At 39.3% G+C, this 144,179-nt stretch overlaps 1 protein-coding gene and 1 non-coding gene across 9 annotated transcripts; both read right to left on the bottom strand.

The window, feature by feature from the left end:
- Positions 1–38,136: 38,136 nt before the first annotated feature.
- LOC131831002 (U6 spliceosomal RNA) lies at positions 38,137–38,239 on the bottom strand. Its single transcript, XR_009353523.1, has one exon. It is a non-coding gene; the product is annotated as a U6 spliceosomal RNA (small nuclear RNA).
- Positions 38,240–52,064: 13,825 nt separating this feature from the next.
- ZWINT (ZW10 interacting kinetochore protein) lies at positions 52,065–125,671 on the bottom strand. Of its 8 annotated transcripts, none has more exons than XR_009352624.1 (10): positions 125,560–125,671; positions 124,952–125,042; positions 124,677–124,800; positions 124,375–124,541; positions 124,180–124,236; positions 123,541–123,683; positions 123,301–123,460; positions 123,090–123,207; positions 99,625–99,813; positions 96,779–97,341 (listed from the first exon to the last, which is right to left on the bottom strand). XR_009352624.1 is itself a non-coding variant. In XM_059170227.1 (9 exons), exons 1-8 carry the CDS (start codon positions 125,598–125,600, stop codon positions 123,130–123,132), a joined length of 861 nt encoding a protein of 286 aa, XP_059026210.1. In that variant the 5' UTR covers positions 125,601–125,671; the 3' UTR covers positions 52,065–53,215; positions 123,090–123,129. The 8 variants fall into 8 exon arrangements, 6 of the variants coding, with proteins under 6 accessions (XP_059026210.1, XP_059026208.1, XP_059026209.1 ...); XR_009352625.1 differs by having other exon boundaries at positions 96,779–97,043; XM_059170227.1 differs by lacking the exons at positions 96,779–97,341; positions 99,625–99,813 and adding an exon at positions 52,065–53,215.
- Positions 125,672–144,179: the final 18,508 nt, after the last annotated feature.

Here is a 144,179-nt window from a genome sequence, read left to right as displayed (position 1 = left end):
TTAAAACCATGTTTTCTCAACTTCAGCACTATTGACATTTGGGGCCTGATAATCCCTAGTTGTGGGGCTTCCCATACATTACGGGATATTCAGCAGCATCCTGGCCCCTACTGACTAGATGCCCACACATCCATACCCCGACCCTGTTTGGACAACCAAAATATCTTCAGACATCTCCAAATGCCTCCTGGGTGGCAGAACTAACCCAGACTGAGGACCAGTAGTATAAAAAGTCAGTCACAAAATCTGGACAACAGTCAGTATGGACAATTGTACTCCCAACCCTGAATGTGACATGAGCCCTCAGAGGGCCACCTGATGTCGAGCAGCAGTGAATGGAAAAAACTGTTAATACATTTGCAGGACCTGGGGAGAAAGCTCTCAAAACCAGGGGAATAACCAAATTACTTCAAAATCATCTGGGGTTGTGCAGGGGATACTTTAGCTATAACACATCTTCTACAGGGTCAAGTTCTAAATTGATTTTGAAATGGTAATTTATGCATATGCCCAAGTTATTCTTAAAAATACTTAAGAAAGTTACTACTCTAAGGACCAATATTCTACACTATCTCTCAATAAATCTAACACTGCCAGTTTTCTCCCCCAGCACTGGCACAGCTATTCTTCTCCAAGTATCAGTACATAAAGTAGTTGGCTTGTTTTTGGTAGTTCTGCTGGATTAAAAAATTAAAGCTATATTCTAGAGTATAAACACTTTGGGTGGAATAATGAGTAGAACCACCCGCATTATTTAGTACATTTTTCATTCTTTAATTTTTTATATTTTTTTTCTTTAGGCTGATGATGTATAGCTTCATTTGTGCAAGTAATTTAAAGGCACCTTTGATATAGTTTGTCTGTATGAGATAGAGAATTGAATAAAAGACCATAATCCAGACAGAGGAAGAGATCAAAGTTCAGCACACTCAGCAGAGCCCAGAGAAGTGTGCGAGACTGGGAAAATGCTGCAGGTGCCATGGACATGCTCCTGGGTGCTGTCACCATGAGGATCAAATGTCAAGTTTGCTGCTCCTATCAGAATAACAATGCCAGGGCACTGGCAGTTTGAGTGGGGGGAGAGTGAATAGCAAAGGGCTTGCTGAAACTCCAATGGATGGGCTTGGGAGGTATTTATATGTAAGTTATAAAGACTGCACTGGGAAAATTTAAGAAAGACAAGCAAATCCATGAGGAGCAGCACATGTTGGTTTTTGGGAAAATCATGGTAAATGAGATCAGAAGGATAGCATCAAGGGAAAATTTTGCACCAGACACTTACTAAAACAACATGATAAATATTGTTTGAGCTACGATGGTAGGGGAAAGCACTCCATGTAGAATTGAGCTCAACTCTGCACACAACACACACGGACAGAGTGTGGAGCCAGTGGGTGGAAAATTACTCAGAGGAACCAGACTGGATTCAAGGACAGAGGGCATCTGCTAAACAAGCAGAATGGAACTCTTAGGAAAGGGGGCCAAAGACATCTACCTACTGGTTGTGTAGCCTCGAATAAGTTACTTAATGTCATACAGAATGTTTTCTGGCCTGCAAAACACAAGTCATGTCAACCAAGTATTTGTGGTTATATTTTCAATTACATGTAGTACTTGGGACTTAATTTGTATGGATAAAAAGGGTGGCAACTATTTTTTTTTTTCCCTTTAGGTATGTGGCCAATGTTTACAACAATGTAACATATCCATTAAAAGCAAAAATCTTATTTCATATGTTTTTATGAGCCCCTCATCACTCAATACTGATAATTCTTACAGAATACGCATTGATCTGCATCAGTAATGTGATTAACTAATCCCACAGAGGACATCAATTCTAGAAATATTTAATTTTACTTCTTAATTCTAAGAACATCATAGGATGGTGCTGAAAGTGTTTTCTAAATATATACCTCTGACACATTGGGCTCTTAAATGAATATTCTTTTTTCTTCAGTGCTATTTTACCAGCTTCATTGCTATTTTACAATTCTGGCATCTTTCAGTAATGTTCACACTCTCATTCCCTGAAATCACATTACCTCAGTGCTCCAACATTAGCTCCAACAGTCCTCCCCAAATTCCTGATTTTAACAATGAAGTAAGATTGGAAACAAAAAGAATTTGGTTTTGAGAATTTAGAGGAGGAGCAGTTAAGTTTAAACTAACAAATGTCCTCTTAGTTTAACAACATACGTGCATCTACATGCCCACATACACACACACACAAGAACATTTTTTTTTTTTTTAAGATTTTATTTTATTTTATTTGACAGAGAGAGAGATCACAAGTAGGCAGAGAGGCAGGCAGAGACAGGGGGAAGCAGGCTCCCTGCTGAGCAGAGAGCCCGATGCGGGGCTTGATCCCAGGACCCTGAGATCATGACCTGAGCCGAAGGCAGCGGCTTAATCCACTGAGCCACCCAGGCGCCCCAGAACATTTTTTTTTTTTAAGTAGTAAATTATACTTAGTTCTTTCCCCAAGAAATAGGCCCTTTGAGAGCTCTTAGTAGAGAAGCTGCTTCAAGAAGAAAAACTAAAGGAATGTCTCACAAAAGAAACTGGATACGTTGAAGTCTGAAATGAATTATTTGTGACTGGTGGTTATTTCTTACATGTGGAATCAGAGCTTCCCAGAAGCTTAACAAGGAACCTGCCCAAAGTGGTGAATTTGGGCAAGTTCATAGACCAAGACTCTGGAGAAAATACAAAGAAACATTCAAAGAAATGCCTTTAGCTGTAAAATCACCATGTGCCTGGGCAACAATCCTGTTCTTTCATTTAAAACAGAAAACCCAAACAAGCTCATCTTTTCTGCTTATTACTGCATTCACTGGGAGGAAGCAAGGAAATGGTAGGGGCTTAGAGAATTCAAGAACGGGTCTCATTAAAATAACATTTAGGTGGAAGAAAAAGCCTTCAGCATGAAAAATGCAACAACTGCAACCCAGAAAAATAGTAACTATGCATTTGATTTGGAGGAAGAGAAACATATCCTCATAAAATGGAGGCTTGTCAACAATATAGGGGGAAAAATCACAAAAACCTAGGCTACCAGCCCATCAAATGTTAAAGGGAAAGAAGAATGTCTAATTTTGTGTAACTTCCAGAGAGACACAAATTTCTTCCACATATTCTTTGACAATAATTAGAACAGAAACATTTAAGAATGGAGGAACAGATCAGTCAAGAAATGGCAAAGCCATACCCTAAGGTAAGGTAAACAAGGGGGGTCTGGGGGGAACCACACGTGAAGAGTTGGAGATGTTTCCTGACATTTTCTAGCACTACAGACTGGTATCTTAGATACAGTTTGTTTGTTTGTTTGTTTTTCCCCCAAAAATACCTGAGTGAGACAACTGTCCTTCTCACATAGGCCTGACTGGACAAAATATTTTTTCTCTTTCTATAAATCACTAGTTTTATAAACTATTACTTTATCCTCCTGAAAGCTGGCATATGCAATCCACAAATCTCAAAGAAAAGTTAGTAGAATGATTAAAACAACAACAAAAACCAAAAAACAAAAAAACCCGCACATGTTCTGTTACAATCCAGTAGGCCAGTATCATCAGTTAAAAGTAAGGGTATCTGTTTTCCTCCCACATACCAGACAGCCCTAACTTGGACTCACAGCATGAAGAGGCCTGATCCCCACCGAGCGCGGCATCGCAAAGCCATCCCATGGGTCCTGTGGGTTGTTCTGTTATAGGTGACTCTCCTCTGTGGGCAGCCATGTCTCCCTGAGCACAAGTATGGTGCACCCGCAGTGAAGACCACCTGACAAACTGATGTGCTTAGCAAGGTCAAACATAGTCGTACACATTTTATTTCATATTCTAGAGGAGTCTCTTTCCCACAGAGATGCAGGTAACAATTCTGACACCACTATAAACATGCATTGCAACGTAACAAATACATATGAACAAAAACAGACAGGCAAACACCCACAATGCCAGAGAGATGATTCTAGGCAGGCAAATGGGAGAGGCTTGCTCATCCTTGCAGTGGATGGATCAAAAACGGAGGCATCAGCATGAACTCATGCTTAGCTTTACCCAGCAGCACTCACACATAAAAATGTGTATCGATGTGTGCACCTTCACCTGCTAAGATACTCACATGTATATTCTTTCTCTGTCATCTTGGAGTTCGAGAAGTCATGTCACTCCAGAAAGAAGGGACATGCCCAGTACCCAGACCTTGGCTTTTAATGAAATTCTCCAATGACAAGGACCAGGAGTCCTGGGGGAAAATGGCTGATTCTAGAGCAGGAAGTCAGGAAGGACTCACACATCATCCAACAACCCCCACACTGATGTATTGGATTACAAGTGAACATATAAGTACCCAGGAGTTTATACTGGTATCAAGAAATTACTGTACAGATAAAGTGGGGCAAAGGAAAATCTCCTACATAAGGAGAGATCACTTCACACTTTGAAGTGAAGAGATCACTTCAAAAAAAGAAGAAATAACCAGTGCTGGCAGGGATATAGAAAACAGAGAACCCTCATGCACCATTTGCAAGAATGTAAAGTAGTGCATCAGCATGGAAAACAGTATAGGACTCCTCAAAAAATTATGATAGGACTACCACATGCCATAGAAATCCTACTTCTGGGTATGTATCCAAAGGAAATGAAATAATCACTTCAACAAATTATCTGAACTCCCATGCTCATTGAAGCACAATACGCAAGATATGGAAATCACCTATGCGTCTGTACACAGATGAATGAATCAAAAAATGTGGTAGATATATGCAATGCAATACAACTTAGCCTTAAAGAAGGAGGAAATCCTGGAGTGTCCGGGTTGCTCAGTAGGTTCAGCGTCTGACTCTTGATCTCTGTTCAGGTCATGATCTCAGGTTCTTGAGTTCAAGCCCCATATTAGAGGCCTGAATAAACAAAGCAACAAACAAACAAAAATAAATAAAAATTAAAAATAAAAGGAAGGAGGAAATCCTCTCATTTGTAAGAACACAGGTCAAAATGGAGGGCATTATGGTAAGTGAAATAAGCCAGAGAGGGAAAGACAGATACTTCATGACACCACCTCTATGTGGTGAGGACAACAGGCAGAGACTGGTAAAAGAGGAAAAACTCTGAGTTATAAGACAAAAGGCACCTGAAAATCTCATGTATAACACGGTACTATAGTTGATAGCACTGTATTATAGAACTGAAATTTGCTAATAGAAAACTTAAATTTTATCACAAAAAGAAATCTCTAGCACAGCACACTTCCAAATTATTTTTTAAAATATACCATTCTTGGGGTGCCTGGGTGGCTATGTGGGTTAACCCTCTGCCTTTGGCTCAGGTCATGATCCCAGGGTCCTGGGATCGAGTCCCACATCTGGCTCTCTGCTCAGCAGGGAGTCTGCTTCTCCCCGCTTCCCCCATCTCCCACCTGCCTTTCTGCCTACTTGTAATCTCTGCCTGTCAAATAAATAAATAAAATCTTAAAAAAAATAGTATCACCCTCAATTTAATTTAAAAATAATAATAATAAAAATTTAAAAATAATAAAAATAAAAATACACCATTCTCAAAAGACAGAGCACAAGTCCTCACTTCTTGAGTGTGGCTGTGCACAGGGATATCCTTCTGAAGAGTACTGTCCAGGAAAAGGAAGGGAGAATCTTATTGCAGAGAAACCTGACAGAGGCAACCTGAGCCAGATGCCATGGTTACATCAACAGTGACAGGTCACAATGGCAGTGTGTACCTCTGAGGTGATGTGAAGAAAGGACACTATCTCTGTTTCCTCCCTGAGACACACAGCTCTATCCTCGTCACAAGAAAATACCAGAGAGACATCATCCCAAACATCTAACCAATACTCCTCAAAAGCCATCAGTGTGCACACAGACATTGTGAGAACCTGTCACAGCAAAAAGGAGTATCAGGAGACATGTAATGTGACAACTGGAAACATTACACCACAGAAGGAATAGAAATGATATCCATGACAATCAAGACAATCACTTTGTTGGAAGCTCATGGTTTTTAGTTTTGGGGTTAAAGTCTGTCCAACAGTCTCAAGTGAAAATGTAGATAGACCTTGAGAGAATTAAGATATTAATAAATTAGTCACTATCACCTTAGTCTCTAAATTTCATTTAAATAAACCAAATGAAAACCAGCTGAAACTTTGAAATTAGAGAACAAAACTGACAGTATAATATTCAGAGGGAACATGGTGGGGGTTGGGGGGAAGCACACTCATTGAAATAAGAAAGTGTTATGTCAGAGAAAGTGACACATATTAATGGTAACCTTTAATAGTACAATTTAGTTTTTCAAAGATTTTATTTATTTGAGAGAGAGACAGCAAAAGAGAGAAGAACACAGAGGGATAGTGAGAGGGAGAAGCAGACTCCTTGCTGAGCAGGGAGCCCAATGTGGGACTTGATCCCAGGACCCTCAGATCGTGACCTGAGTCAAAGTCAGGCACTTAACCGACTGAGCCACCCAGGTCTCCCAATAGTAGAATTTCTGTAGAAAGAAGATATTTTTAGAGTTTGACTCAGTCAAAAGAAAGCAGAGGAAAAGATGTATAAAACTGACAAACTGTCAAATGCTCTCAAATGACAAAACATTTCCTTGTAGCTCAATTTTGCCCGAGGATGGGTCTGATGGGACAGTGGAGTATAAAAAAGGCAACTCATTTTATTAATGATAAAATAATAGTAATACAGGATGAAATGTATTCATAGTCATAAAATAGTATCCATTATAATTTTATTTGGTAAAAAGCCTTTGAAAGGTTTAAGAAAAACAGATGGATTTGAGTATATTTTAAATATTTTGTTGAGTTACTCAAGTTAGCACAATAAAGAAGAAAAATGTACATTGGTTATTAGCAGATAAAACCAAATTACTTTACATACTTATAGCCTCAAGCCCAAAATAAGCAGAATTTCCTGGATTAAGTGCCTCTTGCCCAAGTTAATGATAATATAATGAGATAACTATTAGGTTAAATAATTAAACAGTAATTACTGACTAATCATAGGTAGAACAGCAATATCATCCTTTATCAAATTTCTGGACAGGGATTTGAGAGGAAATTGTAAAGAGCAAAGGATGAAATCTCAAGCAGATGGACACATGTTGTAAACAAAAAAATTGTTGAGCCTGTTTCCCAGAGAACTTGTTGGACGTAACACAGGTTTCTTCCACTGATTGAACAGACTCATTGCAAAGAAAACAAGCAGTTTTGTAGACGCCTGTTAGTCCAATTATTCTGGCTGTCAGTCTTGTTACATGGAAGGGAACATGGGCTGAGACCCAACAGAAAGGCCTGTCTTGGGTCTGTAAACTGGTGAACACAGCAGACTACTGTAATAAAGAATTGTCCCTTCTTGCTTTTGCCAAGGAGGGTCGAGCCCCCTTCACAAGAGGGCTGTAAGGACAGAACAGGTCAACATGCTGTAATTTTAAGCTTCAGGTTAAAAAGCACAAAAAGAACTCTTTCCTGAGCCTAGGAAAGTATACTTCTATTGAAGAAGTATACTCTGAGCACTTCAGGTTTCTATAGTTCTTTTTTAGAAAATCAATAGCAATATGAGGCAATACTATACTAAGAGAAATTTCTAAACCATTTATAGAATCCTCTGTCTTTCAATAGAGAGCTTTGATTTTAAGTCCCTGTCTCAATGATGCAAAGTATTGATTTTTCTTCCCATTGTTCATGAGATCCTTTTATTTGTATAAGAATACCACCACAATGGGTCCATCAATTCAGGGGGGAAAGAGTGCATACACAAACTATAGTCCAGAAAGTCTTCACTCTGTAAAAATACAAAAGAATGTAATCTATGTTTTCTGGTTTTTTTTTTAAAGATTTTATTTATTTATTTGACAGAGAGAAATCACAAGTAGAGAGAGAGAGAGAGGGAAGCAGGTGAGCCCGATGTAGGACTCGATCCCAGGACCCTGAGATCATGACCCTAGCCGAAGGCAGCAGCTTAACCCACTGAGCCACCCAGGCGCCCCGTAATCTATGTTTTTACACTAGATGGTCACTCTGTATATTGATGACTCATAAACACTGTGTGGTCAGTCTAGCAAGGAAATAATTACTTTTATCATCATTCCTGGATCAATAACAAGAAACATACTCTAGTAAGAGAGAAGAGAGTCTAGAAATCAAAGGCATGTTTATGAATCTAAGTCCTGCTTCTCTTCACAAGTGACCACAATTGAAGCATTATCCAATTTCAATGTAAAAAAAAATAATAATTTTTGATTACGGTTTAAAGAGTTAGGATAGTTCTAATACCCATGTAAAAATGATTTGCAAGTCTCTGACCTACATGATGCCCCCTCCCTTTACCTTTTAATACATCTACCACTGCAGGACATTGTGTCTGAGAGCCAAGAAATGCTGACTAAGTACTGTCCTACCCCTCCCTCACACCTCTATTCTTCTATTTCCTCACGACCAAATGAAAACTAATTGATATAAGAGACTATAAGACTGTAAAAGAATTTCTAAGTGTCAAAAAGTAGCAACAACCTCATGTTTTAACTGGCCATCCTGTTCTTTGGTGGTCTTCCTCTAGAATCTTCAACACTGTGGTGAAGCTTGTTATTGCTTAAAAGAGATGTGGTATAAAGAAAGCATGCATATACAATGACCACAACTTTAAAACATAGCTTTGAGGGGTGCCTGGGTGGCTCAGTGGGTTAAAGCCTCTGCCTTCGGCTCAGGTCATGATCTCGGGGTCCTGGGATCGAGCCCCGTATCGGGCTCTCTGCTCAGCGGGGAGCCTGCTTCCTTCTCTCTCTCTGCCTTCCTCTCTGCCTGCTTGTGATCTCTCTCTGTCAAATAAATAAATAAAATTAAAAAAAAAAAAAAACATAGCTTTGGCACATAAAGGTTTTTAATTTGCCTAGAGGTGTCAACTGAATTATATTTTTTCATATGGAGCTATTTCTATTTCTACTTTAACAAAAGTAATTAAATAAGTTCAGTTTTAAAGGACTAAACACTATGAAATTGATAGTTTCTTACAATAGTATTTTTATATTTGGGCATATAGAAATTTTTTAGAAATCTGCACTAAGAAACTTGAATTTCATGAATGAACTTAAAAGTATATTTTCATTTTAAATGCTATAATCTTTGAAAGTGATAGAGAAATAAAGAAAGAAATTAAAATGTGTTCATCATCATCCCAACTGGAAATGATGATTTTAAATGACATCTCTTCTTGACATACTTACCCAACTTGTCTTTGTGACACAAAGTTGAAAATCTACTGAATACACATTTTTGAAAGTGGTTAATTTCATTTAATAAAATTTCATGCTCTCATATAATTAAAATAATCTCCAAGTCTTGTTTTAGTGACTGGCATTAGATTTATGTGGCTATAATATAATTCTTCTTTAACTATCATCTATTTCTAGGCACTCAGTTTGTTCTCGAGCATCTATCTTAAAAAAATAATACTGCAACTTTCAGTTTCTAGTTCCTCACATAAGGAGCTCAATATCCCAACAATGAGTCAAAAGCAGAACAGACTGAAAATCAACAACCATTTTGGATCCCTGGGAGAAGGTGCAACTAGGCAAATCATTCCCCCGAGACTAGAGAAACAGACAGGTGAACACATATAGTCAAAATAAGATTACTGGAGCAGGCCCCTGAGCAGAAACCACCAAGGGAACCAGTGTCAGCGTAGGCAAACCTGAACTCTAACCGGCAGAGTGCTGCAGCTCAGTGTAGATGAGTATTAGAAGCCCCTAGGAGACTCATCACAGAAGGGCCCTCAAAATATTGCAGTGAATAAGCAATATGGCAGGTTGTAGGATACAATTTGATGTACAATTGTCAATCACTTTCCTGCATACCAGAAATTAACAAATGGAATTTGAAATTAAAAACACAGTACCATTTACTTTAGCACCAAAAAAAATGAAATACTTAGGTATAAATCTAAAAACATACATACAAGATCTATATGAAGAAAACTACAAAACTCTGATGAAATCAAAGAACCAAATAAAGAAAGAGACAGGCTATATTCACAGACAGGAAGATTCAATATTGCCAAGATGTCAGTTCTTTTCCCAGCTTGATTTATAGAATCAAAGCAATTCAACCAAAATTCCAGCAAGTTATTTTGTAGATATTGACAAACTGATTTATAAAGTTTATATACAGAGTCAAAAGACCCAAAAGAGTCAATACAATATTAAAGGATATGAACAAAGTTGGAGGACTGATGCTATCCGACTGCAAGGCTGCAGTCATCAAGGCTGTGTGGTACAGGCCATAGAACAGACAGATACATCAAAGGAACTGAATAGAAAAACCAGAAATAGACCTTTAAAAAAGTGCAGTTGAGTGACCTTCGACAAGGAAGCAGAGGCAAGAAAACTGGGCAAAGATAGACTTTTCAACAAATGGTACTGAATAGGAGGACAACCACATGCCAAAAAAAAAAAAAAAAAAAAGACTCCAGACAAAGATAACTCCCCTCACAAAAATTTATTCAAAATGGATTCAGAGAAAAAATATAAAATTCCTGGAAAATAACATAGGATAAAACCTCGATAACCTTACAACAATAACTTTGTAGCTACAATACCCATGAAAGAAATAACTGATAAACCAGTCTTCATTAAAATTTAAAAGTTCAGCTCTGTAAAAGACCTCAAGGGGCGCCTGGGTGGCTCAGTGGGTTAAGTCTCTGCCTTGGGCTCAGGTCATGATCCCAGAGTCCTGGGATCGAGCCCCGCATTGGGCTCCCTGCTCAGCAGGGAGTGTGCTTCCCCTTCTCTCTCTACTTTTCTCTCTGCCTACTTACAATCTCTCTCTTCTGTGTCAAATAAATACATAAATAAACCTTTAAAAAAAAAGACCTCAAGAAAATAAGACACAGACTGGGAGAAAATATTTGAAAAGGACACATCTGATAAAGGACTATTATCCAAAATATACAAAGAACTCTTAAAACTCAACAGTAAGAAACAACCCAATAAAATGATGAGCAAAAGATCTTAAGGGACACCTTGGCAGAGAAGATATAAAGTTGGCATATAAGCATATGAACAGACGCTCCATATCATACGGCATCAAGGAAATGCAAATTAAAATGAGAAAGCACCACACACCTATCAGAATGGCCAAATGATGGAACCCTGGCAATAGCAGATGCTGGTGATGATGTGGAGCAACAGGAACTCTCATTTATTGCTAGTAGGGATGCAACAGGGTGCAGCCACTTTGGAAGACATTTTGGCAGCTTCTTGCAAAATTAAACATTTTCTTACCATATGATACAGCAATTGTTCTCCTTGGTATTTACCCAGTGGAGCTGAGAATTTATGTCCACACACAAATCAGCACACAGAGGTTTATAGCAGCATTATTCATAATTGCCCAAACCTGGAAGCAACCAAGCTGTCCTTCAGTGGGTGATGGATCAAGCAACTGTGTAACGTCAGACAATAAAATATTACTCAGTGCTAAAACAAAATGAGCTATCAAACCATGAAAAAGTATGGAGGAACTTTCAATGTATATTACTAAGTGAAAGAAGCCTACTGTATGATTCCACTATGTGACATTCTGAAAAAGGCAAAACTGAGAAGGTCAGTGACTGCCAGGAGTGTGTGTGTGTAGAGGAAATCAGGAGGGATAAATGGGCAGAGCACAAAGGAAAATACTCTGCAAGATGCCATAATGACAGATACATGGCATTATGCGTTTTTCCAAACCCACACGATGGACAACACCAAGAATGAACCTTAGTACAAATCACAGACTTTGGGTGATGATGTGTTGCTGCAGGTTCTTTGACTGTAATAAATGTACCACTCTGGTGGGGCACGCTGACCACGGGGGAGGCTGTGCATGTGTCCGGGGTATGGATGTATCAGACTCACTGTGTCTTCCTCTCAAACTTAACTATAAACCTTGAACTGCTCTAAGAGAAATCAAGTGTTAAAGTAGTAGTACAAAAAATTTGACTTACATATTTCCAAACTTGTCTGATATTTTGCAAGAGTTCAATTATAAATTGAACTGTGTCCCCTCCAAACCCATATGTCCAAAGCCCTACAACCAGTGCCTCAGAGTGTGAATGAGTTTGAAGACAGGGCCATGAAAGAGGTGACGAGGTTAGAACAAGGCCATTTGAGTGAGACCAAAACCAGTCTGACCAGTGTCTTTCTAAGAAGAGGAAATTCAGAGACACAAGAAAGAGACACCACAGATGGTGCATGCATACAGAGGAAGGACCATGTAAGGATACAATGAGAAGGCACCCATCTGTGATCCAAGGAGAGAAGCTTCAGAAGAAACCAAACCTGACAACTCTTAGCTTCCACACTGTAAGAAAAATAAATTTTCACTGATGAAGCCACCCAGGGTGTGTTATTCTGTTTAGGCAATGCTATCAAACTAATACAGGTGCATTTCCAGAAGTGATATCACTGCATGAAGCCCACAGACTTAGGAAACTCTGGAGTCACACTGCCATTCTGCTTTAGAAACAGTATGAAGGTTCCTATTTTATTATCTGCTCACAAAAATATTTGCTTCTGTGTTTAAAAGAATGAAGGAAGGGAAGGAAGGAGGGAGGGTGGGAAACAGGAGAAAAAGCAAAGACATTGCTCTAAAAATAATTTCTAACTTTCAACAGAGCTAGGGTAGGAGTCTTTCATTTGCTATATCTGTCCTACCTATAATATAGCCCAGTTTCCTTTCTGTTAATAAACACATGAAATAACTACAGGTAACTTATAAACAAAATACAGAGCAAGGAGCTATACAATCGACACAATCACGATCTACAAAATTTGCAGAGAACGGAAAGGTAACAAAGATCCCTTTGACAGGAATCTCAGCAGGTAACCAAATAAGTCCTACCTGTTAAGTGATGACCAGTTGTAAATAAACATATAAGAGAATGTCTTACTTTATACGGTACTGAACTATGATTAGTCCTTTTCCAACACTATGAGAATTCGAAGACCTGAAGAATTATCACACCTCCATTTTGTACAAAACCCTATGTTCTGAGGCAGTGAAGTACTGGAGAAAGGGAAAACTAGCCAAGTGAAAACCTTAAAGATAAAGTGATTTTTACAGTATAATGGCTATAATTATTTACTGTTTTCTTAATATGTTTATCAAATATCAATGCTTTAATAATTTAGAACTAAACCTGGCAGGTAAGTGTTGCGCTGGCAATGTAATGCAATCTCTAATTTTACAAAATCCATAATAGAGTAGACATATTTAAATGAGTCTTTGAATTTTAAGAGGTTTGCTTGAGGGAGAATCTTTTTATATTCAAAAACTGATAAAAGCTGTTAATATATGTAATATGGGAAAATGAGTTTGTGTTATACAATATCGGATCTAGATGCACCCAAAGATGTTACTAATTATTAACAATACACGAGTCCCAGGCATGTTAATTATATGACTTTGTGTTGCCTTGTAGATGTGATACGGCAATTAATTTAAGTGACAACTATACTCAGGAGTAAGAATTTTATATTATTTTTATCATTTCAATAAAGGTGAGATAATGAATCAAATATTCATTTACAGTATTATTTTACATGACTAAATTTGGCTTTAATTCTACACTAACGGAACAGATTTGCATTGACAGTCTTATCTTCAGCTCATAATGTGTTCATATCAGAGCCATTCATTACCTACCTCTTATAGATACACAGAAAATGTGTTTTATCAACATGTTGAAAACATTTTTACATGAAATATTTTTACTTGGTAGATGGGTCTCATGACCACAATCATTTGGGACATTGTGGATTAAAGCAGTTACCCAGTCTCTCTTTCCTTAAAGGAATTCTAAGGCCACCAATACACCAAAATGCACTGGAAATCCCCCCCAAAATGTATAGGCTTTTCAATATTTGCCAAAGGTCAGATCAATGACATTAATAATTATCAAATAAGATTTTGGTTCTAGCCCTTATTTTATCACTGTTAAATACCCATATAGACAAAGTTAAAACTGTTCTACTGACATGACTTAGGGAATAACTCTAAATTCTGAGCAGCTGGGTTTTCATCCCACTGTTACTCTGGACCTACTACTGCTGCGTTACTACAACATCTCAGCAAACATCCTCATCCCACTGAAACCAATTCTTGACACAAATGATGTTTCTAAATTCAGATTCTAAGTAGGTTTGAAGACTTGCAAGGCAAAATCTCAGTATAGCAACTGACATCACTCCAACGTGGCCTGCACGACCTCCAGCAGCAGCATCTCCCCGGACTCCGCCCTGGTCAACCCTGAGCTTTGTTCTCTCCTGTTGCTCATGATTCCCTAACTACACAACACACAACAGAAGCCTTCCTCCTTCAGTTCTGAAACACTGCTACCTCACTCATCTCCTCACAGTTCAAGGATTAGCTAGAATGGAATCTTGTGATGCCGTCATTTTCATCCTTCCCTTTGAATCAATCTTTAAAGCAGCCTTTTGTAGAATTTTATATTTATCATAAACAGTACCACAGAGTTACACAAATCTCTCATAGTATGCTAGAAGGGTGTATCAGCCTGGGGTGCCTGGGTGGCTCAGTCGGTTTAACATCTGCCTTCAGCTCAAGACATGATCCCAGCATCCTGGGATTGAGTTCTGCATTCGGTTTTCTGCTCAGCAGGGAGTCTGCTTCTCCCTCTCCCAGCTCCTGCTTTCTTCCTCTCTGTCTCTCAAGTAAATAAATTTAAAAAGAATAATTCTTTTTAAAAAAAGTGTATCAACCAGCAGAGAGAATATTTAGGAGGAAATGATGTCTTTGAAAAACATCCAGTTTGTGCATCAACCCTACTTCAATAAAAATAAAAAAGATTTTCTCAAAGGAGGAGCCACAACTATAAAAAAGTTTATTATGATTTGTTACTAATTCTACTGCAAGAATACATGCTTATTTTTCCATTTGAGTTTCACCTATAATCATCTTATACTTTGAGATGAGATTGGTATCAATAAGAAGGCAAACTCCAGCTGTGGAACTGGAACAGGAAGATCGGGTACTGGAACAGGGAGATGAAGAGTAAAGGAGAATGGAGTCATAACTCTACTAGTTTGATTATTCATTGGGTGTGTATTGTGTGATAGGTGACCTGATAAGCACTTGATACTGTCATGTTTGTGGAGTTCAGAGAGACAAGAAAACACTAACCAACGATGATGTCTGAAGTGTTACACTCATGTAACAGCAGGAACTTTTCACTTTCAGTGTGCCAGAGAACACGCCCAAACCAGAATGAGTAAATATCGCCAATCCTGACAGAGCACACAAACACACACTCCAAGAAGGCTGCTGTAGACGAAGTCCATGAAAGACACCATGACTGGCTACAGAAGCTGCCTGTTACAGGATGTATCTACCCACAAGAGTACTGATGCCCCAAACCCCAGTACTTCACCCCATGGCCTTACTGGCAACAGGGTAGTTGCACCTGTTAACCATTCAGTTAAGACAAGGACATACTGGAGCAATGTGGGCCCCTCAGCCAGTGTCCAATGACCAGTCCTTCTAAGAAGAGGTAGAGCAGCACAGAAGCCATACACATGGGGCAGTCATGTGACAGTGGAGGCAGAAACTGAAGTGCTGGATTTACAAGCAAGAAAAGGAGGATTTCCAGAAAACCACTGGAGGCTAGAAAGAGGCAGGTATTCTTTCCTATAGTTTTCAGAGGGAGCAAGACCCTGCCCACACTTTGATCTCAAACTCCAAGGTTCCCTAACTGGGGAGACAGGAAACTCCTGTTGTTTTAAGCACTCATTTTGGGTTACTTTATAAAGACACCCCAAGCTCACATCGGGATGATACAAAATGTCCATACTGCAGCCAGCTTATGAATTAGCACTCAAAGCAGTCAATATGAGTTTTCCGTGGAAAATAGACTCTATGATCAGAAAATAGGTGGAGAACAAGGTATGGAGAAAGTAATTAATTGATTTGTCAATGTTTTTTGCACTTAGATGTTTTCTGAACAAAAGAGCCCTACCAGTGCACACAAGCTTCAGTTCAAAAGAGAACAGTCCACCTGGCACAGGACATAAAGAATGTCCACATGTCTCCTGTGGCCTCTCAGTCATCTTCAGGCAAGCTTCTATTAGCAATGACATAATCTTACAGTAACTGACTTTAAAGATTTTCTCTCTCATGCTTTCACAACCTCACTGGCTACTGACATACAGTATTTCCTTTAACTACATCATTATATAGCAAACAAAAATTAGTTTGGGCATTCAAAGGCATATTTACTTCCAAGGACTCAACACAATGTATCAGCTCTGTCAATAATTATAGAGCAAAGGTTCTAACTATCAAAATACTCAGCAACTGAACAATGTCATTCCTATATTAGAAATCTTTCCTCAAAATGCCTACTTCCAGGCCTACATCTCCAATGTTAATTATAGAGCAAAGGTTCTAACTATCAAAATACTCAGCAACTGAACAATGTCATTCCTATATTAGAAATCTTTCCCCAAAATTCCTACTTCCAGGCCTACATCTCCAATGTCTTGAAATATGCAGGTCTGCTCAGTTCCATTCTTTTTGTTTGTCTGGAAGTGTTTTTATTTGTCATTTCTCTCCCAAAAATGTGTTTTTCTATACAGAATTCTGGTGCCTGCTGTAACCCTGATTAGAGGATAGGCACTTTTTGAAAAAAGACTATACCAGAAGTAGACCAGAATGAAGATGCAGTTTCTAGGCCTCCAGGAGGTAACTGATTTTATCTTATTCCTCAAGATTCCAGGGGATCAGTCCATTTTAGAAAATGACACACTCCTCAGTTATTGTTTTTAATTTAATAATCTGATTAACATTTGAGAAGTGCCATTATCAACACTCTTCATTGCTTTTGATGATCTGGCTGATATATTTACCAGACTGCTACAAATCTTCCTGCTTCCCTTCTCGAATATGCACATTGATCTGTACCATTAATAACCATTTACAGTAATGAGAATTTCAATAGGACATTTCCTCTCTTATCGTTTCAGCTCTAGGAGCACATTTAAAAACTGCTGCATGAGGTCCAGTCTTCAGAAGGTTAACAGCTTTTTTGCTTCCCAGAGTAAAAAGCCTTCATTTTATTTACCCTGCCATTAATCAATGCAAGCACATATGGTTAAGTGTTCACAGGAACTTACTGCTTCATGGCTTTTATACAATTCTTAAAATCCAATTGATATTTTCTGTTATTTTTCCTTCTTATTTATACTTTATGGTAACCTTTTGCTTTTCAGTTTGTTTTTGTTTTGTTTTTTAGAAATTTGCTAACATTACTGGAGAGCGCTAGCACGCTTCTTTTTTTAGTTCAAGTAAACCACGAAGAAAGAGGAAGAAAATTATTTAAATAGTACAATAATATCACTCATTTTGGAATGACATTTTACAACATCTTGCTTAAAATTATCTTCTGTTCTTTCCTCTCCCTCAAAGTGTCAAAGGTGAAATGAGAACTTGCCATCTTTTAGTAAAGCGTAATTGAAAACACGTTATTTATTTCCATCCAATCATGGCATAAAGGAAAAGGCCTTCCTTGTTTAATGCTGTCTCTAGCTTTCTATCCCTTCAATTTTGCCCTTTTTAGAATTTAAATAAATAGAATCCAACTGGTTTTGGTGCTTTACATCTGGATTCCTTCCCTCATCACAGTGCTTTGGACATACAAATACTTTGTTGCATAGATCAGTCCTTTACTCCTCTGTATTGTGCAGTAACACTCCCCATCTGACATGAATAGGAGCACTACTACAAATTTGGGTTTCATGAGCTTTTTTCTGGACTGTTAAGGTAGTAGCTTAGATTACTGAGTTTTTCTTCTACCATAAACATTTATTGCTATAAATGTTTGAGGCATCTCCCATAAATTTGAATGTTTTTCTTTCATTTTCTTTCAGGTGTGAACATTTTTTAGAACTTCATTATGATTGTTTTATCATGGTTTATTTAGAATTGTTTCATCTCCTAAAAATTTAAGGGTTTCTCAATTATCTTTTTGTTACTGATTTCTAATTTAATTCCACTAGGATCAGAGACTATATATGGTATGATTTTAATTCTTTTGATACATTGAAACTTACTGTATGGCCTAGAGAATGTCCCCTTGCATTATCTTTTCTGTGTATACTTGCAATGAATTTGTATAATGCTACTGTTGGTTGGAATTTTGTTACGATTATCACAACTGAGCATGTTTTAAACCATTATTATCTCTGATTTTACATCACCTTGTTTTCTCAGTTATTGAGAGAGTTTGTAAATTCTCTATAATTTTGGATTTAGTCATTGTTTTTCATTCTATCACTTTATGTATCATACATTTTGAATTTTCACAGTTAGTTGCATACTAACTTATACTGTTAGGTCCTTCTGCAGAATTAACCCACTTGTCATAATAAAATGAAGGTTTTTTTGCCTGGCTGTGAAATGTACTCTGGCTGATTCTAATATAAACACGTCTGCTTTCTTTCTTTCTTCTTAGCTGGAGTCATTATCTCCTCTCATCCTTTTCTGTTTAACTTCCCTCTGTGATATTTTATAAAGCATATGTGTTGTAGACAGCATACTTCTTGGTCATGCTTTTTTATGCAATGTGATCAATCTTTTTTAATATAAATACTTAATGAATTTATACTTGATGTAATTAAATTTATGATGGGGTTTAAATTTACCAGACTGCTGTCTTATATTTTCCCTTCTGTTACTGGCTTTGTTTTCCTTTTGTTTTGCTTACATTTCTTCCAAGTTACACTAATCTCAAATTATTTTTAGCACTCTGTTACAGTAACATTGATTTACCATAAATTGCATTTATTGAAAGTGAACAATTTGATCATTTTTAACACACATAAAGACCCATGAAGCCACTGCCACAATCAATAAACAACATACCCAGCATCCCCAGGTATTCCTTGCTCCTCTTTGTAGTCCAACATCTGGTCTCTCCTCTAACCCAGGAAGGCACTGATTACCTTTAATCATTATAGATTCGCCTCAATTTTCTAGAATTTCATGTAAATGTAACCATGACTTTTCTGAATCACTGAATCTTTATGATTCCATGTTATTTCCATTCCCAGCTTGTTCGCTTTAGCTGTATCTCTGTGTTTCTTTGTTTGTTTACTGTGGTCATTCTCTTCATGGTAGATCTTCATGGTAGATGAAGATGAAGATCTTCATGGTGGGTTAATTCTGCAGAAGGACCTAACAGTATAAGTTAGTATGCAACTAACTGTGAAAATTCAAAATGTATGATACATAAAGTGATAGAATGAAAAACAATGACTAAATCCAAAATTATAGAGAATTTACAAACTCTCTTCATGGTAGATCTTCATGGTAGATTCTCTTCATGGTAGATGATGTTTTACCACCCTAAACAGAGTATAAGAAGCAGGACAGTGCATTTCCTTCTTACCCTTTAAAATATTTTATCATACATTTTACATCTACAAAGTTTATGAGGCCATGATGTGTTAATATCATATATAAATTAAACATCAAACTATTTTGGGGCACCTGGCTGGCTTAGTTGGTTAAGCATGTGCCTTGGGTTCAGATCAGTATCTTAAGGTCCTGGGATCAAGCCCCCCATCGGACTCCCAGCCCAGAGAGAAGCCTGCTTCTCCTTTTCCCTCTACCGCTCCCCCTGGCTAATGCTCTCCCTCTCTCTCTGTCAAATAAATAAATAAAATCTCTTAAAAAATGATTTTAAAACAGCTATGGAAAGGAAACACCTATAAACTACCAGCATATTTTTCATGTTTATCTCCTTCATTTGCACAGATCCAAATTTTCACCTGGCATCTTCCTTCTGTCTGAATTTCATTTAGTGTAAGAAATTCCTTCTACCTTTCTACATATGAATAGGTAAGCCACCAATTTGTATTCATTTTTGAAAAAAATGAAAAATGATACTACACTTTTCTTTCAGTACTTAAAATATATAAATTATCTTACAACTGTACGGTTTCTGATAAGAAATCCAATGTTATTCTTTTGTTTCTCTCTGTTTCATTTTTTAATTTTTCTTCATTATCACTGGTTTTCAACAACTTGATGGTGATGAGCTTTGGTGTGATATTCTTCACATTTCCTTTGTCAGGAACCTGTGAGCATTTTGGAACTCTGGGTTTACAGTTTTCGTAAAATTGCATAAATCTATAAATGCTAATTATTTCCATGTTTTTCCTTCACACCCTTCTCTACCCATCTCTGAGAACACCTTGTGCTATGTTCCTACAGCCCACTGATATGCTATTTGCCCTTTCTGGTATTTATTCTGTGTTTCATTTTGGATAATTTCCAATGTTAGAGTTTTAAGTTTAATAATTTTTTATTTAAATTGTCTAATCTGTTTTTAATTCCATACAATGTATTTTCATTAAAGGTAGTGTACTTTTCTAGCAGCTTGAGTTGGGTTGTTTTTACATGTTGCAGATCTTTATCATACTTAATGCTTTTCTCTAGCTTCTTGAATATCTGAAGTATATCTATAAAAAGAGATTAAAGTACCTTTTAAAAAATTTTATCTGCTCAGTCATTTCTAGTTCTGTCTCATCTTTTTCCTGGTTATGAGTTATGTTTTTCTATTTCTTGTGTGCCTGAAAAATGTCTTAAAAAGTAACATTTTTTGAATTTTAAGTTTGTGTGGTTTTTATATATTATTTCAATTTGATTTGGGTTCTGTTCTGAGAAAGTTGTGTGCAATTAGTCTGATCTTTTCTTGTTGTTGTTGTTTTTTTAAATTTTATTTATTTGAGAGAGAGCACAAGCAGTGGAGAGAGGCAGAGAGCCACACAGGTGCCCCCAATCCTTGTTTTTAACTTTAAATGTGATGAGTGTGGACTCATCACATTGATCACTGTGCCTAGAACAGTCTTTAGCCTATTTTTCGAAGGATCCTACTAGCCTGTATTACTCTCCCAAGGCTACCATAAAAACTACCACATACTGAGTGACATATAAACAACAGAAATGGATTCCGTCACCGTGGTGGAAACAGAAGTGAAAGTTCAGTTGCCATAAGGGCAGTGGTCTCTCTCCTACCTTTGGAGGATTGCTGGCAGTCTTTACCATTTGCTGGTGTGTAGCTGCTTAACCTCAACTTCTCCCTCCACGGTCACGTGATTTTTTTCCACCTAGGGTTTCTCTGTCCTCACCTGACATTTTCTTTGTGTTTCCCAAGTGTCCTGACATCCTTCCATGTGTTTGTACCTGTCCATATTCTCTTTTTATAAAGACACTAGTCACACTGAATTCAGAAGTCACCATGTTCCAGCACGACCTCAAGGTTAATTCCTTTCTTTTCTTCACACTGGTAGTTCAGCAAGACCCCTGCATAGATCAGGACCCAGCTAAGGACTTAGGGAAACCCCAGATCGGCAAACCACCAGAGCTCTCTGTGCCCCTTCTTCTCCTTTTCTACTGTGTCACAAATGCCTGAAGCCTTGGCTTCTGGACTCCAGACGCTGCTTCTCTGACTCACGGAGACTGTGGCCTCCTTTCGTGTTCTCATTGTAAGGGCCTGCCCCTCCCAGAGGAACTTGCTTGTGGACCCCGATGTAGGGGTGGGGCAGGCCAGGTGGAGATGTCCAATCGGTGCAGCATGTGTATATCCACTAGGGTGGATTGAGATCCGATTGGCCACCTGTATAGGGGTGGGACTCAACCAACCGCATAAAGGTTGCTGCGGCTAGCAGAGGGGGAGGAGAGCTGCATCGGGAGCAGGAGGAGAGCTGTGCGGGAGCAAAAGAAGAGTCGAGGGGAGCGAAGAGTCGGCGGAGTGGAGGAGCTATAACAGCACTTGTAAGAGCTATAACCGCTGCAAGCGGTCCCACCACCGGCAGTCCCTGCGCCTGCAGCCTCCAGCCCCCTGCAGCCTCCAGCCGCCTGCGCCCCGCCTCTGGTGGTCCTGCCTCTGGCCTCTAGCCGCCTGCAGCCTCCAGCCGCCTGCAGCCTCCAGCCGCCTGCAGCCGCCTGCAGCCGCCTGCAGCTTCCAGCCGCCTTTGGCGGTCCTGCCTCTGGCGGCCCTGAGCAGCCGCCTGCGGCCTCCAGCCACCTGCAGCGTCAAGCTGCCTGAGGCCCCGCCTCCGGCATCCCTGAGCCACCTGCAGCCTTCAGCGGCAGCAGCCCCGAGCTGCCCAGACACCAGTGGTCCAGCTGTCAGCGGTCCCTCGACGCCTGTGGCCCTGAGACTCCAGTGGTCCAGCGGCCCAGCGGTCAGCGGTCCTGAGATACCAGTGGTCCAGCAGTCCAGTGGTCAGCGGTCCCCACGCCTGCAGCCCCTAGACGTCAGCAGTGCCGAGACACCAGCAGCCCAGCGGTCAGTGGTCCTGATGCCTGCAGCCCCTGGATGCCAGTGGTCCCGAGATGCCAGTGGCCCAGAGATGTCAACAGCCCCTAGCCACCAGCAGCCTTGCCGCAAAATGCCTTGCCACCCCGAGCCACAAGCGGCCTTGTCTGCAGCGGTGGCCTCCTCTGGGTGGCAGCCTTGTCAGAGTGGCATCGTGGGGAGCAGAGTCTGTGCCATCTGGGTTGTCCTCCTTGTCATCGTCGCTGTCATCGTTGCCTCTTCGTCGTCGGGAGCGGCCTCATCCGGGAAGGGGTCTTGTCCAGAATGGCCTCTTCTTGGGAGCGGCCTTGTCTGGGGAGCAACCTCATCGAGCAGCAGCCTTGTCTTGGGAGTGGCCTCTTCTTGGGAGCAGCTCCGATCATGGAGCAGCCTCACCTGCGGAGAAGCCTCATCTAGAGCAGCCTCGTCCGGAGCGGCCTTCTTGGGAGTGACCTTGTCGGGATCATCGTCCTCGCCTTTTCGTAAGAGATAGCCCTGACCGGTCAGTTTGATTCTTGATGCTTGGCGCGAAATAAAGTTTTGTTTGACCTTCGCTTTGTATCAGTCTCGTTCCTTTGATCACGGACCCTAACACTCATGTCTCAAAATCTGTTTCCAAGCAGTGCACTGGGATCCTCAAAGAGCTCAATGAGCTAATTTCCATGATCTGTGCATCGCCCCTATTTGCCACTCCCCCACTGTCGGATGCTTCCTCCTGGATGCTCACTTCTAGCAACTCAGCCCAGCCCTGCCCACTGCACACACCAAAGGCCGCTTGGCAACCTTGCGAGCAGCACGTGCGCCCAGCTGGCCTTCCCGGGGGAACCCCCAGCTGCACTCACCTGGGCCAGGCTCCGGGGGGTGGGGCAGGCTCCGCGGGTCCATGCGTGCTTCCTGATGCACACGCGTGGTCTACACGTCCAGCTCCCCATGTCAAGACGCCAGAGAGGCGAGGGGTCAGAGGGCATGGCCTGTGGCTGTTGTTCACAGCACCGGCTCAGCAAGAGGCAGCGGGGTCATGGGGACCTGCTGCCGACCCCACACCCCGATACAGGTGTGAAGGGACGCCGCATTGGCAGGCCCAGCCTTGCACTCGGATGCCTGGGACAGGAACCCCAGCGCATGGGGCAAGTCTTCATGCGGCCCTGGCCCTCGGCCTGCCGAGGCTTCCGCTCCTGCGTGGCTGGTCTTTCCACTGAGGCCCAGCCTGGCGGGCAAGCGCACAAGGAAGGGCAGACATGTTTGCACGGCAAGAAGCCGAGCCGACTTCTCCCGTCCCAGAACCCCCTTAGGCCCTCTCGTCCGCGTGGTATTCCGGATTCCCGCGAGACTAGAGGGAGCTTCCTCCCGGAAGTGTGGATGCGGGATTGCTTCTTACCCAGGCAGCTATTAGCCCTGCCTGCCCCGAGTGCCAAGGGGCCCGCACTTACTCATTTATACACATGCAGCCGCAAGGCCGTCCAGAGGGCGGGCCACTCACTGCGCGCCTTCCCTTCCCAGGGAGCCTCCCGCTCCACGCACACGCCGCAGGCCTGACGGCTGGAGCACCTGTCAGCACCTGTTTTCTGTACCTTGTTTTTTATGAGATCTCCTTTAATAATTGCTGTTTGTTTTTGCTAAAAACATATTTAGACGCATGTACCCCTGTTTCATGTGTTAAACGGTGTCATTGGTGAAAAAGGTATTTAAATAAAACCATGTGAAAACATTAATAAATTAATGCAATGCTGGCCTATGCTGATATTTACCAAATACTTATCAATACAATTCTTTACCCCAGTATACTATTTGATGTAATAAAGTGGACTCAATTAGAAATTCTCCTTTTTACCAATAGTAAAATGCTGGTAACACCTCTTATCTCTAGAAGATAAATTCAGTGATTCCCCTATCAGGTAAGGATATAACCCTGAAACTGGCTAATGCAAGTAACAGGTTTAGATGTCATGCAGCTATGACTATGCAGTATGTATTATAGAACTGATAATAGATATGATATGATCAGATAAATTGATAGAATTGAAATATTTACCTGTAAGTGAATAGTGTATGTTTGTAACTCCATTAAAACATGGGAAATTATTTTGCTGAAAAGACTTTTAACTCAATAAGACAAATTTGACAACATCCACTATTAAAATGCAAATAAAAAATTTACAAGTAAAATATACAGACCTCATAAGGTACTGATTTATTTTACACACACTGCTAATAAACTTAGATATTTGGCTTTCCATATTTCACTAAATTTAAGAATGAAAGCTCACTGAAATGGCAGTGGTGTTGAAGAATTAAAAACCTAGCTCTTAAAGCAAAAGAAGAGACTAAAATTCAACATAACTTTGGTTAAGAATCCCTATGTGATTTGAGTTTTTTAGCATAGCATGAACCAGCATTACTCACATTATTCTCAAAGGTATCACTTATTTTATTACTGATACAAAAAGTGCTACAAATTATATATGCTTATGACAATGAATCATAGAAGTAACAATAAATATAACAAAGCACCGCCATTGTACCCTCCCAAAAAAGCAATAATTGTTCTGAAAAAAAAAAAAAAAAAAGAGCAGCAATAATTGTTTCGGATGATTCCTTGGACAAGTTAAAATAACTTTCTGACACACACACAAAAAAGGTAACATTTTCTCATCTAGAAAATGTACATATGTGCCATTATTTAGGAAATTCAGGGGAAAAATATATGTCTTTGTATGTATTAGAGAAGAAATAGCTAGATGGCAGTGTTCACGTTAGTAGATGCTGGTGTAATTCTCACAGGCTCTTTAATAACTCCTTAATAAAGACTTCCAAAGTACTCATTTCTTTACATCATTAAAAATTTATAAAACAACAAATCATACCCTGGCTTATTGTCTATCATTAACTGCGTATGTGTATAAATCCAAATTTAATTTCCAAATTATATTTATTGGATAAATCATCATTTTGCTGTTGAAGAAACTGTCCTTCTAAATTCTTGTACTTGATAAATAAGATTTGCTGGTTTTATTATTTCCCTGACATTCTTCAAACTTTAAACAGCATAATGTAGCAATATATGTTATTTCACCATTTTCGGTATTCTTTTTCAAATCTACTCTTAAAAATTCATGGGTAGAGGAAGGGAGATTTGGAAGGTGGCCCAAAGGTACAGACTCCCCATTGTGGGACAGTAAGTCCTAGGGATACAGGTAACCGTGATGTATGACACATAGAAAGGTTCTCAAGTGAATAAATCCTAAGTTCTCATCAGAAAGAGATTTTTTTCCCCTTAATTCTTTTCTTCTCTCTTTACGTTTTCTTGTACCTACATGAAAAGATGGATGTTAGCTGCACCTATCATGGAAATGATCTCACAACAGATGTAATCAAACCCTCATGCTATGCTCCCTAAACTTACACAGTGATATCCATTATTTCACATTAAAACTGGAAAAAAACAAAAACAAAAAATCACACTGTTGTAAAACTGATGAACTGAGACATTTTTGTTTTAGGCTGATCTTGCATTATCATAGTTGTTATTTTTAGATACTCAACCTACTTTTGTTGAGAGCTTACAGTAGAATAAGCTATAATATATAAACTATATAAGTATATTTTAAATTTATTTTTAATATTTTCACTGTTCTTGTCCTAATATATTGAATTAATATATTTGGGGGTTTATTCAGATTTTTCACATTTTACCATTCAGTGAATGGCTATTATATATTAAGTTTATAAACTCCACACAGCAAAAGTGAAGCCTAGTTTTATAAAACAAAAGACAAATACAGAAAAGTTTGTTCAGGTAATTAGTTCTCCCAGATTTGTTGGAATTTACAACCCAAAGAATCAGTATAGTTGATATTTATAACACCTTTGTTCTTATACTGAAGGAAAACCATCCAATTATTTTGTTCCTCGGTAATTTCCCACAGTTCAATAAACAGTAAACCCCAATGTCAATAAACAGACATTATTTAAATAATTCTCCTTCCAAATGAAAAGGTCACAGAAACTGCACCAGTACAAAGAGGATATACCACCAAGCTTTGGTCTTCTGCAGCTAATCATTCTGGCATAAAACGTGACCAGCAATTTTCCATGGGCTTTCATGAGCTTGGAATTAAGACTGTTGGTCTACAGGGGACAATATGGCAAGAACAGCTCCCAATCAACACATCTCAGGTCTTGTAACTGATTGTTAAGACTACAATGGTATTTAACCTTGCACATTGTAAGCAACAGTACCCAGCATTATCAGTTATTTTCTATCTGAATGACTTCTTAGCGTTTACAATAAGAGGAAATGCTGTGAGCTTCTGGCATAGAACCCACTGGGAAGGTTGGCCAGAGTGCTGGCTGAGGGATGCGGTAACTCTAAATGCCAGCCCTATCTCCACTGCCCCTTGCTCACTTCCGTGTTTTCATTTAATTCATCGGCTTCACTTTCACAGTCTGCTGTGCAATACTTTGCTCACGTCGCCTCCCGACCCTGCTCTAAACTGCTGGGTCAGCAACATAATCTTAGCCCCTGTCACTCAGGTTTTGATTAGAAACAACAGCAGGTTGTAGGGACTGATTCACTTATATTTCTGGGTTTTTTGCACAGACTTTTCTGACAGGGACTCCTTCAAATTTTGTTATTTATCGATCAACCAATATACACTTTTGCAGCAAGAATGGTGGAGAAGAAACTCCAGCACAGTAACTAACATTTTCTTCCCTACTAAAAATGCACTTGAAATGGTAGAAGGGAAATTAACTGAATTTGATGAAACCATCATTCATTCCCTATCTTGCTTTTCAAAAATGTAATTTAACTGATCTTCATATGGCACTTTGACATTCTGAGTAAGAGGTGCCATTCTATTCTAAATTAAAAGAATTTCTATATCTCCATCCAATTCTTTATTAAATCACAAAATATAACTTTATACTACCATGTGTTCTAGCTGGCTTTGAAATAAGCAGTGATGGAAGACAAACTTGAGATTTTTATTTTAGCAAAGTTTAGAAAGCTCCTCCTCAGACAGAGACACTGATCCAGAGACCGAGAAACAGAGATAGAAAGAGTCCAAACTGTGAAAACTTTTCCATGTGGCCACAAATATCAATTTAAGCATATAGGCCATATAGATCATACAGAGTGTGCATTAAGACATAGTCCAAAAAAATTTAGATATAACCCTATAATGCATACTTCATTCCCATGATAGTGAAAGAACAATTATTATTATAATATAGCCACTCTTCCACAGAAACATCCAATGAAATAATCTCTTCAAATTTCTTATTCTTTTTTTTTTTTTTTAAGATTTCACTTATTTATTTGGTAGAGAGAGAGAGAGAACACAGGCACAAGCAGGGGGAGTGCCAGGCAGAGGGAGAAGCAGTCTCCCTTGGGATCATGACCTGAGCTAAAGGCAGATGCTTAACCAACTGAGCCATCAAGGTGCCCCCAAATTTCAAATGAAGTATGACTTCTTAGTTGTTCCCATCACTAAGAGACAAAACAGAAAAGTGGATTTGAATATTAAAAGAACTACAAAGTATGAAAAAATAGGTAAGTACTATTTTGCTTTTAAATTTAGTCCCTTCAACGTACTTGCTTCTAAGTTGGGATGTTGTTTAGCACCAAAAATGTGACCTCCGGAAAGTAGGCAACTAACTCCTCTCCATCAATGTCTAGCTAAGGTACCTGGGTCACTTCAGATTTCCCCACTGGTAGCATTATAAATGGAATATCCCATCATAAGGCTTATGGGCTATTGTAAAGATCAATTTACAATACCAAGTACCAATCAAGTTTAGTTTTAACATTGCTATAAGCCATTTTTATAACACCAGAGTTACAAAGCAGCCATTTGGTTTTTCTGTTTGTTTGTTTTTGTTTTATTAACATGTAATATATTATTTGTGGGGTACAGGTCTGTGAATCATCAGTCTTACACAATTCACAGCTCTCACCATAGCACATACCCTCCCCAATGTCCATCTCCCAGCCACCCCATCCCTCCCATCACCCTCCCCTCCAGCAACCCTCGTTTGTTTCATGACTAAGAGTCTCTTGTGGTTTGTCTCCCTCCGGATCCTATTTTGTTTCATGTTTTCCTTCCCTACCCCCCAAGCCACCACCCTGCCTCTCAAATCCCTCATATCAGAGAGATCATATGATAATTGTCTTTCTCTGATGGATTTATTTCCCAAAGTAGCCATTTGAATACTTGAAAATTTTAAATTAAATACTATTAGTTATACAAAAATCTTTTTAACTATTATTTAAAGTTAAAATGAGATGGGAGGAAATTAACTTAAAGATCTAAAGAACTAAAATATATCCCTCAGCAAATATGTGCTACAAAATTCCAGGTGGCACTTACACGAGTCTTCATATTTCTCTCTCAAAAATTTCAAAACCTCATCTATGTTCCTAGAAATGGTTGGATTTTTCTACTTTTTTTCTTTTTTTTTTTTTTAAGATTTGTATTTATTTATTTGAGAGAGAGCAAGACTGAGAGAAATCACAGAGGGCGAGGGAGAAGCAGACTCACCACTGAGCAGGAAGCCCATTGCGGGGCTTGATCCCAGGAACCCAGGATCATGACCTGAGCTGAAGAGAGATGCTCAACTGACTGAGCCACACAGGTGCCCTCTACTTTTTAAATACCTGTAACTGTTACTTCCATTTTATGAAAAATAGAAGTTTGGAGTACCCTTTTTTCATATAACACCAAAATACTGCTGTTGCTTTTTTTTCCAATAATGTAGGCAACAACGTTTTTTGTATTATTGCAAAATTGAATATGATCCTCAGAATCATTCCCTAAAGACAGACTATTTCCAGACCCTTAAAGAGTAAGCATCATGGGAGTAAATACAATGTGTATTTATATCATAAGGCCTTCCTAGATTCCTATTAGAAAAATCAATAATTTCAGAAGGTGACCTCCTATAAAATGGACGATTGCTGTGTTTGTCTTAGAGAGGAGGCGTAGGAACAAAATCATTAAAGCAAAGTTTCAACCATTTTATCTGACAGTGTAGGAAATGAATCTCCTTTACCTGAATGCCTATGAAACAGATTCTCATTCCTTTTCTTTGAATTGTTTGTGCAAGAACTTTTCTTTTAGGAATAAGAAAATGCACCTGTTATGTTAAATAGCAAGACTTTTGGGCAATGTCCAGACAGAATTTTGATCTGGGGCATGTGAGAACCAAGTCATATTTTCTAAATGAGTTACCTAAGCCTCACTGAACAAATCCATGAGGAATGTTGCAGAATTGAGCCTTGCTTTAGACAGACCGATGATATCTTTATCCTGAAAGAGGAAATCTTGGACACTATATTAGCTACAAATGGAATTGGTCCCCTAATTGTTTCCCTTTTAGCAAAATGTCAAGTAGGAGTAATGGTCTTATTGGCATTCTGTGTAGCTCTGGGATACTCCACGGGGAGGAAAGAATATAGACTGCAGTGATGGGCAAATTCCATGATGTAGAATAAAATTCAGCCTGGAGTCCACAACACACTAGACAGACCTAGTCATCACTCTAACAGCATATGAAGTCATGGTCATGGTTTAGTGAACCATCTCAACCAACAGAGTCTCCTCTGGGATTCTTTTTGGCCCCCTACATATATATATATATATATATATATATATATATATATATATTTAATGAGAAACAAAACTTTGCCTTCTAAAGGTAAAAAGTTTGGCATATTAAATAAGTGATCCTTTTCCAGTTATAAAATACACATAAATATACAAGATTGAAAATAAGAGTTTCAGAGTTTCAGTTCCATGGATATAGAGTTTCTGTTTTGTAACAAAAATAGTTTAGATTTGAAATCTAGAATAGTCTAGATTTGTTCTAGACATAGTTCACACTAATGTACAATACACTCAAAAAGCATGAAAAAGTACATTTTAGGTGGTATATTTTTGATCACAGTAAAAAAGATAATAAAAGTACAGAGAATATTGTAACAAACACCAAGGTAGCTGTTACCTAGATGTAACAAATGTTAAAAATGTCACATAGCTATTTCAGTTTTTCTGAAGCAAAATGTGATTGAAGTTGCTGAATTCCTCATAGAATCCATTTGTTTATGCTTTTTACCTTCTTCCAAGTTAAATACAATCCCAAAGTAGGTATTGATACGTTCATCTATGTTCTTATAATTTTATCCTAAATGTGTGTAACCTTAAGTACTAAATGCAATATACATTATGCTTAAAGAAGTATTCAATAACATAACACTTATGAAGATACCAGAGAAATCAAAACAAATAAAACTTCCAATTATAAATTATGAGGAATTGCTGCCTTAACTTTCTATATTTTCAAGCTGTCTTTTGGCTCTGCCTCCTGGATAATTACCATGTTATTTTTTTAAACTTCTTGGGCAATGTGTTACTTTCCTAGGGCTACAAACAAAACATCACAAACTGGTCTATTTAAACAAGAGTTAGTATTATTATTACTTTTTTTTTTTTAAGAGAGAGAGAATTTTTGTTTTTTAAGATTTAATTATTTATTTTGGAGAGATAGAGAGGGAGGGGCAGAAAGACAGAGAGAGAGAGAGAAGGGAGTATCAGGCCGACTTTGTGCTGAGCTTGGAGCCCGATGGGCTGGATCTCCCAATCCTGAGACCACCACCTGAGCAGAAACCAAAAATCAGATACTTAACTGACCAAGCCACCCCAGTGCTCCTAAGCAACACTTGTTTATCGTCTCACAGGTCTGGATATTAGCAGTTGGAGTCTCACCTGTGGGCAGTGCTGGTTCCTTCCAAGAGCCCTGGGGAAGACCATTTGGAGCCCTGCTCCAGCCACTGGTGGTCCATCAGAAACAGGTAGTGCTCCTTGGCCTGGTGACACCCTGCCCCAGTCTCTGCCTTCTCTCTGTGTCCCTTCACACCATCCTCCTTCTCTGCATGCCTTTGTGTCCAAAGGACCCTTTCTATAAGGGCAGCAGTCCTCTTGAGTTAGGGCCTACTCCAGTGATCTCATTTTCCCTTGATTACCTCTGTAAACCCTAATTCCAAATAGGGTTTGGACCTTCAAGATATTCAGCTCATAACAGCCATATTGAATTACTCCATAATTACATAAGAGCAGTTAGCTCAGGGCTGACAGTTAATGGATTAGATCTCAAATACTAAGGCATATGCTCATTATGGGGACCACCTTTAAATGTCACCAAACTTCTCTGCCTGCCATGGGACATTTAGAAGTTTGCAAAGGGCGTTTTCTCACCTATCATCCATCCATCCATCTATCCATCCATCCATCCACCTGGAAAACCTTTCAGAAGCAGAGAATAGTTTATTCCAAGATATTTTTCTCCCCTAGAGGGTCAGAGGCTGGATATGTGGTTGCTGGGGTCAGGGTGGAGAGAGCATCGAGAGAGGGCCACTCTTCCCAAATCTCACTGTCTTCAGGATGCCTGTCAGGAGTTACACTGTGGCAAGGAAACCAGATGGATAAAAACCAGCCACACAATTTATGATCCATTGGTCAAAGAAGAACTACGAGTTAAGCAATTCAGTCTTCAATTCAATCCAATTATGCATTAAAGTAATAATTATCCAAGAAATTAACATCAAATGCTTCTAAATGATGAAAATTGAATAGGCTTTTAAATGTCATTTTTAAAAATTAATGCATAAAACTTTTTACGTTAAATCACATTTTTCTCTATTTCTCTCCTGCATCAAACGCTGGAGCCTATATGGGAATGCAGTTTTCGCACACACTTTTGTGTAATGTGATGGAAGACTATTTCCATTTGTATAAAGCTTTTACTGAGTTGCTAAAAAAGCATTGTGCCTGTATTAATTCTTATACAAATGGATGATTTTGATTTCACTTAGATAATTTTATGTAATTTATTTCATAAAAAGTTTTATTGAAGGTTATAAAAATATATGCTTTCCTTTTTAAAAAAAGATTTTTACTTATCTGACAGAGAGAGAGAGCTTGAGAGGGGCGTGGGGAGGAACAAAGGGAAAGAAAAGGACACCACCCAGGTGTCCCCCCAAAATGTAAACTTTTTACATTGTAGAGACATGGTCAGGTTCTTTAACAATGAACCAAGTTATAAAAACCCTACACAGATATTATAACAAGGTGAGTATAATTGCACAAAGTAATTAAATTGAAATTATTTTTATCATAATTGATAATAATCACAAGTAGCTACTCATTCTTAAATGGCAAATAAATTACAGAATAGTTAATGTAACTAAAATGGATCTTTCTCAAACTTAGTGACGTTGTATCTCACTATCAACTATATATCACAAGAAAAAAAGATGCTCACAAGATGATAATACTATTTCACCAATGAGCTTGGCCTCGAATCTCAATCACCCTCAGACACAGACTATTTGTAAAATGAACCAATTGAACTGAAGGATACCTAGCTCCCTCCCAGTCCATTTGTTTAGGGGAAAGCAGAACTCTGAGGCTGCATTCTTTCAGCTTCACTCACTTTATCCAAGCAGCTAACTTCCATCCATCCATGATTCATTCATCAAGAATTTAAACTATTACTGTGTGTCCAGCACTGTGCTGGAAGCCAGGAACAACATTTTGAACAAGACACATGGCGTCTTTTCCACTGGAAGGTCTCTCCGTATGAACACAGGCTACCAGTTCTACTTGAAGCTTTGCTCTTTCACTCCTGCTCCAACAGTCAGACCACCAATTACACCAGCAAACAGAAGATCATTGCTCTAAACTTACATCAGAGTTTGGACACGGCCCACTCCGAACACCCGCTCTGCTTGAGAAAGAAATCTGTGTCAGTCTCCAGATCATAGTAATGTTGCTTTCACTGACATCCTTCATTACTCATCACTAACTACTGCTATTCCAACCTCACCCCACTGGTCGCCCGGATCCCCCACTCTCAGCTTGTTTATGGTCACAGAAAACTCCCTTTTTACACAGTCACATTTGATTGCCCCTCCTTGCCTGCTGCTCTCTTCTCCTACACTGGACCCCCTGATTTCAGAATCCCCAAGGTGTCAGGCCCCCATTTCCGGGGCTGTTTGATGCTATGGGCTTGATCAGTCCAAGCACATGGTAGGCAATTACAAGCCCTGAGGTAACCTTCGTCAGATTCCTTCCTGTTACTCCAACCAGTCAGGTAACCTGTGCAGGGAAGGTAGTACCAAACATATGGTTATTAATGATCAAACTTTTAACCCTAATCCATCATGGAAGGGAGAGAAGGAAGCAAACATGAAAATATTCAGAGAAAATGTGGCAACACCCTCACACACTATTGAGAATGAGATCACTGTTGGCTTACTGTGTCCAGTCATCATTATTATATCAATCAGGTTGGATTCAATTCAACTTTGCATTCCGTCACATGGGAGGATTAATATGGATGAAGTAGCCAAAGTGTTCCAGAACCAAACACATTACAAGGCCTTTCAAATGAGGCTGCATTAATGGTTTTACTTGGAACTCAGTTCTTCAGAGCTAGATTTTTTCCCCCTCTATTGATTATTATCACAATGATTTTGAGAAGTTACCATAATTTTCCGAGGGTCAGTTTCTTCATCTGTAAAATGAAGGCAGGATCATTTCGTCCATGAAATTATTTTCAGGAATATATGGGCCAGCACATTTAGATCTCTCCTTGAAGGGCTCAGGAGGGTGTGGGTCCTGTAGATACATCCCTGTGCTGTCACCATCCTGACCGTCCGTATTCACTCTATTGAGTTTACAGCTTTCAGGATTACTGTTTCTTGAATTATTCACAGTTTCCAACAGTCAGCAAACCACAGCCTGATCACCAAGTCTGCCCATCCACCTGCTGGAGAAATGCCTCACTGGAACATACTATACTCATGTTTGTCCACATTCTGGCTGCCTTGGCCCTCCAGCCGCAGCACTCAGGGGCTGTAACTGCAAAGGCCAAAATATTCACTGACACTTGCAGAAAGAGTTTCAGAAACCCTAGTTTAAAGGAAAAAGGATTCCCCAGCATAGACTTCTGTATCACCCAATTCCCTAAGAGCGCTGGTGCCCAGGAAGGGTAAATACCCTGCAGTCTGTTTCTGAAGTAATTAACCGAGGGAAACCTCTCTTTGAAAAACGAGATGATGGATCAGAAGTGAAGTTTTTTGGCTAATGATACTAAGAATCCTTACCTTATAAAAACAAGTAGGATGACTTCTCAACATGTATTATTAAAGTGTCTCTTTTCAAGAGAAAGAATAAAAGTGAAAAAAGTTATGTACAATAAGGACTTTGACATTTACTGGAAAATATGAAAATGGATGTGACAAGTATATATCTGTTACAGAGAAAGTGGTTCTGGCTTAATTCAAGAGGAAAAAAAATATTCTTTAGGATTGTAACTAAAGTGTTGAAGGGAAACTGTTAATTTTTCTGTCAGGGAAGAGTAGCTAAATTACATGTTTTTGTTAAAGTCGTTTCCCCTCTGTATGTCTGCTATTTCACACCTGTTACAAGAAAGGGTGATGCTCAATGGATTCTTTGCTTCCTTCTACCTGGAAGGTTCTGGTTTTTTTGTTTTTTTTTGTTTGTTTGTTTTTAAGATTTATTTATTTATTTGAAGAGGGGAATGCGCACAGAGGGCAGAGGTAGAGAGACACCCAAGCAGATACTTCGCTGAGCAGAGAGCTCGATGTGGGACTCGATCCCAGGACCCTGAGATCATGACCTGAACCAAAGGCAGATGCTTCACCAACTGAGCCACCCAGGCACCCCAGTTTAGCTTATTTTAATGTTAAGTATGAGAGGTGTATTAAGGTTTTTTTATGTTAAGGTTTTATATTAAGGTTTTTTTTATTTAAGTTTTCTTTATGGGTTTTTTATAACCATTCTCCCCATAACCAATTTTTCCAGGACCATTCATAGAAGACTAATTCTCTCTACCTTGAGTTTCTTTCTAATCTTGTCAAATAGGAATTGTCCACTTATATCTGAGTCTAGTTCTGGATCCTCTATTGTGTTCCATTGATCTATTTATCTTAATTCCACCCTTTCATGATTATTAATAATAAATCTTAAATTCAGGTGTAGTCCTCTGATTTTTTTAAAATCTTAAATGTTTTTATCATTTAGGCTTTTTGAATTGCCACTGGAATTATAGAATCAGTTTATAGATTTCTACCACAAAAACCACAATGGTGTTTTTTTTTTTATAAAGATTTTTATTTATTTATTTGACAGAGATCACAAGTAGGCAGAGAGGCAGGCAGAGAGAGAGAGGAGGAAGCAGGCTACTTGCTGAGCAGAGAGCCCGATGCGGGGCTCGATCCCAGGACCCCGGGATCATGACCTGAGCCGAAGGCAGAGTAACCCACTGAGTCACCCAGGTGCCCCCACAATGGTGTTTTGATGGGATTTAATTTATACAATTTTGGGAAAACAAATATCCTCACAATATTTACTGTTCCAATCTGTGAATATAGTTCCCATTTCTTTAAGCCATGTAGAAATTCTCTCAGCAATAATTTGCACTCTCATTGCATGTTTCCTTTTTAACTTTGAAAACTATTTAAATCCCAATTCATTAACGTACAGTGTTATACTAGTTTCAGGTTTATAATATAGTGATTCAACACTTCCGTACATTACCTGGTGCTCATCACAGGTGCCCTCCTTCATCCCCATCACCTGTTTTCCCTATTCCCCACCCACCCTTCCTCTGGTGATCATCAGTGTGGTCTCTACAGTTAAGAGTCTGTTTCTTGGGGGTACCCGGGTGGCTAGGGGATTAAAGCCTCTGCCTTCGGCTCAGGTCATGATCCCAGGGTCCTGAGATTGAGCCCCACATCAGGCTCTCTGCTCTGCAGGGAGCCTGCTTCCCGCCCCCCTCGCTCTCTGCCTGCCTCTCTGCCTACTTGGGATCTCTGTCTGTCAAATAAATAAATAAAATCTTTAAAAAAAAAAAAGAGTCCGTTTCTTGGTTTGCCTCTCTTTTTTCCCACCATTGCTCCTTTATTTTGTTTCTTAAATTGCACATATGAATGAAGTCATATGGTATTTCTCTTTCTCTGACTTATTTCACTTAGCATAATACTCTCTAGTTCCATCCAAGTTATTGCAATGGCAAGATTTCTCCTTTTTATGGCTACTTAATGTTCCAATCCATTCCATATATATATATATATATATATATATATATATATATATATATATTTATTTATTTCACATTCTTCTTTATCCATTCATCTGTTGGTAGATGCTTGGGTTATTTCCATGATTTGGCTATTGTTGATAATGGTGCTATAAACATCAGAGTGCATATGTCCCTTTGAATCAGTATTTTTTTAATTCTTTGGGTAAATAGTAGTGCAAATGCTGAATCTTGAGTAATTCTATTTTTAACTTTTGGAGGAAACTCCATACTATTTTCCACAGTTACTGTAGCAGTTTGCATCCCCATAAACAGTGCAAGAGGGCTCCCCTTTCTCCACATCCTCACTAACACCTGTTGTTTGTTGTTGATTGTAGCCCTTCTGACAAGTGTGAGGTGATATTTCACTATAATTTTGATTTGTACTTCCCTGACAATATAGAGTATTTTTTCATGTGTTTGTTGCCCATCTGGATGTCTTCTTTGGAAAAATCCCTATTCATGTCTTCTGTCCATTTTTAATTGGATTATTCATTTTGTGAGTATTGAGTTCTTTATATATTTTTATACTAATCCTTTATTCACATATGTCATTTGCAAATATTTTCTCCTATTTGCATAGGTTGTCTTTAAGTTTTGCTGATTGTTTCCTTTGCTGTGCGAAAGCTATTTATTTAGTTTTTGGTTTTGTTTCCCTAACTTCAGGAGATATATCTAGAAAAAAATTATTACAGCCGACGTCAAAGAGGTTACTGCATGTGCTTTCCTCTAGCATTTCTATGGTTTCCTGTCTCACATGAAGGCTTTGATCCATTTTGAATTTAGTTTTGTGTGTGGTGCAGGAAATGGTCCAGTTTCATCCTGCTGCATGTAACCATCCGGTTTGTCCAACACCATTTGTCCAAGAGACTGTATTTTTCCCATTGCCCATTCTTTCCTGCTTTGTTGAAGATTAGTTGGCCATATTATCATGGGTTCTTTCTGGGGGTTTTATTCTGTTCTAGTGATTTCTGTGTCTATTTTTGTTAAAGTACCATACTATTTTTGATCACTAAAGCTTTGTAATAGAGTTTGAAGTCTAGAATGTGATGCCGCCAGCTTTGCTTTTCTTTTTCAATATTGCCTTGGATATTTGGGTTCTTTCCTGGTTCCATATAAATTTTAGGATTGTTTGTTCTAGCTCTATGAAAACTGCCATTGGCATTTTGATGGGGATTGCATTCAATCTGTAGATTGCTTTGGGTAATATAGACATTTTAACAATATTTGTTCTTCTAATCCATGAGCATAGAATGTCTTTCCATTTCTTCATGGTATCTTCAGTTTCTTTCATCAGTGTCTTACAGTTTTCAGAGTACAAGTCTTTCACCTCTTTGGTCAGGTTTATTCCTACGTATCTTATTGTTCTTGATGCAGTTGTGAATTGGAGTGATTCCTTATCTCTTTTTACTGCTTCATTACTGATGCATAGAAATGCAATGGATTTCTATACAATGATTTTGTATCCTGCAACTTGACTGAATTCATATATCAGTTCTAGCAATTTTTGGGTGGAGTCTATCAGGTTTTCTATATAAATATCATGTCATCTGCAAATAATGAATGTTTTACTTCTTCCTTACTGATTTGAATGCCTTTTATTTACAGAAAAATTCATGAATTTACATATCATCCTTGCTAAGGGGACATGTTACCTCTGTATTTTTCCAATTTTAATATATGTACTGCCAAAGTGAGCACTATTTTCATGTGATTTTGGTAACTAGTGTCTTTCAAGGAATTTATCAATTTTATATAAAAAAGTTTTCAAATGTACTGATATAATGTTTTTCATATTATTCTCTTACCTTTTTAATATTGGTATATTTTCTAGTGTTGTCACCTTGTTCATTCCTGATATTGGTTAAGTTTGTTTTCTCTATTTTCCTGATCAAAGTGCCTAGAGATTTATCAGTTTTATGTATCTTCTCAAACACCCAGCATTTAGTTTCACTAATTTTCTCTATTATTTTCCTGTCATATTTAACCGTTTGCACTTTGATCTTCATTATTTCTACTTATCTTGCCCTCAATTTTCTCATCCTTTTCTAGTTCCTTAGAGGAGGAATCTAGTATCATTGATTTGAGACCCTTCTTTTCTAGAATTAACATTTAGCACTAACATTTGCCCCCCAAAATCACTCTAGCAGCATCACACACGTTTTGAAATGCCACATTTTCATTTTCACTAAGTTCAAATATGTTTTTAACTCAATCTTGGAATTTTTTCGGTGAACAATGAGTTATCTGGAATTGTCTTATTTAAATTTCCAAATTTGGGAGCTTTGCCAGAGGTTTTTCTGTTACTGGTTTCTAATTCAGTTCTACTATTTAATGGAAGGATACTTTCTATGGTCTTAAATCTTTTCCATTTTATGGAAGCCAGTTTAAGGACACAGAATATGATCTATCTTGATAAATGTTCTATGTGTACTTGGAATACAGTAATAATAAGGGTTTTAATGTGATTGATAATTCTATCATCTGTGTCAGGTCTGTGTCAGCTTTGATCAACTAACTTTCTCTTTTTATGGTTTTACTCTCCACCTTCCTAGCAGCTGAGTAATTTTTAATAGGACACCAGGCACTGGGAATTTACCTTATTCATTGCTGAATATTTTTGAAAGATAGTCACAGTCTTTGTTTTAGACGTAATTACATTAGTCTGCCTTTGGAGTCTTACTTCTAAGACTTATAGGCAAGGCTGGACTTGTTTCCTGTCTAGGGCTAATCAGTCCCCTTTCCCAAGGCAAGACCCTTCTTTACACTCTAACCAAGAGGTTTTCCAGACTAAGTGTTGGGAATAGGCCCTATTCGAAGTCCTGCATCTCTGGGGGTTTATATCTTTATTCCTTTTTGGTGGTTCTTTCCCCCACCTTGAGTGTTCATCAATACTTACCTAAACACTTGAGGGGGTTTCTGAAGATATCTGGAAGTCTATATACTGCTTTCTCCCCTCAGTTACTTAGCTGTTCAAACTCTGGTTTCCTTGTCCCCTGCCACCACCACCCCCCTGGGCTCCTGGTTCCCATTTCTCCACCCAAGGAGTTTACCTGGATTTGCCTGGGTCCCTCCTCCCATTGCCTGGGCCTGGAAACACTCATTTGTCCCTGAAGCCGCTGGAAGTGATAAAGCTCACCTCATTTGCATATCTCAGCTCTCCAGAAACACCGTGGCCTGTTACCTGGTAGATAGTGTCTTGGGAAACATCTGTTCATTGGCCTTGCACAGTTTTTCACCAACCCAGTAAATTCAGCCCCTGATATTGTGTGTTGTCCAAAAGGGGGAAGTCATACATCTTATGTCAATGCTGTGTTGCTGTGATAAACCTTGGAAATGATTCCATCTGAGAGATGGAACATTGAGAGAAACTTCACTTTAAAAATAGTTTATATAGCAGCTTCCCCTAACCTACTGTTATCACTAAGGGGTAGGAAGAGGGAACTAATCTAATGAGTTAGTATTTTTCTATTTCCTACACTCACCAATCTTGCAATGAGTATAAAAGAAATCATGTATTTTACAATTGTTATACAATTAGATTCATTTCTTTTTTGAAATCTTATTTATTTGACAGAGAGAGCACAAGCAGGCAGAGAGGCAGGCAGAGGCGCAGGGGTGGAGGGAAGCAGGCCCCCCACTGTGCAGAGAGCCTGATGCGGGGCTCGATCCCAGGACCCTGAGATAATGACCTGAGGTGAAGGCAGAGGTTTAACCCACTGAGCCACCAGGAGCCCCAAGATTCATTCTTGATGATATGTCAAATTACAAAAATCTTGTTTGTGTGTTTCCTACCTGAGCACCTTTTTATAAAGCCTGAATACTCCTCTGTAAAAAGCAATTATTGTATGTTATTGTATCAGTTAAATAAGGTATAATTATCTATTTTTAATTCAGATAATTTATATTAAAATGTTATATGGATAATGCTTTTTAATTGTTTATTGACTTTTTGTCTATGTGTGTTATTGTTTGAACAATTACTAATATTCAAATGTGGGTAAATATATTTTAATACGCCAAATGAATTTAGACATTAAAACTATTAAAAATAATCCAATTACTTCCTTTAGGAATTTAAACAGCCACATCCAAATAAATAAAATCCATCCCTTTCTCAAGTTGCAGGGGTTGCAAATCTTCACTATTGCATCTTACTGGATATGGTGCATGCTCTTCCGAGAAAGTCAGTACAATTTTTGGTGACATGCGATAACCAACCAGAGGAAAAGAGAAACATTGCTGTTCCTTAAGGTTTTGTTGCTATTGTTGCCTTTTTTCTTACTTATATTCCATAAGACTCAGTCAAATAGCTGTCTCAGCTAAAAAGTGAAACATACAAGTGCCTTGAACTTCAGTAAGAAAACTGAGATCCCACTGTGCACTTGACCCTCTTACTTTCCCCTACCTGAGAGGTGAGTAGGTCATCTCTAAGAGCTACAAAGAACCATCGGGACTATTAATGAGCTTTAATGGAGGGGAACATCACATAAACAAAGGTCTATATTGTCTGATTGTGGAGATAAATTAAAGATGAAAAATTATATTAAGTTCCTTGCATCTCAACGTAGACTTCCATTGCTTTGACTAACAACTTAAGTAAATATTGAAGCCTGGTGTTAAGTAATAACTTGGAATACTATTTGCCTACTGAATACTCATAACTTGAATTTAAAGCATCTAAAACTCTTTTATTTTTTTGCTTGTTTGTTTGTTTTAGAGAGACCCTAAGTAGAGGGGGGGCAGAGGCAGAGGGAGAAGCAGGTTCCTGGCTGAGCAGGGAGCCCAAGGTGGGGCTTGATCCCAGGACCCTGAGATCCTGACCTGAGCTAAAGGAAGATGCCAACTGACTGAAGCACCCAGGCATCCCAAGCATTTACAACTCTTTAGTTCTTGAATATCAAGGTAACAAGACTCTTAAAAATAATAATAATTTAAAAAAAAAACAGAAACAGAAACAAAACAAAAAACAAAAACAAAAAAAAAAAACTTTGGCATTAAAAAATTAAACAGAAATATATATTTGTGAATATACTGTCAATTCTTAGAGGTCAGACCTTCACTGTATTTGTTCCTTTCTTACATGTAGACCCTTTTGAGTTTTATGCTACTATTAAGTCAAAAAATATATAAGGTTGTTTAAAAAGGCTTTCCTGAAAAGAAAATAATTTTGAATCACAAGAACACTATAGTTAATAAATTCATTCAAAAACTGTTTTTTGAAGTTTTATATGTCACATATTACATTTTGAATAATTCCACTATTTCTTATGAATAGTTTAACAGGCCACCTAAGATGTTTATCTAGAAGTATCCCAAAACTACTATATAGAACTATTTCCACCTCTCTTTATATACACTTTTTATTATCTTTAGCAAAAATATCTAACATCTACTAAGTGCCTAATATATGTCAGAAGATTTTATCTTTACCTCAATTCATCTTTATAACTAAACATCCCACAGAAGAGGAAAGAGAACAAGACTCTGTCCACACTGGATAGCTTTTACAGGTCATATCCCAATTCATTTCTGTCTAATCCTAAAGTTTCCTGGGCCAAATCAAAGAAAGTGCTATGTATTTCTTATATACTACATAGAAAGTGCTATGTATTTTTGGCCAAATCAAAGAAAGTGCTCCCTAATAAAGGATGCCTGGATGGCTCAGTTGGTTAGGCATGTAACTCTTGATTTCAGCTCAGGTCATGATCTCAGGGTTCTGAGATCCAGCCCATCGGGCTCTGTGATTAGCGGGGAGCTGCTTGTCCCTTTCCCCCTCATTCTGCTCCTCCTCCCAAATCATGCACACTCTCCCTATAAGATAATAATTATATCTTATAAATAATTAAATATTTTAAAAAAAGGAGGTACTGAATGTTCACGACCCTTTTCTTGTTCTGTTAAACTTGACCCAAACTTGTCTATAACCAAATTCTGGATGGTTGTCCTTGTTGCCCTCTGTGATATTGTAACATCACAGAAAATTAGCATCCTCTTATTGTCTTAACAATTTGGAAATGTATATCTTATTAAAGCTATATAATGACCAATATTGCCTTTGTGTTGTCATTTTTGGGGAGGGTAGCACAGACAAAGATATTCACTTTAAATATTTAGATATTCATCTAAAACTTCAAAATGTTCAATAGTATAAAGTCAACTTCAAAGAAAATACAACTGCTTCCAAAAATGTATCACACATTTGAAAACAAAACTTTTGCTTGCTTACTTCAGTCTTAACACTTCTCTAATATCTCTGCACTAATTAGACAGAAAATGGAATGTCTACAATACAGTGTTGCATCCCAAACTGTGAAGGGTCTGATATGTTATGCTACTTGTAAATGAACAAATCTGCTTGATACTGTAGTCAGAATCAATAGTCAGTTAAAATTCAGACTCTTTCAACTGTTTGGGAGAATAGCTGCCCAGCAGTCCCCTCCTGGGAAAGATTCCACAGGCATTCTGAAGAACAAAGATCGTTAACACAACTCTCTCCAGCACTTCTTGGGGTCTAAGGTGTTCTTTTCTTTGATTTGGGGATTTTTGCTCTCCCTCCACATCACAAAATTGGTATGTCTCACTTCAGTAGTTATAATTTCATTTCCCCCCCAATCTTCTCCCACTCGCAGATAGACCCTGGTCCAAAAGGATTGAATGCAAGAGAAACAAAACATTTTCATAAAAATTAAGCTTATTTAGTTCCAAACCCCTTAGACGATCTTTCAACCAAGCTGCCAGCCTTGGGGTTTGCCAACCAGACTAGCCTAGTGACGTTGAGGATAAAGAATGATACATCACACCCAGGAATGATCACGGCAAAATTTTCAAAATATGTCTATGTAATCTCTGGGCCCTATTCTTGTGATCATTACTCAAGAAACAGCTTAGTGGAGATTATCCCATTCTAGGAACAGCTGCATTTAGTAATCAAGCTGCCTTATTAATGCATACAAACCAGGAAAAGATGAGGTAGTTAGATGACAACTTGTTAGATGACAAAGTAGTTAGATGACAACTTGCTGCCATTCTTACAATTATGTTTCATAAATACAAAGTGAAACACTGAAAGACAGCTCTAACAGGGAAATGCCAAGTAAACAGGGCTTCTGGGGAAGTAATTTTTATTTGAGAAGTCAGGAGATAGGCAAGAACTTCTCACTCTATCCTTCCAAGGTTGTCTTCCCCAAATGCAATATATCTTCAGGTTTCAACATAAATCACCATTGTTGTGGTATTCAAGCAGCTACCAGCAAAGGCCTCTGATTTGGGCTAGCCTCAGACTCTATGGCACAATCAAGGCTCCCTAAATCCCAGAGCTTCACTAGGGTCATAGCAGTTACCGTGGGATCTGCTCTGCCATCTGTTTCCTTAACTCGGCCCCCGGACCCCTACACCAGTGCTACCTACTACTGAGTGGATGGGGAAGGACTTAAGAATCCTTTTGTCTCACCATAGATTTTATTTTCTGCCAATCATTATTATTAAGGTGCCAAGTACTCTACTAAGCAGCTTGAAGCCATAATCTGATGTATCCCTAATTTCTTTGTTCATATATTATAAGGATTACTACAGTTATATTTTATGAATGGGAAAACAGGATGGATGGATTCAATCACTCACATCAGGTCCCACAGCTGAAAATGCTGGAGCAAAACTCGAACTCCCAACTGTAAGCTCTGAAAACGGACATTTTTTTTCACGTTTCCCCAGATACTCACTGATATTTACTTATGTACAGTCCCAAATTATGTGTCTATGATTACCAGGCATGAGAAGTTCAATAAAAACACTATCCTAAAAGGCATCTTCAACTTTGCTGTATGTAGCCCAGACTGGGTACTCTCATCTCGTGGACAAGCATTACCTCATCAGAACTTCTTCATTTTCTAACTGCAGGTTTGTCCTCTTTGACCATCTTCTCCAAGACTCCTCCAAACCCCAGACCCAGGGGATTGCATTCTCCTCTCTGTTTCTGTGAGTGTAGCATTTTCAGATTCTACAAATAAGTGATATCATACAGACCTTGTCTTTCTCTGACTTATTTGTATAATGTCCTCAAGGTCCACTCAAGTTGTTGCGGACGGCAGGACTTCCTTCCTTCCCATGGCTGGATAATACTGCATTGTCTAGATGCCACATCTTTATCCATTCATCCATTGTCACTTAGGTTGTTTCTACGTCTTGGCTACTGTGATTAATGTGGCAATAAACATGGGAATACAGATATCTTTTCAAAACCCTGTTTTCATTTCCTTTGGGTATATACCTAGACATTGGATTGCTGGAATAAATTGTAGTTCTATTTTCAATTTTTCGAGGAATCTTCATATTGTTTTCCATAGTAACAGAAACAATTGTCCTTTCCCTGTACATCCACACCAACACATTATTTCTTGTGTTTTTGATAATGGCCATTCTAACAGGTTTAAGGTAATATTTCCTTGTAGCTTTGATTGTTTGCATTTCCCTGGTGATAAGTGATGTCGAGCATCTTTTCATGCGTCCGTTGGCCATCTGGATATCTTCTTTGCAAAAATGTCTATTCAGTTTATCTAATTTTTTTTTATCAGATTTTTTATTTTTTGTTCTTGAATTGTTGGAGTTCCTTACATATTTTGGATATTAACCTCTTGTCAGATATATCATTGGCAGATATTGTCTCTCATTCTGTAGGTTGCTTTTTCATGTAGTCGTGGTCTCCTTCACTGGGCAGAAGCTTTGCAGTGTGAAGTCCCACTTGTTGATTTCTGCTCTGTTCCTTGTACATTTGGTGTCGCAGCCAGGAAACCACAGCCAAGACCAATGTCCAAAAGCTTCTCCCCTGTGTTTTCTTCTAGCAGTTTTTATGGTTTCAGGTCTTGTGTTCAAGTCTTCTAATCCCTTTTAAGTCAATTTTTGCGAGTAATGTAAAATAGAGACTAGATTCCAAATGTTCTCACCCCAGAAAGACATAATGGAGGTGTTGGCTAAGCCTGCACCGGTAATCCTACTGCAGCAGAGACATGCATCAAATCAAAACAGTGCATCTGAAACATACACAGTTTTATATGTCAATTATAGATCAATTTTAAAAAGACATCATCAGCTCAGCAATCTTACTCATTTCTCAGATTTTGGGCCTCCATTTTCCCTTCTATAAAAAATCAGTTCCTCAGTAGTTCATACTAATCCCTGGTGGGGGCAATGTCATGTGTTTAATAGCAATGGTAGATCAAAATCACTTTTTGAAATAATTTTTTGAAATAATCAGATATTTTAAGAAAAATTTAAAATCTTGGGTGTCCAGTGCTATCACAAATGAGAGCTACATTTAACTTTTTATGAAGTCTGATAAATTATTTTGGGCTGGAAGACTCTCTGGCAGTTTGTTTCTGAGTCAACTGGCCACAAGAGCTTCCTTGAGCTGACTAAAAGTCAACATTACATCATTGGAATAATGTTAGCGCTGTTTCCATAGTAATCGTCTTGCACATAAGATAATGCTATAAATATCCAATAGCTCTGTATTTTTTGGTTGGAGAGGACAGCAGTGTTGTCTTTTAAACAAATCACACATCTGAAGTTGTTGAGCTTTGGAGTAAAGATCAAAGCACCGCATATTTCATCATTTCTCTCATTCTCTTCTCAAATACAATCATTATGTAGAATCACAGATAGTTAACTCTTTTTTTTCCCCCTTGACATTGTTTTTATTTGAACTTTAAGAAACATCATTAGGAGAAGTTATCCTGTGGAAATGGCTATTGAAGACAAGATGAAGTACGCAAGTATAAACACAACATGTATAATGTGACTAGATTTACCATTTCACGTGAAAGGAAAAGAAAGATTCAGTGTGGACAAGCTCAGTATGCATCATACTGAAACAGAAAACCTGTCTGCCACGCTGGCCATCTCTGATGCAACTACTGTGTCATAAACAAGGAATGGGGGCCATCTCAGTTCACACTACCAAATCTATTGCTTGAGTGTTACGCTCATTTCTAGTTTCCATTCTTACACCTGAGCTGAGGAAACCAACTAAAAGAGTGAAAGGTTTTAATGTATTAAAACAATTCTAGGTTTAAAGAAACACAGCGCACATAGCCAGGAAGCTAGACACAGGGCTAGAACACGAGTATCTTCAAATTGCGGGGCAATGTTCTTCTTTGTGCCTTTTGAGGGCAGAGCTAGACTTCATTACTTATATGAGGTTGTATGGACCCAATTTCTGAGATCACATTAAAAAAAAACTCTGATTTTTACTTTCCTTTCCTATAAGCACTTAACTAGCTCCTTCATTACTTTTTAAGATTTTATTTATTTGAGAGGGAGTGCACGCACAAGCAAGCACAAGTTGGGGATGGGCAGAGGGACAAGCAGTCGCCCTGCTGAGTGCAGAGCCCACTTGATCCCAGGATCCTGAGATGATGATCTGAGCTAAGATCTGAGAGTTGGTCACCAACTGGTGGAGCCACCCAGGTGCACCATTATAAACAGTTCCTTTATATAAATTATGATGTTTAATACTCAACCAGTTCCATAAGTATATTTTTTCATACTTTTCATGGATAATAAAGTTGTAATTCAGAGAGGCTAGGTAACTTGCCAAAAGTCACCAACTTTTAATTACTGGTATTGAGCTTATACTACCTGTACCTTGTTTCTTTCACTATAACCAAACTACCTCCCTGTAGACTATATTATACTCTGACAAATATTATATGGATATTGTTTTCCTGCAAGGTTCATAAGAAAAATCAAAAAGCCTAGCTTTCAATAAATTCCTCCTGCAACTAATTTTAGTTGTTTTAATATAAGCATACATATTCTTATATTAAAATGTAAGGATTTTGAAAAAAAATCCTCAAATCTCTTGAATGAATAGGGTTCCACTTTTTGAAAGAGATGAATTCAGAGACACTTTGAAGTCCTTTAGACACTCTCCGGTTCTACAATGGGTAGTATGTTTCTTGAAATTATGCTTGCAAGATGATGATTTAAGTCAAAGAGTAACTATTTAGTCCTATTGTTGAATTTAATGAATTTATGTTTATTTCTATTATGTTCTTTCTCTAAATAGATGGCACAACATGATGCATTTTGTTTTCATATCTTATAGGTCACAAAATCTGAATTAACTCCTTAGCCTACTTCAATCCAGAGTCTGCAGTCTAATCCTAGGGACTGACTGTAATGGTTTATAAAAATTCTATAGCCAAAATTTGCTCAAATAAACAAACTAAACAAAGTCCCATACCCAATACAACATGCTTAATGGGCTGTTCTTCAAGGTCTTTGATTCTTTCCTAAAATTAAATGTTACATGCAATATCCTGTGTGTTATGTGTGTGTGTTTGTGTATGTGTGTATAAAATAGGGTAAAAAAAAGTAAAAGGAAAATAGAATTTAAATTGTTTTAGTCAAAGAAGAACTATGTCCACATTAGGCAACCATATTCATTTTTAAATTGTCATTGTTGACTGATTTTAATTGGTTGTTTCTCTGTCAAAGGCTGGCTAGCTTTATAAACAATGACTGTATTTTAAACACATAACTTTCTAACCCTCGTCTTCCACTTTGTAATTTAGAGTCAGCTCAGCCGTGATCGTATAGTGGTTAGTACTCTGCGTTGTGTAATTTAGAGTCAGCTCAAGTTGCTAACTTGACCATTCACTTGACTGAGAAGAGAGGAAGCCACTATAAAAACTCTCACTTGATTCCAATGAAAATAACATGACATTACCATGAAAACTTACTGATTAAACCATGTGACATGGCATTCCTGTATAGCTCTGATCTGCAAGGTCTGAAAACAAAACTAAGGCTAAGTGATAAGGAAAACTAATGGAATGGTGTTTGGCTATAGAGTCAGAATATGTGCGGACATTGGGTTTGCTCCTGAGACCCAAGCTGCTGGAGATCAACAGTATGCCCTAACCGCAACCTTGTCTGACCCATAATGTACATTCTAAGTGTGTTTCTAGTCTTTGTAAGGTAAACTTAAAGGGCAGGGTATTTCAGAGAACAAAATATGCTGTACATTCCATTTGAAAACATATAAAAATCTTAAAAACTGATTAATCCATAGTTTATATTTGAGATTGTCAATAGTAACACCCATATTTAGAAGAGTCAATCTAGTAGGTTGTGTTATGCAAATGAAAATTTATGTATTTTAGATACAAAATTTTAGATATCAAATACATTTGGTTAGAGCTTATCCTCACCATTGAATATAAGGTCCATAATTTCACTGGCAAAAAAGTAAAAACAGCTATTTTCCTCTGAAAAGATAGCAGCCATCAAAAATAAACTCATAAAAGCCTCTATAATACAAAAAAGCAATTTTGTGCTGAGGCCAGTATACACTCTACCTAAATGCGGATCCATAGCAGATACTGAAACAACCTGTTATAATTACTAAGGCAGCATACTTACATAATCAAAAAAATTCTTGGAAAAATCACCAACTGGTTAATTTTAGTTATCTTTACCTCTAAATTAACTACCTATGCAACAGTGTTTGGCATATTGACAACCTTGATTTTGGTAGGCAGAAATCTAAAATGACTCTACCCCTCAGTGCTTTCCTTTGGTTTATCAATATACCACAGGACAGAAAGTATGCTCCATATGTAACTAAGGTCATTTATCAGTTACTCTTAAGCAAGAGAGAGGATCTGGGTATTGCTAATCTCATCATGTGATTGCTTTCATCCCAGAGCTTCTGTCTGGCTGGTAGCAGGTGTGGAAGTTTGAGATTCTAAGCTGGAGAGGGATCTGATGTTTTGTCATTGCTGCTGAAATGGAGAGGCGTCAGTGCAGGGCCCTACAAGGAGCCTCTAGGAGCTGAAAGGGGTCCCCAGCGGATGGCCAGCAAAAAATGTGGGGCTTCAGTCCTGGAACTTCAAGGAGCTGAATTCTGCCAACGACTTAAATGAGACCAACAGAGTGTCCTCCCCTAGAGCCTCCAGATAGGAACCCAGCCTAGCCAAAATCTTGATTTAGGCATGTGACATCCTGAACAGAAAGGCCAGCCATGCCGTGCTGGCTCGCTGACCTACAGAACTGTGAACTAATAAATTGGGGCTGTTTTCAACCACCAGTGTTGCAATAACTTGTTAGGCAGCAAGAGAAAATCTACTCGGTGACCCATATTGATTGAGTCTCAATTAATCGTAATATAATGTGTATCTTAGACCTGATTATCTGAAAAATCCTACAGACACACAAACAAATCAAAAAGTCAGACAACATATTTGTTTTAGAAACTTGACTCTTGCAATTCCAAGATCCTTACACATTTTTTGTTCATCCACCCATTCATTCATCCAGCTGTTCTCTCAAAAAATTATAGGGGATTGTAATTGTCTCTACAAATTCAAGCCAAACAATGTCATAGAGACCTATCCTGCCCTTATTGATCTTATAATCACCTCTATAAAAGTGATTTCTTCTTTGCTCACTTAAATCTGAGCCAAATGTGATAACTGTATTTTTAGTAATATAAATTGCATGACATTTCTGTACTTTGATTTTAATTTTGAACATATATATTGTAATAACATGAGTATTCATAAATTCTAATTTATGTGTTTGTCATTAGTGATTCTACAATACCAATTTATATTATTAGAAATGCAAAAAAAGTTATGAGGTCGGGTAGGCATACACGTAAGGTGCGTTTAGCCTTTCAGACACATTATTTGGGAAATAGTGGAACTTCAAAATCTCTAAAAGGGCATCTTCAAAATATATGAATTAAGAACATTTTAATAGTCTCGTATCTCTCTGTGCTGCAGAAAACTAAGAACATTAGTGTGGAATCTTCAAAACATTTTTCAGAATTTGACATATTATTCCTAGTTTCTTAGAGAAGAGAACAAATAGGGGATATTGTGATATGATAATGGAAATCTATTCTGAGGGTAGAACAAGATTCTAAGAAACATAAAACCATTTACTGGAAGATATCAAAAAGTTCTCACTGATGATGCAGTGTAGCTGCCAGTCTACCTCGCTGATAGAACTAGTAAGAACCAAGCCCGAGCGATGATGAGATGGTGGAGAAGAGGAGGAAGACCACGCAAACAATACTATTTATCATTTTTTGGAGATTGTTCTTACATGCCAATATCTCTGGTAAGAATGCTATGTACATTTTGTGTTTATTTCTCACTACATAACAGTAAGTTAAGAATCAGTTAATCCTATTTTAGATATGTTCCTGTTTTATAAATGAGCAGCAAACTGTTAAAGAATTCAGATGATTTGTCCTGCTTTTGAGAAGAGCATTTCAACAAAGGATTTGGACTGAGGACCATGTTGACATCTATGTCCTTAGCTAGTTTCAAAGGGTCTCCAAAGAAAAACAATAATCATGAATTACCCTCTTCAAAAATCCCTTGTCATAGCAGACCTACCCGGACTATCGAAGTCAACTTTGTGAGGACGTGAAAGATCTCCAGCTCTGGAAACAGGAAATGGAAATCTGAGCAGAAGGGCATCACACTGGAATGAATGGCATGGCGCTGGAATCACAGACATCACATGAGCCTTCTTTCCCCTCGGGGAGTCTTTTTAGGACAACCTGTTTCAGACTTGCACATTTGACTACTTGCTAAAGTCTCCTCCTAAATTTACAAGGTCTCAGCAGAAAGTATCATCTTCCCCTTTCTCTTGTGTTCCCACATGTCAGCCCTCTCTCTTTGGGAACAGAGAAATGCTGTTTCCCAGGCCAGCTACGTGGTTCACTATCTGGGCTTCTCCATCGCTGCCCCATCCTTCCCAGCCACCGTCCAGCCTGGCTCTCATCATTTCTCCCCTAATCTCCCCCCAGAGCCATGTAGCTGCACTCTCTTTTTCCAGCCCCTGTAATTATGATCACACTGATGCCACGCCAGCCCTCCTGACAGGCACACCCAGCCTCTCTGTGTCAATCACAGCTCATACAAGACTCAGCTTGCTTAGCACACAGGATGGCTCATGACCATCTTCCATTCCCTGCAGACTCCTCTCCCAACAGCCTGCAAACTCACTCCCTTCTCCAGGTGTCCCCCAGTTCCTGGGCTTTTGGAATGTGTTTCATGACTTTGTAAATTTGGATTCATTTGCTCCCCCTCCTTGTGTCCTCTACACTCTGCCTCAGTCCGTCCTCTGCTATACTCTACATGTCCTCAGCTTAGTCATTTCTCCCTGCCATGGGATCCTGAGTCTCTTGAGATTCAACTCGCCCCAAGCTGTTTGGTGCATAGAGTTACTCCTCAGATATTTGAAGAGTGAAGAAAAGGAGAGAGAAGAAAAAACACTATTTACAGACAGCTTTCCACCAGACAGCTTTCAACCTGCATAACGGGCACTTTGAAAGAGAGATTGAGCAAAGCATCATTACAATTCTGAAATAGAAACAAAGGCAGTAGAATAACATTCATGAGAGTAGTAGACATTGACTTATACCTAAAAAGAGAATTTTTAGTAGTGTGAGTGATATCCTAGAACATAGGCAAAGGCATTGTCAGGAAAGCATAGACTAGTCAGGGCATACAAATCTAAACTCTTTTTTATTGGGCATTTACACAGGAGTCTTGGGCAACAATAGTAGAAAGCTTGGGTCATGACAAAAAACACTTTTAGAAACAAGTGGGAAAATCTATAATTAATTCTGAAAGCAGTAGGGAGTTAGTAAAGATTACCTCTGATTTCTTTGAGACCTACTTAAATCTCTGTTTCAACATATCATGGAAAGTTCTTTTATGACTCAAACATGAGATTTATCAATATCCAAATTCCCCATCTTATTTAAAAGTCAGAATATTTCAAATTATTACTACCACACAATTATATAAAACAGTTGTATATTTACCTAGCCCCACTAGTAAATTATAAGCAAGTTGGAAAAGCATCTTACCTTTTCTCCCAAATCAAAAAGTATGTTGTCCTGTGTGGAAAAGGTAGCTAGTAGTAGTATGTGCTCACACCATCAAACATTCCCAACGGCTTGACAGTCATCAGAATACTGACTTTCAACAAAATATATTTAGCTCAGAAATGAACCTAAATCAAGTTTTACTCCTATTTTTAAATTTCTCTAGGTACTTTGGGATTTTGCATTCATCTGTATAATCATTGTAAAGATCAATTCCCCTTCTTTAGAGTTTAAAAAAAAAATGCACATGTGAGGATTTTTTTTGTTTTGTTTTGTTTTTGTTTTATTTTTTTCCTATTTTCAATTCTTAATACATTCAGGGCTCAGCAAGAAAGCTTTGTTCAGGTTTCAACTCAAGAGTCAGGCCTGTACTCACTGAACATCTCCATTCAGATTTACCTTACTGTGCTCTCTATTTAATCTGTTTAAGAAGCTTTATGTGTTTATTATTGTACTGGACCATGCCAAGAGTTCTCTGCTGAAAGTAGCAGCTTATGCCTTGTTCAGGAAATACTTCCCACATAGCTGCATCTTGTCATCCCTGTAGGCATTTCTGTATGTGTTCTACTTCTGTGCATTGTGGTTTCTGTCTCTTAGTAGGCTGGAAGAACGATTTCTTTCTTTCTTTCTTTCTTTCTTTTTTTTGCATCAAAGCTACACAAGGACCTTGGTAGCTATTTCACAGTTACCATACTTCTTGTATTTTCAAATCTTCTATCCTCTGGGTCGTGCTGTGTACAGGACGATACAAGACAAGGGGACACAGTCTACAAAAGACAAGATGCAGTATGATCAGCTGATATGGTCCAGAACAGTGAAAGAGTTCTCCCCATGCGGATCATATAATCTTCCTGCGGATAGTGTCACTTCCTTAACTGCCTATATTATGTAGGTGCCATCATCAACTAATAAAAAAATCAAGCCAACAAACATTCACTGAACACCTTCTACTGTGCAAACTACTTTCCTGGGCACCTGGAGTAAGCCAGGTTTTCAAGTAGGTAGATGAATATTCTCTCTCCTCTGTTTTATAACTGTTTTCAAATGATTGCTATGATGTCTTGACATCTCTTTATATATTTTCACATTTTCTTGTGGTGAAAGCTTGGGTTTCTGAGAAAGTTCAGTTTACCCTATTGAGAACATAGCACGACAAATAAAGCAACAGGTGGCCTTTTTCTTGCCCTGTTCATCCACTGTGTCTCCAGCACCAAGTTCAGAGCCAATGAGCTGAATGAAATTCGTGGAGCAGGTGGCCCAGGCTGGTGCCCTTCACAGAAAGTACATCAAGGTGCCTGCACTCAGTGGTACTCATTACTTGTTATGAGAATGGAGCACTTAATGGGGAGTAACACATTGCTTGTCTGAATGAGGTGCTCCAGGTCCAATATCCTCACTGTATAGATGATGAACTCTCTCTCCTTTATAGGTGGTGGTGCTTGCAGAAGTAAACGTCTCAAGGGCAGTCACCTGGACATTAAGCTTCCAGCTCTGTGCTCAGCTTCCTACAACACACTTCCTTCTGAGTCTGAGTGGGCAGCCCTGCAGTGCTCAGATCCTCCACTCCCAGCCCCACAAGGAGAGGCACACACTCACATGAATAGTCTACTCCTTACCCTCGCAAAACTGAAGCAGCTGAGGGAAAATTGAATCAAAGTATACTGTGTGTACTACAAGCAAGTGCTATTGTCAAAGAAGAGCCTGGAAGTTTGGGGGAAGAAGGTAAGTCTCCTATCTTACCTAAACTCCAACTGAGGTATCTGGCAGCTATAATGTCCCTATGAGGATGACAGAGGCTCATAGGGCTTTGATCTGGAACTCAGTAAAAATGAAACTTCTTGGAAGACATTTTTCTGTCATGTTTAGAAGTCCAGTGGATGATGGGCCTGATACAAATAGAGTACCTGGCTGTTTTGAGGATTGCTGAACTGAGTTAACTTCTTGCCATCATCTGCTTCCTCAACTTATTTGCAGTCACCAGCTGTTAAGGGGAGGTTTTCTATCTAATGATAGGAAACACACATCTGGACAGCAGATTTCCTGTAGTTTGTATAAACATCCATATTATACCATTAGGAAGGAGAGAATCCATTCAGCTTTAGCTGTAAAATTGCTCCAGAATATTTACCATGGATTTCTTTATATGTATATGTTTGTATACATCTGTATATGTGTATGTACACGTGTATACCTGTAATTTTAGTGTCAGATGACCCCTCTAGCCCATAATTCTAACTTTTCATTGGCCCTGAAATATGCTCCATGAAGTTAAAAAAAAATAAAGATAGAGATTCCCAAAAATGACTAGTACAGTTTATTTATCGATAGTATTTCATTCTCGGATAATGAGTTCAACAGCATGTGTGAATTTTCTATATAATTGAGAGCAAAATCTTTAATGTCCACTATAATAATTTATTGTTTCAATGGCAAACACTTTAAAATAGATTCTTGATGCTCTTAGGAATAGATGCTAATGCCATTTTAATTCTATATCTTGTTACCACTTTGCTAAGGATTTAGCTTATCTAATGGGGTAAGATATATTGTAAATTTTTATATACATATCAATTAAAGAAAAACAATAGTTATAAACAGCAAGTTGTGGACTGGACTGTGCCTGGGCTTATCCTCTTGCTCTGCCCTCCCCCCAAATATTAATCTTGTTTAGATTTTGTGTTTTAGAGACGTGCCAAATAGTTATATAGTATTGAACTTCAAAATACCCTTTCTCACCCACACTGAAGATTTATAACCACCCTCCCATCTTTTTCTTCTGTCAGTGTTTCCGTGTATTTGCTTTTGTTCTGGTATTATATAAATCTTATACTTGGGGTTCATTTTGGCTGGGTTCTTTTTTCTTGTCATTTACTTTTGTCAGTCTTTTTGTTTGTTTGTTTTTGTTTGTATACCTTATAAATCTTACCTTTGGGGCCCATTCTGGCTGGGTCTTCCCTTTTATTTATTTATTTTTTTTCTGTCTCTCTCTTTCTCACTCTTTTTTTCTTTTTTCTTTCTTTTTGGTGGGGGCTCCCAATTGCTCAGAAGCATTCCAGGGTGCACCTTGCCTGGATCATGGTTGATACATTCAGCTACACATCCCCTCAACCACCTCTCACCAAAATGACTAGGAGGAGGAATGCCCAACAGAGAAGAAATTCAGAGACTGGGCCCTCTCCATCAAAGCTACTGGATATGGACAAAAACAGTATGCTGGAAAGGGAATTCAGGGTAACAATTATCCAGGCAATGGCTAGGTTGGAGAAAACCATTAATGATAACATGGAATTGATTAGGGCAGAAGTGAAAGCCACCAAGGAGGAAGTTAAAAATGCTATCAATGAGTTCCAATCTAATCTAAATTCTCTAACAGCTAGGGTAATTGAGGCAGAAGATAGAATTAGTGATCTAAAGGACAAACTGATAGAGAAAAAGGATCAGGAGGAGGCCTGAAACAAACAAGTTTGAAGCCATGAAAACAGAATTAGGGATTTAAATGATGCCATAAAACATTCCAAAGTCAGAATTATTGGAATTCCTGAGGGGGAGGAGAAAGAAAGAAACCAGAAGATATAGTCAAACAAATTCTCCATGAAAATATTTCCAGTCTGGGGAATGGAACCAGTGTTCATGTCCCAGAGGCAGAAAGGTCTATCCCCAAGATCATAGAATCTAGAAAGACCTCCAGAAACCTGATTGTGAAACTTATAAGTCATAATTTTAGACAGGAACTCTTGAGGTTAGCTAGGGGGAAGAGATTCTTTATGTACAGAATAACATCAGAATAACATCAAACCTTTCTACAGAAACCTGGCAAGCCTGAAAGGGCTGTCAAGATGTATCCAGAGCACTAAATGAGAAGAACATGCAGCCAAGAATACTTTCTCCAGGAAGACTGACATTAAAAATGGATGGAAAGATAAAGATCTTCCAAGACTGGCAAGGTTTAAAAGAGTATGTGACCACCAAGCCATCACTACAAGAAATATTAAGGGGGGTGTTCTATAAAAGAAGAAAGAACTCAAGAGTATCATGGAACAGAAATTTATGGAGACAATCTATAGAAACTAGGACTTCACAGGCAACACGATATCAATAAAAACGCATCTCTCAATAATCACCTTCATGTGAATGGCCTAAATGCTCCGATAAAACAGCACAGGGCTGCAGACTGGATAAAACAATAGGACCCGTCCATATGTTGTCTACAAGAGACTCATTCTGAACCTAAGGATACATCCAGACTGAAAGTGAAGGAATGGAAAATCATCTTTCATGCCAATGGGCCTCAAAAGAAACCTGGGGTAGAGATTCTTGTATCAGATAAATTAGATTTTAAACTAAATAACGTAGTCAGAAATAAAGAAGGACACTACATCATTCTTTTTTTTTTTTTTTTAATTTATTTGACAGACAGAGATCACAAGTAGGCAGAGAGGCAAGCAGAGAGAGAGGAGGGAAGCAGGTTCCCTGTAGAGCAGAGAGCCTGATGCAGGGCCCGATCGCAGTACCCTGAGATCATAACCTGGGCTGAAGACAGTGGCTTTAACCCACTGAGCGACCCAGGCACCCAGAACTACATTATTCTTAAATGGTCTATCCACCAAGAAGATCTAACAATTGTAAATATTTATGCCCCCAATACGGGAGCAGCCAACTACATAAAGCAACTGTTAATCAAGATAAAGAATCATATTGGTATGAATACATTAATAATAGGGGATCTTAACACTCCACTCAGTAATAGACAGATCATCCAAGCAGAAAATCAATAAAGAAACAAGAGCACTGAATGACACATTGGACCAGATGGACCTCATAGATATATACAGAACATTCCACCCTAAAACAACAGAATGCTCATTCTTCTCAAGTGCACATGGAACTCTCTCCAGAATAGACCACATACTGGGTCACAAATCAGGGCTCAACCAATACCAAAAGACTGAGATTATTCCCTGCATATTCTCAGACCACAATGCTTTGAAACTGGAACTCAACCACAAGAAAAAGTTTGGAAGGAATTCAAACACCTGGAAGCTAAAGCCACATTGCTTAAGAATATTTGGATCAACCAGGAAATCAAAGAAGAATTTAAACAATTCATGGAAACCAATGAGAATGAAAACACTTCAGTCCAAAACCTATGGGATACAGGAAAGGCAGTCGTAAGGGGGAAATACGTAGCTATCCAAGCCTCCCTCAAGAAAAAAAAAAAAAAAAAAAAGAAAGAAAACAAAGGGAAAAATCCAGAATACACCAGCTCTCTTTGCACCTTTAAGAACTGGAGACTCAACAACAAATTAAGTCAACCCTACAAACAAGAAGGGAAATAATCAAGATTAGAGCAGAGATCAATGAGATAGAAACTAGAGATACAGTAGAACACATCAACAAAACTAGAAGCTGTTTTTTTTTTTTTTTGAAAGAATCAATAAGATTGATAAACCATTGGCCAAACTTATTCAAAAGAAAAGAGGACCTTGGGAGCCTGGGTGGCTCAGTGGGTAAAGCCGCTGCCTTCAGCTCAGGTCATGATCTCAGGATCCTGGGATCGAGTCCCGCATCGGGCTCTCTGCTCAACAGGGAGCCTGCTTCCTCCTCTCTCTCTCTGCCTACTTGTGATCTCTCTCTCTGTCAAATAAATGAATAAAATCTTTAAAAAAAAAAAAAAAGAAAAAGAAAAGAGGACCCAAATTAATAAAATTATGAATGAAAAGGGAGAGATCACGACTAACACCAAGGAAATAGAAACAATCATCAGAAATTATTAGCAACAGTTATATCCCAATAGGTTAAGCAACCTAGATGAAATGAACTTCAAATTCAGTCTTGAATAAGAAATTCCACAAACATTAAAACTAAAAGAATAAATGAAGTGTTGTTACTCCAAATGTATCACAGACTGAAAACTGTCAAATGGGCCATTTGTGGAAAAGAAGGGCAAGGAGTACAGTATTCTAAATGTATCCCTAAAAATACAATGTGCTTTAAAGAAATTCAGTACAAAATAATCTGGTAGGTATGTGTATTACTTAATTATGATGCTACAGCAGGATTTCTGGGCTCAGTTAGTTAAGCATCAGTCTCTTAGTTTCCGCTCAGGTCAAGATCTCAGGGTCCTGAGATCAAGCCTCATATCAGGCTCTATGCTCAGCAGAGAGTCTGCTTGACATTCTCTCTCTCCCTTTGCCTGTCCCCTCCTCTCTCTAATAAATAAATTTTAAATAAAATAAAATAAGGGCACCTGGGTGGCTCAGTTGGTTAAGCAACTGTCTTTGGCTCAGGTCATGATCCTGGAGTCCCGGGATCAAGTCCTGCATTGGGCTCCCTGCTCCATGGAGAGTCTGCTTCTCTCTCTGAACTTCTCCTCTCTCATGTTCTCTTTCATTGTCTCTCTCTCAAATAAATAAATATAATCTTAAAAATAAATAAATAAAGTAAAACTGCACATATAAGTGAGATCATACATTTATCTTTATTTATCTTTCTCTACGTGATTTATCTTTCTCTATGTGATTACTTCACTTGGCATAATGAGCTCAAGTTCAATCTACATTGTCACAAATAGCGAGATTTATTTCCTTTGCATAGTTGCATAGTATTTCATTGTATCTCATTTTACACACACACACACACACACACACACACACCATATCTTTATCCATTTATCCATCTATGGACACTTAGGCTGTTTCCATATCTTGGTTACTGGAAATACTGCTGCAATGAACATGGGGGAGGCACATAATTTTTTGTATTTGTTGTTTTCATTTTCTTCAGAAAAATACACAGAAATGGAATTTCTAGATCATGTGGTAGTTCTATTTTTAAAATTTCTTGAGGGACCTCCACACTGTCCTCCACAGTGGCTGAACCAATTAACATTCCCACCAACAGTGCATGAAGGTTCCCTTTACTCCACATTCTCACCAACTTATTGGGATTTTTTTTTTTTTGTCTCTTTGACAGAATTATTCTGACAGATGTGAGGTGATAGCTTATTGTGGTTTTGCTTTGCATTTCCCTAATGAGGAATGATGTTGAGTACCTTTTTATGTACCTCTTGGCCATTTTTACATCTTCCTTGGGAAATTTACAAATGATATATCTGATAAGAGGTTAATATCCAACATATGTAAAAAAACGTTATACAACTCAACACTAAAAACCCCAAATAATACAATTAAAAAATGGACAAAGGACCTGAAAAAGTACTTTCCAAAGAAGACAGGCAGTTGATCAACAAACACATGAAAAGATGTTCAATTTCACTCATCAGGGAAATGCAAACTAAAACAACAAGATATCACCTCACACCTGCCAGAATGGCTAGAATCAAAAACACAAGAAATAATAAGCTGTTGACAAGGAGGTGGAGAAGAGAGAACCCTTCATGCACTGTCGGTGGGAAGGCACACTGGTGAAGCCAACTGTGGAAAACTGGATGGAGGGTCCTAAAAAAATTAAAAATAGAACTACACTATGATCCAATAATTCCACTACTGGATATTTACCCAGACAATATGAAAATACCAATTCAAAAAGATATAAACACTCCTATATTATCAGCTTTATTTACAACAGCCAAGATACGGAACCCGCCCAAGTCTCTATCTACAGATGAATGGTTTAAAGAAGATGTGTAATACACACACACACACACACACACACACACACACACACACACACAAATATTATTCAGCCATGAAAAAAGAATAGAATCTTGCCATTTGCAATGACGTGTTTGGATCTAGAGCGTAAAATGTTATGTGAAATAAGTTAGAGGAATACAAATACCATATAATTTCACTATGTGGAACTTAAGGGAAAAAAAACAAGTGAACAAACAAAAGAAAAAAAAAAAACCCTCTTACAGGGCGCCTGGGTGGCTCAGTGGGTTAAGCCGCTGCCTTCGGCTCAGGTCATGATCTCAGGGTCCTGGGATCGAGTCCCGCATCGGGCTCTCTGCTCAGCAGGGAGCCTGCTTCCCTCTCTCTCTCTCTCTCTGGCTGCCTCTCCGTCTACTTGTGATTTCTCTCTGTCAAATTAATAAATAAAATCTTTAAAAAAAAAAAAAAAACCCTCTTACATACAGAAACAAACAGTTGGTTTCCAGAGGGGAGGAGGATGGGGGATGGGTGACATAACAGACAGGGATCCAGAAGCACACCTGCCAGGATAAGCTCTGGTTAAAGCATAGAATTGCTGAATCACTACATTATACACTTGAAACTAATATAACACTGTATGTTCATTATAGTTCAATTGTAAAAGAAAAAAATGAAAAAATAAAAAGTCAAAAAAAAGGAGAAACTGATATCATAATTAACTAATTAATATGCTTATTTGCTGGCTGACTAAGAGGTCATTTCTTTACTTAAATTGTTTACTTCAAGAGATGACCTTTTTCTCACACTTTTAGGTGTACCTGAGTATTCCTGATCTTCCATCAGAGAAGTTGTTTGGCCAGCTGACATCACTTTCAAGCAGTTCCTAAGTGCCTGAACATCTGGGGGCCATGGCTGTCTTTATACCTCAGTGTTACTCTGGTCCCTACAGGTAAATTATTAATATACAGTGGAAATTCCATGGTTTTGGGAGTTTGGTGGGCCTGGGCCTGAATCCTACCTGAGATGGTCCCTATGTGTATGACTTAGAGTAAGTCATTTGTCAGGATCAGGCAGTGTGAATGCGAAGTATACAGCAGTCATTCACAGCACGTGTCTGTGGGTTTTTACTGCTAAACAGACTCAGGTTTCATGTCAAACACTCTGACTCCCAGTAAGACATGAAAATTCCTCACTGTAGCCTCATGGCAATTAAAAACACAATTAAAAAACACAATCCTTGTTTTTTTCTGTCTCTTTTCAGACTGATTCTGTGGGAAGCAGGATGGCGGCCTCCATAGGCCCCACCATCTTGCTATCTCATGTTCTATGTGGACTTCTCACCAAGAGCCACAGATGACTTTGATGGCTGTTGGCTGCCTGAACAGTTTCTACCGTGATGTTAACCTGGAGCTTGTGGACATGGCATGTTCCCTGAGGTCTTACTTCCCTCATCTCTACACTGGAAACAAGACTATGAACACAATGGGTTAATTAAATATCTACCACCAAACATTTATCACAATGTCTGACACATACAGACTATTCTATTTTGACAGCTATAATTATAATTGTCTTTAGCATGATACATGAATGAATATTGTAAAATTCTTAAACCAAGTTCAGGCCCCTCATGGCCCTTTTTTCCTCAAGCCTTAGAAGATTTAGCTACCATAATAGAGGCAAATCCCACATTTCAGCAATTTTCCCTGGGCCCTTATTCCACTTGGTTTTGCTTCTTTATCTTTATTGATAGATATTTGTAGAACTATCAGATCATCTTACACTGTCGTTTATTTAAATAAAGCAATGCACCTTGTACATTTGGGATTCCTCTAGAATTTGGACAGTCCAGAAGAGAATTACAATATGGTTCCTAGGAAAGTGTGACTTTGCCCTACCCTAGACCAATCGGAATTTATTAAAAATAATTAAGTCTAAGTGATACCTTGGATCTTCCAATGCAAATCAACCCCCTTTTAAATTTAAATGATATGAAAGGCACAGAATATTCTACTCATGAAATTCTAATATTTCACCTTCATGTATTCTTAAATTTTCTGTTCTTTTGTAGCTGACTGAATTCAATCCCTGGAGTTCTGAGAAAAGTCTTTTTCTGAGAAAATGTAGGGAGGAAGCAGTACCCATCCATACATGCAGTTCTCTGCTTGGGTGTATGGTAAAACACCTGGATTATTTTAATGTTTGATCCACAAAGGCCTAGGTTTTGAGGCAAAGGGTATATTCTTCGATCCTTCTTACGCTTCTCTTTATCAGAACGCTTGATCAAGAGCATTGATAATCTGCTGTCCGGTATTTCCCCAATTCATGCTAGACCAACAACGAAGAATCTAGAACGAAATGCTGAGAAGTTCTGCTCCCCCTGAGAGCATGTTTATGACTCTATGTTTTAGCACTCTAATTAGCCTACCTAATCCTGAAATTGCAAATAAAAGATAATAAAATCCAATTCCAAAAGTGTAAAAGTAATTGTTTAATGTATGTCTGCATGTCTTGTTTTCATAGCTGAGTGAATGAAGACTTATTGTACCAAATTAATGTGATTTGAAGACCTAAGTAATTTTTCTTAACTATCACCAATTAATCAGGACCCCGTTAAGTATTAGAAACCCCACTACTTTGTGGGATTTAATGTCAAGATACACAGACTTCAAAGTCTTGGAATTCACCAGGCATTACCTACAATAAGGCTGGCTCTGCACAAATGTACTGAGTAATTCAGCAGCTTAGTGTTGTTGCATTTGATCTCATTCAAATTATTTTAACTTTATGTAATATTGCTTATTAAGAAAAACTGACCTAATATAAAAACTCTAATATCTTTTAATCTGTGCTCTTATTTCATGATCACCAACCATGGAATTTCAAAGGATGGTGGCCAAGTGAATTGAACTGTAAATTGCATTTACATTGTTGCCACATGGGCGGTATCACTTTAACTAACAAAGCATTCTCTGTACATTGTCAAGATTATCCTAAATATTTTAAGTAAAGGTAAGTTTTTTAGAATATATTCTTATATTTTTAGATACATTTTAAAAAATAAAATCTCCTTATTACCTAATTACATAGGTAGAATAATTCCTTTTGCTAGGGATTGAATTCTTTCTTGCAAAAGAGAGGTACTGAAGTCCCACTACCTCAGAATGTCACTTTATTTGGAAATAGGGTCTCTATGGAAGGAATCAAATTGTTAAAATGAGGTCACAAGAGCGGGCCCTAATCCAAAATGAAGGTGTCCTTATGAAAAGGAAAAATTCAGACACAGACCTGCACAAAGGGAGGATGATGAAGAGAAAATAAGATGAAGAATGCCATCTAAAGGTGAACACAAGGACCAGGGCTATGGTGCCCACACAAATGACTGTCTGGAACTGCCAGAAGGTGGAAGAGGCAACCCTGTGGGTTTTGGAGGGAGTATGGCTCTCCCAACACCTTGATTTCATATTCCAGCCTCACAAATTGTGAGACAATAAATTTCTGTTGTTCTAAGCCACCCAATTTGTGATGCTTTGTTACAACTACCCAGGAAAATAATACACATTTCTTCCTTCACTTACTTTATTGTGTAACACTTGGGTAATATGCTGATTCCTTTACAACTAGATTCGGTGATGTATTATAGAATAATAGCTCTAAGTGCAAGGTTATGTTCTATGTTATATATGTTTTGCATATACAAGCTCATTTAATTCCTACAACAATCCTTTGAAGTAAATGCCATTATGTTTCTTTTTATAAAAGAAGATGCAGAATCACACAAAGGTTAATTGATGAGGCCTAAGAAACACAAAGCTTTCTTGGGTAAGTTACTTCTGTTTGTCTTTCATATTGATGGGTATCTGTGTTTCATACTGACTTCACTTTGCTTGATATGTTATAAACCACTCAAAGTAAATGTGTATTACTTGGGAGTCAGGTTGCTTAATCTTAGTAGTTACAACCTCTCAAGCATGAGTATCTAAAATCTTGTTATAGTTCACACGTGCCACTTGCTCAGAAAAAGGGACTACTGGAAAGAACCAAAAAAGAAAAGGAAAAGTCATTTCTCTTCATCCAAGAGGCTCTCTCCTCCTGACACTTCCTATGTTTTGATATGTCCTAGACAGAATGGTGAGGTGGGCAGCAAAAAAAATTCCTCAAGACTTACTTAATGGTTAAGAGAATCTCCTTCTATGCATTGATGTTAAATTTGACAATCCATTTAAGTTAGCATGCCAAAATGTTTCCTTCATTCCATGTACTTATTTTAAGAGATGGTAGCATAATATGTTATAGTACACCAATGTGGTCTAAAACACTCTTTTAAAGCAGCTGTCACTTATCAATTATGACTTAAAACCTATACAGGAAACTTATTCCAATTAATAATTCTATTTAACCTACCAAAGTACTACAGTTAAAGCAGGTAGTCAGAGTGTCCAATTCTGTCCCATGTGAAGTTGATGTATTTGCAAAAATACATCAAAACAGTAAAAAGTCTGAAATTTTGTCCTACTTTTAAATAAGAATTTAAATGTCATGAACATTGTCAGAAGACTCCTTGGTCAGAGACAAAGGATTAGCTACTCCCAGAAATAGCAGTAGTCAGAATACTAACATTTTCTTGTGCTGGTTCCTTGGGTCCTAATTCCCAAAGGGCTATACTGAAAGAGCCAGATTACAGGTGAGTATAGAGTAGCTTTCATTACAAGAGAGAAAACCTGAAGTCAGATAACCTGAATGTTTTATAATGGGCAGTAAGCATGCCTGTCCTTTGCTTTGGAGAGAGATGTTATCTCTATCTCCCAAGACAGTAAGCAAACAAGGCCTTTGCTTCAAATGACAACATCATCTCTGTCTTCCAAGGACAGTCTCTATGCAAACATCTTTGAAAAGATAATCAAGAAGAAAAGTAGTTAGTTCCTCAGCTCACATGACATGAAGAAACACAAGAACCCATAGAGTTGTTTCCCCTAAAAAGCATGCAATTAATTCATCCTAAGTGAGCACTAGAAATAAATTACTTAGTCAATTTATGGAGACTTAGTAATATATTTGACCAATTTCATTAATAGCTCTAGACTCAGTAACTCTGACAAAGAAACATGCATCACAAGAGTAACATCTGGAAGGCAAAACAACTATGTAGCACACAGCAGATGAGGAGAGGAGAGTGAAGTCAATGAACATCAGATTAATACCACTGATTCTTCCACGTCTGGCTGAGGCAGACTGGCAGGGATAGGAGTCACCCTTTCCCCCACAACAGATGAACAACTAGACAAAGACACGAAACAACTATTATCCAACCATGTACAACACACGATGCAGGACCAAGATCCCTGAGGAAGGGAAAAATAAAGAAGGTATATTCCTCACTGCCTCAGCTTGCTGCCTTAAGATAGCTTCCTGGCTGAGGTTCAGGGTCAACACCCAGCCCAGAAGTCCTCCTGAAGTGAGGAAATGGAGCTAGAAGTCCAGGGAGGTTGCAGGAGCTTGGATGCATGGGGCAGAGCACTGGAGAGGGTGGAGTGCACAGAGAGAGACCCAGCTCTGGGGATGTGAGTCCATCTTGCATCTTTAGATGAGTACCAAACTGCGTGTTTGTGAAAAGACTGCTGTTGTCCAGAGAAAGGAGCACCTGAAAAGAGCACATGGCACAGCAACAGAGCCACACAGGGCTGAGAATATAGCAAATCTTTCAACCTGCTGGACTAAAGCAAATATTTGAGTCAGGTGAAGATTTCTTACAGCACCAAATGCATGGACCATAAAAAGAAATAACTGATCAATTATAATGCACTAAAGTCAGAATTTCTGCTCCTCAAAAGACAATAAAACCACTAATTATTTTCAGATAACATATTTAATAAAGAACTTGTATCCACAATATTCAAAGACTCACAAAATGAAGAAGGCAAACAATTAATTTCTCATAAGCAGGCAAATTGTTCGAGTTGGCACTTTAGCAAATAAGATACACGATAGTAATTATGCACGTGATAAGATGCTCCACATTATTAGCTGCAAACTCATTAAAAATTAAAACAGATATACCTATAGGAATAACACTACTGCTATAGGAATGTCTAAAATTAACAAAGCTGACTGTACCGGTGTTGAGGACAAGGAACACCAGAATTCTTGTTAGAAACACTCTGAAAAGCAGTCTGTCAATTTCTTGAAAAGTTCCTGACATTCCATAGAATTCACCCTGTACCAGCTACAGGGATTTACCCTTGAGAATAAAAGCACAATTTCATACAAAGACTGCACAGGAAAGGTCATAGCAACTTTATTCATGATAGCTAAAATTAGGGGAAAAATTTCTAAAACTAGGAACAATCCAAAAGGCCCATTAACAAGTGACTGAATAAAAGAACTGCAGTATGTCTACACAATAAACTAAAAGTAAAATAAAATGCAATGAAAAAAGGATCCACATAACCACATGGTGTATCTCAAACTAAGCTAAGTAAAAGAAGCCAAAATAACAAAAAAGACTCTATATTACATGATTCTGATGATATAAAATCCTAGAAAATGCAAGCAAACTCAAGGTGACAGAGAGCACATCAGTGGGTGCCCAGGGACAGAATCAGGAGCTTGGGAGGGGAAGGGATTCCAAAGGAGCGTGACAGAGGGCCTCATGGTGATATTTTCATCATCTGGACCATCACCATTGCTCCATGTGTGAACCTGTGGAAACCAGTCCAACTGTACATTCTAAAGATGTGTAGTTAATTGTATTTAAATCAAGTTCTAAAAAATCTTGACCAAAATCATACAAATAGTATTGAGGAATAAGAAACAGAAAATGTCTTCATTGGAGAAGTGTCTGTCCATATCTTCTGCCCATTATTTGATATGCTTGTCTGTTTTGTGTGTGTTGAGTTTGAGGAGTTCATTATAGATCCTGGATATCAACCTTTTGTCTGTACTGTCATTTGCAAATATCTTCTCCCATTCCGTGGGTTGCCTCTTTGTTTTCTTGACTATTTCCTTTGCTGTGCAGAAGCTTTTGATTTTGATGAAGTCCCAAAAGTTCATCTTCGCTTTTGTTTCTTTTGCCTTTGGAGACATATCTTGAAAGAAGTTGCTATGGCTAAATGGCTATCAGACACATGAAAAAATGTTCATCATCACTAGCCATCAGGGAGATTCAAATTAAAACTACATTGAGATATCACCTTACACCAGTTAGAATAGCCAAAATTAGCAAGACAGGAAACAACATGTGTTGGAAGGGATGTGGAGAAAGGGGAACCCTCTTACACTGTTGGTGGGTATGCAAGTTGGTGCAGCCTCTTTGGAGAACAGTGTGGAGATTCCTCAAGAAATTAAAAATAGAACTTCCCTATGACCCTGCCATTGCATTACTGGGTATTTACCCCAAAGATACAGATGGAGTGAAAAGAAGGGCCATCTGTACCCCAATGTTATAGCAGCAATGGCCACGGTGGCTAAACTGGAAAGAACCAAGATGCCCTTCAACGGATGAATGGATAAGGAAGATGTGGTCCATATACACTATGGAGTATTATACCTCCATCAGAAAGAACGAATACCCAACTTTTGTAGCAACATGGACGGGACTGGAAGAGATTATGCTGAGTGAAATCAGTCAAGCAGAGAGAGTCAATTATCATATGGTTTCACTTATTTGTGGAGCATAACAAATAGCATGGAGGACACGGGGAGATAGAGAGGAGAAGGAGTTGGGGTAAATTGGAAGGGGAGGTGAACCATGAGAGACTATGGACTCTGAAAAACAATCTGAGGGTTTTGAAGGGGCAGGGGGTGGGAGGTCGAGGTACCAGGTGGTGGGTACTATAGAGGGCATGGATTGCATGGAGCACTGGGTGTGGTGCAAAAAATAATGAATACTGTTATGCTGAAAATTAAAAATAAATTTTAAAAAACTGTATTTACTTAGCTTTAGAAAATAAATTATAAAGATGTTAAAAAAAAGAAACAGAAAATGTAAACAGTGAAAACTGTTCATTTTGTAAAGTTTAAGACTAAAATGTCCTCTTTAAATGAGTTGTTTAGATTATATATATATATATATATATATATATATATATATAAATAAAATAAATAAATAAATAAATAAATAAATTTATTTTAAACCAAATCCAGAGGGAAAAAATACTTGTTTTCCTGCCAGAAGTCTTTTTAATGGGATCACTATGGTAATTTTAGGAAAAAGATGTAATATACACAGACACAATCATGGAATTTTCCAAGCAAAGTACTGCAGTTAAAACAGGTGGTCAGAATGTACAATTTTGTCTCATGTGAAGTTGCACTGGAAAAGCTTTCTTACACATACAATAAATGCATAAATTAAAAATCTTCATATTATCCTGATTCTGGACCCAGAAACTACATTGTTTCCATGACTCATCTGTCAGACTAAGACTGAAGTTCTGTGTTGTTCTGTGTTGTTGTTATCGTCCCCTTAATACTACCGGAGAGCTGTGCTGTGGTCTGTTTTAACATATGATGCCTAATGCACCAAAGAACACAGACCATCGGGCTCCAGGTCACTGGACGTACCTCGAAAACCAGGTTCTCCTAAAGTGAGGGGTGAGAAGTCGGAGTCCAGCAATGTAGTTGGTGCTCAGCTCCCTCAGTTAACCAACAGCAGGTGGCAGAACACACCCAAAGATGGGCAGAGCATGGAGATAGGCATCTGGAAGTTAAGAGCCCAAATTCACTGTCATCAGAACTTTCTCAGAGTACATGGAAGAGGTCCGCTCTAACCCAAACAGTTGAGCCTGTAAGGATCTTACAGCAGCCTCATGGCTGGAACTCTCGAGACAAGGGTTCATCTGCAGAAGACACACAGCACGGGACACACATCCTTTTAATGTCAGAGCTTTCCATTTCTCTTAGGTCAGGTAAGAATAGCTCCTAGCAGTGAGGCAGGACGGAGACAGAACATGGGACCATACCACCCACTGTCGGGGGAATTAAGGCAAGAGTTATGTGATCACTCAAATCTCAAGTGTAGAAGAATTCCTTGAGGGACTTGGTGAAAATTCCGATTCCTACCATTAACTCGTCCTCAGCCACTGAAGTCTGATTCATCAGATCCAGGCTGGGGCCCAGGCATCGTACTGAGAGAAGATGTATGTCATGTGGTCTGAAGACCACACTCTGACAGAAGTAGAGTGGTTAAGAGGTGGAATGATTGGGCCGCACCCTAACTGTGGGAGGAAAAACAGAGCACACTTAGACTCCCTGGTTCAGGAAAAACAGGAAGTGAACCTATCTCAAAATATTACTGTGAGGGGGCCCGTAGAAAACATTAAGAACTGGGCATGGCACAGAGAAAACACTCAGAAATTACTTATAACGAACGAACTTCCTTTTTATCATTATGGAGGGAGGACCAAGCAAAACATGGTAACTGTTTGGTAGTGGAATCATTATGAACTGCTGTACTCTCCTTCTGGCAGGGCAAACGTAACCACTCTGTTTAAAACCACGGACGCATGTTGCAGAGCACACTATAAACAATGGATGGAGGGTTGGTGCTCTAGGATGAGGGGCCCATGGCTCCCATTTCCCCAGGATGGCACAGAGGGCACTGGGTTGACAGCCACAGCCATAACCAAGATTATTCTAAAAGGCACAAGTGGGTGGCTCAGTGGTTAAGGGTCTGTCTTCAACTCAAGTCATGATCCCAGGATCCTAGGATGGAGCCTCACGTCGGGCTCCCTGCTTCTCCTTCTCCCACTCCACCTGCTCGTGTTCCCTCTCTTGCTCTGTCTCTGTCAAATAAATAAATCTGTCAAATAAATGAATACAGTATTTTAAAAAAATTATTCTAGGAAAACTTGACTGTAGTAAGCAGTGATTGAGAAACTGAATTCTAAAGGAAATGAAAAAAGCAGTCTGTATAGATTTAAAAATTTACATCAGGAAGGAAAGACATAAGTTCTAGATGTTTTATATAAAGTTATATTTTATTACGTCCTTTTAGGTATTTCTGAAAGAATGAAGATGAAACTTCAGCTAGTATACTTCCATTTATGCTAATACTAACAGCAAAGGCAAAAGAAATAATCGTAGGACTATAGAAAATAAGAAACATTTCTTAAAAATAAAAATGAAGGGAAGCCTCTGCCTTCAGCTCGTGTCATGATCCCAAGGGGTCCTGGGATGGAGCCCCGCTTCAGGCTGTCTGCTCAGCAGGGAGCCTGCTTCCCCCCCACTCTCTCTCTCTCTGCCTGCCTCTCTGCCTACTTGTGATCTTTGTCTGTTAAATAAAATGAAATCGTTAAAAAAAATAAAATAAAAAAATTAAAAATGGAATTGTTATTATTATTGTTAGTCTATTTATAAAACCTTAATACATAAATAACTTCCACTGTGTTTTATGAATATTTTCAATTATTTCAGTCACATGTCATGGTCATTGATGAAGTCAAATGTACATAATTTTTTTAAAAAGGTACCTTTCAGGGGCACCTGGGTGGCTCAATGGGTTAAGCCTCTGCCTTCAGCTCAGGTCATGATCTCAGGGTCCTGGGATCGAGTCCCGCATTGGGCTCTCTGCTCAGCGGGGAGCCTGCTTCCTCCTCCCTCTCTCTCTGCTGCCTCCCTTCCTTGCCTACTTGTGATCTCTGTCTGTCAAATAAATAAAATCTTTTAAAAAAAATGTACCTTTCAGCAGTTTCTTATCTATATTCAAAGCAAAAGAATAGTAGTTTTTTTGAGAATTTTTTTTTTTAAAGCTCTGTTGAGGGGCGCCTGGGTGGCCTTTGGCTCAGGCTCACTCCTTTATTTACTCTTTCTCTCAAATAGATAAAATATTTTTGTTAACTTTTAAAAAATTTTTTGAAGATTTTTTTTCTTCATTTCATAGAGAGAGAGAGCGAGCACATGCCAGGGTGGTGGGGGTAGGAGGAGAAACAGACTCCTTAATGAGCAAAGAGCCTGACACGGAACTCAATCCCAGGACCCTGAGATCAGGACCTGAGCGGAGGGCAGATGCTTAATAGACTGAGCCATCCAGGAGCCCTCAAATAAATGAAATCTTAAGGGAAAAAAAAAAGAAGAAGAAGAAGCACTACTGCTCATTATGTACTAGTTACAAAAGATTCACGCTGTCAAATATATGACTCCAAGTTTTTGAAATAAAAAAATGTATTAAATATATATATATATATATTTATTCATAGAAATGGAATCAGGCAGACTGTATTTTTAAAGGAGATTTCATTTCTTAGCCATTTTAACTTCACAGTAAAATTGAGTGGAAGGTATAGAGATTGTGTTTTTCTTTCCAAATAACATAAGAAACTGACATACTTGTAAAAAAGACAAATAGCACAACTGTGAATTAATCTAAAAAAAACACCAAACAACCTTTGAGAAACAGTAGTGGAGGTCAGGTTTGTAAATTGCGTGAACACATTATAATTTCAGTCCAAATAGTCTTTTATTGTTTGGAGACTCCACGATGGGAAACTGCTTACTTTAGGAGGATATCCTGATGTTGCTTCTGAGGTCTAAAATCCAAGAGAATGACCCATTGTTAAAGTTTCCATTTGCTATGGACCTTGAAATGCTGATAAAGGTTATGTGCTTCAGATGCATTCCCTTTGAAAAGTCACCCAATTCTTTTTTTTTTTTTTTTAATATTTTATTTATTTGACAGCTAGAGAGAGAGCACAAGTAAGCAGAGTGGCAGGGAGATGGGGAGAGAGAGTAGCAGGCTCTCTGCTGAGAGCCCGATGTGGGGCTCGATCCCAGGACCCTGAAATCATGACCCGAGCTGAAGGCAGCCGCTCAACCAACTGAGCCACCCGGGCGCCCCGTCACCCAATTCTTTAACGGCCACATCCTCTATAGTTCATGTTGGTTAGTGATTACCTCTGTGTGCTTTTTACAGATCCTTCCAGAGCCTTCTTCAGTCCCCTCATCCTCCATGCTCTGGGGTCATGCACCCTCATTATCCCTGCTCTCTGCAGCCATCCACATGCTTTCAGTTCCTCTCCTTCCCTGCTCTTTGGTCAGATTATCTTCTGACTCAACCTCACTTCCTCCATCACTTCTTTCCTCATGGTTCTTGGTGACTTAAATCTTCACACAGATGATGCTTCTATGCCTGGGCCCTTCTGACCTCGTCCTTCACCTGACCTCAGCCATCAGACCCTGCAGGATTTGCCTTGTCATTAGGGAGGACACACTGGATCACCATGGTAACAAGATCACCATAAGCTCAGTGGTTGGAAACAACAGAAGGTTCCTTCCTTTTCTTCTAGAATTCCCCATCAGTCTGAGTTCTCCAGGGAGGCTCTCCCCTTGCAGTAGCTCAGCATTCGAGGCCACTCTCATGTGAACCGAGTCCTTCTCAATAGAACATGCTAACTACTGCTGCATCAAGGAAAAAACACAGAGAATTATGTGCATTCCTTTATAAATGTTTCAGTCCAGAGGTCAGAAAATGACTCTTAACTCTTCACCTACAACAAATCACATAGTCATATCAATCCACAAAGGATCCATTTTTTTTTTTTTTTTTTAAATTGTAGTGTTTTCTTGGTCAAAGACTCTTCTAGTTGAATTCAATCCTTAGCCTACTCGGTCTGCATGTGTGGCCGAGGGCAGTAGTGCTGAATCAGTCACCATGAACCTGGAGAACCCATCTAACCATGTTTCCATGACTAAGCACTTCTTAACTGCTCTAGACAATGTCTACAGACCGTTCTCTCTTCTCAAATATCCAGCACATCCTTCAAATTCTCATTCTCAGCTGATAATGTCTATCTCCCAGGACAACATACATTTATGCTTTTTTGTAAAATGTAAGATACATAAATCATCATGTAAAGTCTTGATGCTACTGCCGTGCTGGACAAACAGAAGGCTTTGGGAGAGACCCCCCGCTCCATCGCCACCCATCTCCCTGGTATCCTTCAACTGGCCACCGACCAGATCCTCTGCACAGAGTTCTCATCTCCCCCATCATCAGGTATTGTCATCCTCCTGGGTGTTTGCTCTTTTCTTCCTACACTTGCTGAACACATCCACCCTGACAGCCGAATATGAGATCTATTGCAGAAGTATTCAAGATTTGATTTCCATTGTGGACCTCACCCCCGATCTACACACTCGCAAATGCAGCTGCTGGCTGATTCACCCCTTGGACTTCTAACAGGCACCCCAAACCAGACAGTCCCGAAGCTGAGCTTCTCACAGGTGACCACATCTTCAGTTCACACCATCCCTCCACCTCTGTGTGAGGTCACTCCATCTTTCTTGCTCCTCTGAACACAACTTTCAGAGCCCCGATTTACCGTTGTCTTTAACCAATAGCCTATCCCACACTAACCCTCATCCTCCCCTGGCAATTATCCTCCCCTTTGGCTATATTTTTATTCACAGCACTTTTGCTGCTATGTTTTACTTATCGGTCTGTTTTAACATCTGTAGTGAAATGTAAGGAGCAGAAAACTGGGAAAATGTGGTAAGAAATTCTTTACACACAACTACCACGTAGGGAGTTTGGTTTAATGATGTCCTAGAATTAGAAAATGACATGAGAAAGGAAATAAAGCTGAAATTTACAAAAAAAAAAAAAAAACCATGAAAAGTAAAACAAAAAGAATCACATTTCTGCAATGCTATTTTGGCTCAATACATGTTGACTGGAGTTCATTTTATAAAGTTACAGGTCATCTAGAAAATAGCAGGAAAAAATGGAGTCTAAAAGCCAATACCATATTATGCTAATCCTTAGAGTTTATTTTACAGAGTTACCTCCATTTTACAGTATTAATTTAGGCATGAGACAATTCTGGGAAAAGCTTTCTGGCACTGTAAAAAGAATGTGAGTTTGGGGAAAAGAAAAGCTGACATTTTCTGTATCTGACTTCATTAACAATTCTGAAAGTAGTATCTCTTCTGAATTATTTTTGTAAACTGCTACTGGGAAAAGTATTTACTATTGTGTGTGTGATTGGCAAGTAAGTGTATTCTGAGATACCATACGAATGAGCAGAGTCAAAGGTAAAAATGGAGATACTGGGTCTCAGATGTGCCAACGGTCATGCTCAGTGGCGCGGCTCACTTCTGTGCGGCCCACACTAGCCCGCTGCTTGGCAGGAGACCTCACATTCCTCCACACCTGGCTTTCGCTTATGATAATATGCCAGATTCTCCTCAGCGGGATGGCAGCTTGTCGAGCAGCTAGAAATGGAATTGTACTGTGGGTCCATTTATCTCCAAGTTTCTCAAAGTGCCTCAGTGTGCTTTATATGCCTTCATCACTACTTGGCATCCAGCTCCTAGGCTGCCCATATTTATGAGACACAAAAGGGCAACCTTTGCTAAAGTTAGTGCTTTTCTTCTTAAAAGTTCTGAAGAAAAGATACTCAACGTCACTCCCATCAGGGAAATGCAAATCCAAAGCTACAATGAGATATCACCTCACACCTGTCAGAATGTCTGTATCAAAAAGACAAGAAACAACAAGTATTGGCAAGGATGTGGAAAAGGGGGACCCTCGTGCACTGTTGGTAGAAATGCAAGCTGGTGAACCACTGTGGAAAACAGTAGGGAGGATCCTCAAAAAACTCAAAAATAGAACTAACCTACAATTCAGGAATTATATTACTAGGTATTTATCCCAAAAATATAAAAACACTTAATTCAAGGGATATATGCACCCCAATGTTTATAGCAGCAATGTCCACAATAGCCAAACTATGGAACAAGCCCAGATGTCCATCAACAGATGAGTGGATAAAGAACATGTGGTCTGTATACATAATGGAATATTACTCAGCCAGAAGAAGGAATGAAATCTTACCATTTGCAACGGCATGGATGAAACTAGAGAATATTATGCCAAGCAAAATAATTCAATCAGAGAAAGACAATTAACATATGATTTCACTCATGTGGAATTTAAGAAACAAAACAGGTAAGTGAGCAAGTGAGAGACAAAAACCAAGAAACACTCTTACAGAGAACAAACTGGTTGCCAGAGGAGGGGTAGGCAGGGGGATGGGTGAAATAGGTGATGGAAATTAAAGAGTATACTTATCATCACAAAAAATATAAATATAAGTAAGTACAAAAGGAAAAAACTAATTTACTTTCACACTCTTCATTTTCTTTTTTTTAATTATTTATTTATTTTAGAGAAAGGAGGGAGGGAGAGACTGAGCATGCGAGCAGGGGGAGGGGCAGAGAGAAGGAAGGGGAAGAATCATTTTTTTTTTTTAAGATTATTTATTTATTTATTTATTTGAGATAGAGTTAGAGCACAGAAGGAGAGTGAGAGGGAAAAGCAGACTCCCCACTGAGCAAGGAGCCCAATGTGGGACTCCATCCCAGGACCCTGGGATAACCACCTGAGCCAAGGCAGACCCTTAAGCAACTGAGCCTACCCAGGTGCTCGGGGGGAAAGAATCTCAAGCAGATGCCCCCTGAGTGTGGAGCCCAACACAGGGCTTGATCCCCGGACCTGAACAGAAATCAAGAGTTGGACACTCAGCCAAGCCACTCAAGTGCCCCTTTTCATTTTCTTAAAACCACGCAAAGCAAACAGAAATGTGAGCCTAAGGCTTCAGGAAAACTAGAGTCATAATAATCTGATTCTGGAAACAGATACAACAAATGTAACAAGAAGTTACATTTAAATCAACCATCAGTCTAACAGGACATAATTTCTAAAGTTAGCAATAGAAAACCTTTCCGTTGTATCCTCCCAATCGCCCTATGCATGGAATCATACTTTTTACTAAACAATGAGCATTATTTGATTTTTAAACATATAAATACCTTGGGATTACATGTTAAATACCAATGACAACAGCTTAAACATGAGGAAGAGTGCTGGTAACTCCACACATTGAAAGGTGAAAAGCTTAAAGTGGAAAAGAAAGTGGGTTTAGAAATACACAGCTAAATGCTCTTTTTATAGTGTATCTGGTATATAGTACATATTTTTGTGTACTATGTGATATTTGAATACAAATGTTTGACTTGTGAAAATTTTACCATGGTCTAAAACTCAAACTTTCAAACTCTGCATGAGTTTTTATAAAAACCAATATAAATTTTTAAAATACACAAGCTATACATGCTCATATAGTCAAAAGTTCAGACTGTAACAAAGATAGAAAGATAAAAAGGCTATGAAGAAGAAAAAAAAGGTTTTGAGAAAAATTTTTAATTCTGATGAAACAATCTTAAGTGTCCATGTAAAATCTGTGGATCACATAGGGTGAGAGGGGAAATAGCATCTCTTGCCCTCAAATATCACAATGCATATGTTTGGAGGACTTTGAGGGAAATTCTACCAAACGTCTGATTCCTTGTAGTGGTGTCAGCCTCTATGAGGTAAAGACCTTTATCACGGGTTTGTCAGAAATCTGTAAGTGAAATAAATTGCTACATTTTCAGGAGGAAAACTCAAATGACATAATTTGAGAGTCACTGCTCTTGTTTCTCCTAAGACCTGGGATGAAAACCGAGTTTAACACAAGAGCATTTTTTTAAAAATGCACTTTTTCTCACAAAAATGAGTTTCCAGGCAGATGCTTAGACAACAAGTTTTACTACTAGCAGCTCTATTATCTGACAATCACTGAATTGTCAGGTTTTTCGAAGGACAGCTTCTTTTCCATCTCAACTTCACTGGAGCAACAGCACATCCATGATCCTGCATATTAAATTTTCGATGGGGAGTGGAGGGGAGAACACTTACATTGTACTCTATTAGCAAATTCAATTATGCAAAACAACAGTATCAACCACAATCATTGTTGTATATATTAGGTGATCAGACCTTACTCATCCTGTAACTACTAAGAGTCTGAACCCGTTTGCCAACCCTATTTCCCTCACCCCCCTAGCCATGGCAACCACCACACCAATCTATTTCTATGAGTTTGACTTTTTTTTTTGGTTAGACTCCTCATAAAAAATAGACCATAGAATATCTGCCTTCCTCTGCCTGTCTATTCCACTTGGCATAATGCCACCCAGTTTTATCCATGTTGTTGCAAATGGCAAGACTTCCTTCTTTTTTAAAGCTGAAAAATATTTTAGTGCTTTTGTGTGTGTATGTCTGTGTATCACATTTTCTTTATCCACTCATCCATGGACTGACAATTAGGTTGTTTCCATACCTTGGGTATTGTGAATAATGATGCAATGAACACAGGATTAAGGATAAATCCTTACAACAGTGATTTTATTTCCTTTGGAAATGTATCTAGAAATAAGATTACTTTAGCACACAAAGTTCTGTTGTTAATTTCTTGAAGAACCTCCATACTGTTTTCCACAATGGCTGCACAAGTTTGTATTCCCACCAACAGAGTATAAGGAGTCACTTTTCTACTCATCCTCACCAGCATGTACCTCTTGTTTTTATGATAACAAACATCTCAATAAGTATGAGTTGGTATCTCACTGTGGTTTGGATTTGAATTTCCCTGATGACATGTACCTGTTGGCCATTTCTAGGTTTCTTTTAAGAAAATGTCCTTTGCCCATTTCAGGGATTGGGGGGGACAGTAATTTGTTTCTTTCCTATCATGTCATATGAGTTCATTTTATGCCTGAGTACTGACCTGTTGTCAGATTTGTGGTCTGCAAACATTCTCTCCCTTTCCACTGGTTGCTTTTCATTTTGTTGATAGTTTCCTTTGCAGAAGCATTTTGGTTTGATGCGGTCCTATTTATTTTCTTAGGAGTTTTTTCTTTTGTTTTTGGTGTGAAATCCAAAGTCACTGGCAAGACCAACATCAAGGAGATTTTCCTTATGTTTTCTTCTAGGACTTTTATGGTTTCAAGTCTTGTGTTCAAGTCTTTAATCCGTTTTGAGTCAATTTTCATGTATGTTACAATATAGGGGTCTAGGTTAATCTCTTTATAAGTAGACATTCAGTTTTTCCAACATGATCTACTTAAGAGACTATCCTTTACCCATTGTATACTCTTGGCTCCTTTGTTGAAAGTTAATTGACCATATAAGTAATAGGTTTATTTCGCGGCTCCCTATTCTATTCCATTTATCTATGTGTCTGTTCTAATGCCAGTACCATACCATGTTGATTATTACACCTTCAAATCATACCTGATGTCAAGAAGCATGATTTTTTCGCATTTCTGGGAGAAACACTATTGGAATTTTGATAAGGACTGTATGCAATTTGTAGATTGGTTGGGGAGTATGGACATCTTGCAATATTTATTCTTCCATTTATTCTAACCTATGAGCAACAAGTATCTTTCCATTTATTAGTAGCTTTTTTACATTCCTTTCATTGATGTTTTATAGTTTTCAGGGTACAGATTGCCTCACTGCTTGGCTAAACTTATTCCCAAATATTTTATTGTTTTTGATGTTACTGTAAATGGGACTTAAAAAAAAATTCTGGGGGAACCTGGGTGGCTCAGTTGGTTAAGCATCTCTCCCTTCGGCTTTGTTCACCATCCTGGGATCCTGGCATCAAGCCCCACATCGGGCTCCTTGCTCATTGGGAAGTCTGCTTCTCCCTCTGCGTGCTGCTCCCTCTGCCTGTGCTTGCTCTCTCTCTGACAAATAAAATTTTTTGTTTTGTTTTGTTTTGAATTCTGACAGTTCATTGTTAGTGTATAAAAATGCAACTGATTGTGGTAATTGATTTTGTATCCTACAACTTTACCAAACATGTTAGTTCTAACAGATTCTTGGTGGTCTTTGTAGCTTTTCTGTACAGTATCATGTCATCTGCAGAAAAGGCAATTTTACTTCTTCCTTTCTTATTTGGATGCCTTTCATTGCTCTTCTTGCATAATTGCTCTGGCTAGGGTTTCTACTAATACATTGAATAAAATGAGAGTGGGCTTCCTTGTTTTTTGTTCCTGATCTTAGAAAGCTTTCTGCTTTTTACTTGTGTAGGATTTATTTGTGGATTTGTCATATATGGCCTATACAGATTTCCCCTGCTATTCAAAAGTTCCCTTTATGCCATTTTGCTTTTGCAAAAGACCTACATTAGTATCTGTTTTTGCTAACCAAAAGATATCCAAAGAGGGTTTCTGCTTTTATGAAGTAACAATTGCTTCTTTGCTTTATGATCACTTTAACTTAAGAAAGGTCTCCCGGCAATGCTCTACTTTTGCAAACTGGAGGAAACCTGCCTTTATGTTGAGGTCCATTCCTTCTATCCCCAATTTATTTTTTTTCTTTTTATTTTTTTAAAGATTTTATTTATTTATTTGACAGACAGAGATCACAAGTAGGCAGAGAGGCAGGCAGAGATAGAGGGGGAAGCAGGGTCCCTGCTGAGCAGAGAGCCCGATGTGGGGCTCGATCCCAGGACCTTGAGATCATGACCTGAGCTGAAGGCAGATGCTTAACCCACTGAGCCACCCAGGTGCTCCTTTTATCCCCAATTTATGATTATACTTCAATCTCCTTCATTAGTGATCCATTCAAGTTTTCTATTTCCTCTTGATTCCGTCTTGATAATGTTGTAGGTTTCTCAGTACTTATCCATTCCTTTTAAGTAATCTGATTTGTTGGCAAAATTGCCCATAGCACTCTTTTCTGAACCTTAGTATTTCTAGGTATCGATTACAATGTCTTCTTTCATTTCAGATCTGAGTATGCCTTTTTTTTTTTTTGTCAATTTTGTTTCTTAGTTGCACTGATCTATTCTATAACTTCCTAGTCTCTATTTCATATTGATTCCCATCACCTGAGTTATTTCCTTCTTTAATTTGTTCTTCTTTTTCTAGTTTCTTGAAATCTAAATTTACGTTTATTTGGGATATCTTTTCTAATTGTAATCGTTCATCACTATAAACTTCTGGGAACTGCTCTTGCTACATCCCATATGTTTTGATATTTTGTGTTTCCATTTTCCTCTGTCTCAATGTATTTTTTGATTTCCCTTTTGATTTCATCTTTGACCCACTACTAGTTGTTCACTAGCATGTTAATTAATCTCTATATGTGTGTGGATTTTCCAGTTTTTCTCTTGTAATTGATTTTCAGTTTCAAACCATTGTGGTTAGAAAAGATAAGTAACATAATTTCAATTTTTTAAAACATTTTTAGGACTTGTTTTTTGGCCTAATATGTGATCTACCCTGAAAAATGTTCCACATGTGCTTGAGAAGAATGTGTGTTCTGTTGCTGTTGGATGGAAAGTTCTCTATGTGTCTGTGGCCAGTTAGGTACAACTGATCTAATTAAGTCTCATTTTGTCCTTATTGGTTTTGACTTGATAATCTATCCATTTTGAGTATAGAGTAACCCTATGGTTAATGTCTTGTCATTTCAAGATTTCTCTCAGAGGGAAATGCTCTGTGTGGAGCTATATATTTGTTGCATGTGTGGGAGGATAAAAGCTCAGGAGCCTCCTATGTTGTCATCTTGGTCTGGACTCTATCACAACTTAAACTATTTTATAATAAAATGAGACAAAGGGAAACATCTGGGACTAATTTTCAGATAAGCGTCCAAAATAGATGAATGGAATGCTTTTTTGTCAAAGCTAAGAATAACAAACTCATGTGAATAATTACATGTCCTGGTGTTAAAAATGGAATTCAGTCCAAAAGGCGCTCCAGTTAAAACTCCTGCAGGATTAAATCTTCACATAATCAGACAGACGTTTAAAGGAAAAGCCACTGAAGATGTAAGCTGGTTCCAGCTTTGTCTCTATCCACTGTGTGGTGACAGCAAATTATCTTTGACATTTACACCTTAGTTTTCATCTCTATCGGATAAAATCATCTCTAAGACAGCCCCCAGCACTTCAATTCCAGGATTCTCTGATCCTGAACATTGGAAAGCTCAGTATCAAGGAGAGATTTCCTGAGGCATGTGATGTGTCAGTGAGAGCAGCTGTGTCCACACTGGGAATACAGATGGGGAAGCTAACCTCCATCTGGAAGTGGCAGGCTCCTCCCCAAAAGAGCCCCACCTCCATGCCTGGGTGGCTGCACCCCTCTCCCTATCAAGTCTTGAACATTAAGGTAACACAGATACACTTGATCACAGACCATTAAATTCCATATCCAGCAAGCCCAACACAGGAATCACTAGCAAACACTGGAAGGCAGGCGTGGCAGGCAGACTGACATTGTCCTGGGCCAGAGTGACTCCATCCTCTCCTCTCCAGCCAGAGTTCTTGGTTTTAAGTAAGTCTCTATGTGGTTTCAAACAGCTCTTTTATCTCATCTCATCTTTATCTCACAGTTATCCCTTTGGATATGCGTGTGGTGTCATTTGAAGTATTAAAGTAATATCAAGTCACTGGCTAGATAAATTCTACCAGATAAAGCAGGGCCACAGCAGGCCCTCAGTTGACCAGACAACATTAATATGATCATGTACATATCAGGAACCCATCCCAAAATGTATCCTGCCAGCCATAATCTCAAAAAATTCATCCATAATCTGACAATTTATCACCACCTCCAATGGTACTACACAACCCAAACACTGTCACCTTTTGCCTTCCTACATTTTATCTGTATTTGACTCTTCGTATCATAGCCATGTGCTCTTTTAAGATAGGAGACAGACCATAACATTCCCTCGCTCGAAATTCTTATCAGCTTCTTAACTCACTCAAAACACACGTAACTCTTCACCATGGGCTAAAAGGCCCCTACTGTCTGGCCATGAACGTCTTGTCACATGTTCTTTACTTCTGTCCCTCCTCTCTGCTCTAACCATTGCAGGTGTCAAACTCTCCCACAGAGACAGGGCACACTGTCCTGTCTTAGGGCCTCTGCTTGACTACTTCCTCCTACCAGGACCCTGCTTCCCTCATTCACTGATTTAAATTTCTGCCACATTTTGTTCCTGTCCCTGCTCATATGTCACCCTATCAGGGCAGGCTACCTATCTAACATAGAAGTTTTCATTATGTCCCTTTAACTTCCGTTTTATGTTTTTTCTTCAGAGTATGATAGGATGTTATAATCCCTATTTCCCGATTGTTTGCTCGGTCTCCTCCATTGAATTATAAGTCATAAAGTCAGGAACTTTGGTTTCATCACTGTATCCCACATGATGAGAAACAGCACCACACCAAGTAAGTACTGAATGTGCTATGAGAAAGAATACCCTTATTTTTGTTACTTAAATGTATTTCAGCAAATCAAAAAAGGAACTCAGTGAAATGAATCACTGGTCCAAACTATAAACATGCATAATTTTTTCCAGCAGAGCTGGAGTCAATAGAAATGCAGCCACATTTGAAAAGGTGAGAAACAGACACAAGAAACCCAGATAGGAAGAACCCAAATCCTGAGTACTAAGATGCAGTGTCTTCACCATTCTCACCACCATTTGCACACTCTTCCAAAACAGTGCTGGTGGTGATAGTGGTGGTGGTGATTGTGTGTGTGTGTGTGTGTGGGGTGATGGTGGTGGGGGTGCGGTAGGAGTGATGGGGTAGGGGTGGTGGTGGTGGGGAGGTGCAGGTGACGGTGGTGGTGGTGGCGGTGGCAACAGTGGTGGTGATGGTTGGTGATGGTGGTGGCGGTGAAGGTGGTGGCAGTGATGATGATGGTAGTGATGGTGAAGATGATGGTGGTGGTGGCAATGGTGGTGGTGATGGCAGTGGAGGTGGTGGTGGTGGTTTTCGTGCTGGTGATGGTGCAGGTGGTGATGGTGATGGCAGCAGTGGAGCTGGCGGTGGAGGTGGTTGTGACTAATGATAATAGTGATGTTTTGCTTTCAGAATTAGAAACCATGTACAGCAATACTTTAATACTCACTGAGAGCTTATAGTACACACATATTTGACAGTTTCTGAGGTCATTTAACTCTGGGTAAATCTGTGACTTCAGTGGGTAATTGCAAGGAACTCTGAGTCTTCCTTGTATGATTAGTCACTAGCTGAGACTAAATGTCCTAAGTGCAGATTTCCCATTTATAAAACTGAACAGAAATTATTTTTCTTAGTTATATATGGTGTTTGGGGTCATCAAACAAGAAGACTGATAATTAGTTGCATAATTTAATATCACATCATGAAAATGGTCCAACCTGGCTCCCACCTGGGACTGTCTGGTGAATGGGCACAGACAAGTTTTGGTGAAAATCTCTATTTAGTAACGTGTTCTCAGTGATAATAGGATTATTACTTTCTCTTGTGATGCTAGAAATTTTAGCTCACCTCATAAGTATAGTGATGGGTAATACACCTGAGTGCATAAGGAGTAAAATAAAGCCTGTAACTTCCTTCTCTTTGCTGTATTTAAAATAAGTAACTTTTCAGGGAAGTTTATATGAATTTGTTTGAAGAGTATTATAATAGATACTAAGGGCCTTATCTCCTTATGTATTCTTAACTTTTCTTTTTTTAGATATATTTATTAATGTACTTGAGAGAGCATAAGCAGGAAGGGGAGAGGGAGAGAGAAACACAAGCAAACTCCCTGCTGAGGGCAGAGCCCCAGCACAGGGCTCGATCTCACAACCCTGAGATCACAACACAAACCGGAACCAAGATCAGACACTTAACCAACTGCACCACCCAGGCGCCCCTGTACTCATAACTTTTCTATACATATCCATGATTTCTTACTGCAAGAAACTGCAGTTCCTTCTGTGATGAATGAGAACTCTCCTCGGCAAGGAAGTTTTCTGGGCACATACGCAAACTGCTAAGACGATGATTAAGGAGCACAGTTCTCAGCCGAGGAGGAGCCTGTTCCTCATTCTACAGATATACCAGCTCACTGCAGTCCCGAGAAGGTGTGTGAATCAGTCACCCCTGGAAGGAGCAGTCATTAGCTTACCTGTACTTGACTCTTTCCTTTCCTTACCCAAATGACTCACCAGCACAGTGCTGCCTGGATCATTGCCAAAATAAACAACTTGCACTCAAATTTGTGTCAGGGTCTTTTTTGGTGAGACCCAAAGACCACTGGTAGTACACGTGGCATTAGAAATCAGATTTTTAGGATGGAGTTATGAGATCTCTCAGAAAATGCTAACAAGGTTGCCACTGCTGATGGAAAGCTGTATGGCGTTAACCTATGATTTACTGGAGCAATGAAGTTCTAATACTCAGCTCTAATGAACTGGGATGAGGGCTGAGATAAGGAGCCACGTTTGCCCTCACAGTATCCTCAGGCCTATCATATTTTAAGCCAAAAGTAACTGTAAACTAGAGCTCTTAAACCAACAACAGCAAAATAAGCGAAACAAAAATACAGCCTAAGGCTGGCCTTCTAACTCAGTGCATGCTGTGTAGTACAGAAGGCCTCTGTGGCAGCCTTGAAAGAACTTCACCTCTACTTACAACCAAAAAGTAGAATATGTTACACATGAAGATGACAACTTTATCGCCAGAGTGAGACACAAGGCTGAACTAGCTGTAGTAAGTCACCCGTGCGAAAGAAGACTGAGATGGCGACATATGGCAGGGGACATCTAAATGGATGCTTCTGAGAAGCCCAGACAGCTCATGAAAATAGGATGGCCTAGTTCTAGCATGTACTTTATCACCCAGAAACTTCTTTCCCAGTGGAATATTGGAAGTTTGGAAGAGCTTCACTAAGGTACAGCTAAGATGAGATGGCTGGCTTAGAAAAGACACCTGTGAGGTTGGAGTCCTGTGCATCTGGAACAGAAATACATGGGTCAAAAAACCAAAGGGAGGTGGTTAAGAGTGGCTCATCTCATGATCATTCTCAGTGACCCAGCACATAATCCATACTTCCTGTCCCTCTAACATTAGAGTCTATGAGTCAGGGTCTGTCTTAGAGGAAGGTTAGGTGGGGGACATTCCTCCCAGAAGAGACTTGAGTTCTGATAAACACAAAGCTGTGACAACCACTGAGTTATCTGAGCTTCTCTTGCCAGTAGAACCATAGGGGGCCAGGAGATACAACACTATACTACAGGAAGCAATGAAACCTTCAGGTCACGAGACAGGACTGTGGCAACCAAGGGCGAAGATGTGTCTGTCTTGAGCTCAGGAGACTAAGGGGGGCACTCATTGGGACATCCAACCTTGGTGATGACCTTCAGTGGGCAACTGCAGAAATCATGGTCTGGAGGAGCAAAGACCCCAGATGTTCGTATACGTTAAGGAGGCATATCTTTTTATTTTTTTTTTTAAGATTTTATTTATTTATTTGACAGAGAGAAATCACAAGTAGACGGAGAGGCAGGCAGAGAGAGAGAGAGGGATGCAGGCTCCCTGCTGAGCAGAGAACCCAATGTGGGACTCGATCCCAGGACCCTGCGATCATGACCTGAGCTGAAGGCAGCAGCCCAACCCACTGAGCCACCCAGGTGACCCTAAGGAGGCATATCTTGATTACTTTGCTGAGCAAGCAACCAAGATGATCAGATGTGTTGATGCTGGTTGAGGTAAATCTGGAATCTGGTATGAAGGGAAAAGTGATTATTAACAATATAATCTAAGCTAACTGCAATTGGGAAAAATGAGTGAAATATGGGATCTGTGTTGTTTCTTAAAAGTCTACGAAGTTTCACAATATTTATTCTTCCAATCCAGGAGCATGGAACATTTTTCCATTTCTTTGTGTCTTCCTCAATTTCTTTCATGAGTACTTTATAGTTTTCTGAGTATAGATTCTGTGTCTCTTTGGTTAGGTTTATTCCTAGGTATCTTATGGTTTTGGATGCAATTGTAAATGGGATTGACTCCTTAATATCTCTTTCTTCTGTCTTGCTGTTGGTGTAGAGAAATGCAACTGATTTCTGTGCATTGATTTTATATCCTGACACTTTACTGAATTCCTGTATAAGTTCTAGCAGTTTTGGAGTGGAGTCTTTTGGGTTTTCCACATATAGTATCATATCATCTGCGAAGAGTGATAATTTGACTTCTTCTTTGCTGATTTGGATGCCTTTAATTTCCTTTTGTTGTCTGATTGCTGAGGCTAGGACCTCTAGTACTATGTTGAATAGCAGTGGTGATAATGGACATCCCTGCCGTGTTCCTGACCTTAGCGGAAAAGCTTTCAGTTTTTCTCCATTGAGAATGATATTTGCGGTGGGTTTTTCATAGATGGCTTTGATGATATTGAGGTATGTGCCCTCTATCCCTACACTTTGAAGAGTTTTGATCAGGAAGGGATGTTGTACTTTGTCAAATGCTTTTTCAGCATCTATTGAGAGTATCATATGGTGCTTGTTCTTTCTTTTATTGATGTGTTGTATCACATTGACTGATTTGAGGATGTTGAACCAACCGTGCAGCCCTGGAATAAATCCCACTTGGTCGTGGTGAATAATCTTTTTAATGTACTGTTGAATCCTATTGGCTAGTATTTTGTTGAGTATTTTCGCATCTGTGTTCATCAAGGATATCGGTCTATAGCTCTCTTTTTTGGTGGGATCCTTGTCTGGTTTTGGGATCAAGGTGATGCTGGCTTCATAAAATGAGTTTGGAAGTTTTCCTTCCATTTCTATTTTTTGGAACAGTTTCAGGAGAATAGGAATTAGTTCTTCTTTAAATGTTTGGTAGAATTCTCCCGGGAAGCCATCTGGCCCTGGGCTTTTGTTTGTTTGGAGATTTTTAATGACTGTTTCAATCTCCTTACTGGTTATGGGTCTGTTCAGGCTTTCTATTTCTTCCTGGTTCAGTTGTGGTAGTTTATATGTTTCTAGGAATGCATCCATTTCTTCCAGATTGTCAAATTTATTGCCATAGAGTTGCTCATAGTATGTTCTTATAATAGTTTGTATTTCTTTGGTGTTAGTTGTGATCTCTCCTCTTTCATTCATGATTTTATTTATTTGGGTCCTTTCTCTTTTCTTTTTGATAAGTCGGGCCAGGGGTTTATCAATTTTATTAATTCTTTCAAAGAACCAGCTCCTAGTTTCGTTGATTTGTTCTATTGTTTTTTTGGTTTCTATTTCATTGATTTCTGCTCTGATCTTTATGATTTCTCTTCTCCTGCTGGGCTTAGGGTTTCTTTCTTGTTCTTTCTCCAGCTCCTTTAGGTATAGGGTTAGGTTGTGTACCTGAGACCTTTCTTGTTTCTTGAGAAAGGCTTGTAGCGCTATATATTTTCCTCTCAGGACTGCCTTTGTTGTGTCCCACAGATTTTGAACCGTTGTATTTTCATTATCATTTGTTTCCATGATTTTTTTCAATTCTTCTTTAATTTCCCGGTTGACCCATTCATTTCTTTAGAAGGATACTGTTTAGTCTCCATGTATTTGGGTTCTTTCCAAACTTCCTTTTGTGGCTGAGTTCTAGCTTTAGAGCATTGTGGTCTGAAAATATGCAGGGAATGATCCCAATCTTTTGATACCGGTTGAGTCCTGATTTAGGACCGAGGATGTGATCTATTCTGGAGAATGTTCCGTGTGCACTAGAGAAGAATGTGTATTCTGTTGCTTTGGGATGAAATGCTCTGAATATATCTGTGATGTCCATCTGGTCCAGTGTGTCGTTTAAGGCCTTTATTTCCTTGCTGATCTTTTGCTTGGATGACCTGTCTATTTCAGTGAGGGGAGTGTTAAAGTCCCCTACTATTATTGTATTATTGTTGATGTGTTTCTTTGATTTTGTTATTAATTGGTTTATATAGTTGGCTGCTCCCACATTGGGGGCATAGATATTTAAAATTGTTAAATCTTCTTGTTGGACAGACCCTTTGAGTATGATATAGTGTCCTTCCTCATCTCTTATTATAGTCTTTGGCTTAAAATCTAATTGATCTGATATAAGGATTGCCACTCCTGCTTTCTTCTGATGTCCATTAGCATGGTAAATTCTTTTCCACCCCCTCACTTTAAATCTGGAGGTGTCTTCGGGCTTAAAATGTGTTTCTTGGAGGCAACATATAGATGGGTTTTGTTTTTTTATCCATTCTGATACCCTGTGTCTTTTGACAGGGGCATTTAGCCCATTCACATTCAGGGTAAGTATTGAGAGATATGAATTTAGTGCCATTGTATTGCCTGTAAGGTGACTGTTACTGTATATGGTCTCTGTTCCTTTCTGATCTACCACTTGTAGGCTCTCTCTTTGCTTAGAGGACCCCTTTCAAGATTTCCTGTAGAGCTGGTTTGGTATTTGCAAATTCTTTCAGTTGTTGTTTGTCCTGGAAGCTTTTAATCTCTCCTTCTATTTTCAATGATAGCCTAGCTGGATATAGTATTCTTGGCTGCATGTTTTTCTCGTTTAGTGCTCTGAAAATATCATGCCAGCTCTTTCTGGCCTGCCAGGTCTCTGTGGATAAGTCAGCTGCCAATCTAATATTTTTACCATTGTATGTTACAGACTTCTTTTCCCGGGCTGCTTTCAGGATTTTCTCTTTGTCATTGAGACTTGTAAATTTTACTATTAGGTGACGGGGTGTGGGCCTATTCTTATTGATTTTGAGGGGCGTTCTCTGAACCTCCTGAATTTTGATGCTCGTTCCCTTTGCCATATTGGGGAAATTCTCCCCAATAATTCTCTCCAGTATACCTTCTGCTCCCCTCTCATTTTCTTCTTCTTCTGGAATCCCAATTATTCTAATGTTGTTTCGTCTTATGGTGTCACTTATCTCTCGAATTCTCCCCTCGTGGTTCAGTAGCTGTTTGTCCCTCTTTTGCTCAGCTTCTTTATTCTCTGTCATTTGGTCTTCTATATCACTAATTCTTTCTTCTGCCTCATTTATCCTAGCAGTTAGAGCCTCCATTTTTGATTGCACCTCATTAATAGCTTTTTTGATTTCACCTTGGTTAAATTTTAGTTCTTTTATTTCTCCAGAAAGGGCTTTTATAGCTCCTGGATTGGAAGAATAAATATTGTGAAAATGTCTATGCTACCTAAAGCAATCTACACATTTAATGCAATTCCTATCAAAGTACCATCCATCTTTTTCAAAGAAATGGAACAAATAATGCTAAAATTTATATGGAACCAGAAAAGACCTCGAATAGCCAAAGGGATATTGAAAAAGAAAGCCAACGTTGGTGGCATCACAATTCCGGACTTCAAGCTCTATTACAAAGCTGTCATCATCAAGACAGCATGGTACTGGCACAAAAACAGACACATAGATCAATGGAACAGAATAGAGAGCCCAGAAATAGACCCTCAAATCTATGGTCAACTAATCTTCGACAAAGCAGGAAAGAATGTCCAATGGAAAAAAGACAGCCTTTTCAATAAATGGTGCTGGGAAAATTGGACAGCCACATGCAGAAAAATGAAATTGGACCATTTCCTTACACCACACACAAAAATAGACTCAAAATGGATGAAGGACCTCAATGTACGAAAGGAATCCATCAAAATCCTTGAGGAGAACACGGGCAGCAACCTCTTCGACCTCTGCCACAGCAACATCTTCCTAGGAACAACGCAAAAGGCAAGGGAAGCAAGGGAAAAAATGAACTACTGGGATTTCATCAAGATCAAAAGCTTTTGCACAGCAAAGGAAACAGTTAACAAAATCAAAAGACAACTGACAGAATGGGAGAAGATATTTGCAAACGACATATCAGATAAAGGACTAGTGTTCAGAATCTATAAAGAACTGAGCAAACTCAACACCCAAAGAACAAATAATCCAATCAAGAAATGGGCAGAGGACATGAACAGACATTTCTGCAAAGAAGACATCCAGATGGCCAACAGACACATGAAAAAGTGCTCCATATCACTCGGCATAAGGGAAATACAAATCAAAACCACAATGAGATATCACCTCACACCAGTCAGAATGGCTAAAATCAACAAGTCAGGAAATGACAGATGCTGGCGAGGATGCGGAGAAAGGGGAACCCTCCTACACTGTTGGTGGGAATGCAAGCTGGTGCAGCCACTCTGGAAAACAGCATGGAGGTTCCTCAAAATGTTGAAAATAGAACTGCCCTATGACCCAGCAATTGCACTATTGGGTATTTACCCTAAAGATACAAATGTAGTGATCCAAAGGGGCACATGCACCCGAATGTTTATAGCAGCAATGTCCACAATAGCCAAACTATGGAAAGAACCTAGATGTCCATCAACAGCTGAATGGATCAAGAAGATGTGGTATATATACACAATGGAATACTATGCAGCCATCAAAAGAAATGAAATCTTGCCATTTGCAACAACATGGATGGAACTAGAGCGTATCATGCTTAGCGAAATAAGTCAAGCAGAGAAAGACAACTATCATATGATCTCCCTGATATGAGGAAGTGGTGATGCAACATGGAGGCTTAAGTGGGTAGGAGAAGAATAAATGAAACAAGATGGGATTGGGAGGGAGACAAACGATAAGTGACTCTTAATCTCACAAAACAAACTGAGGGTTGCCGGGGGGAGGGGGTTTGGGAGAAGGGGTTGGGATTATGGACATTGGGGAGGGCATGTGATTTGGTGAGTGCTGTGAAGTGTGTAAACCTGGTGATTCACAGACCTGTACCCCTGGGGATAAAAATATATGTTTATAAAAAAAAAATAAAATAAAAAAAGTCTACGAAGTTTTAAAATTACTATTTCAAACAGAAAAAGTGTATATGTCAAATCTTGATGGGCAATGATGTTAAAGCAAAGATGAGATGCGAGGAAGAGAATGTAAGGCACAGATGCGTTGAGGAGCACGAGCAGAGGCCATAGAAGAAATCATGTTTTCATTCGTATCCTCGCACTGATTTGTCTCATGTTGGACTCTATCAGCTGCCTCCAGCTGGAAGCACATACTCTGTCCATGTATAGGGCAGAGGGGAAGCACCAGGAAGTTCATCCTCTAAACAACCTAACACAGGGCAACTGAAAAATGCCCATCTACCCTGGCTCTCCTGCTGCCTAGGACAGCACTAAACAGGTCCTCAACCATCACCCAGGGATCACAGCGGTGGTGACCCGATCACCTACAACAGTAATGTGCTCCTTAAACACTGGGTATTGACTTCCTTCCTTTCCATCACTATGCATTTCACATTCAAAGCCGAAATTTCCTAGAACCACTTGAACAAACCACCTGTGCTCAGACCTTTATCACCAATCTCTTTCAGGGATTGAAGCAAAGACACGAATGCAATGAAATACTCTGAGGGTACCTGGTTTTACCTCTAATACTTCAGGGAACATTTGCCGTATGAGACGAGCATGTTTTACTGCAAAGCACATTAGGAAACACAATGAAGAACACAGCACTGTGGCTTTATTCCTACTTCCAAGCAGGTGCATGGGAGTCATGAGTACACCCGTCCTCTGTGAAAGGTCCCAGTTTTGTGGAGACTTGGGCCACTCTGAAATCTGCAAAGGGCCCAAACCCTCTGCCATGCCTCCCAGCTGAGCCACCCTTTATTCTCAGTCCCCGAAATCTTCAGTCACCATGACGGTGATCTCTGCACTCTCTTGAGAAACCCACAGGCTGCCCAGGAATCACTTCCTCTGTGGCCCACCCTCTCCTGAAAACATGATCCCAAAGGTATCTCCAATGTTGATAAAGAGAATAGATCCTCATTATTTTTGCCAGTGTCATTATATTATCTCCTTCTTTTATTCTTTCTGTCCAGGCCAAAAAGCTCCTTATTGTGCAAAATCATTCCTTCATGAGATTCTTGTCCCACTAAGTCCCGCAACCCTAAATATCTGCATCCATCACCATGAATTGGTCTAATTTCAAATAATATTTCATCAAATCCATAAAATTATAGGGTTGGAGAGACAACTGATTTCCCTAGCATACAGATGAGGAAGAGTGCAGTTATGACCACCGGGTTTATGAATTAAGAGTCTGATGCTCACAGAACTTCAGGGACCTGGGTAAGGTAGGACAGGAAGTTAATGACAGAGCAAAGACCTGGACAACTTGGTTTTGCTGTGTTCCATGGACAAAAGACAGGAATGTAAAAACAAAGGAGTGAATGACATGGCACACACATGCAAAAATGCAGTACTTTTTTTTAAATCTAAGGCAATCAAGAAAGAAGACAGCTATTAATTAGACAAGATGTAATATTTCTAGTTGCACTGGTTGTAAGACTCATACTGATTATAAAGTACATTAAGCTGTACAAAGGAGCATGTTAGAACCATGACACTTATAGGATGTCACATCCGAGTGACACACATAGATTACTGGACCCTCACAACTCCTGTCACTCTGCTCTATTATGATATTAATTCCTTGTCCATACCAGTAACTCAATACTAAACTACTTGGGAATCGTTTCTTTACTCTTTTTAAAGAGTCCAGAAAAGTCCTACCTCTTATTTTGCTACAGGGGAAAAAAAAAAAAAAAAAACAGAAACAAAAACTGAACTACTGGTTCACACATTTATTTTGTGTGAACATTACCTGCGGTATTTATTAAAACACAGATTCAGGGCCTTCACTCAAAAGATTTGATTCAAGGGATGCCTGGGTGGCTCAGTCGGTTAAGCCACTGCTTTCAGCTTAGGTCATGATCCCAGGGTCCTGGGATCGAGTCCCACATCGGGCTCCTTGCTTGGCAGGGAGCCTGCTTCTCTGTGCCTCTGCCTGCCAATCTGTCTACTTGTGCACTTACTCGCTCTTTCTCTCTCTATCTCTGACAAATAAATAAATAAATAAATAAAATCTTTTAAAAAAAAAATTGATTCAGTAAATCTGGGGTTGAGACCCAGAATATTCTTTGTAAGAACCACCTTGGGGATGCTGCTGGTCTTCAGACAATGCTAATGATGACTGGCTTCACTGTCCTTTTATATATGTATTTTTTTATATTGGTATTTTAAGAGTTAAAAAGTCATATTGTATGACTAAATCATCTAACCGCACATTCTATAATTTATACAGAGTTTGAGGACATACCAATCTGTTTTCCTGCCATAGTAATAAAAGTTGTGCTACAGGCAATGGTTTTTGCAGTGTGAGTGATAGCCTGAGTAGAATGGGATATAAACTGACAAAAAGTGCAACCAAATTTGAGCCTGGAAAGTGCTGAAGCATCACCATGGAGAGGAACAACTCTGGAATGTCAACATAGCAAATGAGCAATGCAGAGAGGAAAGATGCTATTGTACTTCTGCCACATTTCTAGAAGTAACTCCCAATACTTCCATTCATTCATGATGACTTACTGAATGAATACAATGTATTCAATATCTTGCAAGTACGATAAGTAACTTTGTCTTATTTCCCACCTAAGATACGCAAAGGGAATTACATAGTGGAAACCAGACTGTCAGTAGAATCACTGATCTAGGGTGGGAAAGGGAAAGGGTTCACCTCAAACTCTAGGAGACCCAAAAAACAAAGAAGTCTCTCCTCCACAAGGAAAGATACCAGCACACTCCTTATGCCTTTTAGCCTCCCTGGACACCTGCCTGCACCTCCCCTTGCTCCCCCACACACATACTTTCCAAGACCACAGCAAATGATTTGCACTCATTACATTAGATGAATTCATTATTTTTTTTTTTTTTTTAAGTGACAAGTAGAATGCAAAATGGGTTGGAATAATTTGGTCATGTCTCCAGAATGAACAGTATAACACAGCCTTTTCCATTTGCCATATCATCAATAGTTCCAAATGGTCTCCTATTTATAAGGTCCTCATAACTAGTGCATGAATAAGAGACTTAGTGACAGAAAGTTTAACAGTTTTGGAGTTAGGAATAAGATAGGAAGAATGGAAGTAAAGGAGGGAGGGGAGGGAGGAGGAAAAGGGAAGGAGAGAGAAAGAGGAAGCAAACACCTGGACTGAGTCCTAGTTAGGTCATATGTTCTAAATAAGTTCTTGAGAAACTGAAGACTCATAACTTCAATCTCTGCTTCTTAAAAATAGCTGTTTTCCAAGTTTGTTATAAACCTTAAATAAGTTCAACATAGCTATCATCTGGCGGCATTCTAACAAGAGCAATTGTTTCAAGCTTTATGGTAGCATACAAATATTAAATAATATAAGATATTTGGTGTATATTAAATACTTACTAGCAGAAGCCTTTCTAATTATTTGATCGGATGTTGGACCACTCCATGACTTTCATCATTTGTCTTTTTATGTAATCTAAGTGTCTCTTGTATATGTCACAGATCATTTTAAAATTCCTTCTCAGAACTTCTGCATTTTATCAAGTAAATTTAATCTATATAAGCTTTTATTAGCAATTATCCAGACTATTTCTACCTTATTTTATACACTCCTTTAGTACATATTTATTTTTCTTTTTAGGCTTCTATTGGATTTTTTTTTCCCCCAGAGATGAAGAACTTTAGTGTTCATATCACACTGCATAGCAAAAGCATCGTGCTTCTGTTGGTTTCCCAGGCCCTGCTGAGTCCCAAGGGGCCAGTAGGGAGGCATCGTCTCTATGCTACACATGCAGTGGGCTTGTGCCACATCTGAGGAGCACCAACCATGGGGAACCCACCTCTTTTCTAGAAGGCAGTAAGCAAGTCTGCTCTCTCTCCTGGAGGGGGGCTACTAACTCATTTCTCAGGGTTTCCTACTGCATATATAACATTGAGACATAGCCCCAAGAAAGAGCGGTTGGGTCTTTGTATTCTTGGCACGACCAGCAATTATGTGCAGGAATGCTCAGGGTCTATGGCAGTTTGCCTTCCCAATATCTGACCCGACATTTTCTTGGTTGAACTTGAATATCTACATAAGTGCATCACTCCATCTGCCATTCTGATAAATCTGACCAACAGACTGAAGCTATGTTTAATTTGTCCTGTATAGAATATAATTTAGGCTACTCTCAACAGAAGTTCAAGTAGCAATATGAGGCCAATGCATAGTATTGGCTTCAACCATGTTGCCCAGGGCCCCAAACTTCATCACTTGTGAATAAGCCTCCAACAGGGAGAGTTGGTCATATTTCAGACATCCCAGGATATAGCTTAAGTCAGCAATTGGTGATCAGAACACAGATGACCCGTATTGGGAGGGTCCTTATTGCTCACCCGGGCCTACAAGCTGTATGCAATGGGCTCCAGGAGTGTGTGCCTGGCTGTCTGCCCTGGGGTTGGGGCTCAGAGATGAAACTGACTGCAATTAATCACAAGTTACCATCAAAGCCATTGCCCTAAAGCTGTAAGGTCTCCAAAGGTCCAAAAGAGTTACATTAGACAGATTCTAGCAGCATGACTGGTTGCATGAGTTGGGAGACTATGTCCTGGCACTTCCTCTTCTGCCTTCTTCCCAGAATCCTCTCTTTGAAGTGTCTTCATCAGTGATATCTCACAAGGGCTTGAGGGAGTCATGCCTGACTGAAGGAGAGAGCCAGAACACCACAACCACCACCATATTCCTCCATACTTGGCTCTTTTGTATTTTGCCTGGATCCCACTTATATAGATGCTAGGACCAAGTATCTTGACCAAATTTACTAGTTTTTTAACTCACATTAGTGAACTTAATTTTTATGAAAACCTTTGCAAAATTCATTAACTTTCACCTATTTCTGAACCATTTTATTCACACTTTGATGGACTCTTCATCATTTTCATTATTTTTCAGGTCTCTTTTCTCTATCATTATTGACAGTCATGAGCAGAAAAAAATAACATAAATTAACAGTATCGTAAGTGTGAAAATGTGAACTGAAAATAATGGAAGATAGTGACACTGCACATTTTATTAATAGCATAAAGAAAATCATATAAATAGCAATGCACATTAGATATTTATAAAGTGTAACCATCTTCAGTTATGTATAATTTATAAGCAAACAGAAAAGCATACTACCCAAAAGAAATATTTGTAGCTATTATTCACAAACATTACATTTTACCATCTAAAGTAAACTGTTTATAGAATTTTGTTTGCTTTTAGAAGCCTCCTCAAGTATATTTTGTTGTATTTTCCATGCTATGATTTCTGAAAATAAAGAAAAATCTCATTCTGTGTACACAGATTTTCTTCATGGTAGTGTTAAACAGGTCTCAAGTCCTAAAATAGCCAATAATAATTTTTTAGGCAATAAGCAATATTAAAGCAATCTTATTTTCTCTCATATTTGAATGGCCAGTTTGTGCAAGTTTTCTGGGTGGATCTTGCATCCAAATACCATATGGTTTCTTCCATCTTTATGAACCAAAGTTTCCTTTTCCTTTTTTTAAAGATTTTCATTATTTATTTGAGAGAGAGCAAGCTAGAGAGAAAGAGAGATCATGAGCAGAAGGGACAGAGAGAGAGGGAGAAGCAGACCCCATGCTAAGCAAAGAGCCCAATGCATGACAGGACCTTGAGATCATGACCTCAGCAGAAGGCAGACACTTAACCAACTGAACCATCCAGAGGTCCCCCAGTTTCATTTTCTATTGAAACTGAAGTTGTTACTATTTTCTTTTTCTTCAATATTTTTTTTATATTTCAGCAAGGGTGGGCTTTTTCTGTCATATTCTTATAACCCCTTTTATTAAAAAACTTGAACCATATTCTCTTAGGACAAAATCAAAGGGTAATGGGGGTGTATCATACACTGTTATTCTCACAAAGATCTTTCCTCCCAGAAAATATCCAGCAATGTGTTCTATTTTACCCCCAGGGTAAGGCTCACAGACAACCTACAACATTCTCTGAAAGGCTGGTGCAGGCACATGTTGATTTTAGGGTCTGATTCTATCTTTTTAGGTCCCAATAATTTATCTCAGTGCCCTCTTCACTATTTTTGTAAGGGCTACCTGTTTACCTAATCCAAAGCGTTTCAGATAGGTATCCTGAGTAGGTACACATAAAAATATTCTTACACTCACTTACATTGTTTCAAAATTTAAATTACTATCTACATTACAGAAACAGAGAAGTAGATATAAAAGAACCTTAAACAGCATTTATTTTAACATTCTCATTTTACATATAAGACAACAGAATCACAAAAATACAAGTGCTGTTTATTACCAGATTTGGAACATGAATCCATGCTTCTCCAAAAGCAGGGTCATCACTCTCTGGACTAAGACATGTGCTTTCATGTGCTTTAATCATGCATGGCAAGGTCAGTGATATCCACTAAGCACTGATTTTAGTGATGCAATCGTACACATGTATCAGTGCAAAAGTGAGAGAGAACACTTGCTGGAAAACAAGAAAAGAAAAGCTCTTATTACATAAACCATTTTGTAATACCACTAACAATTTATAGGACAGTAACACAATGTAAAAAGAATTCAACAGACAGTGATGCCAGCAAGATGGTAGACCAAGAAGTTCCAGGTCCTGGGGCGCCTGGGTGGCTCAGTGGGTTAAGCCACTGCCTTCGGCTCGGGTCATGATCTCAGGGTCCTGGGATCGAGTCCCACATCTGGGCTCTCTGCTCAGCGGGGGGCCTGCTTCCTCCTCTCTCTCTGCCTGCCTCTCTGCCTACTTGTGATCTCTGTCAAATAAATAAATAAAAAATCTTAAAAAAAAAAAAAAAGAAGTTACAGGTCCTAATTCCTTACTTAAACATTAACACACAGACAACCAAGACTGAATCATGAAGAAATAAATCTGAATAAATCTATAATTAAGTTTGATTCAATCAGTATTCAAAGCCTCCAACATAGAACCACCCAGGACCAAATGGTGTCTTCAATGAATTCTACCAAACATTTAAAATAGGATTAAGTCAATCTTTTTCAACTTCTTCCAATAGACTGTTTGTATCCCCCCAAAAGTCACATGCAGAAATACTAACATCCAATGTGATGGTATCAAAAGCTGGGGTCCTTGAAAGGTAATTAGATCATGATGGTGGAGACCCTGTGAATGGGATTAGTTCCTTTATAAAAGCGGACCACAGAGCTTCCTCATCCTTCCATTACGTGAGGACATACTGAGAAGGTGCTGGTTATAAACCAGAAAGAGGGCTCTTGCTAGGCACTGAATCTTCTGGCACCTTGATCTTGGATTTTCCAGCCTCAGGAACTTTATGAAATAAATTTCTGTTGTTTACAAGACACCAGTTTATGGTATTTTTATTATAGCAGTCTGAACTGACTAACTCCTTCTATACAGCTAGCATTACCCTGCTATCAAAGCTAGATAATGAAAAAACAGCAACAAAACTACAGACCAAATACTTCTCATGAACACTGATATAAGAATATTCAACAAAATACCATCAAACCAAAATTCCAGAGTATATTAAGAGAACTAGTCTCAAAACCAAGTAGGATTTAGTCCTGCAACGCCAAAATAGTTTAGCATATGAAAATCAAACAATGACATACATCACATTAACAGAATGAAAGCAAAAAACCCATGATTACCTCAATTGATGAAAAAGAAAAACAAAAACCTTTGCCAGAATAAAACAATCCTTCATGATAAAAGCACTCAACAAACTAGGAAGAGAACCTTCTAACATAAGAAAGGCCATATATGAAAAACACATGCAACCATCACATTCAAAGGTAAAAACCTGAAAGCTTTTCCTCTAAGATTAGGAATAAGGCAAGAATCCCCACTCGTTCCACTCTTACTGAACATAATAATGTAAGTCCTAGCCAGAGCAATTAGACAAGAAAAAGAAATAAAAGGTATCCAAATAAAAGAGGAAGAAGTAAAACTAACTTCGTTCACAAATGACATATCCTTATATAAAGAAAACCCTAAAGATTCCACACAGAAAATATCTGCTGGAACTAGTAAACAAATTTAGCACTGTTACAAAAACAAACAACCAACAACAAAAAAACCCCTCACATGTATGGTAAAATATTTGACAATGGTGCCATGACCACTCAAAGGAAAAGGACTCTTTTCAACAATTGGTTTTAGCTAACTAGATTCCCTCATGTGAAAAAGAATGAAGTTATACTCTTAGCATGCACCACATACAAGATGACTCAAATGAATCAAAGGCTTTACCTAAAGAACTAAAACTATGAAGCTTTTAGAAGGATACATAGGAGAAAAGCTCCACTACATTGGATTTGGCAATGATTTCTTGGATAAAACACTAAAAGCAGGGCAACAGAAGAAAAAAATAGATAAACTGGATTTAACAAAATTAAAAATATTTGTGTATCAAGGACATAATCAAGAGTAAAAAGGTACGGGGCAGCTGGTTGGCTCAGTGGGTTAAAGCCTCTGCCTTCGGCTCAGGTCATGATCCAGGGTTCCTGGGACTGAGCCCCACATCAGGCTCTCTGCTCAGTGGGGAGCCTGCTTCCTCCTATCTCTCTGCCTGCCTCTCTACCTACTTGTAATCTCTGTCAAATAAATAAATAAAATCTTAAAAAAAAAAAAAGAGTAAAAAGGTAACCCATAGAATGAGAGAAAATCCCTACATATAAAATAAAGGATTACTACCAAGAATATAGAAAGATCTCCTATAATTCAACAACAACAACAAAAACAACCTGGTTAAGAAACAAAGGACCAAATAGACATTTCACTAAAGAAATGATCAACTAGTGTATGAAAAGATGCTCAAAACTGGTAACTGATAATTGATAGGGAAATGTAAATCAAAACCGCAATGAGGTACCACTTCATACCCACTAGGGTGGCTATTACCAAAAACAAACAAACAAACAAACAAAAAACAGAAAATAACAGGTTTTGGTGATGACATGGAATAACGGAAACTTTAAGCTGGTGGGAGGTAAAATGGTGCAGCCACAGTAGAAAACCATACAGTGGTTTCTCCAGAAATGAAACATAGGCTTACCTAATACTATCCAACAATTTCTCTTCTGGAATTTCAAAATAAGTGAAAGCAGGGAGTCCTCTGGGTATCTGTATACACGTTCATAGCAACATCATTCACAAGAGCCAAAAGGTAAAGCAACCTAAGCATGCGCTGACAGATGAACAGATAGACAAAATGTGGTATATTCATCCAGAATGGTTATTCAGCCTTAAGAAAGAAGATCTGACATTGAAAACACTGTGTTAAGAGTAAACCATTCCCTAAGAAATAAGTTTTACATGCTTCTATTTATATGAGGTGCCTGGAGTTGGTCACTGGTTCATGGGGAAGGAGTTGCAACCTGGGAACATGGAAACATTCTGAAGCTGGATGGCAGTGACGGTTGCACAACAGCATGAATGTACTTAATGCCACTTAATTGTACGTTTATAAACAGATAAAATGGTAATTTTTTTATGTAAGTTTTTCCACCAACAACAAAAAACTGCAACATCTATTTCAAAGTATTACACTGTAGTGTGAAGGAGCCTCCTTCATGCATTTGGAGATTTCCTTGAAGGCTTCATGTGCCCCAGGTCATTTCTATATCTTGACAAAGTGCCTGGTTTGAACTGAGTCCAAGCTCCTAAGACATAAGGTTCAGGTTCAAGAGTTATAAAAAGAACAAGCAAAGAAACAAGTTGTGGATACCTACCATGGAGTAGGCACTGTATTTTGTAGTAATGATACATAAAGATAAAGTGTTAGCACAAAATGAGCAATGTTAGCACTATTTTCCATAAAATATGGTACATGCCAGGTGGGACCCCATGCTCAGTGTGTGGAAGGAGAGGAGCAAATATTGGTTTTCTGTTCTGAAAATGCCAAAGATAGCAGGTAAGTACAACTATTCAAAGTACTGCAGATATATTTCATATTTTTAAGATGAAAACTATATAGTTGTAATAGTTAAACTCTATAAAGCAACTTCTAACTGCTGATAAATATCTACTCCATTAAAGTGTTATAAGAACATCAAATGGAAATAGTGAAGATGAATGAGTATCAATTAGGAACAGACACGATTAAAACATTTCTTGTTTAAAGTTTTCTTGCATTTGCACATCTAATAGGTTACTATGGCAACTCAGTTATCTTGAGATACTTAGAGATTAGATTAAAACACCATACTGTTGAAAATCTACGTTTTCACTTTTACTAATTATACTTTTAAAAAAGATGACAATTGTTGGAGACTAAATTTTTTTAAGAAGACAATATTAAAACATGTTCTTCACAGGTAAACAGTCTTCAAGATCAGTAAGTTCAGGAAAAGAAATGATGAAAAATGGCCTCCCCCAAACTCTTATCACCCTAAACAGTTCTCACCCGTGTGTGTGTGTGTGTGTGTGTGTGTGTGTGTTTGACTGGGGTTGGGGAAGTAATTACAAACTAAATATTACAATGTGAGATGTGACATATGGCTTCTGAAAATTAGAAAACAGGTAAGAGGAAATCATCACAGCTTTGATAAAAAACTTCTCACTGAAGCCCAGGAGCACTTGAATTCAGAAGAGCCACACGGATTTAGGCTGCTGCAGGTACTGTAAGAACACCTTCTGAGAACCGTTCGTTGACGGCGGTCTCCCAGCCTCTCTTTGCTTCTTGGGGCTGGGAACAAGACAGAAAGCCCCACAGCTGACAGCAGAAGCAAACGGGCACAAAGTTCACACAAGCACATGTGATCGTCTCGCAGCCGAGGAAATACAGCAACCGAGCCAACAGGAGACATGAGGCCAGAAGTGGACAGTGCCCCCAGCTCCAAACGACATCCAGGGGTCTGCTGCTTATAGGCTACCGCTGGCATATTGCAAACTTCCTGCCTGGTGTTCAGAGCCACGCCAGCTCAGGGAGGACACAACAGTCGCTTTAAAACTCACGTTAGGAGGATTTATAATCTTTGGACTCCTTTCCAAGTGGGAGGCCAAATGATTCAAACTGTTCAGCTTTCCGAAAACAGAGGGAAATGCAGGACTTGCAGGTTTTCTGCTCCGAACAGTTTAGCAGTCGTGTCTTCAATCAGACAGGTCTTGAGGTTTCAGCACCAGCAAGAGACTGCAGGGCAGTAACTATAGGGTGGTGAGTGAAGCTCATGGTGATACACCTGCACCTTTACTGTAAACAGTGGGCAACTTCATCAAGCTACTACCCTGTCCCTGACCAGCATCCATTTGCTGCCTACAAACTTTTATTTACTTGACATGAAGATCTTCCAAGAAGCCCCTTTTCTAGTCTAACGAATGTTTAATTATCACCACCAAAAGTTAAGGGGTTTTCCTGGCAAGTTTGGCTGCTGATCCCTAAGGTGTCAGATTCTAATAGAACCACCTCCAAGCCTCAGTGGCTTCTTCGAATATAAAAGTCTGTTCCTGACTCACAGCTAACCCCAGGAACCAGGCCCCTCCAGCTGTTATCTGCACCTTCCCCGCCACCTGTGTCCTTTTCAGCCAGTGCCAGGGTCTTCCCCAGCCAGGCCTGATGTCACACTGCTGTCCCCATCTTAGGTGAAGTCTAGACACAAGGGCCTCACCAAATGTGACAAGACAGTAAAATGTGCTCAGCTGTGGGCCTGAGGCTCAATTCATAAATGTCTATTTGTAATCAACTTAGGCAATTTATCTCTTCATAGATCAACATTTTCAGTTCCAGAGTTTACTTTCCTTGGGAACAGGACAAGAAGGGATCTGTCTGCCCTCCAGGCTCGTGTGCCGGACCGCACAGGTAGGCTGGAACCCTTGACAGCACACGTTTGCCTTTAGCCCTCATTGCTCTCCCCTCCGCTGCTCTCACCTCCCACTACAGACTGTGCCACAACACAGCCCTCCCATCCCCACATCACTTCCAGTTCATCCAGGTACCCAGCCCAGTTCAAAATGGGTGAGTCCACTGTTTCATGGTCTCCAGGATGACCTCCGAGCTGATAATACGATGAATGCTAAAGTCTTGGTGGGAAAGAGCAAAGTGTTCCTCATAAAATGGACCCTAAATCCATTGGATCATAATCACTGGAGGTGTTTGTTAAATTTGCAACATCTAAACCAGGAACTGGGAATTAGAATCTTCAAAAACAACTGAAATCAACATTTTAAGAAACACCTCGAGGTGACTCTACTACACATCAAATTATAAGAACCAAAGGGTTACCCTTACATCTTCCCTGATAACATATCTGGGTCTATTACAGTGAGTCACTGTGTGTGTGTGTCAATGACGTGGGGGAAGAAATGGAGCATACTAGCCCCCAACACCATGGCTGTTGTTTTTCTTTAGGGAATTGTTTTTCTTTAGGGAAAGCACCCAATCCTCAGTTACTTAGTCTACAAACAGTAACAATACTATTTAACCAGTTACTACCTGAAAGCATTGGATATTGACCTATGGATTGACAATCTGTTTAAAAGTTGCAAACTGACAAAAATCTGCTTTTTTCACTAAGAAAAAATGTGACAAAAATCAATAGGAAGACAAGCAGATAAAAATTCACAGTTTCAACATCTGCGTCTCTAACCTTTGAGCATCTGAGGATGTCATTCAGTGCCCTCTGTCCAACCACTGGCCTCTAACGTCTCCCGGGGACACCACATATACCACAGCCTTCCGGCGGCATCACATCCGGCTGTCAAAGCTCCTTCACACAGTCTCATGTTACCCTACTTACCCTATATGTGGAATTTTGTTTAGTCTACTTTACTCTAAAATTCCCTGACAAAATGTACCTTTTAAAAAGGCCTGGTTCCTTTGTACCAGGAATAAGGAACTATTTCCAAACATCCCCTGGGTTTATTCCAGGGAATTACCTCCCTACCTCACATATTTCTGGAGCATGCTGACTTCAACCTATTTTAGTAGGCAGAGCAAAAATAGTTTTCTTACATGCCAAGGTCTATCAATCAGGAGTGGCTCAACAGGGTGCTGGGGTGGGGTGGGGGGTGATCTACCATATTGCGTGCGTCTGGGAAGAGCCAAGGTTGACTGGACGTCCGTTCTGTGTAACTTCTACACTGAACAATTCAGACCCACAGGGCTCATAACCAGTTAGAATCGGGGACACCGAACAGTGAAGCAAGCTTTCATTTAAATTCACATCATAAAACCCACTGTCATAGATTGTCAGTGATGTCTGTGCTCAAAGGATACTTGAATTGTTTGTTATGATTAAACCACAGGAGTTTCATTTGCTTCTCTCAGTCCTTCATTCTCTTGGTCCATGAATTTCAAGTGGATTTTTGAAAGATCACTTCATGAAGGCAAATGCAATGTTCAAAGCGCCTCTGGGTGCCTTCATAGGGCTGTTCGCATGCCAGATATACTTAGGATAGCAGAGGTTAAATAAATAGAGATTTAGCAAGTTCAGGTTTCTCTGTTTTCCCAGGTTTCAGTTGTTCAGCAAAAACCATCATTAAAGAAGCAAGCAACCACTGCTGATGAAGTCTGAGCAGTAACAGTTCATAAGAAGAATAAAATCAATGAGACAGTTGGTCAAAGAAACATGTGAAGTTCAATGTTAATACAAATGCCGCAAGGGGTTAGAGACATTGCAATTCAAGGGACTGAGGACTTAAAGTACAAAACTTTTTTGAATTCTCTGGAGGATTTGTTACAAGGAAGAAGATTCCTCATCCACATTTCTGCCAGGCATATATACTTCTGTGAAGACAATAATGCCTGGAGGAAGACATTAGATTTTTAATTTTTCTATAATTTGTATTATATATCATTTCATATACTTAACCACCTAGGAAATATTAGATAGGCTTCAAATGACACTAAATAAAATAAGTGCACTGTTCTTGTCGCAGAACTTTAACACTGTCCAACTAACAACATCCAAGAAGCAAACATCTCTTGAGTTTTTTGACAGCGCTAAATGTGAACTCCACTCCTAATACAAAATTTAAAATGAGCCAGGATGTCCATTCAACTTCTTCATAAATAAACTGAACACTCATAAAAAACAGCAGACCACAAATAGTGGTCAGTACTGCAATAAACTGAGAAAGATTTCCCATAGTGTCCATGTGTCTTCATGACTCGAATAAATGACTCCTTAAAAAATAACAGGAAAGAAAATTAAATTATAAAGAGAGAATAATACCTGTTTTCACAGTTTAGAATATATGTAAATGCATATATATTTTAAAAATGTGATATTCAGGATACCTAGCTAGAAAAAACAAAACACAACATTAAGCAGCTTTATAACTTAAGTTTTCAAACTAAAATTAAATATTATAACATATCTGATAGAAAATACATTTTGTGGAAGAGTCATTTAACAAAGGTATTTCCTCTAAGTGACCCCCTAGTGACTGGGAACTAAGTTCTAGAGATACACAGACTGCAAGGCTAAGGCCAACACCCTGTTACTGGTCAGGGGAATGACGTTTGAGGCAGCTGTCCAGGCTGCAGCAGGAAGGACCCCTTTCTCCCCAGCAGCACCTGGATTTCTAATGAGGAACCTGTGACTGAGGGGTTGGAGAGGAAAGAGAAGGAGGCAGTCAAGAATACCAAATGGGCTTCCTATTGTCTGCTTCAGGACGTTAGCAGGACTGCCCATGGGCCTCTGGATATGTCACACTTGCTCTCACGCCAGGCCCAGTGACACCCCAAAACCCCAGCTGCCAAGGCCAAAACACCCCCTACTCTGCCACCAACCAAATGCATTCACAAGAGCCAGCTGTTAGAGGAGAAACCACAAAGGAGCTACAGCGCCACCTTCCAAAATAGAAAAGAAAGGCTTCTAATGGCCAGCCTGTTGAACAGTAAGATCCAAAGTAAACATAAAACGCTACCTCAAAGGCTAAAGCAGATGTGCATGTTTTCAAATACCACAAACAATCAAGGAAATACGGTATCACAAAAAAAGAAACTAATTCTCCAGCAACCGAACTCAGAGGCACAGAATACCGCACTCTGACAAATAACTTGAAATAGCTGTCATGAAGAAATTCAACAAGCTATAAGAAAACTCAGAAAGGTCATTCAGGGAACTCAGGAACGAAAGTAATGAACACAGCAGTTCTTTACCAAAGAGATTAAAATTATATGGAAGAACCAAACAAATTCTAGAATTGAAGAATTTGATAAATGAGATGGAGAATGAACCATGAGTAACCAGGCCGACCAGATGGGAGAGAGGATAAGTGACTTGGAGGATAGGAATAGAGAAATAGTTCAGTTTGATGAGGAGGGAAAACTAAGATTTTAAAATAGTGAAGAAACCCAGCAAGAGCTATCAGTTTCAATCAGAAAGGTCAAAAAGGCAAATATAAGAGTATCTGGTATACCAGAAGGAGAAAAGGGGGAGAAGCAGACAAAAGAAATAATAGCTGGGAACTTCCCAAACCTGGCAAGAAATTGGTATGATTCCACAAAACGACTAAAACAGCCTATTATCTCAATGCAAAAAAATCTTTTCCAGAACACATTATAATGAAAGTGTCAAAAACCAGTGATCAAGAACCTTCCAGGCAGCCAGGGAAAGGAAAGTAATCTTGCAAAAAGGAACCCTAGTAGGCTTTCAGCAGATTTCTCAGCAGAAACTGCAGGCCTGGAAAGAGTAGAATGACACTCAAAGTGTTGAAAGATAGAGACTGCCAGCCAAATATACTTTGTTTGGCAAAACTACTCTTCAGATATGAAGGAGAATTGAAGGCTTTCCCAGATAAAAGCTAAAGCAAGGTTACTATCATGAGGCCTGACTTGCAAGAAATGCTAAAGGGAGTTCTTCAAACTGTAAGGAAAGATGCTAATCAGCAACCCAAAAACACACTCTGCTCTGCTATAGAACTAGAAAACAGTAACTGTATTAGCACTGTTGTCACTTAACTAAGGTATAAAGGTTAAAGGAAAAGAGTATTAAAACCTACAGCTACTATAATTTGTTAACAAATTCAGAGCATAAAATCAGTGAACTGTGGCATTAAAAACATAAAGGGGAGGAATAAAAGGGCCGAGCTTTTATAGGAAGAAAGAGAAGCTGCTTTCAGCATAAAATGACCTGTTTTATCTTGGAGATATTTTACATAAACCTCATGGTAACCACTGCAAAAATTCAGACTAGATTCACAAAACCTTCAAAATGAGGGTGGGGGGGAGAGCACTGAGCAAATCACTATGAAAAAGAACTAGAAGGCAAACAATAAGATGGCAGTTGCAAGTCCTTACATATCAATAATCACTACAAAATAAGGACTGAATTATTCAATCAAAAGGTATAGAGTGACTTAATGGATTAAAAAAAAAAACTAAACTAAAACAAGACTCAAGTTTATGTTGCCTGGAGAGACTCATTTCAGCTCTCAACACAGAGGTTCAAAGTGAAGAGATGGAAGAAGATATTCCATGTAAATGGAAATCTAAAAAAAAGCAAGGGTAGCCATACTTATATCAGAGAAAATAAACTTCAAGCCAAAAACACTAATAAGAGACAAAGAAGGCTGTGATGTGATGATAGAGGGTTTGAAATATCAACAAGATAAAACAATTGGAAACACATACCCACTTACCCCTGCGACACCTAAATACAGTAAGCAAATACTAACAGGTATGAAGGGAGAAAGAGACAACACTACAAAAGTACTAGTGAACTTCAATGCTCCACTGTCAGCAATAGATAGATGATCCAGACAGAAAATCAACAAAGAAACACTAGAATTGAAGCACATCTTAGACTAAATGGTTTAAATGACATATATACATCATTCCAACAAACAGCAGCAGAATACACATTCTTCTCAAGTATACATGAAACCTTCTCTAGGATAGATCTTATGATAGGACACAAAACATGTTAGCAAATTTAAGGAGACTAAAATCATACTACGGGTCTTTTCTGACCACAATGGTATGAAATAGGAATCAGAAAAGTTGGGGGGGGGGGTGTGGCTGGCTCAGTCAGTGGAATGTGCAACTCTTGACATTGGGGTTGTGGGTTTGAGCCCTACTTTGGGTGTAGAGCCTACTTAAAAAAAAAAAAAAATAAGTGAAAATTCTACAAATAGAAGGAAACTAAGGAACACACTTCTGAACAACCACTGGATCAAAGGAAAAATCAAAACGGAAAAAAAATTATCTTGAAACAAAGGAAAAGGAAATATATCAAATCCTATGGGATGCTGAAAAGCAGTTCTGAGAAGAAAGTTTATACATTATAGTGGTAAATGTATATATTAAAAAATTAGAAAAATCACAAATTAAAAAGCCTGATTTTATACCTCAAGGAACTAGAAAAAGATCTAAGTCCAAAGTTAGAAGAAAGAAGGTAATAATGATCACAGCAGAAATAAAAGAAATACAGACCAGAAAAACAATGGAAAGGATCAATGAAATTAAGAGCTCATTTTTCAAAAAGATAAACAAAATGGACAAACCTTTTGCTAGACTAATTAAAAAAGAAGACTCAAATAGATAAAATTAGAAATCAACTGATACTACAGAAATATATAGGATCTTAAGAGACTATATTAATAATTATGTGCCAAAAAATATAACCTACAAGAATGGATGAATTTCTAGTAACACAATATATACAAAGACTGAATAAAGAGAGGAAAAAAATCTGAACAGACCAATAACTAGTAAAGTAATTGAATAAGTAATCAAAAATCTAACACAGAAAACTCCAGAACCAGAAGGCTTCACTGGTGAATTCTACCAAATATTTAAAGAAGAATTAATGCCAAGTGTTCTCAAACTATTCCAAAAAAATGAAGAGTGGGGAACACCTCCAAGTTCATTCTTCTTTTTTTTTTAAGATTTTTATTTATTTATTTGACAGGTAGAGATCACAAGTAGGCAGAGAGGCAGGCAGAGAGAGAGAGAGAGGAGGAAGCAGACTCCCTGCTGAGCAGAGAGCCCAACGTGGAGCCTGGGACCCTGGGAACCGCAGGACCCTGGGATCATGACCTGCGCCAAAGGCAGAGGCTTCAACCCACTAAGCCACCCAGGCGCCCCCTCCAAGTTCATTCTATGACACCAATACTACCATGCAACCTAAGCCAGAAAAGAACCACTACAAGAAAGTAAAATTATAGACCAATATCCCTGGTGAATATAAATGCAAAAAATGTCAACAAAATATTGGCAGACCAAATTCAAGAATACATTAAAAAAATTCAAAACAGATTAAAGCACATAATAATGATTATATACCATGACCAAGCGGGATTCATCCCTGGGATGCAAGAATGGTTCGAACATACACAAACCAATCAATGTAATAGAGCACAATAGCAGAAAGAAAGATTAAAAAATCATGTGATCACTTGGCATCAGGGAAATACAAATCAAAACCACAATGAGATATCACCTCACACCAGTCAGAATGGCTAAAATCAACAAGTCAGGAAATGACAGATGCTGGCAAGGATGCAGAGAAAGGGGAACCCTCCTACACTGTTGGTGGGAATGCAAGCTGGTGCAGCCACTCTGGAAAACAGCATGGAGGTTCCTCAAAATGTTGAAAATAGAACTGCCCTATGACCCAGCAATTGCACTATTGGGTATTTACCCTAAAGATACAAACATAGTGATCCAAAGGGGCACATGCACCCGAATGTTTATAGCAGCAATGTCCACAATAGCCAAACTATGGAAAGAACCTAGATGTCCATCAACAGATGAATGGATCAAGAAGATGTGGTATATATACACAATGGAATACTATGCAGCCATCAAAAGAAATGAAATCTTGCCATTTGCAACAACTTGGATGGAACTAGAGCGTATCATGCTTAGTGAAATAAGTCAAGCAGAGAAAGACAACTATCATATGATCTCCCTGATATGAGGAAGTGGTGATGCAACATGGGGGCTTAAGTGGGTAGGAGAAGAATAAATGAAACAAGATGGGATTGGGAGGGAGACAAACCATAAGTGACTCTTAATCTCACAAAACAAACTGAGGGTTGCTGGGGGGAGGGGGTTTGGGAGAAGGGAGTGGGATTATGGACATTGGAGAGGGTATGTGCTTTGGTGAGTGCTGTGAAGTGTGTAAACCTGGTGATTCACAGACCTGTACCCCTGGGGATAAAAATATATGTTTATAAAAAATAAAAAATTAATAAAAAAAATATTTAAAAAAAAAATCATGTGATCATCACAATAGATGATGAAAAGGTATTTGACAAAATGCAACATCCTTTCTTGATAAAACCTTCAAGAAATTGGGCACTGAAAGAACACAACCCAACATAATAAAGACTGTATACAACAAACTCATAATTAACATTATACTCAACATAGAAAATTTGAAAGCTTTTCCTCTAAGATAAAAAAAAGACAAGGATACCCATTCCCCCCACCCCGCCCCTTACACCATACACTACTGGAATTCCTACCTAGAGCATTTAATCAAGACAAAAAAGGCATCCAATGTGGAAAGGAAGAAGTAAAACTGCCATTATTTGCATATGTTTTGATTTCGTATATACAAAATCCCAAAACCTATCAAAAAACTGTCAGAACTTAAGGAAAGTTGCAGGACATAAAATCTGCGCATGATGAAAAGTTGCATTTCTGTATACTAATGATGCAACATCCAAAAATGAGATAAAGAAAACTATCCTATTTACAATATCTTCAAAAACAATAAAATACCTAGGAATAAATTTAATCAAGGGAGTGAAAGATCTGTACATTGAAAAGTACAAGACCTTGCTGAAAGAATTTGAAGAAGTCACAAATAAGTGGAAAGACATCTTGTGTTCATGGAGTTCATGGACTGAAAGAATAGTTACCATGTCCATACTACCCAAAGTCACCTATAGAGAGATTCAACACAATCCCCATCAAAATTCCAACTGCTTCAAAGAAACTAAAAACAAAACAAAACCGAACAAACCTAAAATTTGTATAGAACCAGAAAAGACCCTGGATAGCCAAAGCAACACTGGGGAAGAACAAAGCTGAAGCTACCACACTTCTGAGTATACTACACTCCACAGTAATAAAAACAATATGCCACTAGCATAAAAACAGACAGAGAGACCAAGACAATAGAATATAGAGCTCAGAATTAAAGTTCCACATATACTGTCAATTAATATTCCGCATGGGACCAAGAACACACAACAGAGAAAAAGTCTCTAACAAATGCTGCTGACAGCACTGAAAAAACACATGCAGAGCATAGAAATCAGACTGCTCTCTTAACAGCACTCACAAAAATTCACCGAAAATGGATCAAAGATTGAAACACAAGACCCGACACTGTAACAAGAAAATGTACGGAAGAAGCTCCTTCACATTGGATTTGGCAATGAATTTCTGGAGATAACACCAAAAGCACAAACTTTGAACAAAAACAAAAATCAGCAAATGGGAGTACATAACACTTAATTAAAAGGTTCTGTGCAGCAAAAGAAACAAGTAACAAAATGAAAGGGCAACCTACGGTGGGGGGGGGGCATTTTTGCAAACCAGATATATCTAACAGGAGTTAATATCCAAAATACATAAAGAATTCAGACAACTCAATAACAAAACAAACAACATAATTAAAAAAAAAAAAAAAAAAAGTAGATGGGCACAGGACCTGAACAGACATTTCTCCACAGACATCCGAATTGCAACCAGGTACATGAACAGATTGAACAGATGCTCAACATTACTCATCATTAGGGAAAGTCAAACCAAAACCACCATGAGGTATCAAGTCACACCTGTTAGACTGACCAGAATCAAGAAGATGGAACAAGTACAGTGAGGATGTGGAGGAAGGGGAACCCTTCCCAATGCAGTCAAATGCTCTACCTCTGAGCTATATTCCCTGGACCTTTCCCACTGTGTACTGGTTCAGCCAATATGTAAAACAATACAGATGTTCCTCAAAAAATTAAAGACATATCTACCATATGACTTGGCAACACTATTGCTGTGTATACACCCAAAGGGAATGAAAACAATATATCAAAAATATTTCTGAACTCCCATTTTCGCTGCAGCATTATTCACAATAGCCAAGATACGGAAACAACATAAATGTTCATCATTGGAGGAACTGATGAAGAAGATGTGATGCATATATATTACATTCTATTTATTACCCATATGTATCGTATATATTCACGTATATACACATAAATATCATCCAACCATGTGAAAGAAGAACATCTTGCCATTTGAGACAACGTGGATGGACCTTGAGCAATCATTCTAAGTGAGGTATGTCGGAAGAGAAAGGCCAAGTAAAATATGGTATACTTATATGCGGAATCTAAAAAAGCCAAACTCATGGAAACACAACACAATGGTGATTACCAAAGGATGAGGGGTGGACTCATCTAAGGACTGCTTAGAGTCCTATTGCTTAGTGGACAAACTTACAAGGAGTAGTAAATAAGCCCTAAAGATATAATGCAGTGTAATACTGTAGGATCACCATCAAACTTGCTAAGAGATTAGAACTTAATTATTCTAACCACTAAAAGAAATAATAATTAAATAATGTGACAGAGGTGCTAATTATGGCACCTCTACATTACAACGGCAATCACAGTATATCAACTATCAAATTAACATGTTTTACAACTTAAATTTATGCACGTCAAATATATTTACATGTCATATATTTACAAACATATTTATATGTCAAATATATTTTTATTAAAAAATGGAAGAGTAACTGGCACATAAGTGCTCAGAAAAGTTTGCTGAAGTGCATCATTAATACATACTAACAGAAAAATTACCTGGTAGTAGTACAATTCTGAATCTGCATGTAATTATCAACTTAACCTCCAACTATAAAGAAGCACCTTATATGAATATGACTGGGTATGCACATGTGCGCGCCCACACACACACTTTCAGAAAAAGAGCAAACAAGGCAAGAAATTTCCCAGAAACTGTAAACCTCATATGGAAATCCTCACTACTATCCACCAGACTATCCCCTGTTCAAGCTGGACAACATGAGTGGTAAATTACAGGTAGACTCACACCGGTTACACTGTTGTAGAATATCCAGTACCAAACAGAACCTATTTCATTACTTAGAAAACAAAACTGCTTCCTTGAGGCACATGGAACCCCACAGTTTTAGTCATTCTTCAAAACAAAAGATACTCGATGTATAACAATGATAATCAGAACTACATAAATATCTAATAGCCCTTCCTTTTTGTTGTTATAAACCTCAAGTTTGTTTCACTACCTACTTCTTCAGACCACCACCACACAACAGAGTTAAAGTTAGTGAATTAGTTCCCGAAAATTCCTGAGATGGGATAGAGATAGTGGAAGGGGTAAAACAGAATAATCTCTTAAAATCACAACCACTTTTTTTTTTTTATTCAAATAAGATTTCTCGTATTCTTTTTCAAGAGTAAGAACAGCCTGTTGCTACCACCAAGAGTGATTCGGGAACCTCATGTAAAGCTCCTCTCATCTGTACATTCCAGTATCTCTGAATACCTTTCAACATAATTATTAAAAACTAAAGTTATTATGGTAGTCATAGGGTATTGTTTAAAAAAACATACTCATTTTGCAAACTGATGGGAAGTTGGTCACCAATCCTTATCATAAACATTTTAAATCACAGCTGATTTTTTTTTTCTTTTTAAGATTTTATTCATTTATTCAACAGAGAGAGAAAGATCACAAGTAGGTACTGAGGCAGGCAGAGAGAGGGGGAAGCAGGCTCCCCACCAAGCAGTTAGTGTTCGGCCCTAAACCTTGATAAGCAGAATATTACTCAGGCACAATAATTCTGCGTTGTTGTAAATGCTTTCCAACATTCTCAGGAAGTCACGAGCTTTCAGCGACTCACACACCAAAAAGCAGTGAGCCGCAGGTAAGGCAGTTCATCAGTTTCTAGTTGGTACACATTGTTTTTTTTGTTTTGTTTTGTTTTAAGATTTTATTTATTTATTTGACAGAGATCACAAGCAGGCAGAGAGGCAGGCAGAGAGAGAGAGAGAGAGAAGTAAACAGGCTCCCTGCTGAGCAGAGAGCCCTGGGCTTGATCCCAGGACCCTGCGATCATGACCCGAGCCGAAGGCAGCGGCTTAACCCACTGAGCCACCCAGGTGCCCCGGTACACATTGTTCTGATGGGTAACTACCACCATCCAGGAATGCTAGTGTTACTGAAATGCTTTTATGATGGCTCTGGTGGGTGTAACATGCACTTGCTCATAATTGTGATCCCTGTTCTACCTATTTTTTTTTTTTTTGGAAGATTTTATTTATTTACTTTAAAGAGGTAGAGAGGGAAAACCAGACTCCCTGCTGAGCAGAGAGCCCAACATGGGACTCCATCCCAAGACCCTAAGCTGAAGGCAGAGCTTAACTGACTGAGCCACCCAAGTACCCATGGAATTAGTTTCTTAACAGAGTCATCCTTCTTGTCTTCAAATTTAAACTCACATTGTCTTTATCATCTTTTTTCTTTCTTTCTTTTTTTCTTTTAATTCTCTAAACTTATGCTCAGGACATAGCTAACATTCAATAAATGATGAAATCAACCTCTGGATAATTTGTTTGAAATTGAGCTCAAGAGGCAGCTCTTTGGGAAATCTTCCCTGAACATAACCCAGTGAATATTTAATAAGTCCTTTTAAAGTATGAAGGCACTGCTGGGTGTTCACCTGGGGATGGAAGTTATGCATGTTCCTGGACAGAGGAGCTAAGAGTGCCAGTGGTGAACGGCAGGATCTGGAGCTGAGAAGAGCAGTGTAATTCCTTCCTCCGTCGAATCTACATGCTCTCTGCCTGGTTTATGTGTGCGTATTTTGGGGACTGAACTTGCCTTTCTCATGTTGATAATGACACACAAAGTGCGTCTCAGTCATCACCAAGAGCAGAGTCTCCAAACACGAAGCTGCACATGCTCTTCAGAGTCTGTCCTCATGGAGTGATCCAATCAAACAGCCAGAAATAAAGCCAAACTTCACCGAACACATTACTTTAAATTCCTCTTTTATTTCTAGAACATCTGAGCCAGATAATCCAGACCTCACAGATATGGAGAGAGTGGACTGGCCTCAGTCCCTGTATTTCTTTCTCTCAAAGCCACATAAAGCATAACTTCTTTTTTTTTTTTTTTTAAGATTTTATTTATCTATTTGACAGACAGAGATCACGAGTAGGCAGAGAGGCAGGCAGAGAGAGAAGAGGAAGCAGGCTCCCCGCTGAGAAGAGAGCCTGATGCAGAGCTTAATCCCAGGACTCTGAGATCATGACCTGAGCTGAAGGCAGAGGCTTTAATCCACTGAGCCACCCAGGCGCCCCTAAAGCATAACTTCTTGTCCACTGAAAAATTACATGAAAAACTGGATAATTTAATATACCTACTTTTTAAACTTGTATTTTAATTAATGAAACTGATATGCTTACTATTTATGATTGGTATTAAGTTTAGACCTGAAATCTTTGCAATACAATTTCATAACACAAAGAATCTAGAGCATAATTTAAACTCAATCCTTCTTTCATAAACAAACCCTACTTTGATGATTCCAACTCACATTGTTTTTTTCCCATCATTTTTTTATAGCATGGTGTAAATAGAATAAGTTCTTATGCACTGGATTACACATACATATACACACATATATATTTTTTCTTGGCTTATTTCTTTTATAATGTTTACGTGTGATAATCTCTTATTTCTAATAGTCTGGTCATCCTCTGAAAGCACAGTTCTGGGTTTACCCCTGTTTTCTATTTCAAAACACTATTTTAGGCATTCAGTAATTATCCATTTAAGTAATTATCAACTCCTTCACTATGGTTTAATAACAAAGAAATGCAGGGCGACATGAAATCATGCATGCCTTGTATGTAGGCCTGTTCGCTAAAGTCCACCGGACAATTTAAAATTTAGAAACATATGGGAATATGGTATCTGACAACTAATTTTTGTATATTTCAGAGCTCCATGAACATTAACAAGGTTTATTTTAAAAACTACATCAACAGTTATATAAATACAACTTAACAACATAAATAAAAAAATGTACAATCCCCCAAAAACTATTTAAAAAGGCCTGAAACAAACATAAAAGACACTAATTCCTGAGACTGACACTTAATGCCTAGGCTACCCTACATTTCAAGAACAAAGTATATCAAGACCCAAATACTAAATTCCTCAGTGTTCAAATTAGCAAAAGATCCATTTAAGTACTAGGCTAGGAATAATAATGAAATTATTTAATTTCACACTTTGTATTTCAAAATATACACAAATTGCCTCAAAGATACATACAAATTGAAATACAAAAAGGTGTATAAATTGTATAAGGTAAGAATGGGGTACTAGCAGAGATCCTAGAATGGTTATAATAGCTTTCTTTTCCAATCATATAATTTGTCATTCTAGAACACATATATTTTATATTATTCTTTTATTCTAGTATAGCTTTTTTTTCACAGTAGGGTAGAATATTCAAAGTGAAACCTTAGTTTTATAAATCTTAGCATCGTAAAGAAAGAATGAGGGATTAACTTTGCTGAAACTGGTGGCGCCTGGGTGGCTCAGTGGGTTAAGCCGCTGCCTTCGGCTCAGGTCATGATCTCAGAGTCCTAGGATCGAGCCCCGCATCGGGCTCTCTGCTCGGCAGGGAGCCTGCTTCCTCCTCTCTCTGCCTGCCTCTCTGCCTGCTTGTGATCTCTCTCTGTCAAATAAATAAATAAAAATCTAAAAAAAAAAAAAAAAAAAAAAAACTTTGCTGAAACTATCCAAGGGTTAACAAGACTATCTTCCTGGAAGAAGTCAGTCACATAAAAATAGAATTCAATAGAGAATTGCAGGATGGTACCTTGGAAATTTAATGTAATAAAAGAACATTAAAACAGTATTAAAATAATGCCAAAAGCTTGTGATTTTGAAAAACAGGAAAAAATATATCTTTGAGAAATACTAATAAAAAGAAAAAAAATCTTCAAAGAACAGAATGAAAATGAGGAAAGCCATAAAGAACATTAACATATATCTTGAAACATTTTTTTCTAAAGGTTGTATTGCTGCTATCTACAAGTGACTGACAGAAGTAAACACAAATATTCTCAACTCTGTAACCAGCCACAAGAATTCTCAATAGAGTTCCATCAAATGTGACCATGCAAAGAAACAAGGAGTGTGTGTGATAAAGAACCCAGCCCTGCAAAGATGGAAATCATGAAGCTTTCCAACACAGACAAAAGGCCTGTATATATTGTATTACGGTAAGAAAAGACAAACTCAAAGCGTAGCCCAGAATAACAACAAAAATCCAAATAACATAGACTGGGGTCACTGTATCTGCTTGAAAATTAAGAACAAAAATTAAGAAATGAATGATAAAACAAGATATTAGTAACAAATGTATGTGACAAATGTAACAATTAACACACAAATTAGTAACAAAATAAAGAAAAGCATCTAAATGCATTATAGAGAGAAAACATTATAAATATAAAACAAAGTTTATATAACATGAAGAATGAAGTTAAAACATCTAACTGATGTCTAATTGGTGTGGAAGAAGCCTGTACAGAAGAGGTAAGACCATTTTTTAAGCAACCTGAAAAAACTCCAGAACTGTTGAAAGATTGGGACTGGCAATTTCAGATTTAGCAAGGCCAACTAACTGTAAGCAGAACAAATGCCTGTAAGCAGAACCAGAAGTATAGGAAGAGCTTTTAACAGGTAGCTGACTTGTCAGCAAAGTCAAAGCAGATAATCACGGAACAAGATCTTTTATTTTTATTTTTATTTTTTTATTTTTAATTTAGATTTTATTTATTTATTCGTCAGAGAGAGAGAGAGGAGCGAGAGTGAGCACAAGCAAAGTGATAGGCAGAGGCAGAGGGAGAAGCAGGCTCCCTGCTGAGCAAGGAGCCCGATGTGGGTCTGGGTCTCAGGACACTGGAATCATGACCTGAGCTGAAGGCAGCCGCTTAACGGACTGAGCCACCCAGGTGTCCAGGTCATCAATGTTTTAAATTTTAAATGAAAGTACCTGTCTACTCAGCATTCTCTACATAACAAAAACACCCTTTTTTTTTTTTTTTAGAGATTTTCATTTTATTCTTGGGCAAAAAAAAAAAGGTGTCACTGGTTATTCAAGTGAATATACAATCCTCTGATGTAGTTTATTCTCTTAAGACAGTGCCCAACTCGAATATAGGTGTGGTAAGTGATCCTGAGAAGTACAAATAGAATGAGACAAAAGAGGAGAAAAACTGCATACAAGTACACAGTTGTCAGTGTTGCCGTGGTAGGTAACATGGACTCATTTCCTCTGGAATCATTGGCAAGTCATGGCTTCCCAACCAGAATTGTTCATCTCATGGATTGTGATCACCTCTCATTTCTCTTTTTTTTTTATAAACATACAATGTATTTTTATCCCCAGGGGTACAGGTCTGTGAATTGCCAGGTTTACACATTTCACAGCACTCACCATAGCACATACACTCCCCAATGTCCATATCCCCACCACCCGCTCCCTCCCCTCCTCCCCCCAGCAACCCTCAGTCTATTTTTTTGAGATTGGGTCTTTTATGGTTTGTCTCCCTCCAGATCCCATAATCTTTCATTTTTTCTTTTCCTACTTCCCAAGCCCCCCATGTTGCATCTCCACTTCCTCATATCAGGGAACTCATATGATAGTTGTCTTTCTCTGATTGACTTATTTCACTAAGCATAATACTCTCTAGTTCCATCCACGTCATCGCAAATGGCAAGATTTCATTTCTTTTGATGGCTGCATAGTATTCCATTGCATATGCATATATATATATATATATATATACATATATATATATATATATATGTGTGTGTGTATACACACACACACACACACACACACACACACATCTTCTTTATCCATTCATCTGTTGATGGACATCTAGGTTCTTTCCATAGTTTGGCTATTGTGGACATTGCTGCTTAAACATTTGGGTGCATGTGCCCCTTCGGATCACTACGTTTGTATCTTTAGGGTAAATACCCAGTAGTGCAACCGCTGGGTCATAGGGTAGCTCTATTTTCAGTTTTTTGAGAACACTCCACACTGTTTTCCAGAGTGGTTGCACCAGCTTGCATTTCCACCTACAGTGTAGGAGGGTTCTCCTTTCTCCACATCCTCGCCAGCATCTGTCATTTCCTGACTTGTTAATTTTAGCCATTCTGACTGGTGTGAGGTGGTATCTCGTTGTGATTTTGATTTGTATTTCCCGGTTACCTTGAACTGGGCACAGGCTGGGTGAGCTCAGAGTGTGGCCAGTGACGAGGGAAACAGAGTAATTGAGAGCACGGCTGGAGGCCAGGGAGACGGAGCGACCGAGCGCTCCTCTCCAAGCGCCAGTGGCTGGAGGCTGGGGAGACAGAGTAACCAAGTTCTTTTCTCCAAAAACATCTTTTAAGAATGAGAATAAAAGGGGTTCCTGGGTGGCTCAGTCAGTGAGGTGTCTGCCTTCAGCTCAGGTCATGATCTCAGGGTCCTGGGATGGAGCCCCACATCTGGCTCTCTGCTCAGCGGCAAGCATGCTTCTTCCTCTCCCTCTGCAGCTCTACCTGCGTGTGCTCTCTTGCTCTCTCTCTCTCAAATAAATAAATAAAGTCGTAAAAAAAAAAGAAAAAGAATGAGAATAAAATAAAAAATATTTCATAGTAAGAAATAAGTGTTATAGAGCCTCTGGACCCTAACTATAAGAAAGCCCAATACATGTATTTCACATGGGGCCATCATGCCATATGAAAGCTGACTTCTAAAAATCAAGTAGGAGGAAAAAGAAAAAAATCAAAATAAATGAGTGAACATTAACACAACACTGTAGAGAACAAGAAGTCTGATTTGTGAGAAGAGAACAAGCTAGAAGTAATAAACTGGACAAAAGTATCTTATAGAAGTTTATAGTATGATCAATGGTCAAGTCTTCTCAGCTTCAGTACTTGTTACATTTCACTGCAGACTTTATTAACTACCAAAGCTAAACTGGGATAATAATCAGGAAGAACTTCAGGAGAAAAAGATAAAATTAACGAGAACAAAATTATAAAAAATAAATAAATAAATAATAAACGAAACCAAAGGCAAAAAAGGAATATATAAGAAACAAGGAAAAGTGAATGAAAAAACTGACACAAATACAGTCTTAGGTACAAAAATTATGAAACTGGATCTTTAAAAACATCTTTAAATGTGGTACAAAAGTGATAAACATAAGGGTAAAGAAATGTTGAAATTCAGAAGGTTGTAGGAGAGACGTAGCAGGCGAGGGATCAACCTCGGAGCTGGCTAGGTTGTACCAGAATCCATTGTATCGCAAGCTAAGGAACACTCACCTGGAGATAAAGGATGCCACTACGTGACTGTCCAGTTCCATTAAGAAGAGAGACACACATGTAAATGCATCGTGGCTTCTAGTAGCCACAGAGCATGAAAAGCCAACTTTACCAGAACTGCAAGGAGAAATAAACTGACCCACTGTCAACACTTGGAGACCTGAACACACCTCTCAGAAGGTAATAATCAGAAAACAAAAAATTAAGTATACAGAAGATTAACCAAACATATAACAAGCACCACCTAAAAGATATATATAGAAAACAGCAAACGCGACAATTGCAAAACAAATACTCTATTCGAATCCATGTGAAACATAAAACAAAACAAACAAAAAAAAAGAGACTACATTCATGGCTGTAACTGCTCTCTACACCAAATTCATCATATAGATGACATTTTCTGACCAACTTAGAATAAACTTAGAAGGATTATCTTCCCACATAAAGTAGAAAATTTCAAAATTATTCTTCTAAGAAACTCAGGAATCAAATAATGGGAAACAGAAAATTCTGTGAATTGAATGACCATGAAAATACTTAGATAAAACCAGAAAAAATGTATACCCTTACATGTTTATTTGAGAAAATGAACGAAGAACCAAATGCACAAGCCTATCAACTGATACATATTAGAAGTTTACAAAAAAGTACATCATCTTCACCGAAATACAGAAGATAGGAAATGGCCAAGAAAGGACTACCAATCGAGTCAAAACAGACAGATGACAGTGGGATCACAAAAGCCAATCTCTGACTCTACTGATATTTGCAACTGAATGAACATCCGAAATAGGTCAGCGAGAAAATCAGGTAAGGCACAAAAATATCAGGAGTCCAACATTAGGCCGTTCTACAACAGACTGCAGAAATTAAAAGGGTAAAAAAAAAAAAAAAAAAAAAATCATAACTTTATACCAATAACCTTAAAAAATTAGAAATGAAAAATTCTTAGAAAAATGTAACAGTAGCTAGGAAATATGAAATTATAACTTGGGAAAAAAGCAAAATGTATTTCACCACAAAAGAAAATTTTGTTTAAAAGGAAAACATTGTTTTTATGGATATCAGAGAGAGTGTTTCTGTAATCAGACTAAGCCTACTGTCCATTTTGTTTATCAGGGATACTCCTGGTCCTTACTAGTGTCCATCCCTCCCTGTGCCTTAATGGTCTCCGTGTCCCTCCACCAGATGGAAAAGAGGAAGAGGAAATATTCAGCAGGCAGCAGAGACCACAATTTCCCAGGGGGAGGCTCCCACCCTAAACAGGGGTGTCTGGTGCAAAAATAGTGAACAGGACAGTGTTTAGGGGAACCTAAGTGAGGACAGAGTAGCTATCCTAACTGAAAACAAATCCCAATTCCTGAGCTTGTCAGTGCAGAGCACCAACACCATGGACCACATTGGCCAACAGAACACTCGAGCCTCCCCTCCCCTTTGGCCTCATGTGTGCATTGACTTGTTCGCACTCCCTGAGAGAAAGCTGGTTCCCAGAAGTTCCTCAGATGTCTAAGTGGGATTACTAGTCATCTACCCAATATCTTCCCCTGTACCTTGACATGGAGCATCTCAAAACATTCCTTGACCTGCACATGCAGGCTCCACAGAGTATCCTGTCTCTGCTGACTCTCTGGCAGTCACCATGTGTGCAAGGACATGGTGAGTCCACACCAGCCCAACCTATACCCCAAGCGCCCCCTAGGAGGCCCTCCTTCCTCACTATGGGTATTTCTGCTCTGCCCTACATACTGTAAAAATTTCAGGGTCTACAAGACTACAAAAATGATCCAGAATGCAGGGGAGGGGAGCCCACCCAGTGGGAAGCAGAGGAAGGACTAGACTGCTATGGGGGTTGCTAGAAGGCTACATTCAGGACCGTGTGTGAGTGGCTGGATGGGCAGATGGAGAGCATCCCTTCAGGTATCTGTGTGCTCCTTGGAGAAAAATCCTCAATCCTCACCACTCCCCTCACTCTGTCACTGTGGAGTCATCAAAGACCTCTGGTATCTGTCCCACTTCATATATACACAATGGGCCAACACATTCAAAAGAACAATTAGAACACTTGGGACCTCCGAAAGGCAGAGGAAATGACCAGCGTGCCTAAGGATCTCAATCTCTACCTGCTAGGAGGCCCCTGGTCAGAGACACAGCAGAGAGCAGCAGCATCTCTTGAAACTCTCTCACTACAAACAAAGCCTCACTGTCTCTTTCTCAGAGATGCTTGAGTCCTGCTCACAGAGGAGGGTCCTGTTTTCAATGGGAGAATGGGTTTCCCACTGCAGCTGTCACTGGTGTCCCTCCCTCTCTTCGCAAGCAGCCTTTCGCTCCCAATCAGAGAGGTACTCTCTCCCAAGCAGCCATATCCCCACTGTTCCCGCGCCCAGCAAGAGACCCGTGGAGGAGAGGGGGCAAACTGACAGAGAACACACAACCCCCTGCAAAGAAGGGTCTCTCTGTTACTACTGCTCTAAATTTACCATACTATTGTTTTCCCATGTTTACCACACTCTGCAATCAGGTATCGACCTGTTTACTTGTTCATGATCATTATGTTCCCCACAGCCAGCCAAGGACTAGTCAGGTAAGCCCGCTGCTATAGCTCCAGTTCATAGCAAGGGCCCTGACACAAAGCATGGATTCAATCGATATTTGGGTCAGCAATTAAAATTATCTTCCTGTATCTAACCACCTGCACAAAGCATTCTCCTCTTCACTGAATTAATCAGCTCAGCATGTTTGATTCATATGAATTTGGACGAGCAACCCATGAGGCTCCAAGCCAGGGCCCCTTTCCCATCTGCATCCTCTCTATTCACACCAGTCCCAGCACCTGTCATATTGCTGGCTTCAAGTGTGGCTCTTCCCACCAACACAGGAACAGGAAAAAGATAACTAACAGACCTCTAGGGCTCTTAATCAACAGAATCCAGAGCCCACCCCCATCTAGGTCATGGTCAGAAACCAGACTGGTCAGGAATTCCTAGTCCATCCTGCAATAGGGTGGGACTAGGGAGTTCAGGAAGAGAGAGGGGTTAGCCCAAGGCAGCTGGGTACAGGATGTAGCGATAAGCTTCAGCCATAGATTAATCCTTCCCATCTTCTGCCCCTCTGTGAAAACAGAGCCCAGAGACAGAGACCAGAGGTCCTCCTTCCTTCCATACCTGCAGTCCAGGGACACCAGAGTCCAGAGTCGGACCTGCTCTAGGTTCCTTTCCCATGTTGTTGTCCCTCAGGAAGTCCAGGTGAGCTCAGATCTCCAGCAGGCTGTGGGCCATCAGCCTTGGGGACAGAGACAGGGTATGGGTAGTGGGTGAAGCCTATCTCCCAGCTTCTTTCTCCACCTCCCTGGCTCCCAGCCCATCTCTCATTCACCTTGGACAGCATACTCCTGTCTTCCCCTATGGTATCCCCAGGGTTCTGTTTCTGGGGCTTATCCTTAGAAAGATCCAGCATCTGTGGCAGCTCTGTCTCTGCCTCAGGAAATGGCAGCTTCCCTTGCAGAGTGTATAACAGCTGGAGGAAGGTCTGGTGCCTGAAGGAGAGGGATAAAGAGAGTTGTAAAGAAGGGAAACTGGACCGGGCTGAATCTGTAGCTCACACTCCCAGACTCACCTGTGAAGCGTGTCCCGCTTCTTCTCTGCCTGCTGTTGCAGACTTCCAAGCTCCTGAGACAGTTGTTCAAGCTCCTGCTGAGCTCCTCTCTGCCGCTGCCTCACCTCTGCAGAGGCTTCTGCCAGATGCTGCAGATGCTTCTCCTACCGGGAATGAGAAAGCAAACGTGGCTCCTTGGATGTGCAGGTCTTACAGCCATTTTCTTAACCCCTCCAGGCTTGGGGCTCAGACGCACAGATGGAAAGGGGGACCCTAGCCGCTTTAGGCAAAACAGGGGCCCTAGAGAAAAAGGAATGAGCTATTCCAGTGGAAAGCATTCTGAAGGAAAAGGGCACATATAGGATAACTTCTCTAGCCTGCTAAGTGCCATGTGGCCATGTAAGCACTTGCTCTGCTAACGACTTCATCAACTGAGATCCATACGGTAGGTGCTAACCTCACTTCCACTCCAGACAAGACTCGATGGACAGGAAGTGAGGGAACTGCCCAAAGTCCTAACACAGGACGTGGTTATGCTGGCCCCTGTGCTGTAATGCCTCACAAGAGAGGAGGGGAAAGAAGGTCCTCCAGGCAGAGGATTTAGCTCATGCAATGACATGGTGGTAGGGAAGGGAGATTTTCCTAGGGATGTGGACCCACCTGTTGCAGCTGCCACTGCTTCTGGGCTGTTCTCAGTCTTTCCATGGCCACCTGCTTCTGCAGGGAAACAAAGGAGAGGAACAAGAAGAGGAGGAGTGTTTTTCTGGTTGGATTCTGGGAGGTGGCCAGTAGGCTCAGCATGTGTGCCCTTTCCCTCCTCTCTGCCTGACATTCTCTCCCCTCAGCCTGGCTCACCTTGGCCTGGAGCTCTTCCAGGGCTCCAAGGAGCTGCGCCCGCTTCCTCTGGGCCTCCACCATTGTGGGCAAAGCCTGGGTCAGGGCACCTGTGATGGCTTCCACATGCTCTTGGTAGGAGGCCTTCAGCTCTTTCCACTGCTCCTTGGCTGCAAGTGCCTTCTGCCCTGAAAGGATCCACCAAAGATAAGAACATAAAGGAGACTAACCTGCCTGCCTACAACACTGAGGCCTCTGCTTTCCCATCAGCTGACCCTACTGACAGCTCCTTCCTTTCCCATCCCTCCCCCACCCCCACTCACGGCTGGTGTCTTCAGAAGCCAAGGGGTCTAGTCCCTGGACAACATCCTCCTGAGCCAAGAAGTTCTGCAGGAAGTCTACTACCTGAAGCTGGCTGCAGAGCAGTTTGTCCTTCTTCCGGGAGTCCTGTTTGGAGAGCAGGCAAAGTCAGGGAACATCATTACCTGTGTGCCCTGGTAGGCTGAGAATGCCTTCCTGGGTGCTCACCATCCCCACCACCCACTACCCCCCACCCAGAGGACCCAGGAGAGCCCCCGGTGGCCAATCCTGCACATACCATCACAAACTCCGCCAGGATCTGGGCCGGCAGCTCTGTCTCTTCTTGCCGGCCAATGGGCTCCATGATGTCTGCCAGCTTGGCCAGGGCCCTGAGGGAAAGAAGACGGGGGAAAAGGGAGACTCCTTGGGTGCTAGTCCTGGCCAGTGTGTATAAAGGCAATACACACCCTGAATAAGTTAAGCAGAGCAAGGGGAGTCAAGGCAGCACAGGGACAGGAAGACAAGGCGCCCCCGCTCCGACGCGCAGGGGAGTCCCAGGCAGGTAGCAACCTCGGGCAGAGTTGGAGGAGGGTGGTCCAGGCTCTCCCTGGACCTTCCTCCCTGGGGGCTAAAGCGTCCCCAGGCAGGCAGGCAGGGGTGGGGAAGTGTGCGAGGACGGAGGGGACACAGAAGCTAAGTGACTCTGCCACACGCGTCCTGCGTGGACGCAGCTAACCGCGAGGGGACGTGGAGGTGCGCGGGGACAGGCCAGGGTGTGCGCGCGCGGGGAGAGGGAAGTCCCTCCCTCAGTCGCCGCGGCCCGCACAGCTGGGTGCCGGGACCACCGGGGGTCCGCGTGGTGCGGCAGGGTCCTCCCCTCCCGCTCCCGGCTGTCACCTAGCTTACTCTAGCGCTGGCGCTCGCACCCCGGCTTCCCGCCCCTCCATGTCTGCAGCCGGTGGGCTTCGGCTCTTCCGCCGCCAGGCCGCAGTGCCGTTTGGATTCGCCGCGGCTGCGCGCCTGGACAAGCGATTGGCTGCGGGGCCAGGGGGCGGAAACCAAGGGCCAGCGTGCACTCTGATTGGTAAGCGCTGACGAGCGAGCCGTTGGAACGCCGGATGTTTGCGCCGGCGCCCTGGCGGCCGGCGCACCGAGTTCTGCGCCTGCGCGCAGCCCGTAGTCGGGCTGTAGGCTGCGAGTGTTCTCTGGGCCAGGTCAAGGGAGCGCGGCCGCTTCGCTCTTGACAGGACGTGGAGACTAAGTCTCTGAGTTCGGGGTTTAGGGGAGTCTTTAAGCCCTGAGATCACTTTAAAAATTATGTTGTGGTAGAGGGAGAACAGTGGGCGTGCTTTCCCACGGACGCTTGGCATTCTTAGGAAAGAACAGGGATCCTAGAGGCGCAGGGGGCCGCTGATTGCAGCGCCGGAACGCGTCGCTTTCTGACGGACCTGTCCGAGGATCCGACTCCCGGCCCCACCAGTGCCTGCTCGCCACTCCGGGGCTCCGCCCGCCGGCCGGGATCCGCCCCGGACCGCGGCGGAGAACCTGTTCCGCGCGCTGCTCTGGGTTAGCTGAGTGCCTGGCACCGCGGGCCCCAGGGGGGGCTGCGGGGAAAGGACGTGAGGAACTGGAAGACGCTGAGAGGCAGGAACCAGGATCGGCTCCTCCCGCTAAGGCCGAAAGCTGCACCAGCTGGGGGCCCTGGGAAGAGCGCTCCGACCGGCATGCCGGAACAGCAGCCTTCAACGTACAGTTTACCATGTCTGGCATCCAGTTAAAAACCACAAAGTTTGCAAAAAAAATAAGGAAGAAAAGAAAAACCATAATGAGAAGGAAAAAATAAAATCACTGAATAGAACAGAAATCAATGTTAGAATCAAACAGGCAAGGAAAAGTTATGTTCAAAAAAAATAAGCAGAGGTATAAAAAGTATTAAAAGGTTAGGATGTGCAGAGTGTGGAATGCTGATGTGGCTGCTGGGAATATAAAAATAATGCATCTGCTCGGGAAATACCATTTCCTCAAAATGTTAAACACCAGGTGACCATATGGACCCCAGTTCCACTTCTAGGTATATATCCAAGAGAAATGAAAGAGTGTTCGCAGAAAACTTGTACACGAGTGTCCACAGCAGTGTTATTTACAAGGGCCAAAAAGTAGAAGCAACCCAAATGTCCATCAGCAGATGACCTGGAAAACAAAATCTACATCATTCAATGGGGGTATTTTTCAGTAAAAACAGAAAATGAGGTATACGTGCTTAAGCACAGATGAACCTTGAAAACAAGGTGCAAAGTGAAAGAAACCAGTCACAAAAGACCATAGTCTATGATGGCACTTAGACGAAATGTCCAGATAGGCAAATCCAAATAAGAAAGTAGACTGATGGTTGTCCAGGGCTCGGACGGGCATGGGAGCGGTGGTGGGGCACAGGTTGGGGGTAGCTAGGGTATGCAGAGGGTCTACAAAGGGACATGGCGTTTTTTGTAGGGGATAAATTAAAATGTCCTAAAATTAGATTATGGAGAGGTTACACAATTGTATACAAAAAGCAATTCGGTTTATAATTTAAATGAGTCTCCATAAAGCTCTTTAAAAAGTTAATCAGAGGGCGCCTGGGTGGCTCAGTGGGTTGAGCCGCTGCCTTCGGCTCAGGTCATGATCTCAGGGTGCTGGGATCGAGTCCCGTATCGGGCTCCCTGCTCGGCCGGGGGGCCTGCTTCCCTTCCTCTCTCTCTGCCTGCCTCTCTGCCTACTTGTGATTTCTCTCTGTCAAATAAATGAATAAAATCTTAAAAAAAAAAAAAAAAAGTTAATCAGAGGGGCGTGTGAGTAGCTCAGTTGGTTAGGCCTCTGCCTTTTGTTCAGGTCATGAACTCAGGCTCCTGAAATAGAGCCCCACATCTCTGCTCAGCGGGGAGCCTGCTTCTCCCTCTCTCTCTGCCTGCCTATCTGCCTACTTGTGATCTGTGTCTGTCAAAAATAAATAAAATCTTAAAAAGTTAATCAGAGTTATGAAACATATAATAAACACCTAAATCAAACTTGTGAAAATTACAATGAGGAAGACTACAATGTGAAAGATGAAATGGGGGAGTAGCAGACTAAACATTACATAAAGAAAAAAATGAAATTGAAGACTTCAACTTAGAAGCTAAGATAAATTATAGAAAGTTAAAATGAAATAAAAAGAACAAAATAATAGTAAGCTGTGAGACAGTTTGTAAAGCTTAATATACTTATAAAGGAAGTCCCTGAAGGAGGCAAGAGGACAAAAACTAATAATGACCAAAGAATTTGAAATTTGATGAAAACTGTAAATTCACAGTAACATGAAGAAAACTAACCAAGACCTACATAATTGTGTAGCTTGAAACCAGTGATATGAGAAAATCTTTATACTTTTTTATTTTTGAAAGCAGCTTGGGTAGGGTGGGGGGGGGCGAGGAGCCAGGGAAAGGGCACGTTGTATACAAAGAAACAAAAATAACGATTATAGTAACTTTCCTATTGCAAACAATGCAATAAACACCGGAGTGAAGCAACATATTCAAAGTACTGCTAGAAAATAAATTAGTAAACATATAAATAAATAAATAAACTGTTGCAGAACCTTCCAGAAAATGTATGTTAACTAAAGACACATTCAGACATACACAAGCTGAAGGAATTTATCATTAGCAAATCCACAATACAAGAAATGTGAAAGAAGTCTATTAGGCAGAAGGAAACGACATTAGATTGAAATCTGAATATATACAAAGAAATGAAAAACACCAGAAATAGTAACTACACGTATACAAATGTATTATTTAAATCTTTTTTCTTTTTTTAAAGATTTTATTTATTTATTTGACAGAGAGAGACACGGAGAGAGAGGGAACATAGGCAGTGGGAGCGCGAGAGGGAGAAGCAGGCAGGCTTCCCGCTGAGCAGGGAGCTGGATTAGAGGCTCAATCCCAGGACCCTGGGATCATGAACTGAGCTGAAGCCAGTTGCTTAACAATGGAGCCACCCAGACACCCCAATACTTAAATCTTTTTTAAAAAGATAATGAACTACAGGGGTACCTGGGTGGCTCAGTTGGTTAAGGCTCTGCATTTGGCTCAGGTCATGATCTCAGGGTCCTGGGATCCAGCCTGGCATTGCGCTTTCTGCTCTGCGGGGAGTCTGCTTCTCCCTCTGCCCCTCCCCCTGCCTATGTTCTCTCTTGCTCTCAAATAAATAAATTCTTAAAAAAAAAAAAAAAGATAATGAACTACGTTAATACAAATAGCAATAATGTGGGATTTATAGCATACGCAAAAGTAAAATGTAGCACACAAAAAGGGTGGGGGGGAGAAACAAAAGTAAATTACACATTTTTGTCATTTATGTAAAGCTGCATATTGGGTAAAAGTGGACTCAGGTAAAATAAAGCGATGGATTATAACTCTTTTAGAAGTGGTGCTAATATCCCCCAGGGTGACCACGAATGAGTCAGTCTTGCGTTATCTTTCCCAGTGAAACCTAGGACTTGTTTCTACATGATAGAATATAGTACTGGTGGCGGGGTATTCATCTATTGATCAGGCTACATTAGGCAAAACAGGTCACTCTGATGACGTCATTTCATGACATCATGCTCCTCAGCAAACCAGAGAGGGAGCCCTCCTGCTGGCCTTGAAGAAACAAACTGCTAGTGGTGAAAATGGAGGCAGGGCGGGGGGGGGGGCGGGGGGGGGGGCGGTGTCTAGTAGCAGAAATAGATTCTAGTCCATGGCTGGTGAGCTGGGGCCCTTCCTTACACAACCACAAGAGGGTAAAGTGGTTCCTGGAAGCAGATTCTTCCCTAAATGAGCCTCCCGAAAAGACTCCAGCCAGATTCACATCTTGACGGCCACCTTATAAGACTCTGAAAAGAATGCAAAAATCCTGTCCTATGGAAACTGCCTGAAATCCTGACCCATGTGGGAGATAACAAATGAATGTTACTTTAAGACGCTGAATTGTGTGGGGTGCCTGAGTGGGTTAAGGCTACTTCCTTCAGCTCAGATCATGATCTCAGGGCCCTGGGATCAAGCCAGGAGTTGGGCTTTCTGCTCAGCGGGGAGCCTGCTTCCCCCTGCTTCTCTGCCTACTTGTTATCTCTATCTGTCAAATGAATAAATTAAATCTTAAAAAAAAAAAAAAAGACTGAATTGTGGTGATTTGCGTGCAGATAGAAAACTAGTACAAGCAACTTCTAAAATAAGGAAGTAAGAGTTACAGCTAATAAGCCAATAAAATAGATAAAATAAAATCTGAGTAATAGTAACAAATCCAAACGAAGCAGAAAAAGGGAATAAGGAAGACGAGATGAGGGAAATAAAAAACAAATACCAAAATGATAGACTTTAAGCCTAATTATATGAATAGGTGCATTAAATGGTGCCTTAAGTATACAAAAGGCAGAGATTATCAGATTGGATCTAAAAGCAAAACAATTACATTAAGAGAAGCACCAGGGGTACCTGGGTGCTACAGATGGTCAGGCATCTGACTCTTGATTTCCACTCAGGTTATGATCTCAGAGTCCTGGGAGGGATGCAACTGGCCGGGGTCTGCTTGAGGATTCTCTCTCTCTTTCTCTCTCTTCTCAAACTCTGGCCCCCTCTCCATTTCTATGTGCTCTTTCTCTCTAAAATAAAAAATCTTTTAAAAAATGCACTAAATATAAAGACAAATTGATCAAGTAAAAGGGCGGGGAAAATTTTGTCATGCTGAGGCTAATTAAAAGAATGTAGGGTGGTTATTTTGTTATATATGTTTATATTCAGAGCAAAAAAATACTACCAGAAATAAAGAAGGTGATTTCATAATCATCAAGTGGTCAGTTCATCATGTGAACTTAATACTCATAAATGATTATTCACATCAAATCAGAGACCATCAAAATATGTGAATCAAAAACTGGCTGATTTGAATGGAGAAATAAATCTATAGTTACAGCTGGGATTGCAGTAAGGAATTTACAATATTTGATAGAATACTATACGAAACAGCAGAATACTCATGCTTCCCCAGTGCACACCAAATGATCCAACAAGCCCTTATTATGGGTCATAAAATGCATCTTAAATACAAATGAACAGAAGCATACAAAGTGTGTTTTATGTCTGTAAAGGATCCAAATAATTTCCTCTACATGTTTTAAAAATGATGATGTGCTCTCATGGAGCAGTCTTTTTTATTTTTTTTAAAAAAATCAAGTTAACTGTTAAACTGTCCTTAGATTTCTGCTCAAAATCCTTTACCTATAAGCCTAAATCAAGCCTCTTTATCATAGGTTCACAAAACTGTGGACTTTTTAATACTGATGGTAGTCGCATTTTTACATTCGATTATACAATTACTTGAATGATATATTTCTCCTTTTCTAATCAGTAAACTCATTGAGGGCATGAGTTGGATATATTTTTGCTCATAACCAATGGTAAGCAATTAATAATGATTTGTTATATACATATTGTAAGAGAGAGAGTTTTATGCAAGGTCTTAATAGGCTATTTTAAGGATGCTAGCTTTGTCATAAGAGTAAGGTTTCTTGGTTATTAGATGGCAAGTCAGATTTCAGTATAGTAAAATTAAACCTGAATTCTGGGTGAAAAAAATAAAAAAAAAGACTGCAAAGTGATACTGTTCCAGTAGTCTTAGGAAGAGATGAGAACATTTCTGGAGTATAGGATTCTGTTTGGTGAAGAGTCAGTGGAAACAGAAATAACTTGATGTATCCGGATGGAATCATCCATAGATGTTACGATTGAGTGGATCTGGATATACTGAAGTTGCTAAACTGCATATCAAACATGAGCTTAGATTTTTGACTATGCAACTGGGTGAATTATGTGGCCATTTCTTGAAATAACCATTTCTGGAAGAGAATCCTGTTTGGGGAGTAAGGGAAAGATCCTTGACCTGTCTCTGCTGAACTTCTCAGTGTTTCGGCTGAGCAAGTGGATGTTTTTAAGATTCATAGACAAGGAGGTTTAGAATGTAGAAGAAGGGTAGAACAGGAAATATGCATTTCCTAGTTATAATTGTATGGGGGAACTGAAGCCATCTTTGATGGTATGTAATGAAAAAGGAGAGGTGGCTGGAACCAATACAGCTGAGTAACTGATGTTTTATGGATTTATGGAGAAAGGATGACTTTTAAGAAGAAAGAAAAGTCTGCCATGATTAAAAAATAAATGCAATCAAGTGTGATATGCTGCAGGCAAGGGAAAAGAAGGTTTCCAAAAAGAGAGAGATACTGAGCAGTGAAGTAAGACAGGATGGAAATTATTGACTGGAGTTAGCGACAGGGTGATTATTAGTACCCACTGTGAGAGATGTTTGATGGAGTTCTAAGAACACAGAAACCAGGCTATACAGAATTTAAATGAGGCGGATTGCATAGAAGCATTAAAGCCAAGAAATGCAAGTATGTTATACAAAACGTTCTTAGGAGAATTTTGGCAGAATACATTAGAATGTGGTCATGCCAACTCTCAAATCAGTTCTTCAATGAAGTTTTAATAAACTCCACTGTAATTTGTATTATGTACATACTTGTAATGAGATATGCCTCTGCTTTCAGTAAAAAAACTTCCTGCCTGATTCTTAAGAGTTCTTCCTGCTTGATGAACCTATTTTTTAATACTCTAAATATTTTACATATATAAAATAAATGATTCTTTTTTCTTTAAATGATGCTTTCTAGGGATGCCTGAGTGACTCAGTGGGTTAGGCCACTGCCTTCGGCTCGGGTCATAATCCTAGGATCCTGGGATCAAGTCCCACATCAGGATCCTTGTTTCGGTGGGGAGCCTGCTTCTCTTCCTCTGCCTGCCACTCTGCCTGCTTGTGCATGCTCTCTCTCTCTCATAAATAGATAAATAAAATATTTAAAAATAAAAAAATAAATGATACTTTCTAAAAAGACACATTTGATTAGATGAGTATTGATTTTGTTAATCTGTTTGTGTTTGAAGGTTTGGGTCCCTTTTATCTATTTATTATAAACTTCCATGGAAATACTGACTTTTGAATCATTCTTTCCCAAATATATTAAATGACCTCATCTTACATCTAAATTTAGCAGTTAGGGTAAACTAGCTAAAATTTTAAAAATTAGTTTCTAAATCACATTAGCAACATTTCAATGAGTGGTAGCAATGTATAACTAACGTCTGTCATGCCAGACAATGAAAATTTTAGAGTATTTCCAGAGATGGGGAGTTGAGGTGGCTCAATTGGTGAGTGCAGAATCTTGGTTTCCTCCAAATATGATCTAAGGGTCCCGAGATCCCGCCCTGGGAGCCCCATATCTGGGTCAGAGCTCAGTGGCGAATCTGCTTCTCCTACTCTATCTGCCCCTCTCCCTGCTCCTGTATCCTCTCTCTCTCACACAGACACACATAAATAAATAAAATCTTAGAGAGAAAGAATACTTCCACTGATGGAAGCAGTGTTTCAAAAATAAATTGTAAGTATATTAGACATGTATATACTGTACTTCGTGTACAAAAGTTTATATGTACATTAGTTTCAACATAACCGGGAGGTTAAAAAGAATTCCATAGTTTAAAAAATGTAACATTTGCAGTAAAGAAGTTCCCCACAGACTGTACATGTTTATAATTTTAAGGAGTGCTTGTTTGAATCTAATCCAACCCTAAAGCCCTCCATAAATTATACATAGAAATTTTGTGTTCTTCAACCAATCAACCAATCTTCATTTGTTGCAGAAGTAAGAGCATGACCAGAGAGGAAGTGAAGTCCCTTAAGTAAATAACTGACATGGGAATTATATTTTCCTTTTTAAGATGGTGACGTCTATTCAATCACCGAACAAGTGGCAAGTAGAAAAAATAAAGCATACACTCCCGAAAACAGAAAATTTCCTCACTCATTTTGAAGCTTTTATTGTATAGCACATGTGAAATGGTTTCGAAAGTAGCACTTAGGCTAGCATTCAAATGGAATATCAACTGTTGTTTCAGGAAACATGAAGTGATTGTGGGGAAGATTCATCCGAAATTCATAGAGCGATAAGCAAATATAAGTAATGCGATAAGACGTGTCTTTGCAACTGACCACAGAAAAACTCCTCCAGTACTTTATAAAACATTAAAGACAATAAATCATGTTTTGGGCACTGATTTCCAACTGCACAGAAACTTCTATTGGGTATGTCCACCTCTCCCAGCATTGTTTTAGGATTTGAAGTTGCATTTCCAGAACTTCTGCGCCCTGGGACGAGTTCCTCTAAATAGATCAAGGGAAATCCAATGAATAAAACATTGCATATAAATAGGTATGTATATTGTAACTATTTGCCTAACTATCTCTGTCTTCACACACGTCTTTACGCGTGTGTTTGTGTATCTTACACCATAAACATCAAATGAAAAGTCATATTTTAAAATCCTATATATCTTTTCCTAGAATTTTAAAGCTAGCTTTTTTTCTCTGTAGAATCACTGTTTTTTTTTTTCCTTCCATGTCACAATCATGCACAGGTTACTAACATGTAATTCCACTGTGATTTTTATTAATTCAGAGGCCAGGACATTTTCAAAAAATGTATTAAATTATATTCATTATTGAAATAAAACTGTCAAAGTGTTTTCTCTTTCCTGAGGTCCTCAACATAGGAATATTTTTCTATGTTTATATCATTTTTTTTAAAGATTTTATTTATTTACTTGACAGAGAGAGAGAAAGAGAGAGAGAGATCACAAGTAGGCAGAGAAGCAGGCAGGAGAGAGAGAGAAGCAGGCTCCCCGCTGAGCAGAGAGCCGGATGCAGGGCTCAATCCCAGGACCCTGGGATCATGACCTGAGCTGAAGGCAGAGATTTTAACCCACTGAGCCACCCAGGTGCCCTGTTATATCATTTTAGACCGTTGGCTGATGGATTTTTTTTTTCTATATCTCAAGGTATGTGGTATGGTTTCTCTTTGCCTTTGTGTTTTTCTTTTTTTTTAATTACCTTTATTTTTACCAGCATATGGCATTTCAAAGGTTGGCTGCCAATAATTTTTAGAGAAGACTAAGTACCAGACTAAGTACCAGACTTAGACACTGGACCAACAACTACTGGGTGTCTCCAGAATATTCTGGAGCTGGCGAGATCAAATTCTAGGCCAGTAAATTCTTCTTTCTCTAGATAAATATCTTAAACAGAGAGATGGCCAGTTAGACTTTTGGAAAGAATTTTATATTCAACTAAAAGAACTTGACACAATAACTCACCTTATTTAATAGAAAGTAGGCACAGAGATTAAATATTTCATTAACAGGACATGGTAATATATTGATAAAGTGAGATAATTTGCTCTGACCCATTAGGTACTTTTTTCCCCTCATAAAAATATAAGAAAACATACACTCTCTGAAAATTTCAGGAGCCAATCATCTTAGTGTTCTGAAAAGAGCAACAGCAAATTCTCAACGAAGGTGCTCATTCTGAGATTTGGAAAAGAAAATGACAAAACCTGGCATCTATGGAAACTCTGTGCCTGATGGATGAAACTCACATTTATTAATCCCAAAGCACTCTACTAGGTTTTAAAAAATAATAAACACATTTTCATTAGTAGCCACACAGACGCTGTCTGAACTAACTTTTATCATTTCCAAACTAAAAGAAAGGAAACAGAAGCTCAGGAAAGCGTAACTAGTTAAAGTAACTTAGACAAGGCCACAGAGTAGTAAACTGCAAAGCAACATCTGAAACTCATCTGTGGGACACTGAAGCCGCTCTCTCTCTTACCTGCACCGAATGCAGTTGGACCTCAGAGGTCTGGGCAGTGAAACTTCATTAAAGACCTGTGTCCCCTCGAGGCATTAGCATGTCCCTTGCTCCCTGGTTCCCAAGGTATTGAAAGCTGAGTTGCGGTGGTTTTGCTATTTTGTCCCTGTCCTGTTCTACCTACGTGCAGTAGTAGAGCATTACCCTCCAAAATGTGTATGCCTTATATGCATGGTTTCTGAAACTTTAAAACATCACTGATTGGTAATTTCAGACACTGAGATAGTCAAGAGGGAGCATACATCAGTACATACAGATATTTAGTTACTCTTTGTTACAGCACTCCAATGACCAGCTTGTTCAATAGTTTGTATCTCACCTATCTTCTGTTGGACTGGGGAGTTCTGGGGAGTGCAGGGTCAGTAGGAACAACACCCCCTGTTCTTCCATCTCCACACACTCCGGGCTGTGTAATGAATGGAGAGGCAACGAGGAATAGAAGGGGTAGACAACAGAAGGAGAAAAGGAGAGAAAGGCAAGGAAACCTCTGCTCTCTCTGACTGAGGGACTGGGACAGTAGCCATCCAGCAGAGACCGAGGGGATCACAAGCTTCTTTCCAGCAGGGCCTTTGCTGGTCACCCAAACCACCAAGAGCAGTCACCACAGCAAAGGCCTAGGCTGCAGTCCCTGCTTCATGCCCCAGGCCAAGCAACAGAGACATGGCTACCTCACCCCTGGTCCAGAGCCAGGCCTGGGGCCAAAAACCTGAGGGTCCCTGACCTCCCCCAGGTGGGATGAGGGGACCAGGACCATCCATGGCTTCTCTCTACCCCAGAAAACTGCCTGGGGACCCCCCACATGACACTGGTGGGGCTTGAGCAGGGGTCCCAGCAGTACCTGAAAACCAAGCCGACAAGCATGACATGGCAAAGACTCAAAAACGAAATTCTGATGGGAATTAAAGTTCAGAGAATTAAGTAGAACTCACAGCCTAAACATAAACACAGTTGCTGCCTTTGAGGGATACACAGGGATATGGCAGTTAGATAAGAACAAGAGTCCCGACCGAGATAAACAGAGTGCCTGATGTAGAACAGAAAATCACTCCTTATACCAGCAAACAGGACAACCACCATTTCATGAAAAAAGACAACCAACAAATTCTGATGTGGAGTTTAATCCAATGTTGGAAATATTTAAAAACAACTCTCTTATAAAGGCTTTATAAGTCAATTCCAGAATGTCTTGAAACACATGAAAATAGAAAACCTCAGCAGAGAAATAGAAGTTCTATAAAAGAACAGGAAGGAAGCTAGAGAACTGAAAACTGCAATAACTGAGGTTTTTGGAGAATGCTCACTCGCTGTTCTCAACAGAATACTGATGCAAAGGCCGGAATCACTGAATGGGAAGGTGGGTCAACAGAATTGATTCAATTTGACCAATGCATAGCAAATACTAACTGTCTCAAGTTTCTGTAGAAAAATTTAAAATTTAAAAATTTAAAATTTAAAAATTTCTTCCGTGTTCAGAACACAGAAGAAGAGAGAGTGTGGTACTCAAAAAAAAGTATTTGAAGGAACAATGAACACTTCCCAAATTCGGTAAAAAGTCATTAACATAGAGATTCAAACCAAAAACAACAACTGGAAATTCTATATCCAGTAATGAAGCTATCCGTCAGGAGTAAGGAGGAAATGAAGACATTCTCAGTCAAAGGAGCATGAAAATTTGCCTTAAATGGCAAATTTACCCTTAAATGGCACCTAAAGGAAGCTCTCTAAACTCAGAGGAAATGGTGACAGAGGCAGAAGGGATCTTCAGAAAAGGAGAAAGAATGATGGATGGGGAAACATGGGAGGAAGTATTGTTATAGGAATATTTCTCTGCCAGTGCCCAGGGTTCTTGGTCACACCTCTGCGAAGAATAAAGAGGGAGACCAGACAGAGGGATGGTCAACAAAGTGATAGCAAAGTGACAGTACAAAGCTCTGAAGAGGGAGAGGACCCCAGAGGGTTGCCACCAGAGTTTCTAAGTCCAGGGGATTTTATGGGCTTGTTGGTGAGCGGCTTTAATCTGATTAACACTCATGCATCTGTCACCCACTCAGGTTTCTGTCACCTGGGAGAGAGTGGAGGGCTCCTTGCAGGGTGGTGTAAAATCTTTAAAGGGTGGTTTCTCTTAGGACGGGGGCCCCCTGTCCCTGCCTGCCTTTCTTCCAACCATCTACTATTAATATAATATAATTTATTAGTATGATAATGTATTATAATGTATATAAATTGTATTATGTTTATATATATTTATTATAATTTATATAAAAATTAATTATTAATATAATAGGCTATTCTTCACTGCATGAGAGCTTCTTTCAAATATTTTGGCTGGAACAAAAGGTATAACTGATGTGGTGCTAGTTATATTTTAATATAATAGAATAATATTGAACATTATTTTATTAATATTACTGATATTAAATATTATTTAATAATATTTAAATTTTAATAATATTATAATTAAGACAATTATATTTTTAGGGTGGAAGGGAAAGGGACCTAAAGAGAAACAAACATTCTGCACCCCACTCTAAGATGTGAAACACTGACACCAATAGCTTGCAATAAATTATACACATCATAGCAAGAAGTATAACAATCACTCAGAGAAACTGTACAAATCGATAGACTCAAAATCATCATAAATAAATAAATCAAAATGTAACTCTAAAAGATTTTTAAGGTACCTAAAGATGGACATGAAGGAAAAAAGAAGGAAGGAACAAGAAACACAAGGAAAAATACAAACAGGGGTGCCTGGATAGCTCAGTGGGTTAAGCTGCCGCCTTCGGCTCAGGTCATGATCTCAGGGTCCTGGGATCGAGTCCCGCATCATGTTCTCAGCTCAGCAGGGAGCCTGCTTCCCTCTCCCTCTCTCTCTGCCTGCCCCTCTGCCTACTTGTGATCTCTGTCAAATAAGTAAAGAAAACCTTTAAAAAAAAAAAAAGAAAAATACAAACAAGTAAGACAAAATTAAGCCTCAGCATATACAAATTTAACTTATATATTAAAATGTCTAAATTTACAAATTGAAAGGCAGTGATTAGCAGAATAGAGAAAAAAACTCATGACCCAACTATACTCTGTACACAAGAAAATCACACCTAACAAAATAGATTGAAAGTAAAAGAATGGGAAATGTAATACAAATCACATTTTGCAAATCACAAATCACAACAATGCCTATATGAATACTAGAAGAAACAGTTCTAAGAGCAAATAAAATTACTAGGAACAAATATGAACATCACATAATGATGAGAACATCAGTTTCCCAACCAGCAGTAATTTAGGTCTCAGATGCGTTTGCACCAACCAGCAGAGTGTCATCACCACGAGGAGAAAGGCCTGAGCTGAAAGGAGACAAGCCTGCGGGGCAGGCGGGTTTCAGCGGTCCACCTGCAGCCAGTCGTGGGCTACACAGCAGGAAAGGATCCAGAATTGGGCCATCTGAACCCCGCCACTAACCACAAGCTCTTTCACATGTGTAGGATCCTCCAGGGAGTAACGGACCTACAACCCTACCTCGATGACCCTGACAATGAAATCTGTAGAGAAAAGTCAATAAACCCAAAGCCATTTATGAAAAAACAATCTACAAACCATTAAAATTCCTGCTAGAGGAATCGAGGGGTATGGAGAGAGAACATCATTACAGATGTCCAAGACATTAAAAGATAGTGAAAAACCATTAACCCTATTATGCCAATAATGTACATAACCTAGAAGAAATGGGGAAAACTTTTGGAAGTGCAGGAAGCGTTCCTGCCAAGTGTTGCTGGAGTAACTGCAGAGCACATCTATAACTAGACAGTTGCTTATGTTCCTGGATTTGACGAGTCAATGTTATTAATATGGGATCCTCACCAACTTCATCTAGACATTGCCATGCAAACACAATCCAAATCTAAGGAAATCCTTTAAAGACAGTGATGTCAATTATACCATGGAAATGGAAATTTACAGTACCTGAAATAGCCAAAACCATTTTGAACATGAACAAGTCTAGTGGGTATACGCTAACTCATTACCAGCATTAATAGAAAACTGCAGTAGTCAAGACTCCAGGATTGGCATCGGAAGAGACCAATAGATAAATGAAGTGGAATATAAAATCCAGAATCGGACCAACATAGATATGATCCATTTCTTTCTTACAGAATTGCCAAAATAAAGGAGAAAGATAATCTTTTCAACAAAATGTGCCAACTTGCTTGGATATTAACATGAACCAATGAACCTCAGCCCTTATCTCAACATACACACAAAAACTTACTTGAAATGGATCTTAGATATAAACGAGGGTGTCAAACAAATTTTCTGGCAGGACGTTTGAGGAAAATCCTTGTATCCCTGGCTTAGGCAAATATTTCTGGAGTGAGACATATGAGAGCACAGATCACAAAATAAAACATTATAAATTAAACTAAGACCAAGTTGGATTTTTTAGAGTATATTCTTTGTGAACGCCATTAAGAAACTGCAAAAATTAGCGACAGTTGAAGAGAAATTTTTTATAAAACATACATCTGGCAAAGTTCTTGTGTTCAGAATACATAAAGAACACCTACAACTCAGTAAGAGGAAGTCAAACCCAACATTTAAAAATGGGCAAAATATTTTATCAGACACTTCATGAAGGAGATTCTACTTGTGTCCTTCAGATATCTTTCATATTCCCCAAATTCTTATACTAAGACTGTTCCTTCGAGGAGGCCTATAACTTGATAGAGACTTTAACTGGCTCTTTGGAAAACAAAAATCATTAATAGAATTAAGAAAAAAATTGGATCTTACTAGATATCCAGGGAAATATAATTAAAGTAATATAATAATTTGAAAAATTTTAATCAGTGGAGGGGTTTTTGATGTACTTTTATTCAACTGAAATTTTACATGAAATGTAAAATTGAAATACATGAAATAATACACAAAATATCTTTGTACACCTTAATTTAAAAATATTGATATCCATATATTTAAAACTGCCAAAATAACTGAAAAAAAAAATACCAGTAAGTAGCTACTTTTAACAAACTATGGAAATGATCCCTGCAAGTATAGTCTTAATAGCTACTTTTTTTTTTTTTTAAAGATTTTATCCATTTATTTGACAGAGATCACAGGTAGGTAGAGAGGCTGGCAGAGAGAAAGAGAGGGAAGCAGGCTCCCTGCCGAGCAGAAAGCCCCATGTGGGACTCGATCCCAGGACCCTGAGATCATGACCTGAGCCGAAGGCAGCGGCTTAACCCACTGAGCCACCCAGGCGCCCTTAATAGCTACTTTTAAAACAGCACAGTACCTTGGGACCCTGAAATAGGGAGAGCCTGCATTGCCATCACCAGGACTTTAAACAATTTTTACTTTCTGGAAACCAAAATAACGGTTCAAATCATGTTGTTTTTGGACATAGTGTATCTGTGAGATATAAAGGGGCTGACTATTATTTTAGTTTTTAATGCACTTGACTTAATGGAAATGTAAAGTGACCTGAAGACTTACGACTTTTTCTCCCGTTGTCATGTATAAACACAAAAATAATTTCAAAGGGATTAGTAATCTCTGTGGCAACATTGCAGTATTGTAGAATGGATGGATATGAATGAAGTGGGGGGAACCTCTGAATTGTGTCTGTCCCTCTTTCTTCCCCAGGCCACTCACTTTGTGCACCTTAGGGGCACAGTCTTTCCTGGATGAGTCTCGAAGGTTGTTCAGTGATAAAAACCAAATCAGTTTATCCCTCAGTTTCGTCTACGAAGGGAAACAGATAACTCTTCTCAAACTGAAAGGGAAAGATTTACAGAAAGTGAAATTATCTCCCTTGAAAATTAGAGGGAAAGCAACAGGAACAATCTAAACATGATTATAAGTGCAACCGATCCATAAAAATGAGTTACAGAATTAAAAATAATCCCTTTAGCTTTCAGACTTTCATCACTGTGTTCTGGTTCATTACTGTCAGAAAACAAAGAGGAAGAAGCTGGAGGGTGAGATGGTGATTAGAAAAGATTCAAAAGGCTTTCATGGGCATTTGCTCCTAGGGAGACATCCTTTCTCAAGGGGGTCTTGCAATTTAGTTCTGATGGTCCGTGTCCAAATTGCAAGGATGCCGAGCATTGTTAGAGGCACAACGGACTGATATAGGGAACCGAACGGAGTCTAAGTCAGAATCTATCCATCTGGAACCAGCAAATCAAGGGAAGAATTGCTTTATGATCCGCAATTTAGATGCTAAACATGGAGATTCGCCCTCAAATGACAAGTTGTGTATTGATCTGAAAATTCCAAGAAAGCTTAGCTGTAGCTAACATCAGACTCACTGACTCTCAGAATCATAGTTCCTGGGAAAGGAGTAATAACTTCATAAGCTAAAAGTTAAGTCTCAGGAAGGGTATTTCTTTCTTTCTTTTTTTTTCCTTCACGAGTGTGTTTATTTATTTGAGAGAGACAAAGAGAGAGCAAGCACAAGCTGGGGGAGGGGCAGAGGGAGAGGGAGAAGCAGACTTCCAGCTGAGGAGGGAGCCCAGTGCGGGTCTGGATCCCAGGACCCCAGGATCATGACCTGAGCCCTGAGCTGAAGGCAGACCCTTCACTGACGGAGCCAGCCAGGCGCCCCTTAGCTGTTAATTTTAAAGCTGTGGTTATAACTTCTATTTTTACATACTTAGCATTTCACAATGATCTGGGAACATTTTAGGTGCCAATGGGCTATTCTAATGACAACATGACACTTTGGAAAGAATACCCGCTTCACTTGTGTTAATGACGAATCATTGACTATCAATTTATATTCCTTAAGCTTATGTGTTTTTTTTAATAAAATAAAAGGCTTTGCATAAAATTTGTGATTCTTTCCAGTCCTGCATGTTGTGGCTTTCAAACAGTGCTTCTGGAAGTCACAACGGATGCTCTACTTAAAAGGGTCTGCTCATAAGCTTATCGTTGTCACCATGGGGGCGGCCCTCAGACCTGCTGCCACAGCTGTGCCACGGTGGGAACAGCAACAAGGCCACGGAGCTGGTGTGAAACCACAGAGATTCTGCACATTTTCCAGATCGATGGCATATGTGGGGCATGAGTCAAAGCCGCTGAACTGCCAAGAATGAAAGGTACTGGAGAGCTTTCACCTGTGAGCAGCTGGTCACATCCTTTGGTTTTGCAAATACGTTTACATATGGAGTCAAAAACCACACATTGGCTAATGCCTTTGAACGTCAAGGACTAACATGTCACGGCTAATGCCCCTCCAACTGCTAATGCAGGCTGTGCCTTTGTTGGAGCCCCTGTGCCCAGCTTGTGGATATTTCATTTAATGGATAACACAATTGTTGATACACCATTAGCCCCTAAACTTTTTACGTGAGAAGTCACTGGGAATGTGTTGAGCTACCTGTGTTTACTCTCCTGGTCCCAGTTCACTCATGGCCTGATATAAAGAGTGCTATACAAATCGTGGAAGTGAGAATAAAATTGTCAACAGAGGAGAAATAAATAAACACATCATTAAAATACTATTATGCTAATATCATTAGGATGCCTTTGGTTCCTCTGATTGGGAGGTGTTTTCCTTTTTCTCCATGTGCCCTATAATTTTGTATTGGAATCACTCATTTGAAAGCAGCCCCTCTATCATTCTTATGTGGTGGCTTCATGCAGGAAAAGACCTTCACCGGTCAGCCCAGCTAGAGATTTTGGGAGGCCTTGCAAACCTTTTCTGAAAATGCATTTTCTCTGGGCCTGTGCATGTAATTTCCCAGTTAGAACGTTTACTGTGTTTTTCTTACACTGTCTCAACCACTGAGCTCTCTGTGTCCTTCAGATGTCCCGGGCATACCTGTGTGTCACAGTCTACAGCAGATGACAAAGAATCCAGCCCTTCCTGCCGGCAGCACCGCAGATCTGGGACACTGGGCTTGGGCTCAGGCTTCTTTTGCTTGCCTGGGAGATATGAGGTCCTCTTCTGCCCCGGTAACTCGATCTTGGATTTCCAGGCTCCTGACCTGCAAGAATATGAATTTCTGTTGTTTAAACCACCCAGTGTGTGGTATGTTATTACACCAGCCCGAGCTGACCAATACGTACACTTTTTCAATTTGAAACAGAATGTGATTCCATTACTCTGAACCATTCAAAATTATCTAGCCACAGCCTTGAAGGTCACATTCCTTTGACTATTTAATTATTGATTAGATCAGTCGTATTCTTTCTACAATGTTTAAGTATTATGATGTATTTGTTCTTTGGAAATGAAATTGCATTTCCTATTATAGATAATTACAATGCTTTTTTTATCTCATTGCTCTGTCCAGAAGCATGGATCATGAAAGGACATTAAAAGTAATAGTATGTTACTATTACTATTAATGGTATAGACAAATAAGAGTTGTGTTTCAAGAACAAGGGTTTTAGCTTGAATTAAGAAGTTCTTTGTACTTAATCACTATTTCCTTTTATTAACACACACCAATACTCAATTACTTCACAGGGGAGCAGGAAGGGAAACTGGTTGTGTGTTCCTACATGCAGTGAATTTATTTAAATAGAAAAAAAAATTAAACGCAGGATATATTTAACTGAAAATGTAAAAATATATGTAATAGCACATTTTATATTTGTGAAGCTTACTATTTTCTCATGAAAAAATACATCTAGATCTGCAAAATGAATGTAATTATCACAAAATGAATGAAGAAATAGAATGAGAAGAGAAA

Source organism: Mustela lutreola, chromosome 4 (assembly GCF_030435805.1).
Source record: "Mustela lutreola isolate mMusLut2 chromosome 4, mMusLut2.pri, whole genome shotgun sequence".
In the NCBI taxonomy this organism is placed as follows: Eukaryota; Metazoa; Chordata; class Mammalia; order Carnivora; family Mustelidae; genus Mustela; species Mustela lutreola.
Note: the sequence above shows the minus strand (reverse complement) of the source record. Positions and strands in the feature narration are given on the sequence as shown.

What these genes read in the sequence shown, in the direction of transcription:
- ZWINT (XM_059170227.1), bottom strand. Translation starts at nt 125,600, where the DNA reads ATGGAGGGGCGGGAAGCCGGGGTGCGAGCGCCAGCGCTAGA. An exon ending in TGGAAGAGCTCCAGGCCAAG is followed by an intron (nt 124,237 to 124,374) that starts GTGAGCCAGGCT and finishes GTTTCCCTGCAG; the next exon opens with AAGCAGGTGGCCATGGAAAG. An exon ending in AGCAGTGGCAGCTGCAACAG is followed by an intron (nt 123,684 to 124,179) that starts GTGGGTCCACAT and finishes CATTCCCGGTAG; the next exon opens with GAGAAGCATCTGCAGCATCT.